The following is a 144,179-nucleotide window of genomic DNA, read 5'->3' as shown; positions in this document are numbered from 1 at the left end:
TTAGGTGATGTGGGAACAATGGACACAGGATGACTCCCTGCCGTGACCCTGTGGTAGGAGCTGCTATCTAATTAGCAAGCTTGGAAGTATCCAGACAGAACGACTCCAGTAAAAAATGGTTCATATCTCGCAAGCCATATTTCCGATAAATATGGCAACCATAAAAATGGTGTCTCCGCATGCGGACGATGCTGGCACACCCTTTTTATGGGAGCGGGAGCTTGGGAAATACCCCAGGTGTGATATCAGCCAATGGGGAACTAGTAGACAAGTCATGAGTCCTCTCGTTCTGTAGCTAAATTCATAACTGTCACAATGAGAGCATTGGCGTCCGCCTACGACGCTCCCAGGCCAAGTTATGGCCATATTCCATGTTGTGGATTTTGTCCATAACTCCAGCCAGGGGTGGAGCAGTGCTCCCTCTGAGGTCACTAAGGTAGGAGGGGACCTGGATTTGCCCAGGTTGATAACCCTACTTCGGCCATTTTCCAGGGTTCTTTCGCTGGGGGTCACGTGTGAGAAACATCTGTGGGAGTTCCTGGAAACCTGGTCTACAGCGCCCCCCTGTGGCCAGACGCACAAGGTAACTGCTGGAACTGTGTATGCCTGTTTGTAAACCATGCTTTATCTGTAACTGTACTCTGACATATGTATATTCTGTAGATTCCCTATTGTATATATTGTAGTTTCTAGTGTGCTTTAGGCTGATTAAATTATATAATTAATCTTGGGCTGTTCTGTTATCTCGATCTTGAATCCCACGTCTGTGTGTTCGGCTAATAGTTACCGTGAAGCGGTTGGTGGCAGCGAGTTGTGCCAAGGATTATTGTGGAGAGGCCAGTGAGATCCGGGGAGGTTTTATATATTCCGCCCGCGGAGGTCGGGGGAATATATACCCTACTCTCACTGGGGACCCTTCAATAATCGGCATAAGTAGTATAGCGGCCTCCTTGCTTATTGTCGGGCAATTCCATAATTGGCCTGACTATAAGAGGGGCGCTAGAGAGCGCGTCACGTGCTCTGTGTGTCGGTCGGGAGGTATAAAGGAGGGGTGACCCCCACTTGTTACCCCCCGATTGTGACGTACTGGTAGCCAGCGCGGGGGATTTCTGAGTGACCCCCCCCCGGTGGTTTGTGACATATTGGTGGCATAGCGGTGGGATCAAGATAATAGTGTGTGTGAGTGTGAGACCCATACTCCCAGACACTAAAGACTGCCTGCAGCAGCTGTGGCTGCTGGGGTCTTCAGACTAGCTCAACACTAGAGTGTCAGAGTGCAGATACTGTAAGGTGTGTGGAGGCATCAGGTGTCAGTTCTGTGTCAGTGACCAAAAGTCTGCAAGAATGGCTGATGGCACCAGGAGCAGAGCTAGGCAACTGGCCAATGCTAAAGCAGGAGCCGAAGAGAGGGAGGACGGTGCTGTGGACAGTAATGAGGAGGTTGCCCACGAGTCCTCCAGGAGCTCGACGCCAGAAAACAGCTCTGCAGAGGACATTGCACAACCTGGCACTGCTGGACAAGATGAGGAGCAGCTCACCCAAGGGTCCTCAACGAGCCAGATGCCAGCCCTCCGCTCTGCAATGGACAGTGAATCACCAGGCTCCGCAGCGGGCCGCAGATCACCACGTGCCATTCCACCGAGCCTGGGAGGCTCGGATAGCCTTCTTCAAATGGCTATGGCCCTTCTCCAGGCTGGAGACCGGGATACCTACGAGATACTCATGGCCGAGCGTGAGCGACAAGCAGCGCGTGACGCTGAGGCTGCGGAGCGGCAAGCAGTGCGTGAGGCTGCGGAGCGGCAAGCAGCACGTGAAGAGCGCCAGGCAGAGCGTGACTACCAGCTGCAGCTAGCTCAGCTCCGGCCCTCATCAGCCACACGTGACCTTCAAGACACCAAACTTCCAAAGGTCCGTGTTGAGGACTTCCCAGTGCTGGAGAAGGATGGAGACTTGGACTCTTTCTTGACTGCTTTTGAACGGACTTGCCTGCAGCACCATCTGGACAAGGACAAGTGGGCCAAATACCTGACCCCCCGTTTAAGGGGTAAGGCCCTGGATATCCTTGGGGACTTGCCTGCTGAGGCAGATCAGGGCTACGACACCATCAAGCGGGCCCTGATCCAACAGTACAACCTCACTCCAGAGTCCTACCGCAAGAAGTTCCGGAGCCTACAGAAGGGACCAAAGGACTCCGGGGCTGACCACCGGCGGGCACTTGCCCGAGCTGCCGACCACTGGACCCAAGGCCTGCAGCTTTCCACCGGACCGGAGATCCTGGACTTGTTCATCACAGAGCAACTCTTGTGGAACTGCCCTGAGGATCTCCGCCAGTTCATCCGAGACCAGAAGCCAAAGGGGTCCACGGCTACAGCTGCCCTGGCCGATGACTACACCAACAATCGGGCTCCTGAGGCCAGGAGAGCAGCCACCAGCAGCACCTGGAGAGGGGGTAAGATGAACTCTGCGACTGCCCCACCTGCCCCTAGACTGCAGGGGGTGTCCCCCTCAACTCCCCTCTCCAGGCCCGTGGCAGAACCAAGACGGTGCCACCAGTGCAACCTACCTGGACACTTCAAGGCCATGTGCCCTCAGCGTCCCAAGGCCCCGGCTCCGTCCCCGTCCCAAGGGCCGCCCAAGGTGTATTGTGTGGGTGGGGGTGGTGGTAGGTCCCTGGACAGCTTCCAACCTGTCACCGTCGGCCGGTCTGTGACCATGGGACTGCGAGACAGCGCCTCGGAGGTGACTCTGGTGCGGCCTGAGATGGTGTCCCCCCAAGACTTGATCCCTGGAAAAACCCTCGCTGTCTCCGGGATTGGAGGCATTGACCCGGCGCTGCCTGTTGCTGACATTTATGTGGACTATGGCGCAGGGCGAGGGGTGAGGGAGGTGGGGGTAACTGATCGGATCCCCGCAAACGTGCTACTTGGGACAGATTTGGGGCAGATAACCTCCCAGTTTGGGCCCCAACCAAGGGCTGAACCTTCAGCCAGTACTGACATGCCTCCGGACAATGTTAATGTGTTATCTATGAATGATGTAAGGGAGGAGGGAGTGAACTCTGATATTTCTGCTTGCATAGACACCATAGACACACACACAGCTGCAGCTGTGACAGGGGAGGGGGTCAGAGAAAGGTGTGACAATGCCTCTACAAGTAATCAGCCTGTGAGCTGGGATCTGTTGCCCTCTGCAGGGATAAGCAGAGAGCAGGGTGCTGCAGGGGGAGGACCAGTGTGTGGGGTGGGGGCTACCACAGCAAATGTGGGGTCCCCAGAGATTTCACAGCGGGGTTCTGTTGCTGCAGGAGGGGAACAGGCAGGTGAGATTGGGGCCGGTCCAGGAGCGGAAGTGCTCCCAGGTAAGATCTCGGTGCATGGTTCCCCCACAACCGGGGTGTCAGGAAGCCAGGTAGGTCTGCCTGAACCGGCGACTTGGTCAGGAACGGAGGAGGAGCAGGCACGACCCACGGTCGCAGCGGCTGTGGCCGCTGTCACCCGCAGTGGGAGTGCTGGAAGCCAAGGGGCCTCCCGGAGGTCCGATAGCTCTTCCCCTTCTGACCAAGTGGCAGCCGAGTCAGGTGGAGGCCAGGACACAGGTCCCGGGGTACTGACTGAAGATGTGACAGTCTCGTCGATTCTGGCCACATCTAGTCAGGGGTTTCAGGCAGCGTTAGAAGCTGACGACAGCCTGAAAGCTCTTAAGGAGCAGGCGGCACAGCCTCCCTCGGACTCGGACCCGGAGCGAGTGGTCTGGGACCAAGGACGGCTGTACCGGGCCACGGTCCAGCAGGGTTCACCGGAGGCGTGGCCCAGGGACCGACAGTTGGTGGTACCCTATCCGTTCCGGACGGAGTTGTTGCGGATCGCACATGAGATTCCGATGGCCGGACACCTAGGGATCGCTAAGACCAAGGCCAGGTTAAACCAGCATTTCTACTGGCCAAAAATGGGGGCCGATGTGGCTGCCTACTGCCGTTCGTGTGAAACCTGTCAGAGAGTGGGGAAGGCGGGGCCACGCCCCAAAGCCCCACTGGTATCTCTGCCCATCATCGATGAGCCTTTCAGGAGGGTGGCTGTGGATCTGGTCGGCCCGCTGGCCATCCCCAGCAGCTCCGGGAAACGCTTCATACTGACGGTAGTGGACTATGCCACCCGGTACCCAGAAGCAGTGGCCTTGTCGTCCATTCGGGCTGACAAGGTGGCCACCGCATTGCTGGAGATTTTCTCCCGAGTGGGTTTTCCCCAGGAAATGCTCACTGACCGGGGGACCCAATTCATGTCCCAGCTGATGGAGGCCCTCTGTAAGCAAGTCCAGGTGCGACATCTGGTGGCCAGCCCGTACCATCCACAGACTAATGGCCTGTGCGAGCGGTTTAATGGCACCTTAAAGCAGATGCTTAAGATGTTGGTCGACTCCCATGGGCGTGACTGGGAGCGGTATCTCCCACACCTGTTATTTGCTTACCGGGAGGTTCCACAGGCCTCAACAGGATTCTCACCGTTTGAGCTCCTGTACGGGCGACGTGTGCGGGGCCCCCTGGCTCTGGTGAAAGAGGCTTGGGAAGGGGATTTGGCCACCCCTGGAGTGTCGGTTATCGAGTATGTCATGCGCTTCCGGGACAAAATGCAGGCCTTGACGCAACTGGTACACGACAATATGGCTCAAGCCCAGGCCGATCAGAAGCGTTGGTACGACCAGAACGCTTGTGAGAGGACCTACCAAGTGGGTCAAAAGGTGTGGGTACTGGTCCCCGTACCACAGGACAAGCTTCAGGCAGCCTGGGAAGGCCCATACCTCGTGTACCAGCAGCTCAACCCTGTGACGTACCTGGTCACCCTGGACCCTGCCCGTGGAAGGCGGAAGCCCTTCCATGTGAACATGATGAAGGCACATCATGAGCGGGAGGCATGTGCGCTCCCCGTGTGCAACCTGCCCGAGGAGGGAGAAGCGGAAACCCTCTTGGATATGCTAGCCCAGGTTAGGGCAGGCGGATCCATTGAGGATGTGGAGGTTGGCCACCAGCTCTTGGAGGACCAACGGTCCCAGCTGTGGGCCACCCTCCTCCCCTTCCGGGGGTTGTTTACCAACCAGCCCGGAAGGACTGACTTGGCTGTCCATCACGTGGACACTGGGGATCATCCCCCGATCCGGCGTTCAGCATATCGGGTCTCCCTGGAGGTGCAGCAACACATGCGCCAGGAGATTGACGAGATGCTGAAGCTGGGGGTGATCCAGGCATCCAACAGCGCTTGGGCCTCGCCTGTAGTCCTCGTCCCTAAGAAGGACCGAACCACTCGGTTCTGCGTGGACTACAGGGGGCTCAATGCTGTCACGGTCGCCGATGCGTACCCAATGCCACGCATCGATGACCTGCTCGATCAGTTGGCCGGGGCTCAGTACCTGACCATCATGGACCTGAGCCGGGGATATTGGCAGATCCCCCTGACTCGCAAGGCCAGGGAACGCTCTGCCTTTATTACCCCATTTGGACTATACGAGTCCACGGTGATGCCATTCGGGATGAGGAATGCCCCTGCCACTTTCCAGCGGATGGTCAACACCCTGCTCAAGGGACTTGAAGGGTACGCGGCCGCGTACCTGGATGACATTGCCGTCTTCAGTCCCACCTGGGAGGACCACCTAGAGCATCTAGCACAGGTGCTCAGGCGGATCCACCGGGCAGGTTTGACCATCAAGCCGGGAAAGTGTCAGCTGGCCATGAGCGAGGTCCAGTACCTCGGTCACCGGGTAGGCGGGAGAACACTGAAGCCCGAGCCTGAGAAAGTGGAGGCCATCGCACCCTGGCCCACCCCCAGGACCAAGAAGCAGGTGATGTCCTTCTTGGGGACCGCTGGGTACTATAGGAGGTTTGTTCCACGCTATAGTAGCCTGGCAAAGCCCTTGACGGACCTCACCAAGAAGAAGCTGCCCTCTGCAGTCGATTGGACAATGGACTGCGAGACAGCCTTCCAGGCCCTAAAGGACGCCCTGTCCAGCCCGCCCGTGCTACAGGCAGCCGACTTCACGCGGCCGTTTGTAGTACAGACCGACGCCAGTGACTTCGGCCTCGGTGCGGTGCTCAGCCAGGTGGACTCTGCGAGCCAAGAGCACCCAGTCTTGTACCTGAGCAGGAAGCTGTTACCAAGGGAAGTGGCCTATTCCACGATGGAGAAGGAGTGCCTGGCCATAGTGTGGGCCCTGCAGCGTCTGCAACCCTATCTATACGGGCGCCACTTCATCGTGGAGACGGACCACAATCCCCTCAGCTGGTTGCACACCGTCTCTGGGACGAATGGGCGATTGTTGCGATGGAGCCTTGCGCTCCAGCAATACAACTTCACCATCCGCCACAAAAGGGGCCGTGACCACGGTAACGCAGACGGGCTGTCCCGACAAGGAGAGGTCGCGGACGGGCGCACGGGGGAACACCGGAGTGTGCTGCCCCCTAGCGCCCTCAAAAGGGGGGAGGTGTGAGGCAAATCCCGGGATATGAAGATGAATTATGACTTCCAGTCATAATCGCTCATCACTCCCTGGCAGTGCCCCCCTCCCTTCTTGTCCTCAATGTCCAGCATCTGTGAAGGTGTCACATCCCATGGCCATCTCCTATGATATGGAAATTAGGTGATGTGGGAACAATGGACACAGGATGACTCCCTGCCGTGACCCTGTGGTAGGAGCTGCTATCTAATTAGCAAGCTTGGAAGTATCCAGACAGAACGACTCCAGTAAAAAATGGTTCATATCTCGCAAGCCATATTTCCGATAAATATGGCAACCATAAAAATGGTGTCTCCGCATGCGGACGATGCTGGCACACCCTTTTTATGGGAGCGGGAGCTTGGGAAATACCCCAGGCGTGATATCAGCCAATGGGGAACTAGTAGACAAGTCATGAGTCCTCTCGTTCTGTAGCTAAATTCATAACTGTCACAATGAGAGCATTGGCGTCCGCCTACGACGCTCCCAGGCCAAGTTATGGCCATATTCCATGTTGTGGATTTTGTCCATAACTCCAGCCAGGGGTGGAGCAGTGCTCCCTCTGAGGTCACTAAGGTAGGAGGGGACCTGCATTTGCCCAGGTTGATAACCCTACTTCGGCCATTTTCCAGGGTTCTTTCGCTGGGGGTCACGTGTGAGAAACATCTGTGGGAGTTCCTGGAAACCTGGTCTACAGCGCCCCCCTGTGGCCAGACGCACAAGGTAACTGCTGGAACTGTGTATGCCTGTTTGTAAACCATGCTTTATCTGTAACTGTACTCTGACATATGTATATTCTGTAGATTCCCTATTGTATATATTGTAGTTTCTAGTGTGCTTTAGGCTGATTAAATTATATAATTAATCTTGGGCTGTTCTGTTATCTCGATCTTGAATCCCACGTCTGTGTGTTCGGCTAATAGTTACCGTGAAGCGGTTGGTGGCAGCGAGTTGTGCCAAGGATTATTGTGGAGAGGCCAGTGAGATCCGGGGAGGTTTTATATATTCCGCCCGCGGAGGTCGGGGGAATATATACCCTACTCTCACTGGGGACCCTTCAATAATCGGCATAAGTAGTATAGCGGCCTCCTTGCTTATTGTCGGGCAATTCCATAATTGGCCTGACTATAAGAGGGGCGCTAGAGAGCGCGTCACGTGCTCTGTCTGTCGGTCGGGAGGTATAAAGGAGGGGTGACCCCCACTTGTTACCCCCCGATTGTGACGTACTGGTAGCCAGCGCGGGGGATTTCTGAGTGACCCCCCCCCCGGTGGTTTGTGACAGGGACAAAAACACCTCAGCCCGGACAGACAAGAAGTTATCAGGAAAGCAAGCATTCCTAGAAATCTCAAACAACTCAGAGGATTTTTAGGGCTAATATCTTTCTGCAGACAGTGGATTCCCAATGCATCGCTACTCATGCAACCGCTGTATGATTGCACAAAGAATATTCCTTTCTCCCTCACAGAAGAAGCTCAACAAAATTTTCAAAAGCTCAAGGAACTAGTGATTGATGCACCTGCTCTGGCACTACCAAACTATGATCTCACCTTCAATCTGTTCGTAGCAGAGCTTCAAGGATTTGCCGTAGGAGTACTCACCCAGAAGACAGACAAACATCACATAATCGGGTACTACTCCTCTCAACTCGACAACGTTACCAGAGCAGCACCAACCTGTGTCCGTGCTGTTACAGCAGTTTCAAACATACTGCAGAAAGCATCTGAAATCTCACTAGATTTCCCGACTACCATCCTTACCAGCCATGACATCTATGCTGTTCTCAATCAAGTGCAGTTGAAACATCTTTCCATGGCAAGACAAGTCAGACTCCAGTGCACGCTGTTGCTACCCCCAAACATCTCATTTGCTCGAGTTACAAGTCTAAACCTTGCTGATCTGCTGATCTTCACAAGTTTAGAAGGGGGGACAGAAGAGAGGACAGAAGAGAGTGACAAACGTACCAGCGCACCATTTGATCATGATTGTCAGGAACTCATTGAACATGAGGCAAAGCCCCTGCACAATATTCAGGCAACACCGCTTACAAATCCAGACTTTGAACTTTTTGTGGACGGTAGCAGATACGCTGATGAAGCAGGCAAGTTCCACACCGGATTTGCAGTAGTGACTCTATATGCAGTCCTAGCCAAACAACCGCTACCTCCACGCATATCTGCTCAAGAAGCAGAACTTCTTGCCCTCATTTGGGCAATTGAGTTTCTGGAAGAACGAACAGCGAACATCTACACGGACTCAGCCTATGCACACGGCATTGTGCACGATTTTGGCACTATCTGGCAGACTAGAGGATTCCTCACAGCAACAGGAAATCCCATCAGGCATGGAGCCTCAGTGAAGAAACTAATGGAAGTAGCCTTGATACCAAAACAGCTAGCAATCATAAAGGTTGCTGCCCACACCAAGGCTCAAACACCCGAGGCAAGGGGAAATCGCTTGGCCGACCAAACAGCAAAACAAGCAGCCTTACTCCCTTTGAAGGAGACGGAAACAGTGTCAACGACGGAGGAAGAAATGCAGAACCTCTTTGAGACACAAGAAAACGCCTCTGAGGAAGAAAAGGCCGGATGGCGGGCCAAGGGGGCAGAAAAGGTGGAGGGGATTTGGCGCCTAAACGGACTTCCCGTCCTGCCACGCAGTTGGTTCCCTGCCATTTTCCAAGTACTCCACTACCCCACACATGGAAGCACAAACTCAATCATGAACCAGATGCAACCATATTGGGTAGCCCCCGGCTTCAGACAATACGCCTCCCAGAGAATAAAGGATTGTCACATCTGTCAACAACACAATCCAGGCCAGCTAACTAAAACCCCGCAAAGACACATGCCAAAGACGTTTGCCCCATTCCAAAGAGTACAAATAGACTATATACAGTTGCCAAGACATGGCATCTACGAGTTTGTACTTGTCTGTGTAGACCTCTTCTCAGGATGGCCAGAGGCCTACCCTGTCAGCTCAGCCACGGCCCGTATTACAGCAAAGAAATTGGCCTGTGAGCTGGTACCCCGGTTTGGACTCCCTGAAGTCATAGAGTCAGACCGAGGTACTCATTTCACTGGACAAGTTTTCCAGAACACCTGTGCCCTGTTAGGCATTCAGTCAGCCTTACACACACCTTACCACCCACAGTCATCAGGGAAAGTGGAAAGGTTAAATGGGACTCTAAAGCTCAAACTAGCCAAGGCAGTGGAGGAGACTAGTAGACCATGGACAGAATGTCTCCCCATAGCTCTTTACTCTATAAGGACTACCCCGCAGGGAAAGCACAGGCTCTCACCATTTGAAATACTCTTTGGTAGTGCACCCAGATTAGGATGCTACTTCCCGCAGGAGTTACACCTGCAATGTGATAGCCTAACGTCTTATGTTGTTTCCCTGCAGAAGAGACTAACTGAAACCCACCAAAGGGTCTACTCTTCTCTACCTGATCCTGATGCTGTTCCAGGAACCCACTCCCTAAAGCCTGGTGACCGGGTCTACCTAAAGAAGCACGTGAGAAAGACCCTTGAGCCACGATTCGAAGGGCCTTTGACTGTCCAGCTGACCACTCCAACCTCCGTCAAACTCGAGGGGAGATCGACATGGGTCCATGCCAGCCACTGCAAGAAGGCCTAATACTGCTGTCTTTCCTCTAGAAATCACCTTGGCGTATCATGATGAGACTCCTATCGAGAGGCATGCAGGCAGTCCTGGGTGACGGATGTGAGACGACACTCCCTGAGCAACCCGCGGCTCAGAAAGTATCTGGAGACTAGCCTGCTCGCTTTATAGTCCACAGCTTCTCGATGGCCCCCTGTCCATCAATCACGCCAATAGGGGGGATTGTGAGGAAAGAGTTAACCTTTTCCACTGACTTAGAAAAATAATAGAAATTCATTCTCCCTGGCAAGACCAAACCAGACTTATTTGCGTAATAAACTGTGAGACCAACTTCAAGGACACAGAATGTTTTGACTTAGAAATGACTGACAAACATCTTGTTATGGGAATAAGAACGCAACAGTTTATTATGGGAGCATAAGTCATTATGTTAATTTCTCTTGCTGGGAATATGTAATTCACGCCTTTAATGAATATGTATGCTGCATAGTTACGCCCTAATCAAATCTGTATAACCTTGTAATGTAAACAAAATAATACAGTTTCTTTTTGGGAGCCGCACGTCTCCTAGCCTTTACGTGTATAACGGTGTCTGCCTGTTTTCATTGAAGGCTAAAGGGAGGGCAGAGGGGGGTCACCGGTACCCTCTCTCATTTGGGCATCGCTGGCAATAGCTGTGACCGTTAGGTCAACCTAACATCCCCTTTCATGTCGCGGCCCCTGGCAGCTCTGCCGGTTCCAGTTCAGTGGCCATGCGTAGACCCAGCGTCACTGCCGATTCTTTGGTCTCTGCAGATATAAGCTTGAATGCTCTACCTGCGGGGGCCCCCATGCAGCAGAAAAATGCTCCCGCCCTTCGGCAAAATTGCCAGCAAAGTCGTCAAATTCACCTGAAAATCGAGACACCAGTGAGCGTATCAGAGACGGGGCCGTGGCTCGATCGGTACCTCAATAAAGAGGCGGCAGCTCAGCTGCACTTCGGCTTCACTTTTGGATTCTTTATCCCTTTTTCACCTTAACAGACAACCCGTTTTTGTCCGGAATCTAAAGTTGGCGACGGAACTCCATGAGGTTTTGCTTGATAAACTAAACAGCGAGTTAGATAAAGGCAGGTTTAAGGGACCCTTTAAGGTGATACCTTTTTACAACTTTCGGGTGTCTCCGTTTGGGGTCATTCCTAAGAAGGAAACAGGAAAATTCCGTCTAATTCATCACCTGTCTCACCCGAGAGGTTCATCCGTCAACGATGGTATACTTGAATTGGACACGTCAGTCACGTAGGTCTCTTTTGACAAAGCTATGGATTTAGTTCGGCAAGCGGGACCGGGGGCGCTGATGGCCAAGTCAGATATTGTGTCGGCTTTTCGCCTCTTCCCGGTCCACCCTGATTGCTACCAGTTGTTGGGATGTTTTGCAGACGGTTGTTATGACTACGATACGTGCCTTCCTATGGGATGCTCAATCTCTTGTTCCTATTTTGCGCTATTTAGTTCTTTTTTGGAATGGGTTGTACAAGTTGAATCCGGTTCTCAATCTGTTACTCATTATCTTGATGACTTCTTTTTGTAGGCCCCCAAGATTCCACTCACTGCCACTTTCTATTACATACGTTTTGCAGCTTGATGTCAAGATTCGGTGTCCCGTTGTCAAAGGAATAAACAGTCGGTCCTTTGCTGGTCCTTTCTTTTCTTGGTATTGAGATAGATTCAAATGCGATTGTTTTTTCGTCTCCCAGATGACAAGGTATTGAAGCTGCGCTCACTGATCATGGGGTTTTTGTTCGGTCCGTAGAGTGACCCTCCATCAGATGCAATCTTTCTTGGCCCTTCTAGTATTGTCTGTCTCGTCATGCCAATGGGTCGAGTTTTTCCCGGAGGTTATCACTGGCTACAAAAGGCGTTTGGCTTCCCCATCTCCGTACCAGGATTACATCCCACCCATGGGCTGATTTGTTCATTTGGAACGATTTTGTATCCAGGTACAATAGGCAAACTTGTTTCTAGGATAACTTTGTCTCCAATGAAGAGCTATCACTCTTTTCCGACGCATCTGGATTGTTGAGTTTTGGTGTTATTTCCGGTGTTCAATGGTGTGCTGAGCATTGGCCCCAATCTTGGCACGCCAATCGTCTCGTGTCCAATCTAACTCTCCTCGATTTATTCCCCATTGTGACAGCGGTCGCCATTTCGTGCCCGCCCTTCAGAAATAAACGGATTTGATTCTGGACTGACAACATGAGGGTGGTGTACGCGATAAATCACCTGACTTCATCCTCTTTGCCAGTTACAAAATTACTTAAATTTTTGTGCTTCAAGTTTTGAGCTCAATATTTGGTTCCGGGCTCGCCATGTGCCTGGCAGGTGCAACACTATCGCCGACTCACTTTCCCGTTTTCAATTTCAGAAGTTCCGACAGCTCTGTCCTTGCGCCCAAACAGAGGGAATATCGTGCCCACACAGCATATGGGATCTGTTGGAATGCAGCTGATGCCGTTGGTGACGTCTTCAGGGGCCCCGGCTGGCTTACGGTAAGGCATGGGCGGAATGGTTAGTTTTTTCGCAGCAAATTACACGGTTTCTACATTTGATTCTGCCAGATTGGATGTTACCTGCCAGTACCTGTATCACCTGAACTATCTGTTGGGGCTTGCTTTCCATTTCAAACTACGAGGTTGGTTGGCCATTACTAAATTTTTTTTTTTTTTTTATAGTCCAACAATCAGTTAAGGCGTGGGGCAGGGCGCAGCCTAGAAGGGAGCGCAGAAGGCCGGTTTCTTTTAGCCTTCTTCCTAGTATCATCGGACACATCTCCGCCGTTTGTCTTCCTCCTTTCGAGTCTGCTCTTTTCTCTGCTTCTTTTGCTATAGCCTTTTTTGGCGCATTGCGCATTGGTGAGTTGATTTCTCCTGCCGGAGGCACCCACGGGGGCCTTCGGCATGACGACATCACATCGGGTAATGGGGGTTTAAGGATAAGAATTCGGCAATCTAAGACTGATCAAACCAGGAATGGCTGCTGGTTATTTTTGTTTCTATTCCTGGCCCAGTGTGCCCTGTTAGACTGATCCGTAACTACATCACTTTGCGCCATGGTAACTCTTCATTCTAGTCCATGAAGACGGTTCCCCTCTGACGAGATTCCAATTCTTAGCAGTTTTTCGTAAATGTTTAACGTTTCTGGGTCTGCCCGCCAGCGAGTTTGGTACTCACTCCTTTGGATAGGGGCGGCGACTGAGGCCGCTTGGGCGGGATTGCCCAATTCATTGGCCGGTGGTGTTCTGCATGTTTTGCGAAATGTATTAGTCCGGTATTATTGCTTCTTTAATCAATTACTTAAACAGGTTTGCCTTATTGTATACGTGTCACTAACAGTTTTTTCCTTTTAGGCGCAGCTAAGTCTGTAATTTGGTTACTGGGCCACTCCTATATTTGGCTTTCGTGGCTTCGAGGTGAATTGGAGAGGCATCAGGGGTCTCATATGGGCTCAAGTTATACCTGAAGTTGTGGAGATTGCCAGGTCTGCCTTAACTCCAGTGGTCCTCGTCATTCATGCCGGGTGAAATGACCTCGGTTCCCGCTGCAAGATGGTATTGAGCAGGCTTTGTTCTTTATGGGTGGGGGTCGGAGCACAGTCTAGGGCCTCTGCTCCTCCGTGGCGGTTTTGAGCCAAACAGTTGTTCGGTTATGAAAGCTAAAGTGCGCCGGAAGTCCGGCCTGGCACAAAGTTTCGTTTGAAAGTATTGATTAATAATGGTTAATTGTGCTGTGACCGACCTCCATCCACAATAAAAGATGAAAGTTGTTTAATTTTGATAAAGCTCTCCTAATAAAGTTTGTATTTTGGTTAATTTGGTCTCGGAGTGGTTAATCGGACATGGGAGGGTCTTGTTTGCGGGGTGTGGGTCTCAGCAGTCAGTTGTTAATATGGGCGGTTAGCCCAGAATATGTTTGTTTGAAATTGCCTGGTGGTTGTATGTTTGTGGGGATAGGCTTGTGTGGCTATTGGGTTAGTGATCATAGCCAGGGGTTGCCCACCTGTGTCAGATTGAAGGGAGTTAAAATTGTTTGCTTGAAGAGTGACTGAGAAGAGGCATGTGTGAGGGATAAGGCAAACACACACTGTAGTTTTGGGGCAGGTGTCACACTAGGTACGGGAAGTACCAAGTGAACAGCGAAAAGGAAGGTAAGGGGACTCCTGATGGAGGAGATGGTGACCCCTGACCAAACCTTCTGATGGTCATTGGGGTCCCTCACCATCCTAGATAGGTTCCGCACCTATGCGCCGAGCCGGATACCTGACCCTAGGTATCCCTAGTGCTGGACCCTAAATAGGGAACGGATGGGATGAACTCTTTGTCAACCCCACTAAACACTAGAGAAGACACAAGGGGGACACACAGGGTGAAAATGCATGAACTACTTATTCACAGAAGTTCAGCATAGTTTCAGCAACGATACCACAGATGAGTACAAGTCACCTGCTTGGAAACAGAGCTTGAAAGAACTAAATAATCATAAGCTGGACAGAACGAGAGCTCCGCTGAGTCCTAAAGGGGAAGAGATGAAAACCCAGCAGGAAAGCTACCTAGTACAATGAATACTGACAGTAGGACCAATAGAAAGTCAGTGAGCATTTTGTGCAGCCAGACGCTATGACCTTCTATTGCCAGAAACCTCATGACTGTCTGTCACTCGTGACACACACGTGACAGCAGAGTACTTAATTACTTAAGGGACATCTTCCCATCATTCAGGGTCAGTTGTAGGAGGTTACTTAGAGAACAACTTCCCACTATTCAGGGCCAGTTGAAGTAGTTACTTAGGTGACATCTTCCCACCACTCAGGGTCAGTTGCAGGGGGTTACTTAGGTGACATCTTCCAACCACTCAGGGTGAGTTGTAGAGGGTTACATAAGGGATATTATTCCATCTTTCCGGGTCAGTTGCAGAAGATTACTTAAGGGACATCTTTCCACCACTTAGTATCAGTTTCAGAGGGTTACGTAAAGAACATCTTATGACTCAGGGTATGTCGCAGAGGGTTACTTAAGGAACATCTTACAATTCAGGGTCAGTTTCAGAGGGTTACTTAATGGACATCTTTCCACCACTTAGGTTCAGTGGCAGGGGTTTAGTTAAGGGACATCTTCCTACCATATAGAATCAGTTTCAAGGGGTTACTTAGTAGACATCTTCAAATCTCCCAGGGTTAGTTGCAGAGAGTTACTTAAGGAACATATTCTTATGACTCACATCTTAAAATTCAGGGTCAGTTGCAGAGGGTTACTTGAGGGACATCTTTCCACCACTTAGGGTCAGTAGCAGGGGGTTAATTAGGTAACCATCTACCTACCACTCAGGGTGACTTGCAGAGGGTTACATAAGGGACATCTTCCCATCACACTGGGTCAGTTTAGGAGGGTTAATTAAGAGACATCTTCCTACCACTCAGGGTCAGTTTCAGAGGGTTACTTAAGGAACATTTTACGACTCAGGGTCAGTTGCAGAGGATTATTTAAGTGACATGTTCTCACCACTTAGGGTCAGTTGCAAAGGGTTACATAAGGAACATCTAATACTCAGGGTCAGCTGTAAAGAGTAATTAAGGGACCTATTCCCACCAATGAAGGTCAGTTGCAGATGGCTACTTAAGAGACATCTACCCACTACTCGGGGCCAGTTTCAGAGGGTTACATAAGAGATATCTTCCACCAAACAGGGTCAGTTGCAGGGTATTTCTTTAGGAACATGTTTTGACTCAGGGTTACTTGCAGAGGGCACAAGCAACAGGTATAGATTTATGCCCAGTACCATTCTGCAACTTCTAAGGTCAGGAATGGGCACATTTAGCTATAGAGTGTGCTGCCACAGAACATCCCATACAGGGAAAATTGCCTTTGTGGCAGTCCCGGGAAGAAAAGTTTGGGATCTTTGTGCTGACCTAGCAGAGAGACGCCCCCATAGTAAGACAGGAGCTGGCGCGGGAAGGGTGAGGAAGATCTGACACCTGTGAGTTTGGTATGTATCTGTGACGCCCTGGCACAGCCAGGTTGTCACAGAAAGAGTTAATCCTCCTTGGTAATCTGATCTCACACCGGTGCAGCCAGACAAGCCACAGCCCCAGTGTAAGAGAAAAGCAGAGGAGAGGGGAGGGGCTGGAGCAGAGAGTGTGTGGAGAGCAGACAGGACAGAAGTCTGGAGTGTAGCTCCCAGGCTGGGAGTGAAGCGTTCTCCAAAAGGGCCGGGGCAGGCCGTAGTGAGGAAGGGGCCAGAACAGGTAGCCGGAGCAGGGCGGTGGCCCCTCGGTACCTGGGTACCCGGATCACTACAGGGGAGTAGATTCCCCGTTCCCGGCTGAGGAGAAAGAGGAAGAGAGAGGAGAAAAAGGCACTTGGCTGCAGGGAAGGAACAACAAGGGCTGCTGCACCGTGTGTGGGACACTAACACCCCCGTACCGGAGGCCGCGGACACCGGCAATTCTTAGTTCACCAGTGACTCCGTGTGACTTTCTTGTGAGTACACCCGTGCCCTCGGGCACCGCACTGCAGCACTGCACCCTGCTCCCTGCTTACCCCATCACCGGGCCCCGGGACAACCAACCCCCTACCCACGGAGGGGAGGACTAACATCTAGCTGCTCCATACCATCGCTCCCGGGATCCCCATAAAGAGCAGCGGTGGTGTCCACAATCACCACAACCGTGGGTGGCGTCACGGACAATTCCCCTTACCAAATCCCCTTTTACTGTGGAGCCTGGGATCACAGACCGGGTCACGCCACCGTGATACCCACAGAAGTGACCCTGTGGCCCGGATCTGAGTACCCCCTGGTCCCCGGGCGACACATATCCCCAAGAGTGGGTGAGGGATAGCCGCCTGATGTGTGCGGATAACGTACAGGCCAGGTGGACTTCAGAGACCCACTAGGTGAAGTATCTCCCCAAAGGCATGCGGTGTAAGAAGTGACTGAGTTGTGTCTATTGAACAGGAGAAAAGCCACCTATAGGGATGTCCAGTTTCTTAACTGAAGCCGGTATGATCTGTGATCCAGAGTGGAAATGTAAATACATGTATTTGCAATGCTTCAAGAGACCGTGCAAAGAAACTGTTACGGGGGGCTGTCTGATAATAAAACCCAAAGGAATATCAGACAGTCAGGGTCCACCGTGCAAAGACTCTGCTGCAGACTATGGCAGAGGATAAGGGGTATATAAGTGTGCCACTGTAAATAATAATAGCACAAGTGCAGAGTGCAATACCTCTGTTAAACTCACAGAGGAATATAATTAGGAAATAAAGCAATTCCTCCCTTACTTGGAGGGTGTGTGGAATGGTCTCTGTTAATGGTCACAGAGACAAAAGCAATAAGTGTGAAATGGCACCTACCTAGGTCCGTTCCTCTAGCGGTGCCAGGAGACGGACAGCAGCGTAAGCCGCACAAAGCTCCTACCTGCGTTCGCTCCACTAGTGTGCGAGGACACGAACCACTAGATATGGCACCTGCCTGGGTCCGCTCTTCTAGTGGTGCAAAAGAGACGGACAGCAACATAAGCCGCACAAAGCTCCTACCTGCGTTCGCTCCCCTAGTGTGCGAGGATACAAACAACTGCCAGACGCAGTATAAGGAACGTTACCCTAGCGGCAACGTCCACCTACGAGTAGAATCACAAGGCCCAGCCGGACCATGTACCTCAGGCACCTGCCTATGTCCACTCCACTAAGATGTAAGGATACGGACCGCAGCCGAAGCTGTAAGGTATAAGAACGCTACCCTGCCGGTAGCGCTCACCTAGCATAGACAGAGAGATGCCTAGAGGGACGTGCACAGAGCGTCTACTCTCATGCATGAACCAAGAGGACTGAGCGCCGGGCGGCATGCGTCAGGGTCTTATATAGACTCTGTGCCTCATCCAAGATGAAGGACACCAGAGCCAATCCGCTGCCAGAACGACAGCAATGACGTCACGCTGGCCTATCACCGAGCAAAGCGTCACAAGCACATGATCAGCGACCAATCGGCATAGAAGGTGTCAGCAGAGACATGTGACCACGTGTCACAAGCACATGACCAGCGGCCAATCAGCTTAGAAGGTGTCAGAGACATGTGACCTCGTGTCAGCGATGATGTCACCCGCACATGTGCAATGGCTCCAAGATAGGACTTAGTCTCCAACACTTGCACATGTGCAGTAGCAAGAAATCCGAACATAGTCTCCAGTGCAACAGCAACCGTAACAGAAACATTACCACTGTTCTGAGAGACTGGCTATTGTCCATTCATGTTGGGAATCCACAGTACAAGGGCTGACCCGCAAAAACTCAAATATTTACCAGGAAACCACAATCCACTTGGAAAGTCCATTACATTTTGGAGCAGTCGGCAGAATCAAGCCCAAAGACACTGTTCTTCCAAGCCTTAAGTAAAATTACCTCCAATTCGAAAGACTCTCTGTCATCCATTTTTCTGCACCACTCCAAGGATTAACCTACAATTATCCTCAAGGGGCACCACACTCCATCTGGTGGGCCTTCAACCACCACTAGGAAGAGCATAAGAGTTACCTGAATACAGATGTATTATTGAATCTATTGGGACCTGTAAACAGATACCACATTTGTCTGGTACTGCAAGTTAGCGCCATCAAAGTGATTGTGTGTGAACAAACTGTAACGGTGTGGCGCAGTGTTTTCTATAAAAAGCAGCCATATTTGTAGAATTATGTACAACCCCCTTTAAATGCTTTCTAGAAAGTTCAGTATTTCATTTCAGTAATATTTCTGCAATATGTTTTGTATATAAAACTTAAGGAAGTGCCAGACTTCCCCATTCAAGCTGAAATGGAAGTTTCTGGGGAAGTTGACACAAAGTTATATTGATCAGTAATGAAAGAGACTTTTCACGAGATTTCCAATGAATTACCATCTATGGGGACTTTGGTTTGGCCATGCACAATACAGACAGAACATTGGTTTCAGAGGGTGAGGGGAAATATATCAAAATAGGAGAAGCAAAAGTAGCTACACTTTGGAGTATGGTTGTCCAACACATTGAACAGTGCCTCATATCGCAGTTTCTTGAACTTCTTCTCTTTGGTTGAGAGTGGACTGGAGATCCAAAAAGTTCAGGTTTGCCTAGAACCAAGGCTAACTTAACGCATCTGCTTCTAAAGGGGCGATTTCTGGACAATCCGCAGATATCCGGACCCAACATAGGTGCCTTTTTGAGAAAACACACAACTAGTCTGTGACCAACCAAGCCTTACCTCAAGCAGGTGGCACCAGAGAGACAGCCTTCTTCTTTTTGGAGGAGAGCAAATTTGCATACCTACAGTATTTTTGTAGGAAACATTGCCCGGTCTATAGGTCTTCTTATTCCAGCTTGGTGGTCTATGGATGGGAGTTTTTTTATATTTGTTCGAAGAATTATCCTAAGTCATGATATAAGATTATAAGGTATCTGCCTCCACTAGGGGGCACTAAAGAAAGAGCTGCTTCTTCTTGGATGAGAACTAATTTGCATACCTATTTTCCAGACCTATAGTCTTTTTATTCCTGCTTGGCGGTCTATGGATGGGAGTTTTTTCTATTTGAAGAATTATCCTAAGTCATGACATAAGATTATAGGGTATCTACCTCCACTAGGTGGCACTAAAGAAAAAGTTGCTTCCTTTTGGAAGAGAGCTAATTTGCATACCTTTTTCTAAGGAACCATTATCCGGCCTATAGGTCTCCTTATTCCTGCTTGGCGGTCTATGCATGGGACTTTTTTATATTTTTTTGAAGAGTTACCTTAAGTCATAGGGGATCCACCTCCATTAGATGGCACTAAAGAAAAAGCTGCTTCTTCTTGGAGGAGAGCTAATTTGCATAGGTTTACCCATGGCAGTGTCTTCAATGAGAAGCATTTAGAGTTTTAGACAATCACAGCCTAACACTTAGCCTTCCCCTTATAAAAGTTCACATCTCCGCTTCCTGAGAGTACATTGACGAATAACCCAGTGTAGACAGTTGATGTGGTTTCTTATGTCTCAGAGGCTCTACGTGTGATAAATAATACCTCTAGAGGGATGTCTAGACAAAAGCTAAACCACCGCACAGATGTTTCTGTTTGTGACCCCATTTCACATTTACTGTACACAACAGGTTTCCCCTTTGGTGGATGAATTGAGCATCAAACGTCTTCGTCTACTGGCTTGGAGACCTTAGGATCTGATGATTGACTGTGCGGAATCTTCTCCTTCCAGTGCTAAAGCCTTTCATCAAAGAACAGGAGTTATTTTTTGCACAGATCTTCACACTCTCTAGGAACAGCCTGAAACCTACTAGAAAAAGTGGAGACTTCCTGATTTCCTGGAAGAGTTGATCGTTGAGAAACCCTCCAAAATCTATGGGAAAGACGTGCTCTCTGCTTCTTCATTAGAGATGAGCGAATGCTACGAAATTGAAATTGGCCAGCTTCTCTAAATGCTTTTTACAATTAATTGATTGGTAGTGTATAGAAAGAATTAATTGCCCTAGAAAGACATGTGTAATACTCTGAGATCCCCTAGGACTGTATCCCACCCCTTCAAGACTATTAATCTTCTTCATTGCTGTCACACACTATCTGTACAGTTTCTTTAGTTTTTATTAAGGCTTTCACGCTCTTCCTCTATTGCTAAACTAGAGCTGTGACGTCCTCTCACTATCCAGACTCACTATAAAAGGCTGCTGCATTCCCTGCCTCAGCTTTTATACTGGCTCTGTTGGTTCCTGCAGATTAGCTGCGCTATATCATGTGATGTGATACCTGCAAGGCTTCATGAGTAGAGTTGAGCAGTTCTGTGGAAGTTCAGTTCCATGGCAGCAAATGAGCCGAGCCTTCACTGGTTCGAGCTTGAGCCGAACCCCGGAGCAAGTCAATGATTGGCAGTTTGAGTCTCCGCCCACATACAGCAAGCCATAAGCAGATCACTTCTGGGTGAAGGTGGGTGATCTTTTTCAAATATTTTTTTGGGCTTCACACTACATGTAATCATGCTATTGTTACTCCCAATGCGAGCTGTTCAGACACTGTAACCGGCCGCACAGAGCTGAGCACCGAGCGTACCTGAGCACAGCATTGCTCGCATAAGTGAAGTTCGTATATAAAGCTTTCAAACCCAAACCTTGATTTTTTTTCAAGTTGGTATTCGGTTTGAAAGCCGAATCTCAGGTAAGCTCATCTCTAGCTGTGACGTTCTCTCACTATCCAGACTCACTATAAATCGGCTGCTGCATTCCGTGCCTCAGATTTTATACTGGCTCTGTTGGTTCCTTCAAATTTGCTGTACTATATCATGTGATGTGATACCTGCAAGGCTTTATGAGGAAACCTCAAGGATATTTACATTCATGGCCCTCATCTGCAATCACAACCAATGATTGCATCACCCAAGGAGCTGATGACTGTAGGAAGTGAGAGTTGCCATATTAAACCCTTTTAAATGTTGCGGTCATGCTGGATACTAGCATTTAAACTGTTAAATTGATACTCCCATTGTGTTTGTTGCTTTTGGGTGCCGAAATGTAACAAAACCGTCAGTAGTGCTGCATGGCCCTGGCTCAACTTTTCAGGCCTCTCCATATTGTGGCCATTGTACATGCACCATGACAGCCGCTATGGGGTTAAATAGCGATTCCAGGTACGAGACAAATTTGATTGAATACAAATGGGGCTTACAATATATATATATATCCAGTTAGGTCCAGAAATATTTGGACAGTGACACAATTTTCGCGAGTTGGGCTCTGCATGCCACCACATTGGATTTGAAATGAAATCTCTACAACAGAATTCAAGTGCAGATTGTAACGTTTAATTTGAAGGTTTGAACAAAAATATCTGATAGAAATTGTAGGAATTGTACACATTTCTTTACAAACACTCCACATTTTAGGAGGTCAAAAGTAATTGGACAAATAAACCAAACCCAAAATAAACATTTTTATTTTCAATATTTTGTTGCGAATCCTTTGGAGGCAATCACTGCCTTAAGTCTGGAACCCATGGACATCACCAAACGCTGGGTTTCCTCCTTCTTAATGCTTTGCCAGGCCTTTACAGCCGCAGCCTTCAGGTCTTGCTTGTTTGTGGGTCTTTCCGTCTTAAGTCTGGATTTGAGCAAGTGAAATGCATGCTCAATTGGGTTAAGATCTGGTGATTGACTTGGCCATTGCAGAGTGTTCCACTTTTTTGCACTCATGAACTCCTGGGTAGCTTTGGCTGTATGCTTGGGGTCATTGTCCATCTGTACTATGAAGCGCCGTCCGATCAACTTTGCGGCATTTGGCTGAATCTGGGCTGAAAGTATATCCCGGTACACTTCAGAATTCATCCGGCTACTCTTATCTGCTGTTATGTCATCAATAAACACAAGTGACCCAGTGCCATTGAAAGCCATGCATGCCCATGCCATCACGTTGCCTCCACCATGTTTTACAGAGGATGTGGTGTGCCTTGGATCATGTGCCGTTCCCTTTCTTCTCCAAACTTTTTTCTTCCCATCATTCTGGTACAGGTTGATCTTTGTCTCATCTGTCCATAGAATACTTTTCCAGAACTGAGCTGGCTTCATGAGGTGTTTTTCAGCAAATTTAACTCTGGCCTGTCTATTTTTGGAATTGATGAATGGTTTGCATCTAGATGTGAACCCTTTGTATTTACTTTCATGGAGTCTTCTCTTTACTGTTGACTTAGAGACAGATACACCTACTTCACTGAGAGTATTCTGGACTTCAGTTGATGTTGTGAACGGGTTCTTCTTCACCAAAGAAAGTATGCGGCGATCATCCACCACTGTTGTCATCCGTGGACGCCCAGGCCTTTTTGAGTTCCCAAGCTCACCAGTCAATTCCTGGTGGGATGTGTGTGTCTGTGATCGGCTGTGTGTGTCTGCGTTCGGCTGTGTTTATCTGTGATCGGCTGTGTGTGCCTGCGATCTGTCTGTGTGTGTGTGTGTGTGTGTGTGTGGTGGGGCAAAGCCTATGTCGTTTTTTTTTTTAATTATTTCATGAAATTCATGAAATAATTAAAAAAAGGGCTTCCCTATATTTTTAGTTCCCAGCCGGGTACAAATAGGCAGCTGGGGGTTGGGGGCAGCCGTACCTGCCTGCTGTACCTGGCTAGCATACAAAAATATGGCAAAGCCCACGTCATTTTATTTTTTTAGTTTTTTGTCCAAAAAAAAATAAAAAAAAGGCTTTCCTGGATTTTCCATTACCAGTGAATGTAACACCAAGCGGTGGGGGTTGGCAGCCAGTAGCTGCTCGGATTACCTTTAGCTAGCAATACAAAAAATGCAGCGTGAGCTCACTCAATTTTTTTAACTATTTATTTAAATAACTAAAAAAAAAATGGGCTTCCCTGTATTTTGACATCACAGTGCTGTAAGAATAAATAAATCATTAAAAAAAAAATGATGTAGCGCTCCGCGGTAGTTTTGATTTTCAGTGCAGATAAAGCAGACAGCTATGGGCTGCCACCACCATCTGCTTGGCGTTACCTTGGCTGGCAATCAAAATACAGGGAAGCCCATTAATTTTTTTTATTTAAAAAAATAATTAAAACAAAAAAATGCGTGGGCTCCCGCCGTATTTTGATCGACAGTCAGGTAAAGCCAGGCAGCTGGGGGATGGGAATCTCTGCAGCCCGCAGCCGCTCCTGGAAATGGCGCATTGTTTCATAGCACCATTTCCAGGTGCTTTACCCAGCTCGTCCAGCGGACGTGATGGCGGTGGCTCGCTGGGTAATAAAGGGGTTAATTCCAGCTTTGTATTCTCAGATGGTACTAAGCCTGAAATTCATGGTGTCACGCCAAAATAGACATGGTCACCATGAATTTCTAGTAAACAGTAAAAAAAACACAACTTGGAGAAATTTTTTTTATTAGAAATAAAACAAAAACGCATTTAGAGACTCCATCTTTATTATAAAAAATCCTTAGTCCGACATAATCCACAGGGAAAGCAATGTCAGCTTCATCACTGTGCACAGTCTATACACAGTGAGAAGCACAGAGAACCATGTCATCTCTGCTACACCACTGTGCAGAGTCTACACACAGTGAGAAGCACAGAGAGACATGTCAGCCTGCTGCATCGTTCTGGTAAGAGCGATGAAGCAGAGGCTGACAGTGACGGGATGATTGCACTTCCGTCTCGCAGTGCATCACCCCACTCTCCCGACAGCAGCGCCTCAGCTGTGGAAATACATGTGTGATGTCCTGGCCTATCAGGTCGTCACAGGGTATTGTGCAATCTGCCCTTCTGCACAGTATCCACCTCTTTGGTTACGGGCCCTGGTCCTTTGGTGTTGCTAATGTGCTGCCCCGGACTAGTTGGGTCGTCCCAGGTAGTCACACACAACACCACACCCCCCTCCCAGTTAGGTAACATTAGCCAACCTAAAAACCTTGTCACCACCCTCCAGGTTTGATGTCCACACCAGGGGGGCGGAGCCAGGTGGTTTGCTCCACCCACCAAAGAGTTCACAGGCCTGGAGGCGGGAAAACAGACACACTAGTTCAAGTGCAAGTCGAGAGCAGTCAAGGTCACGGGCAGTTCTGTGTCCGTGCCCTGATAAGAGACTACCAGGTGGCTGGGTCGGAGCCCAGTCGCCATTGGCAAGGAGGCAGACGGTGGTGGCCGCCTGCAGGAGACCAGGAATACGACCGGTGGAACCGTAAGGGACCGGGACAGGGTAGTGGCCCACCGGAACCGAACCGGGGAGCTAACTGGATACCGGAGCACCAGGCAAAGTACTCAGACCCAGCACAAAGCCCTGAACCGACAGGGCCGAGTCAAATCAACTGATTGCGGACTGGACCTTAGGACCTATCCCACACAAGTCCCTTTAGAAGACAACAGCCCAACCATAAAGGGTAAAGCCACCGCCAAGGCATAGAGACCCAAAGGGCCAGCGTCTGTGGGCAAACAGGCTCCTACGGCATATACAAGTCGGGGAGCGGACTACCGGTGTCTAGGCATAGGAGTCAAACATTTTACACACAGAGGTGCAGGAGAAAGGCGGAAACCACCAACCTACTCTGGGAGAAGCTGCAGCCGGCTGCGGGTCCCGTTCATCACTCCGTTTGGTTTACCAGAGACTCCAGTGTCTTGTGTTAGAGTGAGTACACCAGTGCCATCAGGCACCGCACCGCACTGCACCACAACACTTCACCCTGCACCCCGGTCCTCGCCTACCGGGCCCCGGGACCAACACTCCCCTACTCACGGAGGGGTAAACAACTAGCTGCGCCATTACACCGCTCATGGGAGCCCCCATACCTTCACCGCAGCGATGGTGTCTACAATCACCACAACCCGTGGGTGGCGTCACGAACTATCATCTCAAACCAAACACCCAAATCCCCGCGTGTAGCGCCAACTCCCTTGCAGAGCGATGTGACCCCCGGGTCCATGAGAGGCTCGAGCCACCACCCGCAGTACACGAGCACGGATCCGAGCGCCTCGGCGGTTGCAGCCAAGCCCGCGGGGCGGTACACCAACAGCTGAGCCAATCAAAACCCTAGGAACACTTTACACTGTACCCACCAGACACACCATTAGGGGGCCTGAAGGGAATAGGGCCGCCCACATGGGGGGTTGGTAGGGGAGAGTGGGAAAGTGAGAGAAGTGAATTGGTAGTGGAAGGAGAAGGAAGTGACTCTCAGGAGGAGAGGTCACAGGTGGAGCAGGGCTCCTGAGTACTAGGTTGCAGACGTTGGTCTGGGCCTGGAAGGAGCTGGAACCCCGGTCGTAGGGGATAGTGTCAGGGGGCACGGACTGCCGAGGAGGGCGGCCGGCGGCCTTGAGCTATCACCGGGCAGGGGCCAGGGCACGACTGGGTACGTGGACACTAGGCCGGGAAGTAGCTTCATGCGTCCTGGTAATTTACCCGACGGGGGTGAAGACTTCAAGTGTCATCCCCAACCCGCTCCAAAATCCGGGTACTAGCGCACCGATGGGATAGGACTTTCCCAATACAGTCCAAAGAAATTCTATGTGTGAACCCTGAGAGCAAGCTCACTCCGTTAGCCACAGAGGCGAGCGGGACCGACAAGTTTCAGACTTGAGGGTCCAAAGAAGAAAACACAGGTGCCAAGGAAAGAGTCACAGACAAACCGCAACACCAAGAACACGGACCCAAGCGTGCTCCCTCCCAGCTACAGTGGTGCTCAGAACTCTGGTTTACAAGCTGTCGGTGTGATTATTTCTGGACTGAGTGAGTACACTGAAAAACCCTTCTCCTAACCCCAACGGCATCCCTACACCAGCTATCACCGGGCCCCCAGGGCAAAAAAACCTTACCCACGGAGGGGTTAAAACACCTTACTGCCATACCAATGCCACCGTGCGTCCCCAACAGCAGTGGTGGTACCCTATTTTACCATGCACCGTGGGTGGCGTCACGAACTTTCCAAATCCAGTGTATATACTCCCCCACACCTTTTTAATTCGAGTGTCCGCGTGCACCCCCCGGATCCAGAGACCCCTTGAGCCACCGTGGCTCCGGATCTGAGCGGCTTGGCTGCTGCTGCGGGGGCGGTACACATGCAGCTGACCCGCTACCGTTGGGAGATTGTGTGCTGTGATGTGATGACACTCGCATCATAGCGCACCAGTACCTGTGATGATGTCATACTCACGTCACCAGTCTGTAGCCAATGAGGTAATACAACATTCAAACATTCACATGTGACTGGTCACATGGGTATTACGTGATGGTCACGGCAGGTCCTCTTAGCCAGAGGTGCTTACTGGGGGGAACAGCAATGATCGGACACAAAAGGAAGCAGAAGCGCTGGGAGGCAGAGTCTGCAGGACGTCACGGGAACTGTATGATCAGAATGTTTTTTTAATAACGTGCTTTTTTTTTTTAACAGGCCCTGGACCCGAACTGTAACACGAACATCCCAGAAAGCTCGTATTCGGGGTCGTGTGCACGAACACCATGTGTCTGGTACGGACCCCAAACTTTACAGTTCGGGTTCGCCCATCCCTAATTGCTGCCCTACCACCTGTATTATATTGTGTGTAATAGTTCTGGACACACCAGACAACAGTGCTGGGCCTAGTTGTACCCATTCTATACTGCCAGTCACATAAACTAGCACCAATCACATAGGTTCAGACTACCTCAAGAATCTCTTTTAAAATTCAGATAACTTAGAGTAATCTGTCTCTATAGGAAGTAAAGGAAGTAGAGGTGGATGTTGGCTCTCTGCAGGAATTTGGATGCGGGTCTTTGTTTCTCTTACTGAAGTGGTGCGGATCTTTGTTCCTCTTACCAAAGTGGTGCGGGTCTTTGTTCCTCCTACCAAAGTGGTGTGGGTCTTTGTTCCTCTTACCAAAGTGGTGCGGGTCTTTGTTCCTCCTACCAAAGTGGTGTGGGTCTTTGTTCCTCTTACCAAAGTGGTGTGGGTCTTTGTTCCTCTTACTGAAGTGGTGCGGGTCTTTGTTCCTCTTACCAAAGTGGTGCAGGTCTTTGTTCCTCTTACTGAAGTGGTGCGGATCTTTGTTCCTCTTACCGAAGTGGTGCGGGTCTTTGTTTCTATTGCTGAAGTGGTGCAGGTCTTTGTTCCTCTTACCGAAGTGGTGCAGATCTTTGTTCCTCTTACCGAAGTGGTGCGGGTCTTTCTTCCTCTTACGAAGTGGTGCAGGTCTTTGTTCCTCTTACCAAAGTGGTGCAGGTCTTTGTTCCTCTTACTGAAGTGGTGCAGGTCTTTGTTCCTCTTAATGAAGTGGTGCGGATCTTTGTTCCTCTTACCGAAGTGGTGCGGGTCTTTGTTTCTATTGCTGAAGTGGTGCAGGTCTTTGTTCCTCTTACCGAAGTGGTGCAGATCTTTGTTCCTCTTACCGAAGTGGTGCGGGTCTTTCTTCCTCTTACGAAGTGGTGCAGGTCTTTGTTCCTCTTACCAAAGTGGTGCAGGTCTTTGTTCCTCTTACTGAAGTGGTGCAGGTCTTTGTTCCTCTTACTGAAGTGGTGCGGATCTTTGTTCCTCTTACCGAAGTGGTGCGGGTCTTTGTTTCTATTGCTGAAGTGGTGCAGGTCTTTGTTCCTCTTACCGAAGTGGTGAAGGTCTTTGTTCCTCTTACCAAAGTGGTGTGGGTCTTTCTTCCTCTTACTGAAGTGGTGCGGGTCTTTCTTCCTCTTACTGAAGTGGTGCAGGTCTTTCTTCCTCTTACTGAAGTGGTGCAGGTCTTTGTTCCTCTTACCGAAGTGGTGCAGGTCTTTGTCCTCTTACCGAAGTGGTGCGGATCTTTGTTCCTCTTACCGAAGTGGTGCGGGTCTTTGTTCCTCTTACTGAAGTGGTGCGGGTCTTTGTTCCTCTTACTGAAGTGGTGTGGGTCTTTGTTCCTCTTACCGAAGTGGTGCGGGTCTTTGTTCCTCTTACTGACGTGGTGCGGGTCTTTGTTCCTCTTACTGAAGTGGTGCGGGTCTTTGTTCCGCTTACCGAAGTGGTGCAGGTCTTTGTTCCTCTTACCGAAGTGGTGCAGGTCTTTGTTCTTCTTACCGAAGTGGTGCAGGTCTTTGTTCCTCTTACTGACGTGGTGCGGGTCTTTGTTCCTCTTACTGAAGTGGTGCGGGTCTTTGTTCCTCTTACTGAAGTGGTGCAGGTCTTTGTTCCTCTTACCGAAGTGGTGCAGGTCTTTGTTCCTCTTACCAAAGTGGTGCAGGTCTTTGTCCCTTTTCAGGAAGTGGTGACAGGTCTTTCTCTCTAAATGAAGTGGGATTGAGTTCTGTCTCTGTATAGGAAGTGGGGAGATAGTTTTTGTCTGTCTACAGGAAATAGGGGTGTGTTTGTACCTTTTCAGGAAGTGGTGGCAGGTCTTTGTCTCTTTAAATAAAGTGGAGTGAGGTTTTGTCTTTCTAAACTAAGTGGCAGTGAGTCTTTGTCCTTCTACAGCAATTGGGGGTGGGCATTTCCTGTCGGACAAAGGAAGGAAGTAGGTGCAGGTCTTTGGCCCTCCACAAGAGATTGCGGAAGGTTTTTGTCCTTTTACAAGAAAGTTGGAGGAGGGGTTGTGTCTCTGCATTACAAGATAATAGGTTTTACCTTCTAAAAAAAATGGGGAGGATTTTTGTATAGGAAGGAGGGGACTTTTTCTACTTGTATGTCAAAGTGCATACAAGCATAATAGATAGGCAGCATTTCAGTTCAAGGCAGATAAGCCATTGTACTGTACATGTGCAGGTCTAATGCTTGCTGGGAAACAGGGGAACGGATATTCCAGCACCTATAGTGCTGGCAGAATGTTGGTGAACAGAAACCACCCTCTGAAAAAGGTGGATGGCAACTTCACTGAGCATGAGAAATTTAACAATTCCTTAACATAATATATTGGTATGTGTGTGCCGCCCCTGCGACAGCCAACATTCTGCTCGGATCTGGATCCACAGTGGCTCGAAGGGTCTCCAAACCCGAGGCGGGGTCGCGCGGCCGCTCGACATTAAAAAAGGGGTGAAGACCGGTATTTACAAAATAGGGTGGATTGGATAATATTCGTGACGCCACCCACGGGTCGTGGTAAGAGTGGGATACCACCGCTGCTGCGTTTGGGAGAGAGCGCCCGGGAGCGATGGGATGGCAGCTTGTGATGTTAACCCCTCCGTGGGCAGGGAGAGAGTGTCCCGGGGCTTGGTGATGGTAGACTAGGGACCCGTTGTAAGCATAGGGGCACACTGTACTCACACAGTCCAGAGATGCTGACACTGACACCGGGTAAACCAAAGTCCTGAATGCCCTGTAACCTTTAGTTGAACATGCTGGGTCCGTGCCCTTTTGGCGTTGCTGGTTGGTCTGAAGCCTTGTCCCTTGGCACGGTGTTTACACTTGGTGGATCCCTTTCGCCTAAAACTACTCGGGTCCCAATCACCCGCGTGGCTAGCAGGGTGAGCTTGCTCTCAGGGTTCACACTTGGGATTTTTCTGGACAGTTTTGAGAAGTCATATCCCCCTCGTTGGGCTAGTACCCCGATTTTGGAGCGGGTGGAGAGCGGTTCATGAAGATTCCGTCCTTGTCGGGTGAATTACTGGGCTGCATAAAGCTACTTCCCAGTCTAGGGTCCGCGAACCCCGTCGTGCCCTGGCCCCTGCCCGGTTGTAGCACAAGGCCGCCGAACTGCCCTCCATGGCAGTACTGTGCCCCTTGCCACTACCCCCTGCGACTGGGGTTCCAGCTCCTTCCAGGCCAGGCCAACGTCCGGCACCTGGGACGGGTAAAAGAGCCCAGCTCCGCAGCGTGATCTTTCCTGTCACCGCTCACTGACACTCTCTGACTACAACTGACACTTCTGGACCTCCTTCTTCCATCCCCCCAACTGGGTGGCCCTATTCCCCTCAGGTGTCTGGTGGGTGTGGTGCAGAGTGTTCCTCAGGATTTGTGTATACCTGTTCTTACTAACACCAAAGGGACAGGACCCGTAACCAAGGAGGAGCGGGTACCATACAGAAGGGCAAATTGCACGGCACCCTTGTGACGACCTGATAGGCCAGGGCGTCACATGTGCACCAAAAAGAGTTTGGTATTTCAAAAACATAGTTTAGTGTGAAAAGACAGGTACACGTTTTTTGTAGAGACACAACCACGAATTTTACTTCCCATTCTCAACTGCAGGGGTCGACAGTGAACACAAAATAAAGGTCCAATAATGAGGCCAGTTCAGTCAAAGGCAATTATTCAAGGTCATTAATAAATACTGTAATACATTGTTAGAAAAAAAAATAAAAACATAAAAGTCTAGAACAAAACTGAGCTTGTAAAATAATAAAGCAAATACATTTTTTAATACATTATTTTATTAAAAAAATAAAAAAAGAATACAAACATATTTGGAACATCAAGTAAAAATAATATCAGTGGCTTTATATGTATATAAATTGCACAACTTCCTTAGCAGATCAATATGTTTTCATATGATTATTTCTGCACTATATTTTTTTTTAGACAAAAAAGAACATAAATAGCAAAAATTCAATAAAGAACAATAAAATTCTCTCAGTATAAAAAGAAATAAAATCACCCGGTAAACCTAGTCTAGCGCATTCTCATAAAACAGTAAAAATGTCACAAAAAAGGTATAAACAAAGGCATTTTTGAGGCATTTATGGGGCACTCTGAGTGGCACAGCATACAGTGCATATTTTGCTATATTATAGCAGAACACATTGCTTAAATTTCTTCTAGGGGCACTTATGGGGACACAGGACACCCAAAAAAAAGAGTATTAAAAAAAAAAATCAATATCCATGTTGTACCTTTGGAGTAATCCTACCATTGGGAGGGAATTGATATGTAGCCAAAAATTTAACGATTTTTATGAGATTACAAAAATAGGTCTTGCCTTTTTATACGCTACAAATAGCGCCACGCTTGTCCTTATGGATGTGTCCGGTATTGCAAGTTGCAGTTTTGGCCCAATTAACATTTTTAAATTCTAAATATAGATGTTGGGGGAGATAAAAAAAAAACAACAAACCTTACATTAGCTGCCAGAATAAATAATAGTTAAAAACAATAATAAAACAGTATATATATATATATATATATATATATATACAATATATATATATATATATATATATATATATATATATATATATATATATATATAGGTGGGCAGAAAATAATGACATTTATTTTTATTTATATATAAAATTATATTTACCAACACAAGCATAACATTGACAATTACATTTTATTCTGAACAATAATACAAAAGCCCTTAAATTTTATCAATGCAGGAGATCAAACTGTTTCCATTACAATTTGCACAGCTTTGAAGCCTCTTTCGCTTCAACAAACATTTTTGCACAAGTCTCTTTGGGTATTAATTTCTTGAAATACATCTCTTATGTAATTTTTCAAATCACTGACACTTTTTGTTTTTTGACTATAAATGTTGTCCTTGAGTACTGCCCAAAAGAAAAAAAAAATCTATTGAGGTCAAGTCTGGTGAACGTGTCGGCCAATCAAGTGGGCCTCTTCGGCCAATCCATTTATTAGGAAATGTTTCATCAAGATACTCGCGGACTACTCTTGAATAATGTGGAGGGGCCCCATCTTGTTCGTGAAATTTCCAATTCTAAAGAGACTCTTCTGGGGATTTTTTTGGACTCTGAACAAATGTTTCAGCCACAAGTTGTTTATTATTTTCTGTACAGGCTGTTTTGGGTCGACCAGTTTTTGGAGTATTAAGGATTGAGCCAGTGGCATCGAATTTGTCACAAATGCGGAAAATGGTTTGTCTCTTTCAGGCTCAAGTACCAAATGTTTCAACGCAAGTTGCTGTAACGGTTTCAGCATTTTGAGATTTCCAATACTCTTTTAAAATCCATTTTCTTTGTATTAAAATTATTTGCCATTATGGGTTATCTGAATTATCTAAAAAGAAAACAGATTTGGGGGAGATTTAACTGGGAAAACTGGATCTGTGAAACTGACTCAACAACCAATCAGATTTCACCTTTAATTTTCCAAAGAGTCTGTGAAGAGCGAAAAGTGGACTCTGATTGGTTGCAACTGAGCCAGTTTCACTTTACACCATGTTTGATAAATCTCCCCCTTCATAACCCTATTACACATACTGTCCATACACACATATACTGTATATGATAGTCAGATATTAAAATCCCAAAAAGATTTGTCACCGATTCATAGTAGATAAGATAAGTCGGGGTTTCCCCATTATCAGGGGAGTAGCAGTGCGCATGCGCGATCACCTGCGCTGCTCTGTCCTTGGTGAATTACAATTCCACCCACTTAAGACTTTACAGCCTTTCTTTGGATCTGTAGGGATCTCTGTTCTTGAACCTCCTCTGATCATACCTTTATCCTGTAAATAGAGAATAAACGCTGTGCATGAACACCGTTATATTAGTAGGGGCTGAGCTTGAGCACTATCAATTCATTTATACAGGACTTTGCTACCCCCTTCTGTGTATGAAACCAGATCCCAGAAGTTTGACAGTCTCTGATTTTACATTTGTCTTGTGGATTGGTGATAAATGTTGCGCATGCGTGAACACCACTATAGTAATAATGGCCAATGCTTGAGCACTATTAATCCTTTAAAGCAGAACTTTGGTTTTCCTTACTGTAGAGCTATCCTTAGGATTGGTGTTACATGTTGCGCATGAACGAACACTGCTTTGATAGTGATTGTCATGCATGCGCAAAGATGCTTAATTCAGAACTTTGTGGCTCCCTTCTTAAGATCAGAGTGGTTCCTTATTAATGCACCTCCTGAGATCAAACATTCACTCTGTAGACAGGTGTTAATGTTTGCGCATGCGCAAATATCTCAATGATATTGGTAATCACAAGAGAACTAATGCTCAAATTCACATAGGACTTTGCAACCTCCTTCTCGAGATCACTATGAATCACAGAAGTTGGACTTTCTCTGATGAAATATTTACCTATGGATAGGTGATAAATGTTGCTCATTGGATAACTACTTTGAGTGATGACATAAAAATGCTTAATTAATCCGAAAATACAATAATATAAAGCTGCGCTAAAAATGTTTTGTTTTTTTATATCATCTTGAATTGTATTACAGTCCGGAGCTGCATTAACAGTATTTTGCTTCGGAGCTGAAATCTCCCAATATTCCATAATTGTTTGATGGACATGGAGAGATTTACACTCTGTGACATCTCTTCTCTACACTCCTTGTTTATTGTCAAATCTCGAATTCTTCTATAGATGGTCCTTCTCATAGCAGTCTCCTCCTTTGTAGACAGTTTGAGAATTTGCCTATTAAATGCCCAGCTGTTAGGCACCAGCTAATGTGCCATCAGTCATTAGCAAACCCATCATAGACAAGGAAGAGTTCCTTCATGAGCCTGGTAGCTGTCAAGATGAAGAATTGCTGAGTAAACCACTTAAGATGTCAACGATGATCGGCAACTACAGAAATGCTCCACCCTCGTGCTGTCCAGCCGGTGTGGTCCAGGAGGCATCAAATATCTGATTGAGAAAATCACACTTTAATCAGAAGAACATAATTTACGAGTCAATAAGAAGCTTTGATGATCATTTCACATGTTTGAAATCAAATCAATGCCAATGTCCTATGAGCTACTAATACTAATTGTTAATAGGGTACTGTGAGGATATGAAGTTGGGGGTTGTATTAATCACCTAGGAAGCTTAACGATGCCCCGGTTTTACAGTAACTCTGGATAGAGGGCCAAACTGAGATGAACCACAGTTGACGAGATCCCAAACCAGGACCAATAGTTCCACTGCCCCTGTACCAGGCGATATCTACTGTCTCTCAACTTTTGGTTGTCCCACAGCTTTTCTATCTCCAGCTGGCATGGTCTCCAGTCACAGCCTATTCTCCACCAGACGACGGATACCACGACCATAGTACTTGTATCCAGCTCCAGGCGGCAACAACCCCTATCTAATCATCAGTGTCCTAAGTACACCAAGCCCCCCATCCCGGTTTAGAACCAGGCCAATGGGAACCCTCCCCCAATGCTAAGGTGCATTGGTGCAGGTATTTTATTAAGGCTAAACCCCTCCCCTGGGGCTGCATGGGAGACCCCCTGTGATGACGGCTTCACTGGGTCCACTATCATCAGCCACATAATGGAAGTAGTGGCTAGGGCTGGGAGAACAATGGTTTAATTGAAGCCCCTGAGACTAATGAGAGTAATGAAATGATTGCATTAGTCTAATTACCAATCTCATGCCTGGCCTTCTGTGTACCTTAAACTGACAAGCAAGAAAATTTCTTATAAAAAACAAAAATGACAACAACAATGAGATCGACGTAACCAGAGCTCAGTAATGGAAAAAGTCAGCATCCCTTAGAGCCGTGGACTGCACTTTACGTCCATTGTTCCACTAGTCTTTAGTTCCATAACTAGCTCCTCACAGCCACCCTTAAAATTTTGTTATTTTATATTTAGAAATGTTGACTTAAGGCCTCCTTCTATACAGCTAGTTTTGGACAACAGAGGACATCACCGTTCTTGTCCTAAAAATTGGAAAATTCAATTTTTCACTAAGGTTTTGGTCTTACACTCATTCCCCAAAGGTTTAAAAGGTCTCCCTCACTAACTGGGAATATTTACGAACAGAAGATCAACAACCACTTAGGTGTTGGGAAGGATCTCTACACTGATGTTTGAAAGGTAAGTACAACTTTTTGGTAGGAGCCATTTTTAGAATTGGATTGAAAAGATGAATGGTCTAATAAGCTGCTGAGATGCTTTATGGTTCTTTACCAATTCAAATTTTTCTGGATAGCAAAAGAATATCTTTTGCTAGGTGTAATGCTGGCGACTCTGCAGAGACGCCGGCTTGCTCACCACCTCGGCTGGGTTACGTCCTCCACTGCACTCCACTGGCCATCCACAGGCACTACTGCCTCCTTCCCCTCCTGGGCCCTGTACATGCTGCACAGGGTTCCCGGAAGTGCAACTAAGAAACGCATGTGCGCACACCGGCCCTACTCTTAAGGGGCTATATCCAGGAAATGCCTCTAAGCCTATGAATGAGAGCTATAGTGTATTTAAGACATCCTCCCATTAGGGGAGGTGCCTATACAACACCTTCAGTTAGTTAGTTTGTCAGTCAGTCTGTCTGCTATCTAGCTAGTTTTCAGGTCCTAAGCTCCTGTCCTGGTATTCCTGTGTCCATCTCCAGTACCTGCCTTCCCATACCTGTCTATCCCTGTCGTGCCCACCATTCCTGACTACACCCGCTTGTCCAACCTGCCTCAGTCACCCTGCCGGTATCCGTCTATTCCTGAGTCTATCACATGCCCTGGGGGTCAGATTCCACAGTCCTAGTCACTGCCCTGGAAGTGGTACCTTGCATCCACCTCATGGTGGGTGCCCAGTTAAGCTCCCCCCACTAAAGAGTAAACCCGGGACCCCTCTGTGGTCCACTAATCCCTCTCAATGCCATTACATTGGCCATGAGCGTTACATTAGGAAGCTTTTCTTCAGCAACCACTTGGACTTCGAATATTTGATCCTTCAAAGTAAAGAACATCTTTCACTACACTGAGGACTAAAGAAGAACCATGTGGTTGGCATAAGCTAAAGTATGGATTTCTCTAGCCTTTATGACGTCAAGCTTAACATTTTTAGTAGTTGAGCAAGGTTCTTGGGAAACAAGCTACCTATGTCCATACAGTTGACGCAGTGTAGAAGACTGTGTGTTGAGAAGGGTCCTGAAAGTAGAGGTCCAGCACATGTTGCTACTGAGTAGTGTATCACAAGGCACACCATAGGGGCGACCAATGCTGGTGTTATGAGACCCTTGGAGGGTAAAATTCCAACTAGAAGAGTCCCTGCAAGAAGACTAATAGGTCATGTCTAAGGTGTGGGAAAATAAGAAATGGGTCCTTCTATCCAAGGCACCCAAAGGAGGTTGCATTTTGATCATTGTCACAGGAGTGCCCTCATTTCTATGTAGAGCACTTAGCGTGGCGTACATAATACATGCAACCTTGGCCATCAGTAGAATCAGTTATGATACAATAGCATATATTATTTTTGTAGCATTGTGGCTTCGGTCTTTTACTTAGCACTTTAGATATAGTCATGGGGCTTTCCTTAATGTTTATTTTCCCTTTCGAGAAACCCATTAAGAAGACTAATAAGTAACCATGTGAGTTTGTCATGGTAGTTTCCTCAGGCTGCAGTCACCTCATTTATGGAAATAACATGTGAGGGGATTTTGCTACTAAATGTCCACCACGTCAACATTACAGGTTATTAACTAGGTTGGATCAAGAGGTCAACCACTAAGTGCACCAAGTCAAATATGGACTTTAGGATCAAGTTCCTCTAGCATGGATTCAGGAATTCTTTTAATCCCTGGCTGCAGTTTATGGTTTTAAATGGTGCTTTACTTCCCCTTCCCAGGTCCAATGCTAAGTCTCCGGTGTCTGGTATTGTCTGCAGCACTAATTTCACATCCAAAGTGCTGCAGCCCATCAGTAAGCTTGGCGGCTGTGCCCACTTTGACGTCACAAACTGTCCAGAACCGCTGAACTCACCGAATGTCTGAAAACATTGTGAGCAGTGACAGAAACTAAGCACTGGACCCAGGAATGGGGAGTACGGCGCAGTTTGAAAACAAGCTTCAGCCAAAGGACATGGGTTTTCCAAAACTAGAAGCCACCTTTCATACAAGGAGGTACTTTCTGAGGGATTGAGCAACTGGTCTGGCTAAATGTTACCTTCCTTCCTGAAAGTATTCACATCTTCTATGTCTTTAATTGCAGATCTGTGTAAAGGGTTTCAAATTTCTGAGTTGGAGGGATTGGATGGTGAGAAATGTCATCATGCTGCAAAATCTGAAACAAAGAACACAATATTAAGAGATAAGTGTGAGAGTATATAAGTCCTATGGTCACTGGTGTAAAGTTATAGCAGAATACTCTTGGATTCATGAAATAGAGAAAGATACTAATGAAATAACATTTTATGTAAGCAATATTGTGAGAAGCATCAATCAATCAAAAGATGCACGATCCTTCCTGTAAAGATACACTTTTAGGGCGTGTTTTAAATAGTGGATATTTGGAAATAATTTGATTATCTGGGGTAGCACATCCCAGTCAAATGGTGCAGCACAAGAGAAATCTTCAAAGTTCTGATTCTGGAGGATATTAGTTATAGATTATTTGGAAAACCAACTGCATGAGTGGAGACGAGGAGGAGATGTAGAGCGGTGCAGCAGTGTGGAGAGCACAAGTAGGATGATAGTGATGAGGAGGAGATGTAGAGCGGTGCAGCAATGTGGAGAGCATGAGTAGAGTGATAAAGAAGAGGAAGAGATGTAGAGTGGTGCAGCACTGTGCACAGCATGGGTATGGTGATAGTGATGAGGAGGAGATGTAGAGCAGCTCAGCACTCCGGAGAGCATGAGTAGGTTGATAATGATGAGGAGGAGATGTAAAGTGGTGCAGCACTGTGCATAGCATGGGTATGGTGATAGTGATGAGGAGGAGATGTAGTGCGGTGCAGCACTGTGCATAGCATGGGTATGGTGATAGTGTTGAGGAGGAGATGTGGAGCGGTGCAGCACTGTGCATAGCATGGGTATGGTGATAGTGATGAGGAGGAGATGTAGTGCGGTGCAGCACTGTGCATAGCATGGGTATGGTGATAGTGATGAGGAGGAGATGTAGAGCGGTGCAGCACTGTGCATAGCATGGGTATGGTGATAGTGATGAGGAGATGTAGGGCAGTGCAGCAATGTGGAGAGCACAAGTAGGATGATAGTGATGAGGAGGAGATGTAGAGCGGTGCAGCAATGTGGAGAGCATGAGTAGCGTGATAGTGATGAGGAGGAGATGTAGAGCGGTGCAGCACTGTGCAGAGTATTTGTAGAGTGATACTGATGAACAGGAGATGTAGAGCTGTGCAGCAATGTGCAGAGCACAAGTAGGGTGATAGTGATGAGGAGGAGATGTAGAGCGGTGCAGCAATGTGCAGAGGACGGGTAGGGTGGAAGTGCTGAGGAGGAGATGTAGGGCGGTGCAGCACTGTGCAGAGGATGGGTAGGGTGGAAGTGCTGAGGAGGAGATGTAGGGCGGTGCAGCACTGTGCAGAGGATGGGTAGGGTGGAAGTGCTGAGGAGGAGATGTAGGGCGGTGCAGCAGTGTGCAGAGGATGGGTAGGGTGGAAGCGCTGTGGAGGAGATGTAGGGCGGTGCAGCACTGTGCAGAGGATGGGTAGGGTGGAAGTGCTGAGGAGGAGATGTAGGGCGGTGCAGCACTGTGCAGAGGATGGGTAGGGTGGAAGTGCTGAGGAGGAGATGTAGGGCGGTGCAGCACTGTGCAGAGGATGGGTAGGGTGGAAGTGCTGAGGAGGAGATGTAGGGCGGTGCAGCAGTGTGCAGAGGATGGGTAGGGTGGAAGTGCTGTGGAGGAGATGTAGGGCGGTGCAGCACTGTGCAGAGGATGGGTAGGGTGGAAGTGCTGAGGAGGAGATGTAGGGCGGTGCAGCACTGTGCAGAGGATGGGTAGGGTGGAAGTGCTGAGGAGGAGATGTAGGGCGGTGCAGCACTGTGCAGAGGATGGGTAGGGTGGAAGTGCTGAGGAGGAGATGTAGGGCGGTGCAGCACTGTGCAGAGGATGGGTAGGGTGGAAGTGCTGAGGAGGAGATGTAGGGCGGTGCAGCACTGTGCAGAGGATGGGTAGGGTGGAAGTGCTGAGGAGGAGATGTAGGGCGGTGCAGCAGTGTGCAGAGGATGGGTAGGGTGGAAGCGCTGTGGAGGAGATGTAGGGCGGTGCAGCACTGTGCAGAGGATGGGTAGGGTGGAAGTGCTGAGGAGGAGATGTAGGGCGGTGCAGCACTGTGCAGCGGATGGGTAGGGTGGAAGTGCTGAGGAGGAGATGTAGGGCGGTGCAGCACTGTGCAGAGGATGGGTAGGGTGGAAGTGCTGAGGAGGAGATGTAGGGCGGTGCAGCACTGTGCAGAGGATGGGTAGGGTGGAAGTGCTGTGGAGGAGATGTAGGGCGGTGCAGCACTGTGCAGAGGATGGGTAGGGTGGAAGTGCTGAGGAGGAGATGTAGGGCGGTGCAGCACTGTGCAGAGGATGGGTAGGGTGGAAGTGCTGAGGAGGAGATGTAGGGCGGTGCAGCACTGTGCAGAGGATGGGTAGGGTGGAAGTGCTGAGGAGGAGATGTAGGGCGGTGCAGCACTGTGCAGAGGATGGGTAGGGTGGAAGTGCTGAGGAGGAGATGTAGGGCGGTGCAGCACTGTGCAGAGGATGGGTAGGGTGGAAGTGCTGAGGAGGAGATGTAGGGTGGTGCAGCACTGTGCAGCGCACGGATTGAGTTATAGCGATAAAGAGGAGATGTATGGCGGTGCAGCAAAGGGGTGAATACATATGCACATGGCATTTTTTTATACATTTTATCCCATAAATTTAATTTTTTCCTATATTTTTCTCATTTCACGTTCCCAACTTAGACTATTTGGTGCTGATGCATCACATACAAGCCGGATTACTACAACATCTAAACACAAGCTGTACTGTAACAAAATAGATAAAAGACAAGGGGTGAATACTTTCGCAAGGCACGTTATAGATTTCGCGCTTACAGTTTGAGTTAACAGAAAGAAACCACGATGGAGACTTCTCAGGCTAGTATGTATAGTATGTGTAGGTTGAGTCATTTTTAACCTTTACTCTGAATATTCTCATTATTGGCTTTACTTACTATGGTCACGGTTAGGGACACATTATTGATTTCACAGGAGTCTAGCTCTAGTGGTTAAACAGAAGATTTCTCACGCCGGCTGAGGTGCCTACGGGGCTCATATACAAAGACACCATTATAAAGACACGATAGGTGGGGCATGGGGATTGTACATAATTTAACGTGCGTAGAAGTATCTTCAGGTTACTCCTTTGTCTAGGACAAAAGGAAACATAACACACATGTAAGACAAAAGTTATTTTGTGTCACCGGTTTTTCTTTCATTTTGCCATAGTTAGACTATAAATATGTGATTGACCGATGATTAACATCTATAAGTTACATGGAAATAAGTAATGGGCCCCATGTCTTATTCATTCAGTCCCATTTCCACAGGTATATGCCGGGAGCTTCATGGTTGAGTAGTTACATGCACAATGCGTTGGATGGAGTGGTGTAAAGCTACGACATTGAATATGTTCTGTACAGTAGCGGATTACACTTCTCCGATGGGCGAGTCTGGGTTTGCCGAGTACCAGGAGGACGTTTCTCACATTGCCGAGATGGAGGAGAGATTATACTATGGGCTTGTTCCTCAGGGGATGGCCTCAACGTCTTCGATGCAGTGAAGAGAAATCTAAATTACATTGTGGACAATTGTGGCTTCAAGTTTTGTCTGAACAGTTTGGGGAAGACCCTTTTCTGTCCATAAAGACATAGCCAAAGCAGATTGGCAGAAAGAACTCAACCGGTTGTACAGAGCTCGATCCAACAACTAGACCAAAGATTGGAAGCCCTCGGTCCAACATCACTGTCTGATCTCAAAAATTCTCACAGACTCCTCCAAAATCTTTTAAGAAACCTCCCCAGAAGACCGCGAGCCATTATGTCTGTAGAGGGGCCAATTCTTCTCGCACTGTCATGATGGAGGAGGGATAATACTATGGACTTGTTCCTCAGGGGTTGGCCTCAACCTCTTAGATCCATTGAAGGGAAATCTTAGGGTGGCGTTACACGGGACGATATACCGTGCGATCGCATGAGCGATCGCACCAGCCCCCGTCGTTTGTGCATCACGGGCAATTTGTTGCCCGTGGCGCACAATGTCATTAACCCCTGTCACACGTACTTACCTCCCGAACGACCTCGCTGTGGGCGGCGAACATCCTCTTCCTGAAGGGGGAAGGACGTTCGGTGTCACAGCGACGTCACACAGCGGCCGCCCAATAGAAGCGGAGGGGTGGAGATGAGTGGCCGGAACATCCCGCCCACCTCCTTCCTTCCGCATTGCCGGCGGGATGCAGGTAAGCTGTGTTCGTCGTTCCCGGGGTGTCACACGGAGCAATGTGTGCTGCCTTGGGAACGACGAACAACCGGCGCACAGAGGGAGGAGCGGCTTTATGAAAATGAACGACGTGTCAAAGAGCAACGATAAGGTGAGTATTTTTGCTCGTTCACAGTCGTTCGTAGCTGTCACGCGCTACGATATCTCTAACGATGCCGGATGTGCGTCACGGAATCCGTGTCCCCAACGACATATCGCCCGATATATCGTATCGTGTGACACCGCCCTTAGTTACATTGTGGACAATTGTGGCTTCCAGTTTTGTCTGAACAGTTTCGGGCAAACCCTTTTCTGTCCATAGAAACATAGTCGGGGAAGTTCGGCGGGAAGAACACAACTGGTTGTACAGAGCTCCATCCAACAACTAGACCAAAGATTGGAAACCCTCTTATCCAACATCACTGTTCCCACAGACCCCTCCAAAAGCTTGTAAGAAACCTCCCCAGAAGAGCAAAAGCCATTATATCCCTAGAGGGGCCGACTCCATATTAATGTCTATGGCTGTAAAATGGGAGGTGCAAAAAGCTCCTGGAGAAGGAATGTGGAGGGGGCACATACTTTTCTCCATGCAGATTAAATGGATGAGACAGATAAATACGTACACTATATATCTACCTCACTCACAAAGAATTATAAACAGCATTCATATATTTATAGCCCACATTTCCTATTCTTTCAGAGTCCTGTGCAATGAACATTTAGAAATGGCTTCTTGCTGCACCCAAGTAACACATTAAATCTCTTGAGCAGGTGCCAATACTTTTCTGCCTGATAAGAAGTTGGAATTTTTCTTTCAGTTACTGGCCTTTTGATACCTAATCTATATTCCCACCTGTCTGTAATGCAATGAAAACCCGTTGAGGCAGATGTCTAAGGAGCAAACAATGGGCCATTGTGTTATAACGGCTTTGTGTAACATAGTTCATTCGGGGACAGGAGACAGGAGCCAAAGTACAGTAAATAACTTGGAGGCAGAAACTTAGTTTGAATTAATCCAAATCACTGGTGCCTAATAGTGACAGCATGGTCGCTGGTCCCTTTCCTGACAATCAAAAGGGCGCCCCCTGCTGATGTCCATATTACACTTGCCTATGTGACAAGGAGATTTTTACAAACTTCACCGACTATCATGGTGGCATTGGGATCTGTTCAGACTAAAGATTCTGACATTCTGCCCTCTAACTTCTCTGGGGTCTGTGATCAATTCAGGCAGACTAAGGCATCTACCTGCACAAGGGTAGTTCATAGACAGGGTAGCAAGAGTTAATCTCTGAAAGTCAGCTTGTCAGTCTCCTTTGATCACATGTTGTGGAGGAGCCAATCACATCTGCTCCCATCTGCTGGCTAGATCCTTCCTTCTATACCAGCTATAGTATATCTAAGCTGGTCTGGTAAGGTGTTGTGATCCAGACTAACTGGTGGCTGTAGTATTGTAGTATATGTTGCTGTGTGCAATTGTGGAGTTTATCCTTGTTGCTACTTTACTGCTCTTGCTTTTCTCCTGAGTTTCTAATTGCCTGTGTGTGTGTGTGTGTGTGTGTGTGTGTGTGTGTGCGCGCGCGCGTGCAGTGTGTCAGAGTTATGGTTTACCCTTGTATGTCTTCATCTGTTTTTCCTTGTCACTTCTGCCCCTTCCTGGTGGGAGGGGGGAATCAGATTAATTCTGGTCAGGAGCAAAGCCAGACAATGAGGCTCAGTTGTCTCCATCACCAGGAGTATCCCTGAAGTTAGGGATAGTCTAGGGTCCCATAGCATGAGGAACAACATAGGAGCATCTGTCCTTGTTATCATGTCAGGGAATAACTCCCTTGCCTCGTTCTAGATCCCAGGACACTATATCTTGCCTCTCTACCTATGGCTCAGTGCCAGTGATATTTCTGCCTTGCAGCTTGTATACTGACTCTGGTGAGTGTTCCCGATCTGTCCTGCCTCCCTGCTACTGTGTCCTGACTTGTACCCTCCCCCATTCGTCTGCCTGTCCCGATCGCTGACTTCCTGCTCCTGTCTGTTATTTGTGTTTCCCTCTGATCTCCCGGCTTCTGACTCGGTTCTGTTTTCTAACTTGATTTTGATACTCCCCTTGCAGTGACTTGGCTTTTCTGGCTAGACCCTGACTGTTTGACTAATCTACTGCCCCCTGATGGTTCGCCTGTTAACTGCCTGCTGAAGTTACTCTGCTGTACTTCAGCTGCCTTTCTGCTACATTGTGACTTTGTCTCTCCTTCACTACTCTGCTGCCACCTAGTGGGGAATACGCTGTACTACATCTTACTAGACCTCTGTACAGCGTGACAGTGACTCCCTGATTGTAAAAGGAAACCTCTAATAATGAAATCCCGACCATTTCTTGCTGCAGTGCTCAATTCCTGGTCTTTTTTGTCTCAAGGTGAGAAATACAGTTGAGGAAAAATACTTGCAGGAATCAGTGTCAATGTCAGTAGCAGAGGGTTCGACAACGTCAGTAGCAGAGGCCGCTGGACCAGAGCACTGAAGACTCCTACTTGCAACTCCTCTTTTTTTTAGGGTCTGTGATTAGTTTGCATTGTGAGATCATAAGGGCCTTCTAATCAGAGAACGAAGGGTTAATAGGCACTTGGAATACCATTGTGGCTGCTGGTCATAGAAATCTTGCTTACTTTATTATTAGAGATGAGCAATTCGATATGCACTACCCTAGTCTGACATCCAGTCTGGTCCTCCATGGCAGACGATCTTTATTCTATGCTTGGACTTCCTCGGCCTAGGTCAAATGGGGTCTAGTGACTAGGCTTAACTTGACATAATGACTTTCGGGGGTTAGTGAGACCCAGAGACAGCAAGGATGTTGGCGGCAGACGTGAAGACTAGCTACCACTGAGGACCGGACTGGATGATGGACTATGAATTGGTTTTCTCAAAATAGTCACCTTTTCTGGTGACTATATATTTACTCCTTACCTGACTGGTAGTTGATGGCTCAGAGAACTCTGGTATGGAGTAGTCCACTTCTCTTTCTTTGGCTTCTAGAATAAGAATAAAGGAACATGTCATGAACCCAGTAAAACAGTGGCTCCCAAACTCTTTGCCATGGTGGAAACCATGGACATTTTTTGCCATCTCAAGGAGTCCATAGGGTATCACTTGACTTAATAGACCTTCTTGTAAGATTAGCCAATAACCTTCATACTACTTGGTTAGGGCAATGTTCTAGCCCAAATAAGTTATGGACACAATCCTTAGATTTTTCGGCATAATCAAAAAAATGAGAATTCATAGCAAACTGTGGCTCCACTCCAACATGGCCACCATCAATTTACGATGGATGTCGTTGAGCGTAGTGGCATCTGCTATGCCAACCATATACAGTTGTGCTCAGAAGTTTACACACCCCGGCAGATTTTTTGCTTTCTTGGCCTTTTTCAGAGAATATGAATGACAACACAAAATCTTTTTTTCCAATTTTTCATGGTTAATGGTTGCGTGAAGTCATTTATTGTCAAACTACTGCGTTTTCTCTTTTAAGTAAAGAAGAAAATCCAGCTTCCGCAATAATGTAAAATCTTGTGCCAGCTTTATTTTGAAGGACATAAAAAATATATATTTGTCATTACAGAGGACAAAAATAGGGAGCCCATGTGCGGCAACGCGTTTCGAATGCTACCTGCGTTCTTTGTCAAATTAGGCTTGACAAAGAACGCAGGCAGCATTCGAAACGCATTGCCGCACATGGGCTCCCTATTTTTGTCCTCTGTAATGACAAATATATATTTTTTATGTCCTTCAAAATAAAGCTGGCACAAGATTTTACATTATTCCGGAAGCTTGATTTTCTTCTTTACTATTAGATCCTTGCATTACCAGAGAGTTATCCTTGCATGCCGGACCTAGCCACAGCTGAGCTGGATCACCTTTTCCTCTGGTTTTCTCTTTTTAAATCATAATGACAACCAAAAACATCCAAATGACCCCAATACTGATAGAATGGCGATTGTCATTCTCCTCTTTATGACCCCTAATCATATAGGTTTAAGGGACAAAATTATACTCCTGATATATAATTCAAGTCAATGCTTAGTAGTCCAGTGGGTGGTCTTTATAGTGATTGGTCCTAAACAGGTGACAACTACTGGACTTAAGCATTAAAATGAGTTAAATACAAGTTCAACTGATTTTCTCCCACAAACATACAATAAATCACTTTAAATAATTACTAGGGATGATCGAATACCTCAAATATTCAGCAATGTCCATATTCGCCGAATAGGTCGCCGCTATTCAACTATTTGTGAATATTCGATGCGCAATTGAAACGCCCACACCAGGGCCTGCAGGGCTAGCACAGTCACCGGACCGGTGGTATTCGGGGTCAGGCTGTGAGTGGCCCGACCCGGCTTCCGTGACCCCGGCAGGTTTCAATAAGAGAGTCACAAGGTCAGTCCGTTGTGACAAGGGGGATGGAAGGAGGGTAACGGGGTTCCTGGGGAGCTTGCCATCGCTCACGGCGGCCACAGAGGTCTCGGCCTCCTCTGCCACCGCTCTCCCCCAGGAAACGGTATGGGATGGGGACGGGGTGCTAGCAGCGCCACCCGTGGTATGCGGCCAGGTGTTCAGCTGCCGCTGCACAGTCTCTTTCCGGGGCAGGTGTTATAAGCAGCCAGATGGAATCGCTCCCCAAGGGTGGATTGGTGGAGCCCCAGGAGGTTTATGAGAACCAGGGCAACAGTCCTCAGGGACATTGGGTGGGGGGGCACAGGGCGGCGGCATTACTCACACCAGTCATGGAATGCGGTTTCAGTTCTTTATTTAAAGTCCGTTCCACTTCGCACTCGCATGCTGGTCCTCGCCGCCTGTAGCCTCTGGTCGGTCCCAGACAGGTAGGAGGAAGGGTCCGGTGAGGTGATCTGGGGGTCTCTCTCTCTCTCTGTGCATTAATGCTATCCCTGTGGCATGGAGTATCTTGGGGACCCGCCGCCATTCTGTCTCTCTCTCTTGCATGGTAGTGTACACCTTAGGCTGCTTTTACACATCCGGTTTGAGCCGTGCGGCTCAATCCGGCTGTGCAAGCTATGCAACGGATGTGGTGAAAACACCGCATCCTTTGCATAAGTTTTTCCCATGCGGCCCGTCCGGTTTTTGCAGCTTGCGGCATGCTACTGAGCATGCGCAGTGGCAAAAACCACATGCGGTGGCCGGATGCGGTTTTTGCCGCATTGCGCCGCCATAGGCATGCATTGAAAAATGCGCCACATCGGCTGGATGCGGTGCGATGCGTTTTTTTTTGCAGCACGAAAAAACGTGCCAGGCAACGTTCCATCCGGCCGCCGCATCGGCTAAATCTGCAGCATGCGGCAAAAACCGGATGGAACGCAAGGCCATGCGGCACTAATTAAAGTCTATGCAGTAAAAACGCAACCGGCAGCAAAAAAAAAATGGTTGCGATTTTCCTGGAAAGTGCCGGATTGTGCCGCATTGCAGAAACCGGAGGTGTGAAAGTAGCCTTAACCGCCACCAGGTACAACGTTCTCAAAGATCCCCAGTCCTCGGCTCCATTCCCTTCCTTAGATGTTATCAGCCCTGGTCTCGTGGCATCTCCTCAACAGGAGCTGTCTCTGGAAGTCTGCACTCTCTAGCAGCCTCTGACGTTCTGCTCAAACTTCCTGTTTACCCTGCACTGTACTCACTCAGCCCCACTCCCCTCAGGTTGTCATGGGAACTGGCCTGCGTGAAGCACCTGCTCATTAGGAGATGAGATGAGTCATGCAGGCTCAAACTACTTTGCTGAAAAGCTGTTAACTCCTTCCTGTCATGAGGATGTGTGTGTGTGTGGGGACTCCTCCTGCCCGGGAAAAATGGGGTAACATTTAATACCCTGTAACGACCCGGCTACAGGGGTGTTGCACAATGTGAGTCTGTGAGAAACCTGAATAGTTGCCGAATAGCAACTATTTGGGCTTCCCATAGACTTACATTGCACATCGAATATTCGCATAGCGGCAACCTATTCGTCGAATATTCGCGAAGCCAAATATTTGTGATATTCGATCATCCCTAATAATTACAATTTTTAAGAGGCAGTGCCTTAAATAGTGACGTGACACCTGCACTTGGCAATCAATAACCTGAGCACTTAGGTCCTACTCAGTCGTCTTGAAGAGCTGAAGACCAGTGAACCTGAACAAGCCGACGCCCGGCTCTGGCTGAACAATACAGAAGACTCAGATGGCTTGTCAGACTCTGTGGTGTGAACAGAGTCTGATGACGCCGTAGCACCAGGTGTATGCAAAGCCGAACATCCCATGACAGGTTTATATAAAACACTAGTTTTCGGTTTCCTAACCCAAGTATTGCTTTACAATATTTCCCATACACTATAAAGCACTGTTTATATGATATGCTAAAAAAGAAAACGTAAAATATATCTGGACTTGCCTGGCCATATTTTGTGTTGCTATAAAAGATGCATAAAAGTACAGGTGGTAAAATAAAATATAAAATATACAGATGTACCAAAAGCTACCCAGATGGTACAGCAAAGTATATTATAGAACAATAAAACCCTCATAGACATCGATCAAGGGTCAGAAGGGCCAATTTTGACCATTAGATGGATTCATGGAATGAGAGATGGTTAGTTTTGACTAAATGTTGAGTGGTCTTTATTCTTCAAAAGTCTGATCGGTCATGTTGGTTTTTTGGGGCCTACATAAGCAGTTGTTGTAGAATCAATTTCCAAAGAACTAAAGCGACAGATGGAACCAAGTTTACCATCAAACCCATTGATGGTAGACACATGTTGGTCTACCCTTGCTATAAACATGACATTGTCAGGTATGGGGGAGTACCCTGACAAATGGCGAAAAGGTGGGGGGAGATAGCGAAACCCTCTGTGTCTGGTAAAACCTACCACTGGGCCCTGGCTCCACTGATGTCCCTAGACAAGTTCTGCATCTATACGCCGATCAGGATACCCAGGTCCTGGCTGACCCAGAAATAGGCTCTAGGTAGTGAATGGATGGGATGAGCACTAGTCAACCCCACTAAGAACTAAATAACACAGGGAAAACAAACAGGGGAATACAAATGGACAGCTTATCTGCAAGATGACTTTGGGAGAATGATAAAAACGTGTTTCAACAGGAGATTTCAAGCTGACTGCTTGTAATCTGGACAACATAGGAGTAAACTCTATCACCAGCAACAAACCGAGGGGAAATGCAGATATCGACACAGGAAGTGGGGATAAGGATTTGCAGCTGAACTGCCAAGATATCCACAGGGTCCGAAAGGGAAAGTGTTAACCCTAACAGGGAAGACACATAGAACCCCATTCACACCAAGGAAGAAAGAATGGAATATCAAAAAGTAGTTTCTGCAGCGAAACGCAGTGACCTTCTGTAGCCGGACACCGTAGGGTTGTCTGCTAACCGTTACACACCCGTGACAGACACCCAGTGTAGAAGGGTAGACCACTCGGGTCATATGGACAAGGGTTGTCCTATTTGGGGCGTGAGAACCTCATATATACGTTTTCTGTTTTACATTAATGACGTTTTCTGGGCGTGAAGTTTCTGTTTCAATAAAATGATAATGTTCTTCCTGCACAACAACAGTCATGTTAATTTTAGAGGATAGTGGGGGTGTTGAGATAAGCTGGCGCCTTTTTATATCTGAGTAAACAGAGTAATAGGTGTAGTTTCTACTTCCCCTTTCCGTTAATGGTTCACTATGTAAGTTATAAAATATTCAAGTCATCAAGAGCCGACCTCTTAGATAGCCCTCAATGCCTACTGTCTTGTAGGCTCATTAAAAAGGGTGTTAGTCATTGGCACGCATTATGTACGTCATGACCGAGAAAGAGCACATATTACGCACTTGGTCACCAAAGTTACAAATATTTCCTTCCTTACCTTTCTCCTTAGCGTGATATGTCACAAAATGAGCGGCTTTGAAAGAAAAAAAATAATTTTGAGATAGTCTGTTGGGAGATACTTAAGGCTGCTTTACACGCTGCGATATTGGTACCGATATCGCTAGCGTGCGTACCTGCCCCCATCAGTTGTGCGACACGGGAAAATCGCTGCCCGTGGCGCACAACATCGCTCAGACCCGTCACAATACTTACCTGTCTAGCGACGTCGCTGTGACCGGCGAACCGCCTCCTTTCTAAAGGGGCGGTTCATTCGGCATCACAGCGATATCACTAAGCGGGCGCCCAATAGAAGCGGCGGGGCAGAGATAAGCGGCACAAACATCCCGCCCACCTCCTTCCTTCCTCTTTGCCGGCGGCCGCAGGTAAGGTGAGGTTCCTCGTTCCTGCGGTGTCACACATAGCGATGTGTGCTGCTGCAGGAACGAAGAACTACATCGTACCTGCAGCAGCAACGATAATTGGGAATAGGGGGGTATGTAACCGATTAGCGATTTTGCACGTTTTTGCGATGATGCAAAATCGCTCATAGGTGTCACACGCAACGACATCACTAAAGCAGCCGGATGTGCGTCACAAATTCCGTGACCCCAACGAGATCGCTTGAGCGATGTCGTAGCGTGTTAAGCGGCCTTTATACTATAACTTTCTGCATATGTCTACAGACCCGGTGGTTGCGATGTAAATTACGGTAAATGGAGATATTTCCTGGCTTGTTACAATATTTTGTGGAAAGGTAAGGATGGAAACATCTGCAAGTCAAAATTGGATCCTCCACCAAAACTGAGATGCGTGAATTTTTCAAGAGTTGATTTGCATAGATCATGATTCTTGTATCATGGATTCTTTATAGGGATAGTAATGGGGTTAATAAATGTTTCCTACCATTCTTTCTATGTTCTTTTGCACTAGCTAAACCTTTTATCATCACCATGACACATGCCAAGACATTCGTCTCCCTCCACAAGAACACTAGCCAACACTAGAAGAACAAAGAAGAGTAGACCAATCTGAAGCAAATAGAGGACTAGATGGGGAATATTGCTACAAAACATGTGAGAGGTGGACCAAGACTCCCAAGAAAAAGGAAGACCTCCTGGACGTCCGTGAAAAGGGAGGTGCCCAATCAAAAGGGCAGAAGTTTTGGACTCTAATGAAAAGGGAAGGACTCTAAATCAAAAGGTAAGAACTTTTGGACCTCAGGAAAAGGTGAGACCTTTTGGACTAAAAAAAAAAAGGGAAATCTTCCTAGACTCTCAGAAATAGGGAAAACCTTCTGAATTTCCTGGAAAAAAGGGAGATCTCCGTGACTCCTGGGCGTAAGGGGAGGCATGCTGAGATTTTAAAAATTGTTATATAAAAATAGAAATACAAGAAATTGTAGAAGAACTTTCATTATACAATAATTAAGAACCATTTTAAATCGCATACAAGAATATTAGTCAGAATATCCTATAGGCTCCTGGAAAAAAAAAAAAAAGAGGGAGATTCCCAGAAAACCATGAAACTCCAGAACTAAAGGGGAAGATCTGCTAGACTCCAGGGCATAGATGAAGACCTGATGGATGTCAAAAAAAGGAAAACACCTCAAGGATTCTTGTAAGAAGGAAAGACAAAGACTCTCAGAAAAAATTCCCAATAATAAGGTGATGCATTGAAGACCCACAGAAATAAGATGAGACCATCAAAAACAAGAGAAGACCTCCTGGACAATTAGAAAAAGGAAGATCCCCAGGACACTCAGCAAGGAGGAAGACCTCTTGAACTTCCAGGAAAGGGAAGGCATCCTTAACTCCAAAGGAAGGGAAAGCCTCCTGAATTTCCAGGAAATGGAAAGTCTCCTGAAATCCTAGTGTGACGCCCTGGACTAGCCAGGTAGTCACAGGCACAACACCGCCCACACCCCCTCCCCTGGATAGTAACAACAGTCAAACAAAAATCCTTGTTGCCCCCTCCAGGGGCTGATGTCCACACCAGGTGGGGTGGATCCAGGCGGTTGACCCCACTCACCGAGGAGTTCACAGTCCTGGAGGCGGGAAGAGCAGTGAGAGTGAGTAGAGTAGTGAAGTGGAGAGGAGAGGAACTGCTGGTGTCTGGTACGGAGCCCAGGCACTGTGAGCAAGGTTGGTAGACAATGGTGGCCGTCTGCAGGAGTGGGTGCAGGTCGGTGGAACCGTAGGACCGAGGACGGGCGGTGGCCCGCCGGTACCGAACCGGGGAACAGATCTGCATCCAGCACAAAGGCAGGGCCATCGGACCCCGACCAGGCTAGGAGCCGCCGAAAAGGTCAAATCTGACAGTGACCGGAACCCCAGGGGTTCCCTAAGACCCAAGTCCCGACAGAAGGCAATCGCCCACATCGTGAGGATAGGAAGCCACCACCATAGGCTAGAGCTCCAAGGGCCAGCGCCTGCGGGCAAAACGGGCTCCCTCGGTACATACACGCCGGGGAGCGGACTACCGTTGGGAAACCATCGTGGTCAGTACAGTACAACAGTGCCATCCGGCACCGCGCCACGCTGCCTCCGTAACCCTGCACCCCAGCTACCCTGCCTCCCTGTATCACCACTGGGCCCCGGGATCACCAACCCCTATCTACGGAGGGGGAACCGACGTCCTAGCTGCTCCCCGCCATCGCTCCCGGGATCCCAGTCACCAGCAGCAGTGGTGCCCATAATCACCACGAACTGTGGGTGGCGTCACGAACTATCTCCCCAAACAAACCACCCCTTTTCACTCGTGGGCGAGGAGAGCTGCTCGAGTCCCGGGGTCCGGCCCGCCGGTCGACCCACCGAGCAGCAGCAGAAGCCCCGGACCCGAGCGTAGCGAGCGCGGCCCCTCCGCCCGCGACAACAGTAAACAGGAAGATTTCCTGGACTTTTAGTGAAAGGAAACATCTTTTAGACTCCAGTAAAATAAGGAGACCTTCTGTACTTATGGGAAAAGGGAAGACCTTCTCGGTCAAATGAAGAATGGGAGACCTGATGGACTCCCAGGAATAGGGAAGACTTCCTCATCTCCATCAAGAACGGGAGAGCTGATGGACTCCCAGGAAAAGGGAAGCCCTCCTCGGTCCCATGAAGAAGGGAAGACCTCCTGGACTCCCAAGAAAAGGAAAACCTCCAGAACTCTTAAAAAAAAGTGTAGACCTCTAGGACTCCCAAAAATAGGAGTTGACTTCCAAAACTACATGAAATAAAGGTAGAGTTGTAAGAGAGGATGATGACAGCACAATCTTCAGGTGAAGTGATTTGTAGGACAGATGAGCATGTGAAGCAACAGACAGAAATTGCACATGAGAACTAGTCCACTCCAGATCCTTGTTTCCCATCAGTCTTGAACAGTCATACATAGTAATCTTTGCAGATCTGAAGGTCAGGTTGCATGATGGCTCTTGGAGCAGCTGAAGGATGAGTTCCTCACATTACTACATCTGCTTGACTGTAAAAATGAGGCGGCAACAGTAGATACCGGAACAAATATTCAGAGGGTTATGGGGTTTTGCTGGCTGAGAAACGCAAATAGAGGTCTCTGCCTCGAGCCTCATCTCAGCGACTCCTCCAGGGTGTGGAGGCCTTGTTGGTGACTAAGCTGGTGTGGCCGGACACCTGCTGCTTGTCAGTGCCATCATATTGGACATATCTTGGTATTTTCTCATCAGTAATTAGGATATATAAACTGCTCCATAATGAGTAATTGTACTGGAATTTATAGTGCGTTACCCCCTACACAAGCTGCTCCCACTTTCATGGACTTGATGTGGTCATGTATTTTGGGCTCGCCCATTCATAGCCAAGGAGTGGTCACATGGAGCTGCCAGGCGGGCTTAGAAAACTTGGACTCACAGTGATCATCCAAGAAGGGGCTGCCCAGATGGACCCCTGTCTAATGGCTCAATAGCCAGTAATGTACAGACCCCCAAGATAGTACACCAGGATAATGTCCCAGAACAGTGCACCTGGCTGCTGTATCTAATCCCATCCTGTGTGATACTGTGTGCTGAGCTGTGTATCTAATCCTATCCTGTGATACTGTCTGCTGAGCAGTGTATCTAATCCTATCCTGTGTGATACTGTGTGCTGAGCTGTGTATCTAACCCTATCCTGTGTGATACTGTCTGCTGAGTTGTGTATCTAATCCTATCCTGTGTGATACTGTCTGCTGAGCTGTGTATCTAATCCTATCCTGTGATACTGTCTGCTGAGCCATGTATCTAATCCTATACTGTGTGATACTGTGTGCTGAGCTGTGTATCTAACCCTATCCTGTGTGATACTGTCTGCTGAGCAGTGTATCTAATCCTATCCTGTGTGATACTGTGTGCTGAGCTGTGTATCTAACCCTATTCTGTGTGATACTGTCTACTGAGCTGTGTATCTAATCCTATCCTGTGTGATACTGTCTGGTGAGCTGTGTATCTAATCCTATCCTCTGTGATACTGTCTGCTGAGCTGTGTATCTAATCCTATCCTGTGATACTGTCTGCTGAGCCGTGTATCTAACCCTATCCTGTGTGATACTGTGTGCTGAGCTGTGTATCTAACCCTATCCTGTGTGATACTGTCTGCTGAGCTGTGTATCTAATTCTATCCTGTGTGATACTGTCTACTGAGCTGTGTATCTAATCCTATCCTGTGTGATACTGTCTGCTGAGCTGTGTATCTAATCCTATCCTGTGTGATACTGTCTGCTGAGCTGTGTATCTAATCCTCTCCTGTGTGATACTGTCTGCTGAGCTGTGTATCTAATCCTATCCTGTGTGATACTGTCTGCTGAGCTGTGTATCTAATCCTATCCTGTGTGATACTGTCTGCTGAGCCGTGTATCTAATCCTCTCCTGTGTGATACTGTCTGCTGAGCTGTATATCTAATCCTATCCTGTGTGATACTGTCTGCTGAGCTGTGTATCTAATCCTATCCTGTGTGATACTGTCTGCTGAGCTGTGTATCTAATCCTATCCCGTGTGATACTGTCTGCTGAGCTGTGTATCTAATCCTATCCTGTGTGATACTGTCTGCTGAGCCGTGTATCTAATCCTATCCTGTGTGATACTGTCTGCTGAGCCATGTATCTAATCCTATCCTGTGTGATACTGTCTGCTGAGCTGTATATGTAATCCTATCCTATGTGATACTGTCTGCTGAGCTGTGTATCTAATTCTATCCTGTGTGATACTGTGTGCTGAGCCGTGTATCTAATCCTATCCTGTGTGATACTGTCTGCTGAGCCGTGTATCTAATCCTATCCTGTGTGATACTGTCTGCTGAGCTGTGTATCTAATCCTATCCTGTGTGATACTGTATGCTGAGCTGTGTATCTAATCCTATCCTGTGTGATACTGTCTGCTGAGCCGTGTATCTAATCCTATCCTGTGTGATACTGTCTGCTGAGCTGTGTATCTAATCCTATCCTGTGTGATACTGTCTGCTGAGCTGTGTATCTAATCCTATCCTGTGTGATACTGTCTGCTGAGCTGTATATCTAATCCTATCCTGTGTGATACTGTCTGCTGAGCTGTGTATCTAATCCTATCCTGTGTGATACTGTCTGCTGAGCCGTGTAGCTAATCCCATCCTGTGTGATACTGTCTGCAGAGCTGTGTATATAATCCTATCCTGTGTGATACTATCTGCTGAGCCGTGTATCTAATCCTATCCTGCATGATACTGTCTGTTGAGCAGTGTATATAATCCTCTCCTGTGTGATACTGTCTGCTGAGCCGTGTATCTAATCCTCTCCTGTGTGATAGATGTATGTTCTGAATAAGCGGTGTGATACAGCAGCTGTTCACCATAAATACAGCTGATTAGTCAGTGTTTGATGTGTAAACATTTGGTGCAGGGATGTGATGTATACACAGGGCTATGTTATATACACAGGGCTATGTTATATATACACAGGGCTATGCTATATACACATATTTACTTACTCTTTCTTATTTTCCATGTAATTATCAGAATGATCCCAGTACACAGGATGATGGCAGCGGGGACAATGTACAACATCAGCTGGTGCCGAGGCCGCCCTGTAACATAAGAGCACAGATCGAGTCACACAGACCAGGTTCACACCAGCGGATAGAAAAAAACTGTCATTTTCATCCAGGAAACTTTTCTCACTTGTCTATATATATATATATATATATATACTGTATATGTGTCGCCCCGTGTCAGCAGCCGGGCTGCTCGGATCCGGATCCGCGGTGGCTCAAGGGGTGTCTGGATCGGGGGGTCGTGCGGCCAATCAAATGAACGGGGTATTTACGGGGAATTGTGTTAAGGGGGCTTTACACGCAACAACATATCTAACGATATTTCGTCGGGGTCACAGAATTCGTGACGCACATCCCGCCTCGTTAGCGACGTCGTTGTGTGTGACACGTACAAGCGAGTGTTAACGATCAAAAATACTCACCTAATCGTTGATCGTTGACACATCGTTCATTTTCAAAATCTCGGTCGTTGTGGACGCAGGTTGTTCGTCGTTCCTGAGGCAGCACACATTGCTACGTGTGACACCCCAGGAACGACAAACAACACCGTACCTGTGTCCTCCGGCAACGAGGTGTGCGTGTCGTTAATGCATCTGGTGTCTACCCCTTCGCTTCTATTGGTCGGCCGCTTTGTGACGTCGCTGTGGCAGCGCACGAACCTCCCCCTTAACAAAGAGTAGTTCGCCACCCACAGCAACGTCCCTAGGAAGGTAAGTATGTGTGACGGGTGTTAGCGATATTGTGCGCCACGAGCAGCGATTTGCCGGTGACGCACAAACGAAGGGGGCAGGTGCGATCGCTAGCGATGTAGTAGGGTGTAAAGCACCCTTTAGAGTTCGTGACGCCACCTGTGGTATGGTACCACCGCTGCAGTTGGGAGTACCCGGGGGTGATTGAGTGGACAGCCAGATGTTAGAACCCTCCACGGGTAGGGGGGATGCCCTGGGACTCGGTGATGGTGTTCTAGGAGTGCCGTTGGGTGCGAAGGAGGTCACTTGCGTACTCACTCAAGTCCATTAAGCTGACACAGACAACTGGATAAACCAAAGTTCTTGACACCGCTGCCTCTGAGGGGAGCTAGTTCGGGTCCCGTCCCAGATGGTGCTGCCTGGTGATCCGTGACCTGCCTCCTGACACTAAGTTTACTTCTCCGTTGATCCCTGTAGTATGGAACTTGCCGGGTCCCACTCCCCACTATGGCTAAGTGAGGGAGCTTGCTCTCAGGGTTCATGCTTGGTATTTCCTGGACCGTTTTATTGGAAAGTCCTATCCCCCTCGTAGGGCTAGTACCCCTATTCTGGAGCGGGTGGAGAGCGGATCTTGAAGGCTCTGTTCTCGTCGGGTAAATTGTCAGATTGCCTAAAGCTACTCCCTGACCTAGGGTCCACGTACCCCGTTGTGGCCTGGTCCCAGCTCGGTAATGGTGCAAGGCCGCCTGCTGTGCTCCTCGACAGTTCCATGCCCCTTGCCACGATCCCCTGCGATCGGGGGTCCAGCTCCTCTAGGCCCAGACCACCATCTGCTACCTAGATGGCTTCCTAGGACCCCGGCTCCTAACCTCCTCGCTCCTTCACTTCCGACACACAACTCCCCTCTACTCCTGACACTCCTGACCTTCCCTTCAACCAACCCCTCAAGTGGGCGACCCTACTCCACTCAGGCCATCCACTGGTGTGTCTGGTGGCTGCGGTGCAGAGTGTACCTAGGATTTTAATTAGCTGATGTAGGCAACACCATGTAGTTGGGGACCCATAAACCAAGAAGGAGGTGGATACTGCATGGGAGGGCAGATTGTGCAATACCCTGTAATGACCTGATAGTCTAGTGGCGTCACATATATAAAAGCTGAAGTACCTGGCGTTGCCTGGGATAATAACTATGGTAAGTCTCTCTCTACCTATCTCCTACTCTCCCTCTCTCACCCACTCTCCCTCTCACCCACATTACTGTGGTGCCCCTGAGGCTTCCTTCGCCACAGGAACATTGCACCCCAGCCAGAGGTGTGATGTCCCATCTTGGGTAAGGAAAGGAGTGAATGCCGGTCCACAGGCAAATCTGCACTACACTCATTGTTAGGTACACACAGGGACCAGGGACAGTGGCAGCTACCCTCCCATGCTGCATGCTGGGAGGGGCCGTAAGACCCATCCCTGCTTCCATAGGGTAGAGCTTAGCAACTGGGTGGGTGGGAGGAGCCAGCCGAGAGAAGAGTAGTTACAGGAAGGTCAAGTCATAGAGTTTCAGTTTACCTCAGGGAGGAGGGGAGTGAGGAGGTCTGCGTGAGGCAGAGGAGCAGTGAGTTTGGAGTTTTACCTCAGAGAAGGAGGAGAGGAGTAAGAAGAGAAGTGCTCTAGTCAGTCAGGAGCAAGAAGGAGAAAGTAACGCTTCCTGGTGAAGACCCTGGGGCCCGGCTAGGCCCAGGTGACACCAAGCAGAACTGAAGGGATTCCAGGGCCACTGTAAAGTTTCCAAGCCTGTGGCCTGTTCCACAAAGTCATTCGGTGGAGGGATCAAGCTGCAAACAGGGGACGGTCCCTAGAAACTGGAGGAAGAGAAGTCAGTTCCAAAGGTAAAAACCGAGGTCCAGGGTGGCTGCAAGCACCCAGGGCCACAGCCCACAGCAGAACCTCTGGAAAGGGGGTAGAATACCCACTAGGAAAGCCCCTGACCCGGAGGCTGTAATGGAGGCCAAGCCAGATTCATCCAGCAAAGGCAAGGCTTAGAAGTCAGCTGAAGAAAGGAACACAATAGAGGGGTGCACCGGCTTTCATTCCTGGATGTACCCGGGATCAGCGGAGGTCCCTGAAAGGGGATTCCAGCACACCAGTGGGCAACCGGACAGCTGCCGTGTCAAATAACCAACTGTGAGTAAACATATTGAAACTGCACCCCCGGGTGTTGCCTCTGTTATTTCATCTGCATAGACTTCCATCACTGCATAGACACTTACAAGAACCAACTGTGCCCTGGGGTACTGCTCCACCTGTGGGGAGCAGGACCATCCAAGCTGCCATTCCACCAGCCCCGGAGGCCCCATACAGCAGCGGCGGCTTAATAGCCGCAAACCACAGGTGGCGTCACGAATATTATAAACTTTAATCACCCCCACTGAAGCCATATTAATTGACTCCCGCCAGGGTCACGGAGTTGTGCCCCGCCACCACTGACTAACCCCCGGACTAGGCTGGCCCGGCACCGGGTGACCCATAGCCCTGGGGTGGGCGAGTCATTACCTCACACATAAGCTTCTTACACTTAAGCCTGCTTTACACGGTACGATCTATCGTGCAATTTCACCATCGATCATACCTACCCCCATCGTTTGTGCGTCACGGGCAATTAGTTGCCTGTGGGGCACAAAGTCGTTAACCCCCGTCACATGCACTTACCTGCTGTGCGACATCGCTGTGGGCAGCGAACATCCTCTTCTTGAAGGGGTAGGGACGTTCGGTGTCATAGCGACGTCACACAGTGGCCGGCCAATAGAAGCGGAGGGGCGGAGATGAGCGGGACGTAAACATCCCGCCCACCTCCTGCCTTCCGCATTGCCGGTGGGTGCCGCGGGACGGAGGTAAGCTGCTGTTCATCGTTCCCGGGGTGTCACACGGAGCGGCGTGTGCTACCCTGGGAACGATGAGCAACCGGCGCCATTTTAATTAAACGAGATTAGGAAACCGAGCGACGAGTACACGACTCACGATTTGTGAGTGAATCTGCGTCGCTCGGAGGTGTCACACAGCTCGACGTCGCAAGCGATGCCGGATGTGCGTCACAAAAACCGTGACCCCGACGATCTATCGCACGATAGATCGTCTTGTGTAAAGCACCCTAAAGAATGTCCTTCATTGCCCATAACAACCAATCAGAGCTGCTATTAATGACCTGTAGCAAAATAGAAGTAGAGTTGTGATTGGTTGCTATCGGCCACCTGATAAATATCCAGGCTCACTGTCAAAACAGCCAATATATTACCTCACACATCCAAACAGTAAGTAAGTGGTCTTTTTTGGAGAGTAACTGTAAAGTGCGGGGTTAAAAATTTCCCCTCGTATCATAGTCTATAATAATAATAATAATAATTTTATTCATTTATATAGCGCTGTTAATTCCACAGTGCTTTACATACATTGGTAGTCTATGATGTTCTCTGAGTCACATGAGGTGTCTGTGCAATATTTCGTGATTGTAAATGCGACGGTGCGGATTCCTTTAGTGAATATACACACACACACACACACACACACACACACACACATACAGACACACATATACACACACACACACATACATACACACACACACACACACATACAGACACACATATACACACACACACACATATACACACACACATATACACACACACACACACACACACACACATATACACACACACGCACACACACACACACACAGACACACATATACACACACACACACATACAGACACACACACACACACACACACATGCATACACACACACACACATACAGACACACATATACACACACACACATATACACACATATACACACACACACATATACACACACATATACACACACACACACATGCATACACACACACACACATACAGACACACATACACACACACACATATACACACATATACACACACACACACATGCATACACACACACACACATACAGACACACATATACACACACACACATATACACACATATACACACACACACATACATACACACACACACACATATACACACACACACACACACAGAGCTTTATATATTAGAGATTTGTTTTAAACATAGCTGCTGCTGGTACAAAATATTCTTACAAATAAGATACCATACTGTGGCATGTGAATAGACTTGTATGGGCGAGTCACATCTGAGTTACAGAAGAAATGTTTTTTCACACACAGGTTTAATGTCAGGTTAGTTTCACACTTGCGTTGAACGGTATCCGTTGCATTGCGTTGTGTGACGGATGCAACGGATGTGTTGCATATAGTGGCACAACGGATGCAACGGATGCTGCAAAACAACGCAATCCGTTTTGTGTTTTTTACCGGCGGCAGACTATTGTGAACGATCAGCTGATCGCTAACAGTAGCCGGGTGATCAGCCGATCACTCACAGTAGCCGGCCGCCGGGTGATCAGCTGAGCGCTGTCACTTGCCGGCAGCCGGGCATGTCGGCGGCCGGTCGTTCAGCTGAGTGCTGTCACTTGCCGGCGGCCGGGCATGCTAGCGGGCGGGCGCTCAGCTGAACGTTCGGCCACCGCAAGCCAAAATAAAGTTTGTGATTTAAAAAAAAAAAAAGAGCATGCGCAGTGAAATCCAGAGGATTCCGCTGCTCAAAATAACGTTACATGGTGTGTTCCTCCCGCTGGGCGGAAGCAACGGAGCGTCGCCCAGTGGAAGCAACGCAGGTCCTTTTGGTACAATCCGTCATCCATACAAGTCTATGGGAAACAGCGGAATCCGTTAACGGATTCCGCTGTTTTCCAAAAGGGCGGATTGTAACGGAAGGAAAACAACGCAAGTGTGAAAGTACCCTCAACAGAAAAGAATAGAACAGAACTCTGAAAACCTCCCAGTTTCAGTTAGCTGAAACTGTTACTTTTATGTCTTCACAATGGGAAAATGTAATGTATGTACACAATGACTGCACCAGCAGAATAGTGAGTGCAGCTCTGGAGTATAATGCAGGAGGTAACTCAGGATCAGCAATGTAAAGAATGGCCGGAGCACTGACCCCCCCCTCCCCTCGGGCATGTGTGGAGGCCAGCATGACACTGATTGGAGTGGAGGTCATGATGTCACGGGTGGGGGAGGGGGAGTAAGTCAGGGTACAGTTAAAAGGTGAAGCTGGGGGAGGAGCGGCACTTTTCCCGCTCTGGGACACCAGTGAGAGTGAGAGTCCCCATCCCCGTCTGTGGATTAGCTCCTGGAGCATGAGAGCTGCTGCCGGCGACCATCCCCCTAGGTTGCTGCAGAACACAGTAGCGGGGATCACTGGTGGGAGTCCGGAGGGGACAGGGACTGCATCCCTACAACAGCGGTGCCCCTGGAGGTCTGGACCGCCAGAGAGGCTGTCGCCTGACCTGACTCCCAGGGCCCAGCGTCGCCACAGAAGCCCCTCCGGGGACCCTCCAGGCCGGACGCCGCGAGCTGAGAGGTTCAGCAGGCCCCGGCCTTTGAGGAATTCTAACGGGCGGCTGGGCCCAGCGGCGGTTAGCAGGCCTGCGCTGGAGTTGGGGGCGGGGCCTGCTGCCGCCTTGTCTGCAAGTGACGTCGGCGGTGCGGCGGGGCGCTCTGGTGATGTACCTGCCGAGCGCCCTGAGCCCCTCCCTGCAGCGATAGTACCCCGGATGGATCCTTGTGAGGTGGGCGGAGCCAGGCGGTTGCGGTCGGAAATTCATCGGGCCTGGCATTCAGGGCCTGCGGCTACAGAGGCCCTGTCTGGAAGAGGGGCCACATGGAGCGGGGCAGGGGGGCCGTGCTTGGAGAGCCCAGAGGATAATACGCGGCTCCCCCTGTTGGTCGGCGCTACTGATTGAGGTCCAGGATATGCGGCCGGTGGGGTCCTCGGGCCGCGCGGCTACACAAGCAATGGAGCAGAGTCAGATGGGAGGAGCCAAGTCATGCTAGATCGGCAGGAGGGACATCAGGATGCAGGTGGTCCGGCTGGCGGGGTTTCTACCTTTGTGCAGCCTGGTGAGTATGATTCAATGTCTTGTTTGTCTTCACATGCTGGTCAGGTACACAGTAAGGGGGGGTGACAGGTCAGCTGGGGTTAGGATTGGGGGTGCCAGCGGGTGTTGGGGGGAATGCGTTAAGTGGGGAGTTGTCAGAATTTAAGTTGCGTTCGCCAGTTGTGGGCACGGATTGGGGACCAGGGAAAACCCCCGGGGCCAGTGGCGGCTTGGGTTAATTCGTCTGTCATTGCGGCTAGTGAGTCCACAGTTGGGAGTATCTCTTCCCCAGTATTAGTGTCAGTTCAAACAGAAAAGAGTAAGGAGGTGACAAGATGTATTTTGACAAAGGGGAAAAGACGATAGCAGGAAGGAAGATGTGGAGAAGTGGCGATGGCGCTTGATTCCAGACATTTGCTAATTGGTTGCAGGCGTTGCAGTTTGGGCAAGAGTAATTGGCGAAAAGGCGCCGGATAATTGTTTTTCATTTGTTTTGCTATATGGGCTCGATTGGTGAGGCCTATAGGATTTATGGGGGGTAGACCTGGATACGTTATGACGAGCAGTTTCATCAGAGGATGGCTACCGTCCATCCATAAGATGGGATCAGAAGGATATAGGTTTGTGGTTGCGGGTGATGGCGGCAGTCAGATATGGTCAGTCATTTCAGGGCGGGGCCGGGTTCCCCGGCCGGTCAGGAAGCTGGGGTGCCAGTGGTCAGTACGGACAGACAGGGTCCTAGAAGTCAGGTTCGTGTTGGTAAGTTAATGAGAGGGAATGCAAGTTCGGTGCCACTTGCCGTTGTTTGAACACCTCTGCACCCATTGTAACGGAGCATCCCATGGGGCGTCCAAGGGTCAGACACCGGTGAGCTTAGTTGCGATGCTTCCGTACCTAAATAGGGATCCTGATAAGGACAAAGCTGAAGTTTTGAGGTTGGGTTTTGGGGAGGGTTTCAGGATTCCTTTCCCTGTTTTGAAGTTCCAGGGACAACCAGGAATCTCCCTCGGCGTATCAACATGTGGCGGTGGTAGGTGAAAAGTTAGGAAAGGAGGTGGCGTTGGGGAGAATGGGGGGCATGATTAGGCACCCTCCTACCTTTTTCTAATTTTCAAAAACAGGAGGACAAAAAGTGGCTAATATGCAAAAGGTAACAAGTATTTATTAAATAGTAAGCAATTCATTACAAAAAATATCGTGGAGAAGATGAGAAGGCATGACATACAACCTGGCACAGTGGATAATATCACAGTCAGTACAAAAAGCTGCACAAATGGCTGGACTGGTAAAATGCAATACAATAACAGCATAAATACATGGTCAGTCTAAAGAACATACCCAGTGCAGCCAATTTTACCAGGAGTAGAAAAATAAAGTGCCAGTAGTGCAGAGGACAGAGGTCTGGATACCCCCCTAGGAAGGGTAACGCACGTTTCACGTGTAAGGAGTAACACGCTTCATCAGACCGTGAGGGATATGGTTTTCTCCGTTACCGGAAGTGCTAAATAGGCCGGGTGACCAGTCACATGATCTTTACTAGCCAATGAATGGTGAAGAAGTCGGCGCATGCGCGGTCGGCGCAGGCGGCCGGGGATGCGCACACGGTGTCAGGCAGGGCGCGCACGAGAGGAGGCATAGCTCCCAATCCTGCACGCCGTTACCTGGGAGACACCGTCGGGCAAGCCAGGACGCCAAGCGCGGACCGCGCATGCGCACAAACACACCATCCACGTCGGGAAGGTAACAACTGAAGATAATATGCTAAGTATATAGACATAGATGATACCCGCCGGGCAACAACAGTAGGCCACATAAAAACATATAAGAATTGGTCCAATCAAAGAGTGAGAATAAATGCATACAATAGTGGGCATGATGTTAGATATCCGTGGCGAGTACACATACAGAGTCCAAAAAACTCAGAAGTAGATTCTTCAAACCGACAGTGGTGGTTGCATGCCGATCACACAGGACGGAGAAAAAGAACTATGAAAAATAGAAAAATAAGAAAAAATTAAGAACAATTAAAAACATAAAATTCTGGAACATGTGCCAGTCCTGGATAAGAGGAAAGGCAAATGCTCCAGAAAAAGAGGGAAGGGAGGGAGGGAGAAACTACAAGAAAGGGGCAAAGCTAAGGGACTCATTCAAGCCAGCTGGGGTCATGGAACCCAAGATGGTAATCCACTTTGTTTCCTTCTGGGCAAGAATTTTCCTAATATTGCCACCTCTGCTGCCAACATGAATTACATCTATGCCCTTAATCATAAGTGACTTGCTGTTACAGTCATGATGGCTACGAAAATGTCGGGGCAGGGTTTTAAGGGTAGAAATATCCACCACCGTCTTGGCCGCACCAATGTCCCTCACATGTTCACGGACCCTGATTCGGAGTTCCCGTGAAGTCAGACCTATGTAGACCTTCGGACAGCCGCAGGTGGCATAATAAACCACATTCGAGGTCGCACAAGAAATGTAACACCTGATGTCAAAAGTGCGGCTGCCATCTACAGTTATAAAGGTCTTGCTGCGGGAGACATTGGTGCACGCAAGACAGTGGCCACATGGGAAACAACCATGTAAGGGGGCAATTTGGCCAAAAGGATGGGACACAGCTGGGACATAGTGACTGCGCACAAGATAGTCCTTCAAATTCCTGGAACGTCGTGCCGTCATAAGTGGATGGTCAGGTAAATGAGAGTTCAGGCTAGGGTCGCTCTTCAGGATTGGCCAGTATTTGTTAAGAATATCGCGCATAGTTTGCCACTCATGATTAAATGTTGAAATAAAACGAACCTCTCCGAACCCCCTATCCCCTCGACCAGAAGACTGTAGGAGCTCCCGCCTCTGGGTATTCCGAGCCCGATTGTAACCCTTTTTAATGGAGCGGTGACTATAGCCCCTAGCAACCAATCTAGAGCTAAGATCTTCAGCCTGGGCCTTGAAGTTGTCAGAGGTAGAACAGATCCGCTTCATCCTGAGAAACTGACTGCGCAGTCACTATGTCCCAGCTGTGTCCCATCCTTTTGGCCAAATTGCCCCCTTACATGGTTGTTTCCCATGTGGCCACTGTCTTGCGTGCACCAATGTCTCCCGCAGCAAGACCTTTATAACTGTAGATGGCAGCCGCACTTTTGACATCAGGTGTTACATTTCTTGTGCGACCTCGAATGTGGTTTATTATGCCACCTGCGGCTGTCCGAAGGTCTACATAGGTCTGACTTCACGGGAACTCCGAATCAGGGTCCGTGAACATGTGAGGGACATTGGTGCGGCCAAGACGGTGGTGGATATTTCTACCCTTAAAACCCTGCCCCGACATTTTCGTAGCCATCATGACTGTAACAGCAAGTCACTTATGATTAAGGGCATAGATGTAATTCATGTTGGCAGCAGAGGTGGCAATATTAGGAAAATTCTTGCCCAGAAGGAAACAAAGTGGATTACCATCTTGGGTTCCATGACCCCAGCTGGCTTGAATGAGTCCCTTAGCTTTGCCCCTTTCTTGTAGTTCCTCCCTCCCTCCCTTCCCTCTTTTTCTGGAGCATTTGCCTTTCCTCTTATCCAGGACTGGCACATGTTCCAGAATTTTATGTTTTTAATTGTTCTTAATTTTTTCTTATTTTTCTATTTTTCATAGTTCTTTTTCTCCGTCCTGTGTGATCGGCATGCAACCACCACTGTCGGTTTGAAGAATCTACTTCTGAGTTTTTTGGACTCTGTATGTGTACTCGCCACGGATATCTAACATCATGCCCACTATTGTATGCATTTATTCTCACTCTTTGATTGGACCAATTCTTATATGTTTTTATGTGGCCTACTGTTGTTGCCCGGCGGGTATCATCTATGTCTATATACTTAGCATATTATCTTCAGTTGTTACCTTCCCGACGTGGATGGTGTGTTTGTGCGCATGCGCGGTCCGCGCTTGGCGTCCTGGCTTGCCCGACGGCGTCTCCCAGGTAACGGCGTGCAGGATTGGGAGCTATGCCTCCTCTCGTGCGCGCCCTGCCTGACGCCGTGCGCGCATCCCCGGCCGCCTGCGCTGACCGCGCATGCGCCGACTTCTTCACCATTCATTGGCTAGTAAAGATCATGTGACTGGTCACCCGGCCTATTTAGCACTTCCGGTAACGGAGAAAACCATATCCCTCACGGTCTGATGAAGCGTGTTACTCCTTACACGCGAAACGCGCGTTACCCTTCCTAGGGGGGTATCCAGACCTCTGTCCTCTGCACTACTGGCACTTTATTTTTCTACTCCTGGTAAAATTGGCTGCACTGGGTATGTTCTTTAGACTGACCATGTATTTATGCTGTTATTGTATTGCATTTTACCAGTCCAGCCATTTGTGCAGCTTTTTGTACTAACTGTGATATTATCCACTGTGCCAGGTTGTATGTCATGCCTTCTCATCTTCTCCACGATATTTTTTGTAATGAATTGCTTACTATTTAATAAATACTTGTTACCTTTTGCATATTAGCCACTTTTTGTCCTCCTGTTTTTGAATGCTGCCTGTGGTGTGCATCTCCTTCCACGGTTTATTCTAATTGCTTTTTCCGTGGTTTTCTCCAATTGAGATTATGTTTTGTGCCTAATGGATTGCTATGGTATTTTAACTTTTTCTAATTTTGTGGTTTCGCCATTCGGGGTGGGGCCCAAGAAGGAGCCAGGTAAAGTTCGGCTGATCCACCATTGGTCTCATCCCAGGGGTAGGTCAGCGAATGCTGGTATACTGGCTGAGCTTCGTTAGGTGGTGTATACGTCATTTGATGAGGCTACAAAGTAGGTAAAAAGTGGTGGGAGGGGTGTGTTGATGGCAATAGACAGATATTGAGGCAGCTTTCTGGCTCTTACCAGTTCATCCAAAAAGTGTTCGGTTATTGGGTTGTTTTTGGAAGGGAGATTGTTTTGGAGACCCCTGCTTACCAATGAGTTGTGCAGTATCGTGCACATTTGTTGAAACCTTTAGTTCTTTTTTAGAATGGGTGGGGCGTGATGTTTCTGGTTTGGCATCACTGGTACCTTACCGGGATGAATTTTTGGTGTGTGGGATTGGCTGTTTCGGCACAGGCACCAGCATTCTAGCAGCAATGGAATGGATAGTGAGAGGCTTTGGGGTGCCTTTGGCACCTGGAAAAAACTGTTGGGCCAAATACCTGTATTTGTTTTCTGGCCATTGTAATTGACTCAGTGATTTGGGAGGTTCGGCTTCCTGACGACAGGTTGCCACGCTTAAGGTTGAGGTAGCAAGGGCATGCCGGGTGAGGAAATTACAATTAAAGGAGGTTCAATCACTATTGGGGAAAACTTAATTTTGCGTGTCGGGTAATGTCAATGGGCCGAGTTTTCACGACGGCTAGCTTGCGCTACAGCTGGAGTGCTTGGTCTTCACCCCTACATACGTTTGTCGGCGGAACATAGAGTGGACTTGTCGGTTGGGGAGAGTTTTTGGGGAGCAGGACAATGGTCGTTCATTGCTTAAGGATGAGGTAGTGGATAATTTCAAATTGGAATTGTTTACAAATGCTGCGGGTGACTCAGGTTTCGGGGCCTTTTTTCAGGGTCAGTGGTGTGCGGATTGGTGGCCAGAAAGTTGGATGGCGGAGGGGTTGACAAGGAATGTGTCGCTATTGGAAATTTTTTCCAATGATGGTCGCACTTCATTTGGGGAGGGACCAGTTGTCGAATAAGTAGATCCGGTTCAACTGTGACAATATGGGGGTGGTGCTGGCGATTAATAACAGCTCGGCATATTCTCCCACAAGTGGTTCTGGGGTTGCGGCAGCTGGTCTTTATTTGCTTGGAAATTAATACGTGTCACAGCAGCTCAGGTACCAGGTATAGAGAACCTAATAGTGGATTTCCTCTCTTGTTTTCAGTGAGATCGCTTCCGGGATTTTGCGGTAGAGGCGGACGGCAGCAGCTTGTAGTCCCCTGCGCAGCTTTGGAGCGTGGTCTTCAAGCAGCAAGGCGACTGATTCGGGCTGTTTGGCTGGTACCACGTGAGCGGCGTATCAGGCCACATGGGTTATCTGGGAGTAGTGGTTGGGTGGTTGCATGCTGACTGAGGATTCTCAGTTAGGACTGTTCCTGGGAAAATTGGGGGAAGTGGCGATAACAGGTTGGTCTTCCACGAAGTTGAGTCGTTTGATTGCAGGTTTGGCATTCGATTTCTGGTTGCGAGGTGTACAGGATTTGACAAAGAATTTTTGGGAAGTTCAGGCGCTGAAGGGTGTCATAGGGGCCATAGGCCGTGTGATGGTAGACGGCCTGTGTTATTCACCTTATTGGAATGTTTGGGTAGGGAATTGCGAGTAGTTTGTACATCTGCATTGAGGTATCCTTGTTCCGGTTGATTTTTCGTTGGCGGTTTTTCGGGGCTTTGCGTATTGGCAAATTGGTATTTCCCAGTATGACGTGCCCCGGGGGCTTGGGTAATACGCCCAATTTACGTCCTAATTTCAATACGTCCTAATTTTGGAGCATGGGGTTCGAATTTTGGATCCAGAAATCAAAAATGGATCAAGTAGGGGCAGGCAGGTGGGTTCGTTTAGTGAAGGTTACGGCATCGGGGATGTGCCATTGGCAGTGTGTTTTGAGTTTTGCAAAGATCCACCCGAGTCAGGATGGCCCATTGTTATGTCGCGAGGACGGGTCTTTTTGTCCAGATATCAGTTCACTAGTGTTTTTTGGGCATGTTTGAGATCATTGGGGTTGTTTTCAGCGATGTTTGCGTTGCATTCTTTTCGTATTGGAGCGGCGATGGAAGCCTCTATGTGTGGTCTACCTGCTGAGACAGTTAAACAGATTGGTCGATGGAAGTCTCAGAGTTGTAAGTCGTAGGTTCCCAATGGTTTTCATGGGCAACTGATCGGAAGACTGGTTCTGATAGAAGTGGGCGTGTGGGGGGGGTGTCATTCTTTGTGTTTGTATTGGAGCTACTTGGTAATTTTGTTAGTGCTTTGTTTTTCAGACAACCCCCCCCCCCTTTTTTTGCCTGGTCTGGATCCTGGGCCATTCTAATGTGTACTGGGGAGCACAGAGAGCAGATACGAGAAGGAACAGGAGACAGCTAGTTTTTTCAGAAGGATAGGGCTCTTGTCGGATGGCTTGGGATCAGGGGTATGGGGTGGAATATGGTGTTGCAGGAGGTGCATAACTATGCCCATTTGGGCTGGCCCCCTGACATTTTGGTTTTACGTGTCGAGGAAATTATTTGGGTGAGCGGCTTTTTCGCATTTTGATAAAAGATATTAAGCATGACTTGTTGCGGTTATGGGTGTCTTTTCCAGGCATGACAATTGTGTGGTTGGACATGGTTCCGAGAAGGGTTTGGGCGAAAGCATGGTCTGTGGAGAAGCTGAATAAGGCGCGGGTGAAGGTTAATAGGGTTATCTCAAAAATTGGTGGGCTGCAACGGGGGAGTTGCAGCTCGGCATTTTGAGCTGGAGCGGGAGGATGACGAATTTTGGTAGGCGGATGGGGTGCATTTGAATGCAGTAGGGATTGATTTGTGGGCCCTTGGATTGCAGGGAGGTATTGAGCGAGCTTTGCTATTGCGGGGGGTCTCAGGCACTTGAAGGTTACCAAGGTGCCCTCGTTGTGGCAGGTTTATTGGTGGGTCCTTGAAGTTGATTTTAAATTGGTTCGGGGAACCCATCCGGGTATGGATCCCCTCATTGGCAGAATGGTTGGTCACCTGGTGATTTTTGGGGGATCCCGACGGGGTATGTCGGGGCCCCCGTGGGTGTTTTTGGTGGTTAATGAAAGAATAACCCTTCTTTGGTGCTCCTGAGCCAGTGTGGGTAACGGCTGGGAGCAATTTGGTTATATGGCTTGGTTATGTGAATCACCAGGGTATTAGCTTCAAGGACCTTACCACAATGCAAATTTTTACATGTTATGTATTTGTTTAATAAATGGCTGCTATGGCCAAAATTATCCAAAAGTTAAATTGGTGTCTGAGTGGTTATTAGCGGATAAGGGGGAATTGAAAAAAGGGGTGTGTATGCTTAATTTTGGCCGGAATCTACAATTCCAGGGTCATGTATGTACACAGTGACTGCATCAGCAGAATAGTGAGTGCAGCTCTGGAGTATAATACAGGAGGTAACTCAGGATCAGTAATGTAATGTATGTACACAGTGACTGCACCAGCAGAATAGTGAGTGCAGCTCTGGAGTATAATACAGGGGGTAACTCAGGATCAGTGCAGGATCAGTAATGTAATGTATGTATACAGTGACTGCACCAGCAGAATAGCGAGTGCAGCTCTGGAGTATAATACAGGCTGTAACTGAGAATCAGTAATGTAATGTATGTACACAGTGACTGCACCAGCAGAATAGTGAGTGCAGCTATGGAGTATAATACAGGGGGTAACTCAGGATCAGTAATGTAATGTATGTACACAGTGACTGCACCAGCAGAATAGCGAGTGCAGCTCTGGAGTATAATACAGGGGGTAACTCCGGATCAGTAATGTAATGTATGTACACAGTGACTGCACCAGCAGAATAGTGAGTGCAGCTCTGGAGTATAATACAGGGGGTAACTCAGGGTCAGTAATGTAATATAATATAAGATATATAATGGGTGAAGCATTTAGCAGTGTCAGGTATTTTCATACTTATCACACATACAAGGTATAGACATGACACCGGTATCGCTACCTACCTGTAGTATTGCAGTAGTTTACACTGGTAGAGACGTTTTTCTGGTCTGCCGGGTTGTGGACTATACACAGATATTCCATGTCCTGGTGGTCCGGGGGTACTGAAATCTGGATGATGCTTCCATTACTGTACGGCTGATATGGAGAGTACCGGTGTCTGGATTTCCAGGTATAGGAGAGATCTGACATATTTTGTGTGACAGAACAGTGGAGGGTGACATGACATTGCTCTGCGGTGTTCTCCATCATTTTGATAACCTGTGGCTGAGGGACAGGCTCTGTAATCAAATGGAAAAATAAATAGAATAAGCAAACCCAATATGATATAATATATGGATAAGATACATTATTTGAAGAAAAATATGTGCCCCCTCCACATTCCCCCGACAGGAGCTTTTCTGAATTTCTGTTCCACATCCCTAAACATTAATACGTCTATAAGTCAGCACATAACGTGCATCTGCCACCCACCTACACAGGAAGGAAGGCGGCCGAGGGCCTATCTATACAAAGCTTGACCACATACGAGTCTAGGCAGCCGGCGGCTCACACCGGCGGGGGGGAGGGGGATTAGGTTTTGTGCAATGTATCATTTTCTTTTAGTATATACCGTATATATATATATATATATATATATATATATATATATATACATACACAGTCAGATGAAAGGGTTTGGGCCCCCCTATTAATGTTAACCTCTTTTCTTTATAACAATTTGGGTTTTTGCAGCAGCTATTTCAGTTTCATATATCTAATAACTGATGGACTGAGTAATATTTCTGGATTGAAATGAGGTTTATTGTACTAACAGAAAATGTGCAATCCGCATTTAAACAAAATTTTGACCGGTGCAAAAGTATGGGCACCCTCATCAATTTCTTGATTTGAACACTCCTAACTACTTTTTACTGACTTACTAAAGCACTAAATTGGTTTTGTAACCTCATTGAGCTTTGAACTTCATAGGCAGGTGTATCCAATCATGAGAAAAGGTATTTAAGGTGGCCACTTGCAAGTTGTTCTCCTATTTGAATCTCCTATGAAGAGTGGCATCATGGGCTCCTCAAAACAACTCTCAAATGATCTGAAAACAAAGATTATTCAACATAGTTGTTCAGGGGAAGGATACAAAAGTTGTCTCAGAGATTTAAACTGTCAGTTTCCACTGTGAGGAACATAGTAAGGAAATGGAAGAACACAGGTACAGTTCTTGTTAAGCCCAGAAGTGGCAGGCCAAGAAAAATATCAGAAAGGCAGAGAAGAAGAATGGTGAGAACAGTCAAGGACAATCCACAGACCACCTCCAAAGACATGCAGCATCATCTTGCTTCAGATGGTGTCAATGTGCATCAACAATACAGTGCACGTTGCACAAGGAGAAGCTGTATGGGAGAGTGATGTGAAAGAAGCCATTTCTGCAAGCACGCCACAAACAGAGCCGCCTGAGGTATGCAAAAGCACATTTGGACAAGCCAGTTACATTTTGGAAGAAGGTCCTGTGGACTGATGAAACAAAGATTGAGTTGTTTGGTCATACAAAAGGCGTTATGCATGGAGGCAAAAAACCATGGCATTCCAAGTAAATCACTTGCTACCCACAGTAAAATTTGGTGGAGGTTCCATCATGCTTTGGGGCTGTGTGACCAATGCCGGCACCGGGAATCTTGTTAAAGTTGAGGGTCGCATGGATTCAACTCAGTATCAGCAGATTCTTGACAATAATGTGCAAGAATCAGTGACGAAGTTGAAGTTACGCAGGGGATGGATATTTCAGCAAGACAATGATCCAAAGCACCGCTCCAAATCTACTCAGGCATTCATGCAGAGGAACAATTACAATGTTCTAGAATGGCCATCCCAGTCCCCAGACCTGAATATCATTGAAAATCTGTGGGATGATGTGAAGCGTGCTGTCCATGCTCGGCGACCATCAAACTTACCTGAACTGGAATTGTTTTGTAAACAGGAATGGTCAAATATACCTTCATCCAGAATCCAGGAACTCATTAATAGCTACAGGAAGCGACTAGAGGCTGTTATTTCTGCAAAAGGAGGATCTACAAAATATTAATGTCACTTTTATGTTGAAGTGCCCATACTTTTGAGCCAATCAAATTTTGTTTAAATGAGGATTGCACATTTTCTGTTAGTTCAATAAACCTCATTTCAATCCAGAAATATTACTCAGTCCATCAGTTATTAGATATATGAAACTGAAATAGCTGTTGCAAAAACCCAAATTGTTATAAAGAAACAAGGTTAACATTAATAGGGGTGCCCAAACTTTTTCATATGACTGTATGATATAATAATACGTTTCTTTTCATGTCAGTATCAGTGGCATACCATGGGTTGCTAGATGCAGGGACAATGTATGGAGTTCATGCCCCCTTTACCCGCAGACCCATTAGTGCTACTTCCTCCAGTCCAGTGTTGGACCCCTTGTCTCCCAAGCACATGTATGTTTCCTTAGAAAATACTGTTATACGTATAGTTTACTCTTTGACTGCCATGTTTTATGTTTTTACTGAAGTCAGGCATAAAATTTTAAAAATAAAAAGTTATATGTTATAGTTTACCTTTATATTCCTTTTTTATGTAACGCTATTACTTTAGCCTTATTTTTAACTCTATCTGTAGATATAATCTGAGTCCTAAGCCTAGCCATAAACCAATATCTAGCCATAATGTTAAACCTTTCCCTAGCCCTAATCTTAGCCCTATATTTACCGTAGCCCTAACTAAAACTCCATCTCTTACCTTAGTCCTAACTGTACCCCTAATCCAATCTTTAGCCAGAAGCTTAAACTTATTCCTAGCTCAAGCTCTACCCATAACTTTATCCCCATCTCTAGCCCTAGTCCTTCCCTTTGCTCTAAACCAATTTCTAACCATAACCTTTAACTGATCCCTAACCCTGGCCCTAGCCGTAATGTTATCCTTATCTCTAGCACTAGTCGTACCCTTAAGCGGGCTTTACACACAGCGACATAGTCGGTTGTGCTTCACAGGTAGTGATGAGCGCGGTTCGAGGTTCGAGGTTCTCCAGTTCGCGGCTCGAGTGATTTTGGGGGCTGTTCTAGATCAAACTAGAACTCGAGCTTTTTGCTAAAGCTCGATAGCTCGAGTTACGTTCGAGAACGGTTCTAGCAGCAAAAAGTCAAGCTAATTACTAGCTGGCTTTCCGCTGTAATAGTGTAAGTCACTCTGTGTCTCACACTATTATGAAATTTCAGCGTATAGTCTGCGGGGACTGCGCGTTCAGATCACTGCTGCTGGGATAATGGCGATCGCTATTTTTTTTTTTTTTTTCCTTGTCTTCCCTCCCTAAGTGCGCGTGTAGTGGGGCGGGCCAGCATGTCAGCCAATCCCAGACACACACACAGCTAAGTGTACTTTTAGCCAGAGAAGCAACGGCATGTGTGATAGGATGTCCATGTCACATGTCCCTGCATTATAAAAACGGGCATCTGCCCATCCGGATGCCATTATCTGCCTTCTGCGTCTGGGTGTCAGTCACCGCAAGTGCAGCTCCTGTCTCCTATACTGCTGTGTACGCTCTACACACAGCGCTATACAGAATAGGGATAGAAGTTTCTTTCAGCCCTTGTAAGGGCCAATTACAACAGGCTCAGAGCCATAGGTGACAGTCAGGTCCGTGGAAAGAGCTTTTAACAGCTACAGAAGATAAGAGCGTCTGTGTAGCTAAGGTCAGGGACTTCCTCAATGCATTTCCCCATTAGGAGGGATAGAAAGTGAGGCTTCCTTACCTCTACACTGACCCACAACCCGGCCACTGTACCCTCCTGCCCTTTTTAGCAAAGCCATTTTAATTGCAGAGTGCTGCCAGTTAGTGCCATCCTAAAAGTAGCTGTTGGACTTCCATTAGTGTCCCACTAGTGCAAATCTATTTGCAGCACCTCTGCATTGCACACTCAAAGCTTACTGTTACTAAGCCATTATAATACCAAACACTGAGGAAACTTAGTGGCATCCTAAAAGTGGCTGTTGGACTTCCATTAGTGTCCCACTAGTGCAAATCTATTTGCAGCAGCTCTGCATTGCACACTCAAACTCATTTTTACTAAGCTATTATACTAGCAAACTGTGCTGCCTTTTTAAGGGCCATAGTTTCATTGTCCGGGATAGTTATTGTTGTTTATTCTGCTGTCAATAAAGGTAGACCACCGCTGCAATCTACACCACCTCTCAATTTTTACTACCACAAGTGGACATTCTTGTCGCTAGCAAAATGAGTGGCAAAATGACAGATGCTGGTGGAAAGGGATACAGGCGTGTTGGAAAAGGAAAAAAAGTTTGTGTCCGTGGGGAAGGTGGCAAAGCTCCATTAACATCTGCTGAAGATAGGCCATCTTCCAGCAAAAGAATCGGATGTGCTCCCTTTTTTACGAACACGAACAACTGAAACAAAGGAAGATGTTGCCCAAAAAAAGAAAATGCTTGAATGGATCTCAAGTTGTCCAAGTGCCCTCTCCTCCACCCCAACTACCGCATCCAAAAAACACCAGTCCTCTGAGTTGTCTTCCCAATCACACTTGCTTTCTCCCAGCTCTCAAGTCTCCATCCGCCCTGCACAGTATGGTGGAACAGAGATGGCTGAGTCTGCAGAGCTGTTCAGTCACACTATAGCCTGGGAATCAGAGGTCTGCTCCCAAGCTACAGTGAGTACAGACCAGGAAATGGTCTGCAGTGATGCCCAGAACCTTTGTGACTCAGATTCAGGCCATGATGACCAAGTTCATGAGCATAATGTTGACCCTTATTCACAAACTGAAACACCTGTTGTAATAGACAATGAGGAACATACTGATGATGATGAGACGCAGATACCAGATTGGGATGACAACTTAAATATTCGTTCTGGGCAGGAAGAGGCTCGGTCTGAGGGGGAAAGGAGTGCAAACACAATGCTTGATGAGGAACTTCTAGATCCCACCCACTGTCAACCCACAGTCAGGCACTCAAGGAGGTCAACAGAGGCGGTGGAGGAGGATGCTACTGACGACGAAGTTACCTTGCGCCTTCCTGGACAGAGGAGGAGTACTGGTAGCACGTCTACAACTGCATCCTCAGCCACCACTCTGCCTCTGAGCACTAGTCAGGTTGGCTCAGCAGGTCGCATGCCCTCTAAGCCTTGCCTAACCTGTACCTTTTTTGACATAGCAAAAAATCGCCCAAATCATGTGATATGTAAAATTTGTCGTGATTCTGTTAGTAGAGGGCAAAACCTCAGCAGTTTGACAACTTCTTCCATGAATCATCACGTGAATAAATATCATATGTCCCAGTGGGAAGATCACCGTGCTGCAATGCGGCCTAGCGGAGCGGACCATCCACCGCCTGCCCCTTCCAGTGCATCCGTGCGCTCTTCATCTTCTAGGACTGTGGGGACAGCTGTCACACCTGGTTTTCCATGTACAACTTCCACCACTGTAACCGCAACAGGCAGTTTGCTTGGTAGGTCGTCAGTTGGTTTGGAAGGGGAAACAAGTGCTGGTGTACAGCTCTCTCAGACATCGATAGCACCAACGTTGGATGAAGGCAACATCATGTCTATGCCTGCACTTTCCTCACAAACCTGCATTTTTCCAGGGATACCCTACTCATCACCGTCTACACGCAGCAGCCAGATCTCTGTCCCTCAGATGTGGACAAATAAAAGGCCATTTCCTGCGACCCATGACAAAGCTAAGAGGTTGACTTTATCCCTCTGTAAGCTCTTGGCTACCGAATTACTGCCTTTCCGCCTGGTGGACACACAGGATTTTAGAGACCTTATGTCTGTCGCTGTGCCCCAGTACTTCTCTAAGAAAGGTGTGCCTGCGCTACACCAGCATATCGCACACAACATCACCGCTTCCTTAAGAAACTCTGTGTGTGAACGGGTGCATTTCACCACAGATACTTGGATCAGTAAGCATGAACAGGGACGTTACATGTCGCTGACTGGGTACTGGGTAACTATGGTGATAGATGGTGAAGGGTCTGGTGCACAAGTCTTGCCGTCCCCACGACTTGTGTGTCAATCCTCTGTCTGTCCAAGTTCCTCCACTGCTTCTGCCTTCTCAACCTCGTTTGGGTCCTCCACCTCTGCCCCAAGCCTGCCTGGTCAGGCCACCAGCGTTGTAACTGCACAGAAGGAATCACGCACCCCTCATTACTATGCTGGCAGCAGAGCGCAATGGCATCAGGCGGTCTTTATCTTGAAATGTCTTGGAAATAAGAGTCACACAGCGGCTGAGTTGTGGGCAGCTCTGGAGACTGAGTTTGGTAAATGGTTGTCTCCACTCAACCTGCAGCCTGGTAAGGCCGTGTGCGACAATGCTGCAAACCTGGGTGCGGCCCTTCGCCTGGGCAAGGTGACACAAGTGCCTTGTATGGCTCACGTGTTGAACCTTGTTGTCCAGCAATTTTTAACACACTATCCCGGCCTAGATGGCCTTCAGAACAGGGCACAAAAACTGTCTGCTCACTTCCGACGTTCAACCGCCGCAGCTGAGCGACTTGCATCGCTCCAGAAGTCTTTCGGCCTGCCGGTTCATCGCCTGAAATGTGATGTGCCAACACGCTGGAATTCGACTCTCCACATGTTACAGCGACTGTGGCAGCACCGCCGGGCCCTGGTGCAATACGTCATGACGTATAGCCTGGGCCAATGAGATGCAGAGGTGGGGAAGATCACCCTGATGGAGTGGTCTCAGATCAAGGACCTATGCACCCTTCTGCACAGTTTCGACATGGCGACGAATATGTTTAGCGCTGACCATGCCATTATCAGCATGACAATTCCAGTCGTTTACATGCTGGAGCACACGCTAAACACTATTCGGACTCTGGGGGTGGGACAACAGGAAGGGGAGGAACTACAGGAGGATTCATATGTGCAAGAGACAACAACATCACCAAGGTCCAGACGTTCATCATCACCAAGGCGGCAGGCATGGGACCATGGGGGACAGGGATCAACAAGGGCGCATGGTAGCAGGCGAAATGTTGAGGAAGGTGCAGGAGAACATGAAGAAATGGAGGACGAACTGTCCATGGACATGGAAGACTCAGCGGATGAGGGAGACCTTGGTCAAATTAAGAGGTTGGGGGGAGATGTCAGAGGAAGAAAGAACGGTTAGCACCTCTATGCCACAAACACAGCGTGGACTTGGTCCGCATGGCTGCGCAAGACACATGAGCGCCTTCTTGCTGCACTACCTACAACATGACCCTCGGATTGTCAAAATTAGAAGTGATGATGACTACTGGCTTGCCACACTATTAGATCCCCGCTACAAGTCCAAATTTTGTGGCATAATTCCAGCCATAGAAAGGGACGCACGTATGCAGGAGTATCAGGAAAAGCTGTTACTCGATCTTAGCTCGGCTTTTCCACCAAACAACCGTGCAGGTGCAGGGAGTGATTCTCCCAGTTGTAACTCGACAAACATGGGACGGTCTCGTCATCAACAGTCTACCCGTACCAGCAGCACCGTATCTGGTGCTGGTAAGAGCAATTTTATTGAATCTTTTCATAATTTTTTTAGACCGTCCTTTGCAAGGCCACCAGAGACAACAAGTCTGACACATAGTCAACGGCTGGAGAGGATGATACAGGAGTATCTCCAAATGAACATTGATGCCTTGACTTTGCAAATGGAGCCTTGCTCAGTTTGGGCTTCAAATCTTGAAAAAAGGCCAGAGCTCTCCACTTACGCCTTGGAGATTTTGTCGTGTCCAGCTGCCAGCGTTGTCTCTGAACGTGTCTCCAGTGCTGCTGGGTGTGTGCTGACAGATAAGCGCACGCGTCTGTCCAGTGACAATGTGGACAGACTGACATTCATCAAAATGAACAAGTCATGGATCCAGAAGGAATTTACTACCCCTGTGTCATCCTGGGGAGAGTAAATGCTTGTGGATTTGGAATGTTCTTGATGCAAATCTAGCTGTGAAGTGTACAACTGGGGCACAAGTGCTGCCACTGAGAGGGTGGGTGTCTGTGTGGCCCAATTTTTGGAAAAAAGGGAGACTCCGCTTGGAGTAACCCTTGCTTGCTGTGTTTTTAAAAAGGAGCCAAGATGAACAAGTCATGGTTCAGCAAAGACTTTGCTACCTACCCCGGTGTCATCTTGGGGAGAGTAAATGCTTGTGTATTTTGAATGTGCTTGATGCAAATCTAGCTGTGAAGTGTACAACTGGGGCACAAGTGCTGCCACTGAAGTGGTGTCTGTGTGGCCCAATTTTTGGAAAAAAGGGAGACTCTGCTTGGAGTCCCCTTGCAGTGTTATACATGATTTTAGAAGGGAATGCCATGCCTATATCTGTGTCTCGTCCTCTTTTTCCTCGTTACGCTGTTTTGTTTTCGCATGAGAATTTGTTCTTGTCACTTTCCCATGTGTTTGTGTTGTGTTGTGCGTTGTTTGTCACCTTTTGGACACCTTTGAGGGTGTTTTCTAGGTGTTTTTGTGTGTTTGTGATTGCCTCACATTGTTTCCTATGCGGTTCGAGTGGTTCGCCGAACCGGTTTGCCGAATCGAACTCAAACGAGACCTCCATTTGGCGAACCGAACTCGAGCCGAACCACGACCGGTTCGCTCATCTCTAGTCACGGGCAAATCGCTGCCCGTTGCGCACAACATCGCTAACACCCGTCACACATACTTACCTGCCCGGATTCACTAAAGGAATCCGCACAGTCGCATTTACAATATTGCACAGACACCTCATGTGACTCAGGGAACGTCATAGACTATGATATGAGGGGAAAGTTTTAACCCCGCGCTTTACAGTTACTCTCCAAAAAAGACCACTTACTTACTGTTTGGGTGTGTGAGGTAATATACTTGCTGTTTTGACAGTTAGCCTGGATATTTATCAGGTGGCCTATAGCAACCAATCACAACTCTGCCTCTATTTTGCTACAGTTCATTAATAGCAGCTCTGATTGGTTATTATGGGCAACGAAGGACATTCTTAAGGGTACCTTACACGCTGCGATATTGGTACCGATATCGCTAGCGAGCGTACCCGCCCCCGTCGTTTGTGCAACACGGGCAAATCGCTGCCCGTGGCACACAACATCGCCAACACCCGTCACACGGACTTACCTGCCTAGCGACGTTGCTGTGGCCGGCGAACCGCCTGCTTTCTAAAAGGGCGGTTCGTTCGGCGTCAAAGTGACGTCACTAAGTGGCTGCCCAATAGAAGCGGAGGGGCGGAGATGAGCGGGCCGAACATCCCGAACTCCTCCTTCCTCCTTACTTCCTTCCTCATTGTGGGTGGCCGCAGGTACGCTGATGTTCCTCGTTCCTGCGGTGTCACACATAGCGATGTGTGCTGCCGCAGGAGCGACAAACAACCTGCGTCCTGCAACAGCAACGATATTTGGGAAAGGAACGACGTGTCAACGATCAACGATTAGGTAAGTAATTTTGATCGTTAACAGTCGTTCCTGCGTTTCACACGCAACGATGTCGCTAATGAGGCCGGATGTGACCCCAACGACATCTCGTTACCGATGTCGTTGCGTGTAAAGCCCACTTTAGATCTAAACCAATTTCTAGACATAACCTTAGACTGATCCCTAACCCTAGCCGCAGCTTTATCCCCATCTTTAGCCTTAGTCCTACCCTTAGATCTAAACCAATTTCTAGCCATAAGCTTAGACTGATCCCTAACCCTAGCCGTAGCTTTATCCCCATCTCTAGCCATAGTTCTATCCTTCGCTCTAAACCAATTTCTAGCCATAACCTTAAACCGATCCCTAGCCCTAACCCTAACTTTATGCTTATCTCTAGCCATAGTCCTACCCTTAGCACTAAACCAATTTCTAGCCATAACCTTAAACCGATCCCTAGCCCTAACCCTAGCCCTAACGTTATCCTTACCTCTAGCCCTAGTCCTACCCTTAGCTCTTAACCAATTCCTAGCCATAACTTTAAACCGATCCCTAGCCCTAACCCTAGCCCTAACGTTATCCTTATCTCTAGCCCTAGTCCTACCCTTATCTCTTAACCAATTCCTAGCCATAACTTTAAACCGATCCCTAGCCCTAACCCTAACCCTAACTTTATCCCCATCTATAGCCCTAGTCGTACCCTTAGCTCTAAACCAATTTCTAGCCATAACATTAAACCTATCCCTAGCTCTAACCCTCGCCCTACCTCTAACCTTAACTTTATCCCCATCTCTTACCTTAGTCCTAACCATAGAACACAACACATGGGAAAGAGTGGACACAACTACACCAAACATGTACTGGAAAATCCAGAATAATGGAATGAAGCAAGAGGAGCACTTAAAACTGGGGAAGATCAAAGGGGTGATCCACCCATGAACAGTTTAGCACATCACCACTGAAACCTCATGGAATAATACAGATGCAGGCGCACCCACACTTCCTCTCTCATTATTTACTCATCTGGTATTGTATTGGCTCTCTCTGATCTGTACCATATTTATGTTAGTCCTACATTTGGTGACTATGTATTGCTGTATACTGTTCTCTGGTACTGTTATTTTTGAGCCTATGTGATTTATTCCATCTGTATTATTCCATGAGGTTTCAGTGGTGATGTGCTAAACTGTTCATGGGTGGATCACCCCTTTGATCTTCCCCAGTTTTAAGTGTTCTTAATAATATTTCTCTGTGTTATTAATAAACTTTTTCACACTTTTTGCATGCAACAAGAGACTCCTCTTGCTTCATTCCATTATTCTGGATTTTCCAGTACATGTTGGGTGTAGTTGTACCCACTCTTTCCCATGTGTTGTGTTCTATGTTCTATTTATGGGTTGGAGCACACTTCCATAATCTATTTATTCAAGGTGGTGCCGTCCCCATTTGTTTCTTAGTCCTAACCATAACGTTAGCTCTATTTATAATTGTATCCCTAGCCTTAACTCTAGCTTTAAGTCTTTACTTTTTCCACTTTTCCTAATCCAACTTGACTTAGAGCCAGGTAAAGCCAGACTTTAGCTTTTAGTGTTGAATGAGGGCATGCACTGAGCTTTGTAATCTTGGATTCTGCCTATGCCGAGTGCAGCAGCCAATGACATACTCAACTTATCTTCTGCCATATGCATAAGTAGGGCTGGAACAGGCACCCACCTTGATGAAGCAACGCTTGCATGTGCCAATCATTTGACAGTAGGAGCAAAATTATGGGGGTGGGTGAAATGTTGCAGGCCTTTTGACTCTGTTGCTCAGGCAACTGACCCAATGACTCCCCACAAGTTATAATTTTTTTTATTTAGGAAACGCAGCATCGTCCTCACCCTTCGATAACCTGTTGTTCCCTCTTTTATAAGATCATGAAAATGTTTTCAGATTTTTTAAATTTTGTATGAAACATTAAATACTAGAAGGAGAAGCGGGGATAGGAGGGAGACGAAGGTGCAAATCTCTCTCTATGTGTCATGGTACAATGATGGAAGGAAGTGATGGAGAGACGAGAGGGATAGACCCACTGTTCCCAGAACCAAGTTTGTCTTGCGATGGGCATGACTAAAGGGTGCTTTACACGCTGCGACATCGCTAACGATATGTCGTCGGGGTCTCGTCTTTAGTGATGCACATCCGGCACCGTTATTGACATCGCAGCGTGTGACACTAATGAGTGACAATCGAGCGCAAAAATGTGAAAAATCGTTGCTCGTTGACACGTCGTTCATTTCCTTCATATCGTTGCTGCTGCAGGTACGATGTTGTTCTTCATTCCTGCGGCAGCACACATCGCTACATGTGACACCGCAGGAACGAGGAACCTCACCTTACCTGCGTCCACCGGCAATGAGGAAGGAAAAAGGTGGGCGGCATTTTCCAGCCACTCATCTCCGCCCCTCCTCTGCTATTGGACGGCTACCGTGTGACGTCGCTGTGACGCTGCACGAACCGCCCCCTTAGAAAGGAGGCTGATCGCTGGCCAGAGCGATGTCGCAGGGAAGGTAAGTCCGTGTGACGGGTGTTAGCGACGTTGTGCGCCACGGGCAGCAATTTGCCAGTAACGCACAACCGACGGGGGCGGGTACGCTCGCTAGCGATATCGGTACCGATATCGCAGCGTGTAAAATACCCTTAAGTCCCTACCCAGTCTTCACAAAAGTCTCTGATGGTGAGGATGGACTTGTCTGATGATAGGCACCAGGTACCACTCCAGGGCAGATCCTGGTTGTCATGCTCCACCAATGTCAGCACAAAGCGAGATGGTGGAAGGGATGCAGTGCGACTAGGGATATAAAGGGAGGGGCAGCCCCTGACAGTTGCCCTAAGTAGCCCTAAGCAACCTGACGTCCCTAGATGGGTGTCACGGTGGGTACGGGGAAGAACCAATTGAACGGTGAAAGAGAAGGGAAGGGAAACCCTGCATCTAAGGAATGGGAAGATGGTGACCCCGACCAAACCTACCGCTGGCCCCTGGAGTCCCTCACCACCCTAGTTGGGTTCTCCCTCTATACGCAGAGCCGGATGCCTGATCCTAGATATGAAACGGGTGGGATAAGCTCTTTGTCAACCCCACTAAACACTAAAGAGGACACAGGAAGCACACACAAACAACTTATCGCCAGATGCCTCAGGAAGAAGTTTTGAAAGAGCAGGTATGATCCTACAGATGAGTGCAAGCCACCTGCTTGTATCCAGAACTTGTGAAGGAACTGAATATCACCAGCACAAGCCCAGGCAAAATGAATGATTTAAACTCAAGAGGCAATATAGATGATTAGCAGCTGAAGGGAAGAGGAGCTCTGCAGGGCCCTAAAGGAGAAAGGATGAAAACCCAGCAGAAGGAGATATCTAGTACACTGAGTACTAACAGAAGGAATAATAGAAAGTCAGGGAGCATTCTGCACAGCCAAATGCTGTGACTTTCTATTGCAGGACTCTCTGTCTCTCGTGACACACCCGTGACAATGGGTTCTTACACCCCGTGTGCCTCATTCCTATCCCTGTCTTTCCCTGAAAACAGCCTTGTCTATTGCGCTTGGCAGCTGCAACGCTAGTCCTGCTCTAGGTTAAAAAGATACAAAGGGAATTAGACAGATGGAGAAAAAGAAATCGTAATTGTACAAGGCTCACCAAACTACAGGAAGGAGTAAAGGGGAATGGCCCTGTGAGGCAAACTGATATAGGATTAAAGGAAGGGAAAACCCCACACAACGTCCAAGCAGCAATCTCCAGCTACGGCTCCCAAAACTGCAAGGTCCTTAGCTCAAACGTTCCGTCTAGAGGCTAGCTAAGGGCTGTTTCACACATCCGTCTTTTCGCCATTTTGGCTGATCTGGCGAACTCCAGTGCAGTGTGATACAATACAATGGCAGTGCGGCAACTTACAGGTTACATGCTCCGGTCACATGACAGCATGTGACTGTAGCCTGTTGCGCTGCCATTGTACTGTATCACAATGTACTGGAGTGTGCCGGATCCGCCAATCCGGTGAAAAGCCGGATGTGTGAAACGGCCCTAAGCAGAGCGATCACTGGCAACTCCCTGAGCTGAGAAGGGAGTATTTAGAGCAGAGGTAAATGGTGGACTCAGAACAGCTGAGACCTGGCTTTTCATCCTGAATTAGGAGAACTACTTAACCCTTGCAACACCGGACTCAGGGGAATCTGAACAGCCAGCAGTATTAATCTGTTCACGTTTTCGTGTAGCCCTGTGTTGCCCTCTCCTGACACTACAAATAGAGGGGACCACTCTCCAACAGAGTACCATCGTGACACTATGTGTATTAGACTACATGTCATATGAGTAGAAAATATATTAATATTCCTACAGCTGTCTAAGGAGAGATTGGAGTCGGAAAAAACGACTTGCTCCAAGAGGGCCCCAAATAAAAGCGATAGCAGGAAATACTGTAGATTCCATTAAAGCAAACCTTCAGCTGTGAGAAGTATCAGATCTATGCAGTTTAGTCCCTTGTTACAAACAAGAATATTTCAATCCACTGACAGCAAAGAGAGAACTATAAGAAGTAAGTAAATAAAAAAAAATACTATGTGTAGAACTCCTAATTATGCAATGGGTAAACTTTTACTTATATGAAAATGGGAAATCCCTTTAATACCGTAGATAAGAGGTGTTATAAGTCTCATAAGAAGGTTTCCTGGTATTCAGGAACTATATCAAATGCTAATACAAGTGTTAACCACAAAACCAGCAAGAAACTTCCGTGAGTTGCTCATAACTGATAAACCTCCTTAAGTAACTTTTCTGAGAAAGTAATGCAGAATCTCTGGCCACATAACGTGGCCATAGGCTTCCTACAGTCCGATTAGAATGGTAAACTAAGAACCTCACGTTACGTTTTGTACATTTTTGCTTGGCCACAAGAGATCAACGAATACGTTTGGATGTGCAGCCCATATCTTTATATATAGCTTTATATATATATATATATATATATATATATATATATATATATATATATATATATATATATACAGTGCTGGCCAAAAGTATTGGCACCCCTGCAATTCTGTCAGAGAATACTCAATTTCTTCTTGAAAATGATTGCAATCACAAATTCTTTGGTTTTATTATCTTCATTTATTTTGCTTGCAATGAAAAAACACAAAAGAGAATGAAACAAAAATCAAATCATTGATCATTTCACACAAATCTCCAAAAATGGGCCAGACAAAAGTATTGGCACCCTTAGCCTAATACTTGGTTGCACAACCTTTAGCCAAAATAACTGTGAACAACCGCTTCCGGTAACCATCAATGAGTTTCTTACAATGCTCTGCTGGAATTTTAGACCATTCTTCTTTGGCAAACTACTCCAGGTCCCTGAGATTTGAAGGGTGCCTTCTCCAAACTGCCATTGTGAGATCTCTCCACAGGTGTTCTATGGGGTTCAGGTCTGGACTCATTGCTGGCCACTTTAGTAATTTCCAGTGCTTTCTATCAAACCATTTTCTACTGCTTTTTGAAGTGTGTTTTGGGTCATTGTCCTGCTGGAAGACCCATGACCTCTGAGGAAGACCCAGCTTTCTCACACTGGGCCCTACATTATGCTGCAAAATTTGTTGGTAGTCTTCAGACTTCATAATGCCATGCACACGGTCAAGCAGTCCAGTGCCAGCGGCAGCAAAGCAACCCCAAAACATCAGGGAACCTCCGCCATGTTTGACTGTAGGGACCGTGTTCTTTTCTTTGAATGCCTCTTTTTTTTCCTCTGTAAACTCTGTTGATGGCTTTTCCTAAAAAGCTCTACTTTTGTCTCATCTGACCAGAGAACATTCTTCCAAAACGTTTTAGGCTTTCTCAGGTAAGTTTTGGCAAACTCCAGCCTGGCTTTTTTATGTCTCGGGGTAAGAAGTGGGGTCTTCCTGGGTATCCTACCATACAGTCCCTTTTCATTCAGACGCCAACGGATAGTACGGGTTGACACTGTTGTACCCTCGGACTGCAGGGCAGCTTCAACTTGTTTGGATGTTAGTCGAGGTTCTTTATCCACCATCCGCACAATCTTGCGTTGAAATCTCTCGTCAATTTTTCTTTTCCTTCCACATCTAGGGAGGTTAGCCACAGTGCCATGGGCTTTACACTTCTTGATGACACTGCGCACCGTAGACACAGGAACTTTCAGGTCTTTGGAGATGGACTTGTAGCCTTGAGATTGCTCATGCTTCCCCACAATTTGGATTCTCAAGTCCTCAGACAGTTCTTTGGTCTTCTTTCTTTTCTCCATGCTCAATGTGGTACACACAAGGATACAGGACAGAGGTTGAGTCAACTTTAATCCATGTCACCTGGCTGCAAGTGTGATTTAGTTATTGCCAACACCTGTTAGGTGCCACAGGTAAGTTACAGGTGCTGTTAATTACACAAATTAGAGAAGCATCACATGATTTTTCAAACAGTGCCAATACTTTTGTCCACCCCCTTTTTTATGTTTGGTGTGGAATTATATCCAATTTGGCTTTATGACAATTTTTTTTTTTTCATTGAAGACAAATTAAATGAAGATAATACCAAAGAATTTGTGATTGTAATCATTTTCAAGAAGAAACTGAGTATTATCTGACAGAATTGCAGGGGTGCCAATACTTTTGGCCAGCACTGTATATATATATATATATATATATATATATATATATATATATATATATATATATATCTTTCTGATACAAAGCTCCAAATCCACAGCATAGACAGAGCTACATGATAAGTTTCTGTCTTTGGTCACCACTAGGGGGAGCTCTAGTAATAAATCAGTATTCAGAATGCTCACAAGCTCCCTCTAGTGAAGGCTGAAGATAACTAGATGTCATGCCCTCGGTCGTGGGGTTGGTCTCCCCTGGGCAGGGAGATCGATGTTTTCCCTGCATCCCCATTCCCGTCTCTATTGCTGGCTCCGTCTCTGCTGTGCAGAGTGTCACTCACCCTGTCCACTGTGCTGAGCATTCCTCCACCTCCTTCTCCTCCCGGAACCTGCGTCCTCTGAACATGTCCTCTGGGAGCATGCTTAGGTGGCATGCGCTGCACTCTGCTATGACTTAAAGGAGCAGTACACCTGTTCCTTGTTCTGTTGATTCTGACTGCAGTATTGCTTCCTGCTTATAAGGCACCTTTTCCCTATGGGAGGTGCCTGGGCAATGTGCTCATTCCTTTAGAACGTTGCTAGGGTTTAGGCCCTCACTGCAATGCTCTGTGCTCTATGACTGTGCTTTGTTCTGCTGTGCAAGATACTTATTTATTTGTCTCCACAGAATCTCCAGCAGCTGGTCCATCATTCCTGGCTTCACTTTATGCCCCGGATTCCATTACTGCCATCTTAACCCTTGAGACCATCTTGGAACATTCCAGATTCCTTTTATGGTTGGATCCACTTCACCAGGAATGTGCGACCATCACACATTCCTTCTACAGCTGGATCCATTTCTCCAGGATGGTGCAAAGCATTCCGGATTATCTCCTCTGACTGAGCCGGTATTCCATTGTCCAGTATGAACTGTTACGGACTAATTAAGTTGTCCCTTTGGCAAGTGGCTGTGGTGGGATAGTACTTGTATACTTGTATAGCGGTTTCCTTCTGGTTGATCCCCCGGCAGTGCTCAGCATCATGACCCTCTGGGGCCTTTCACTCTCTGCTTTGTTCTCCATCCTTTAAATAAACCATCTTCTGGTTCCTTTAAAGTTCTCTCCTGTCTCTTGCGGTATCGGGTAATCTACTGCCACCGGTCACTTGGTGGTCCAGCGAGTCCACAGAAACATCTCCACGCCGCTGCAGTGTGACACCGGAATTTTATCAAAGCACTTTTTGTCTATTCTGGGGATTTGGAGCTTAGTATTAAAATATATTTATAAATGATTAATGCTAACAAATAGTCAAGATCCACCCGAGTATAACACTATATTTGATTTCATCAATAGACAAAGGGTGTATAATCCACGTACCGTACACAGTGAGGACAAAGGTTATTTGACTCATTTCATGGTTTGTGAAGGTCACTTCTTCCGTGTAAACCCCGGTGTCCTCCATCCTCAGGTCATTGATACGTAACTTTGCCCCATTATTGGATAATTCCAGACGATCAGTAAACTGAGCATCATAAAGGGTGACTTTATCTGTATGATACATGGCCATCTTTCTGGTTTTCTCTTGGGTTTCGAATTTCCAGGTAACCTCTAGTACAGGACGTGATAGATTCAGAGGACAAAGCTCTACCGACTGATGGAGAAGACCGGCCACCGGCTGACCACCAGCTTCTCCTTCTGCAAAAGAAAAATAGTAATAATTGACTAATTAGTATAGGAAGAAGTTATCAGATTTTCTAATGTACAGGACTTTAGGATACGATTTGCCACTTAATCTGAGAGCAGCATAATGTAGGGATAGAGACACTGATTCTAGTGATGTGTCACTTACTATAGTTTTGATAAAATCATGGTTTTATCATCAGGACATTATCACTAGAGGACTTGTAAACCTACTTCCAGATAGTCCTCTATATTTATAAGCTCTGTATAACTCCCCCATCACTGATTGACTTCTTTCTATATACAATGTACATTGGCAGAAAGCTGCCAATCAGTGCTTGTGGGTGGAGTTATACTGAGCTCAGCATCCAGAGAACTGAGAAAAAACTGTGATTTTATCAAAAAGACAGCAAGAAGCTAGTAAGTTACACATTGCTGTAATCAGGGTCTCTGCCTCTACATCATGCTTCTCTCAGATGAGGTAGCAAAAACTTTGTGACATTTCTTTTAAGTGGAATGTGTCATTAGAAAACAACTGTTATGATTGTGGAGTAAACTCATCCAGGATAAATAAGTAAAACCCTAAAAATATTGCAACTAACTAAGGCGTTTCCTGTACAGATTAGAGTTTAAGGCCCCTTTGTCTCTAGTTCTTCCTGTGTGACTGGGATGGCCCTAACCTCAGACTGTATGGTGACAACTTGGACCTATGCTACCTGAAAGGCCATCGAGTGCTTCACGTTCCTCTTAAGGAACCGGAGGGCAGAGCAGAGTGCAATCTACCTACAGAAAGGAAGGCATGCTGAGATAGAAAAGGTTCCCAAAGTGAGTAACAACAACAAATCATGAAATCCAAAACAAAGGATAAGGTAAATACTGGTTAAGATAGGTGCAGGGTGAAAAGCATAAACAGCTGAGAGAGAACCCTTCTGGTCTTTCACTAACTGGCATAAAACAACAGCAGTATGGCCGCACGTCCAAATGTAAATGTAACCAGCAGGAAATACAATCAGGGGGAAGCAACACCCGAAAGTGACTGGACAGACAAACAAGTAAATGACCCTGTTTGGTTTTCACAACACCATGCCTCTTTGTGATTAAACAAGCAGGGAAATGTGTTTCCTCGCACAAATAAACAGCTGTGAGCCCCAGATACGTGTCTGTATACTGCCTTATCATAAGTGACACTTGCATCTTCCCTGGCCCAGGAGTATGATCAGACCATGATACTGTATAGTCAGACACGGCCATTACACAGTACACAGCAGGGACACATATATAAGATTATCTCAGCACAGGAATGTTTTTTTAAACACATACAATTGTGGAAATTATTATTACTATTGATTAAAATTGTAACGCTCACCGCCAGGGATGAGGTGGAGAGCCGATGGGTATAGTGGGCTCACTAGACCACACGGGGAACCTAGGCTTACCCTTTAGTGGAAGGGGCTTCACTAAGAGCCCGTCATGAGGCAGAACGCCAGGTGCCACTCTCAGGTCAGTTACCGGGACTGTAGTAGCTGAGTGGTACAGGGAGACAGCAGGACTGTGAGAACAGCAACTAAGAGCAGCACAATGGGCATATTCTGGATGAGGAACGGGCAGGACAGGTACCCTAGACAATGGACATCAGGGACCGGACATCAGGGACTGGACATCAGGCACAGGACATCAGGCAAAGGACAAATACTCAGGTACCCAAGGCTAGCAACCTAATGAGATGATCTGGCTCCTCCCATCAGGCAGGGGGAGGAGCCTTAAATAGCTGGTGCCACCAAGCAATAGGCTGGGGACACCTTAGCAAGGTGAACATGCTTCCTATAAAAAAGATACGAACTGTGCATCCACTCCCCCTAGGCTGTAGACCAGGAAACCCTGCACAACACGCGCAAGGCCTGGGGCACAGGCAGGAGCAGAAGCCGACACCCACGTGGGCATCAATAGAGGGGGCGAGCCGGGGACCACACTACACATGGATGGCAGGAAGAGGGGAGTGGAGGGACACTGCACAAGGACGCAGAGGAGCGCCGGCGTACTAGGGGAGCCAGCGCTACAAAAATATTCTTTATTTATGGCACAACTGTACCGCCCCCATGTCAGCACCCAGAGCTGCTCGGATCCGGACCTGGGGGTCGTGCAGCCACTCGAAATAAAAAAGGTGAGTATTTACAGGGGACTGTATGTTTAAAGTTCGTGACGCCACCCACGGTGTGTGGTAAGGTGGAGTACCACTGTTGCCATTGGGAGCACCCGGTGGCGATGGAATGGCAGCCAGGTGTTTAACCCCTCCATGGGTAGGGGGGATGCCCCGGGGCTCGGTGATATTGGTGGGGATATACCGTTGGGGAGGTAGGGGTCACTGCTTACTCAGTCCAATAACGCTGACACCGACAACTTGTAAACCAAAGTTCTGAGCAAAAAAGAATTCTCTTGATTTAAAAAAAATAAAAACAAAATAATATAAGTTCATCAATTAAATTTCATAACGTGGAAGAGGAACCTTTCATCCCAATTAGACGCGTGACCCTAGAGGCAACAGTGCCTGTTGATCCTCTAGAGTCACATATTTGGCTGGGTGAGGGGAAAGCAAAACCTTAGGAGAAATAATATTTGTGGACTTGTTACAGTCACATTGAGTGATTCATCTACATCATCTCATGATCATGAGACTCACATGTGATGGGCCTGATCACCATAACCAAGATCGGAATATAAAAAAAAGGGGGAAAACAAACTAAGATCAAGTTTAATATTAGAGAAAAAAATATATAATCTAATATATAAAGCTGAGTGTAAAGGGTACTTTACACGCTGCGACATCGCTAGCGATCTCGTTAGCGATGTGAAAGTCTAGATGGCAAGTGCAGTCTTTCAAGATCGCTCACGCGTAAAATGACCTATGTGCGACCTCGAAAGATCGTACTTGCGATCTAGAATTTCACATCGCTAACGAGATCGCTAGCGATGTCGCAGCGTGTAAAGTACCCTTAAGTGTGCGTGTGTGTGTGTGTACAGTATGTTCGCTAAAGGAATCCGCACCGTCGCATTTACAATCACAAAATTTTGCACAGACGCCTCAAGAGACTCAGGGAAAGTCATAGACTATGTTTTGACAGGACAGTTTAACCTCGCGCTTTACAGTCACTCTCCAAAAAACCTGCCTTCAGTAAAGTCAATGGAGCTGCGAGCTACAGATTTTTAATAGCAGCTGTGAGTGGTATCGGAACGAAAGACATTCACAGTATAAGAAGCTTATGTGTGAGGTAATAAGATGTCAGTGGGGAGATGGATAGAGAGAGATAGAAAGATACAGAGAGAGAGAGAGAGAGAGACAGACAGAGGTAGACAGACAGGGAAAGAGACAGGGAGGGAAAGAGACAGACAGAGAAAGAGACAGGGAAAGAGAGAGACAGGGAAAAAACAGAGACAAGGAAAAAGAAAGGGAAAGAGACAGAGAGAAAAAAAGAGACAGGGAAAGAGAAAGACGGAGAAAGAGACAGACACACAGAGACAGACACAGAAACAGACAGAGAGAGACAGACAGAAAGACAGACAGAAACAGAGAGAGACAGACAGACAGACAAAGACAGACAGACAGAGAGACAGTTACTATCCTGAGCAACGCCCGGGTACTACAGCTAATTATATATATATATATATATATATATATATATATATATATATATATATATATATATATATATATATATATATATACAGTGCCTACAAGTAGTATTCAACCCCCTGCAGATTTAGCAGGTTTACACATTCGGAATTAACTTGGCATTGTGACATTTGGACTGTAGATCAGCCTGGAAGTGTGAAATGCACTGCAGCAAAAAAGAATGTTATTTCTTTTTTTTTTTTTTTTTAAATTGTGAAAAGTTTATTCAGAGGGTCATTTATTATTCAACCCCTCAAACCACAAGAATTCTGTTTGGTTCCCCTAAAGTATTAAGAAGTATTTCAGGCACAAAGAACAATGAGCTTCACATGTTTGGATTAATTATCTCTTTTTCCAGCCTTTTCTGACTAATTAAGACCCTCTCCAAACTTGTGAACAGCACTCATACTTGGTCAACATGGGAAAGACAAAGGAGCATTCCAAGGCCATCAGAGACAAGATCGTGGAGGGTCACAAGGCTGGCAAGGGGTACAAAACCCTTTCCAAGGAGTTGGGCCTACCTGTCTCCACTGTTGGGAGAATCATCCGGAAGTGGAAGGCTTATGGAACTACTGTTAGCCTTCCACGGCCTGGACAGCCTTTGAAAGTTTCCACCCGTGCCGAGGCCAGACTTGTCCCAAGAGTCAAGGCTAACCCAAGGACAACAAGGAAGGAGCTCCGGGAAGATCTCATGGCAGTGGGGACATTGGTTTCAGTCAATACCATAAGTAACGTACTCCACCGCAAAGGTCTCCGTTCCAGACGAGCCCGTAAGGTACCTTTACTTTCAAAGCGTCATGTCAAGGCTCGTCTACAGTTTGCTCATGATCACTTGGAGGACTCTGAGACAGACTGGTTCAAGGTTCTCTGGTCTGATGAGACCAAGATCGAGATCTTTGGTGCCAACCACACATGTGACGTTTGGAGACTGGATGGCACTGCATACGACCCCAAGAATACCATCCCTACAGTCAAGCATGGTGGTGGCAGCATCATGCTGTGGGGCTGTTTCTCAGCCAAGGGGCCTGGCCATCTGGTCCGCATCCATGGGAAGATGGATAGCACGGCCTACCTGGAGATTTTGGCCAAGAACCTCCGCTCCTCCATCAAGGATCTTAAGATGGGTCGTCATTTCATCTTCCAACAAGACAAAGACCCAAAGCACACAGCCAAGAAAACCAAGGCCTGGTTCAAGAGGGAAAAAATCAAGGTGTTGCAGTGGCCTAGCCAGTCTCCTGACCTTAACCCAATTGAAAACTTGTGGAAGGAGCTCAAGATTAAAGTCCACATGAGACACCCAAAGAACCTAGATAACTTGGAGAAGATCTGCATGGAGGAGTGGGCCAAGATAACTCCAGAGACCTGTGCCGGCCTGATCAGGTCTTATAAAAGACGATTATTAGCTGTAATTGCAAACAAGGGTTATTCCACAAAATATTAAACCTAGGGGTTGAATAATAATTGACCCACACTTTTATGTTGAAAATGTATTAAAATTTAACTGAGCAACATAACTTGTTGGTTTGTAAGATTTATGCATCTGTTAATAAATCCTGCTCTTGTTTGAAGTTTGCAGGCTCTAACTTATTTGCATCTTATCAAACCTGCTAAATCTGCAGGGGGTTGAATACTACTTGTAGGCACTGTATATATATATATATATATATATATATATACCGTACATACAGTCATATGAGAACGTTTGGGCACCCCTATTAATGTTAACCTTTTTTCTTTATAACAATTTGGGTTTTTGCAGCAGCTATTTCAGTTTGATATATCTAATAACTGATGGACTGAGTAATATTTCTGGATTGAAATGAGGTTTATTGTACTATCAAAAAATGTGCAATCCGCATTTTATCAAAATTTGACCGGTGCAAAAGTATGGGCACCCTTATCAATTTCTTGATTTGAACACTCCTAACTACTTTTTACTGACTTATTAAAGCACTAAATTGGTTTTGTAACCTCATTGAGGTTTGAACCTCATAGGCAGGTGTATCCAATCATGAGAAAAGGTATTTAAGGTGGCCACTTGCAAGTTGTTCTCCTATTTGAATCTCCTATGAAGAGTGGCATCATGGGCTCCTCAAAACAACTCTCAAATTATCTGAAAACAAAGATTATTCAACATAGTTGTTCAGGGGAAGGTACAAAAAGTTGTCTCAGAGATTTAAACTGTCAGTTTCCACTGTGAGGAACATAGTAAGGAAATGGAAGAACACAGGTACAGTTCTTGTTAAGCCCAGAAGTGGCAGGCCAAGAAAAATATCAGAAAGGCAGAGAAGAAGAATGGTGAGAACAGTCAAGGACAATCCACAGACCACCTCCAAAGACCTGCAGCATCATCTTGCTGCAGATGGTGTCAATGTGCATCAGTCAACAATACAGCACACTTTGCACAAGGAGAAGCTGTATGGGAGAGTTATGTGAAAGAAGTCGTTTCTGCAAGCACGCCACTTACAGAGTCACCTGAGGTATGCAAAAGCATATTTGGACAAGCCAGTTACATTTTGGAAGAAGGTCCTGTGGACTGATGAAACAAAGATTGAGTTGTTTGGTCATACAAAAAGGCGTTATGCATCGAGCCAAAAAACACGGCATTCCAAGAAAAGCACTTGCTACCCACAGTAAAATTTGGTGGAGGTTCCATCATGCTTTGGGCTGTGTGGCCAATGCCGGCACCGGGAATCTTGTTAAAGTTGAGGGTCACATGGATTCAACTCAGTATCAGCAGATTCTTGAGAATAATGTGCAAGAATCAGTGACGAAGTTGAAGTTAGGCAGGGGATGGATATTTCAGCAAGACAATGATCCAAAACACCGCTCCAAATCTACTCAGGCATTCATGCAGAGGAACAATTACAATGTTCTGGAATGGCCATCCCAGTCCCCAGACCTGAATATCATTGAACATCTGTGGGATGATTTGAAGCAGCTGTCCATGCTCGGCGACCATCAAACTTAACTGAACTGGAATTGTTTTGTAAACAGGAATGGTCAAATCTACCTTCATCCAGGAACTCATTAAAAGCTACAAGAAGCGACTAGAGGCTGTTATTTTTGCAAAAGGAGGATCTACAAAATATTAAATGTCACTTTTATGTTGAGGTGCCCATACTTTTGCACCGGTCAAATTTTGTTTAAATGCGGATTGCACATTTTCTGTTAGTACAATAAACCTCATTTCAATCCAGAAATATTACTGAGTCCATCATTTATTAGATATATGAAACTGAAATAGCTGTTGCAAAAACCCAAATTGTTGTAAAGAAAAAAGGTTAACATTAATAGGGGTGCCCAAACTTTTTCATATGACTGTATATACACATTTCTAAAATGAACTAGTTATAGCTTTGAAAGAGAGAGATTGACAATTGACCATAGAAGAAAGATGCCCGTTGGTCATGGTAGGCTGTATAACAATCAATCACCCTCATCGGGCTGCATTTAGGAGAATTATGGGGACAGTTTAATGATTCTGGACATTGTAAACAATGCGTTATCATTGTTGTTATGTCCTTATCACTGCACACCAAGTGGGAAATATTGATTCTTAACCGTCATAAATAGATGTATAATTACCAGCTGCTTAATGGGCTTTTAAAGGTTTCCAAATAACATATCTTTTCTATGATAGCAGTGGAAAAAGTGAATACACAATGTCTTGCGTCAATAGACAGGCTGTAGCTAAGCAGCTAACAATATTCATCATTATACTTCTAAAAATATCCCCCGCGCTATCTCTCTCCAGCTCTCTCTCTCTGTGTCTCTTTATGTGTCTCTGTCGCTCTGTGTGTGTTTCTTTCCCTGTCTCTCTTTCTATGGCTCTCTCTGTGTCTCTGTGTATGTGTGTGTGCATCTCTCTCTCTTTCTGTGTCTCTCTCTGCATCTGTCTCTGTGTATCTCTCTCTGTGTTTCTCTCTGTGTGTCTCTCTCTCTGTGTCTCTCGCTCTCCTCTCTTTTCTCTGAGTGTGTCTCTCTCTCTGGGTTTCTCTTTGTGTGTCTGTGTGTTTGTGTATGTCTCTCTGTCACTGTGTGTCTCTCTCTCTGTGTTTCTGTGTGTGTGTGTGTGTCTCTCTCTGTGTCTCTCGCTCTCCTCTCTTTTCTCTGAGTGTGTCTCTCTTTCTGGGTTTCTCTTTGTGTGTCTGTGTGTGTCTCTCTCTGTGTCTCTCTGTCTCTGTGTGTGTCTCTCTCTGGGTTTCTCTGTGTGTGTGTGTGTGTGTGTGTCTCTCTCTGTGTCTCTTGCTCTCCTCTCTTTTCTCTGAGTGTGTTTGTTCTCTGGGTTTCTCTTTGTGTGTCTGTATCTCTCTCTCTCTGTGTCTCTCGCTCTCCTCTCTTTTCTCTGAGTGTGTCGCACTGGATTTCTCTTTGTGTGACTCTGTGTGTGTGTGTGTGTGTCTCGCTCTCCTCTCTTTTCTGAGTGTGTCTCTCTCTCTCTCTGTGTTTCTCCTTCTGTGTGTCTCTGTGTGTGTGTGTCTTTCTGTGTCTCTCGCTCTCCTCTCTTTTCTCTGAGTGTGTCTCTTTCTCTCTCTGTGTTTCTCTTCCTGTGTGTCTCTGTGTGTGTGTCTCTCTCTGTGTCTCTTGCTCTCCTCTCTTTTCTCTGAGTGTGTCTCTCTCTGTGTCTCTCTGTCTCTGTGTGTCTCTCTCCCTCTCTGTGTCTCTCTGTCTCTGTGTGTCTCTCTCCCTCCCTGTGTGTCTCTCTTTCTGTGTGTCTCTCTCTCTGTGTAGAACAGGAACAAAGTTGATGTGGAACTGTTACTGCAATGCTGAAGATATGACATAAATCCAGGAAAACTGAATTAAGGTGGTTTTAATCAATGCGTTTCAAAGTGTCTCCCTACTTTGTCATCAGGAAATCTTAACTGAAACATAAGTTGTCTTATATGAAGAATGCCCTTTGTTGCCTATAGCAGCCAATCAGAGCGCTCCTATTAATGACCTGTAGCAAAACAGAAGCAGAATTGTGATTGGTTGCTATAGGCCACCTGATATATATCTTGGGTAACTGTCAAATCAGCCAATATATTACCATACACATCCAAACAATAACTAAGCATTTTGATTTTTTTTTTGGCGAATAGCTGTAAAGCGCGGGGTTAAATTTTGCCTTGAAAATATAGTCTATGACATTCCCTGAGACAAATGAGGTGTGTCTGCAAAAGTTAATGATTGTAAATGCCACGGTGCGGATTGCTTTAGCGGACATACACACACACACACATACACACTAAGTTTTATATATTAGATAAATCGTGTCATACTCGTCCTGTAAAAAAAAGTTGATGGAAAAATGACAAAAAAAATAGTTAATGAAAAAAGGGAGTAAAAAAATAAATAAAATAAAATCACATTTTCTGTGTTTACATGATGCAATTGTGATGCCCTGGACTAGTCAGGTCATCCCAGGTAGTCACACACAACACCACACCCCCCTCCCGATTAGGTGACATCAGTCAAACTAAAAGCCTTGTCACCACCCTCCAGGTTTGATGTCCACACCAGAAGGGGGCGGAGCCAGGTGGTTGGCTCCACCCACCAATGAGTTCACAGGCCTGGAAAACACTGCCACAAGTTGAAGTTCTAGAGAAGAGTAGTCTGGAGGAGGTAGAGAGCAGTCAAGCTCACGGGCAGTCCTGTGTCCAGGCCTGCCAAGAGACTAGTGGGTGGCTGGGTCGGAGCCCAGTGACCATTGGCAAGGAGGCAGACGGTGGTGGTCGCCTGCAGGAGCTGGGATTACAGCCGGTGGAACCGTAGGGACCGGGGTCGGGCGGTGGCCCGCTGGTACCGAACCGGGGAACAGTTTGGAAACTGAAGCACCAGGAGGGGTACTCGGACCCAGTACAAAGCCCCGAACCGACAGGGCCGAGTCGAATCAACTGATTGCGGTTTGGACTTTAGGACCTATCCCACACAAGCCCCGTTCGAAGACAACAGCCCAACCATACAGGGTAAAGCCACCGACAATGCATAGAGGACCCAAAGGGCCAGCGTCTGCGGGCAAACGGGCTCCTACGGCATATACAAGTCGGGGAGCGGACTACCGGTGTCTAGGCATAGTAGTCAAACATTTACACACAGAGGTGCAGGAGAAAGGCGGAAACCACCAACCTATTCTGGGAGAAGCTGCAGATGGCTGCAGGCCCCGTTCATCACTCCGTTTGGTTTAGCAGAGACTCCGGTGTCTTGTGTCATAGTGAGTACACCAGTGCCTTCAGGCCGCGCACCGCGCCGCACCGCAACACTTCGACCTGCACCCCGGCCCTCGCCAATCGGGCCCCGGGACCAACATCCCCTACCCATGGAGGGGTCAACACCTAGCTGTGCCATTACACCGCTCCCGGGAGCCCCCATACCTTCACCGCAGCGGTGGTGTCTACAATCACCACAACCCGTGGGTGGCGTCACGAACTTACATCCCAAATCAAATCACCGTGGCCCCGGCCGTGAAACTCCTCACTCAAGTCCCCGCGTGTAGCGCCAACTCCCTTGCAGAGCGACGTGACCCCCGGCTCCATGAGAGGCTCGAGCAACCACCCGCAGTACGAGCACGGATCCGAGCGGCTCGGCAGTCGCAGCCGAGCCCGCGGGCCGGTACACATCCATAAAAGAATACATTTTTGGAATTTCCCCGACTGCATACAAGACTTGAATTGCATGTGAAATTAGGAAAATAAGTGTGATACCACATAATCATAGTTCCCTTCTCACACACACAAAACCTCATTTGTTCTTTAACACCTTTAGGGCTCGTCGCCCACTTCTCAGGGTGTAAAAAGCTACGGTATTTACTGGCACTTACACAATGTAATCAGTGTAATTCTACTCTAAAAGCGTGACTACAACGCCAACAACGCCAGACTGTGAAACTGGCTTCTATGAGAATTCACCTTTGTAATAATGATATCATGTAATAGAATATTAAGGTATATAGTAATATGGCGCCAAAGTATCCAGACTGAGACCTACAAATCCTGAAAAAAATCTACCAGGTAGACTAAAGTTTGCACATTGCTTGTGACACACGAGGGGCTGCTGCACAATCTGCAGCCGTCGCCTCTCCTGGGCCTTTACTCTATCACTCCAGAATCCTGTGCACTGTATAGAATGTGGAGTATAATCTATATTCTACTATATTATATCTGGCTATACCTGTAGGAAATACACAGAGGTTTGGAAATCCCTGTACTTAGCTTATTCCTGTTGCTAAGTTTACTGACTGTCCCTAATTATGAAAGCTATCCTCTAGGGTTTCGGGTCGTTTTTTTCTAAAATTTCCTTAATGACTGCTCAAAAAAAAATTACTGCCAGCTGTAGACACAAAATAATGGAGACAGAAGGTGTATGCCTTCTACCATCTTGATCATTTCACTAAAAAATATAAAAGGAGCTTTGTGTAAAAAAAAAAAAAAAAAAGAAAAAGAAAAAAAATTAAAAAAATATTAAAGAATATTAATTCCTCTTAATTCCCCTTGTAAGGATAATTAAGATTTCCTTAATATTTTTGTTATATATTTTTTCCCTTTTTTTTTTTTGTTACACAAAGCTCCTTTTATATTTTTTAGTGAAATGATCAAGATGGTAGAAAAGATACGCTTTCTGCCTCCATTATTTTGGGTGTACAGCTGCCAGTATTTTTTTTTTTTGAGCAGTCTTTAAAAGAAATTTCAGAAAAAAACCCCGAAAACCCTAGAGGATAGCTTTTATAATTAGGGACAGTCCAGGGATTTCCAAACCTCTGTGGACTCCAAATTCCCAGGTGATAACGATAACAATATGCAAAGACAATGAAAAGCAGAACAAGAAAATAACTACAACAGAATACAGACATGTCTGACAGTAAAACGTCCACCAAAAAGGTATATATACATTCAATATTCCTGTCACAAACCACCGGGGGGGTCACTCAGAAATCCCCCGCGCTGGCTACCAGTACGTCACAATCGGGGGGTAACAAGTGGGGGTCACCCCTCCTTTATACCTCCCGACCGACAGACAGAGCACGTGACGCGCTCTCTAGCGCCCCTCTTATAGTCAGGCCAATTATGGAATTGCCCGACCATAAGCAAGGAGGCCGCTATACTACTTATGCCGATTATTGAAGGGTCCCCGGTGAGAGTAAGGTATATATTCCCCCGACCTCCGCGGGCGGAATATATAAAATCTCCCCGAATCTCACTGGCCTCCCCACAATAATCCTTGGCACAATTCGCTGCCACCAACCGATTTACGGTAACTATTAGCCGAACACACAGACGTGGGATTCAAGATCGAGATAACAGAACAGCCCAAGATTAATTATATAATTTAATCAGCCTAAAGCACACTAGAAACTACAATATATACAATAGGGAATCTACAGAATATACATATGTCAGAGTACAGTTACAATCAAAGCATGGGTTACAAACAGGCATACACAGTTCCAGCAGTTACCTTGTTGCGTCTGGCCACAGGGGGGCGCTGTACCCAGGTTTCTAGGATCCTTCCCACAGATGTTTCCTACACGTGCCCCCAGCGAAAAGAACACTGGAAAATGGCCGAAGTAGGGTTATCAACCTGGGCAAGTCCAGGTCCCCTCCTACCTTAGTGACCTCAGAGGGAGCACTGCTCCACCCCTGGCTTGAGTTATGGACAATCCACAACATGGAATATGGGCCATAACTTTGCCTGGGAGCGTCGTAGGCGGACGCCAATGCTCTCATTGTGACAGTTATGAATTTAGCTACAGAACGAGGGGACTCATGACCTGTCTGCCAGTTCCCCATTGGCTGATATCACGCCTGGGGCATTTCCCAATGTCCTGCTCCCATAAAAAGGGTGTGCCGGCATCGTCCGCATGCGGAGACACCATTTTTATGGTTGCCATATTTATCGGAAATATGGCTTGCGAGATATGAACCATTTTTTACTGGAGTCGTTCTGTCTGGCTATTTCCATAGCCTTGCTAACTAGCTAGCAGCCCCCACTACAGGGTCACGGCAGGGAGTCATCCTGTGTCCATTGTCCCCAAGCCACCTAATTTCCATATCACAGGACATGGCCATGGAGGTGTAACTGGAACACTGAGAACAAGAAGGGAGGGGGCACTGCCAGGGAGTGATGAGGGATTATGACTGGAGTCATAATTCATCTTCATATCCCGGGATTTGCCTCACACCTCCCCCCTTTTGAGGGCGCTAGGGGGCAGCACACTCCGGTGTTCCCCCGTGCGCCCGTCCGCGACCTCTCCTTGTCGGGACAGCCCGTCTGCGTTACCGTGGTCACGGCCCCTTTTGTGGCGAATGGTGAAGTTGTATTGCTGGAGCGCAAGGCTCCATCGCAACAATCGCCCATTCGTCCCAGAGACGGTGTGCAACCAGCTGAGGGGATTGTGGTCCGTCTCCACGATGAAGTGGCGCCCGTATAGATAGGGTTGCAGACGCTGCAGGGCCCACACTATGGCCAGGCACTCCTTCTCCATCGTGGAATAGGCAACTTCCCTTGGTAACAGCTTCCTGCTCAGGTACAAGACTGGGTGCTCTTGGCTCGCAGAGTCCACCTGGCTGAGCACCGCACCGAGGCCGAAGTCACTGGCGTCGGTCTGTACTACAAACGGCCGCGTGAAGTCGGCTGCCTGTAGCACGGGCGGGCTGGACAGGGCGTCCTTTAGGGCCCGGAAGGCTGTCTCGCAGTCCATTGTCCAATCGACTGCAGAGGGCAGCTTCTTCTTGGTGAGGTCCGTCAAGGGCTTTGCCAGGCTACTATAGCATGGAACAAACCTCCTATAGTACCCAGCGGTCCCCAAGAAGGACATCACCTGCTTCTTGGTCCTGGGGGTGGGCCAGGATGCGATGGCTTCCACTTTCTCAGGCTCGGGCTTCAGTGTTCTCCCACCTACCCGGTGACCGAGGTACTGGACCTCGCTCATGGCCAGCTGACACTTTCCCGGCTTGATGGTCAAACCTGCCTGGTGGATCCGCCTGAGCACCTGTGCTAGATGCTCTAGGTGGTCCTCCCAGGTGGGACTGAAGACGGCAATGTCATCCAGGTACGCGGCCGCGTACCCTTCAAGTCCCTTGAGCAGGGTGTTGACCATCCGCTGGAAAGTGGCAGGGGCATTCCTCATCCCGAATGGCATCACCGTGGACTCGTACAGTCCAAATGGGGTAATAAAGGCAGAGCGTTCCCTGGCCTTGCGAGTCAGGGGGATCTGCCAATATCCCCGGCTCAGATCCATGATGGTCAGGTACTGAGCCCCGGCCAACTGATCGAGCAGGTCATCGATGCGTGGCATTGGGTACGCATCGGCGACCGTGACCGCATTGAGCCCCCTGTAGTCCACGCAGAACCGAGTGGTTCGGTCCTTCTTAGGGACGAGGACTACAGGCGAGGCCCAAGCGCTGTTGGATGCCTGGATCATCCCCAGCTTCAGCATCTCGTCAATCTCCTGGCGCATGTGTTGCTGCACCTCCAGGGAGACCCGATATGCTGAACGCCGGATCGGGGGATGATCCCCAGTGTCCACGTGATGGACAGCCAAGTCAGTCCTTCCGGGCTGGTTGGTAAACAACCCCCGGAAGGGGAGGAGGGTGGCCCACAGCTGGGACCGTTGGTCTTCCAAGAGCTGGTGGCCAACCTCCACATCCTCAATGGATCCGCCTGCCCTAACCTGGGCTAGCATATCCAAGAGGGTTTCCGCTTCTCCCTCCTCGGGCAGGTTGCACACGGGGAGCGCACATGCCTCCCGCTCATGATGTGCCTTCATCATGTTCACATGGAAGGGCTTCCGCCTTCCACGGGCAGGGTCCAGGGTGACCAGGTACGTTACAGGGTTGAGCTGCTGGTACACGAGGTATGGGCCTTCCCAGGCTGCCTGAAGCTTGTCCTGTGGTACGGGGACCAGTACCCACACCTTTTGACCCACTTGGTAGGTCCTCTCACAAGCGTTCTGGTCGTACCAACGCTTCTGATCGGCCTGGGCTTGAGCCATATTGTCGTGTACCAGTTGCGTCAAGGCCTGCATTTTGTCCCGGAAGCGCATGACATACTCGATAACCGACACTCCAGGGGTGGCCAAATCCCCTTCCCAAGCCTCTTTCACCAGAGCCAGGGGGCCCCGCACACGTCGCCCGTACAGGAGCTCAAACGGTGAGAATCCTGTTGAGGCCTGTGGAACCTCCCGGTAAGCAAATAACAGGTGTGGGAGATACCGCTCCCAGTCACGCCCGTGGGAGTCGACCAACATCTTAAGCATCTGCTTTAAGGTGCCATTGAACCGCTCGCACAGGCCATTAGTCTGTGGATGGTACGGGCTGGCCACCAGATGTCGCACCTGGACTTGCTTACAGAGGGCCTCCATCAGCTGGGACATGAATTGGGTCCCCCGGTCAGTGAGCATTTCCTGGGGGAAACCCACTCGGGAGAAAATCTCCAGCAATGCGGTGGCCACCTTGTCAGCCCGAATGGACGACAAGGCCACTGCTTCTGGGTACCGGGTGGCATAGTCCACTACCGTCAGTATGAAGCGTTTCCCGGAGCTGCTGGGGATGGCCAGCGGGCCGACCAGATCCACAGCCACCCTCCTGAAAGGCTCATCGATGATTGGCAGAGATACTAGTGGGGCTTTGGGGCGTGGCCCCGCCTTCCCCACTCTCTGACAGGTTTCACACGAACGGCAGTAGGCAGCCACATCGGCCCCCATTTTTGGCCAGTAGAAATGCTGGTTTAACCTGGCCTTGGTCTTAGCGATCCCTAGGTGTCCGGCCATCGGAATCTCATGTGCGATCCGCAACAACTCCGTCCGGAACGGATAGGGTACCACCAACTGTCGGTCCCTGGGCCACGCCTCCGGTGAACCCTGCTGGACCGTGGCCCGGTACAGCCGTCCTTGGTCCCAGACTACTCGCTCCGGGTCCGAGTCCGAGGGAGGCTGTGCCGCCTGCTCCTTAAGAGCTTTCAGGCTGTCGTCAGCTTCTAACGCTGCCTGCAACCCCTGACTAGATGTGGCCAGAATCGACGAGACTGTCACATCTTCAGTCAGTACCCCGGGACCTGTGTCCTGGCCTCCACCTGACTCGGCTGCCACTTGGTCAGGAGGGGAAGAGCTATCGGACCTCCGGGAGGCCCCTTGGCTTCCAGCACTCCCACTGCGGGTGACAGCGGCCACAGCCGCTGCGACCGTGGGTCGTGCCTGCTCCTCCTCCGTTCCTGACCAAGTCGCCGGTTCAGGCAGACCTACCTGGCTTCCTGACACCCCGGTTGTGGGGGAACCATGCACCGAGATCTTACCTGGGAGCACTTCCGCTCCTGGACCGGCCCCAATCTCACCTGCCTGTTCCCCTCCTGCAGCAACAGAACCCCGCTGTGAAATCTCTGGGGACCCCACATTTGCTGTGGTAGCCCCCACCCCACACACTGGTCCTCCCCCTGCAGCACCCTGCTCTCTGCTTATCCCTGCAGAGGGCAACAGATCCCAGCTCACAGGCTGATTACTTGTAGAGGCATTGTCACACCTTTCTCTGACCCCCTCCCCTGTCACAGCTGCAGCTGAGTGTGTGTCTATGGTGTCTATGCAAGCAGAAATATCAGAGTTCACTCCCTCCTCCCTTACATCATTCATAGATAACACATTAACATTGTCCGGAGGCATGTCAGTACGGGCTGAAGGTTCAGCCCTTGGTTGGGGCCCAAACTGGGAGGTTATCTGCCCCAAATCTGTCCCAAGTAGCACGTTTGCAGGGATCCGATCAGTTACCCCCACCTCCCTCACCCCTCGCCCTGCGCCCCAGTCCACATAAATGTCAGCAACAGGCAGCGCCGGGTCAATGCCTCCAATCCCGGAGACAGCGAGGGTTTTTCCAGGGATCAAGTCTTGGGGGGACACCATCTCAGGCCGCACCAGAGTCACCTCCGAGGCGCTGTCTCGCAGTCCTATGGTCACAGACCGGCCGACGGTGACAGGTTGGAAGCTGTCCAGGGACCTACCACCACCCCCACCCACACAATACACCTTGGGCGGCCCTTGGGACGGGGACGGAGCCGGGGCCTTGGGACGCTGAGGGCACATGGCCTTGAAGTGTCCAGGTAGGTTGCACTGGTGGCACCGTCTTGGTTCCGCCACGGGCCTGGAGAGGGGAGTTGATGGGGACACCCCCTGCAGTCTAGGGGCAGGTGGGGCAGTCGCCGAATTCATCTTACCCCCTCTCCAGGTGCTGCTGGTGGCCGCTCTCCTGGCCTCAGGGGCCCGGTTGTTGGTGTAGTCATCGGCAAGGGCAGCTGTAGCCGTGGACCCCTTTGGCTTCTGGTCTCGGATGAACTGGCGGAGATCCTCAGGGCAGTTCCACAAGAGTTGCTCCGTGATGAACAAGTCCAGGATCTCCGGTCCGGTGGAAAGCTGCAGGCCTTGGGTCCAGTGGTCGGCAGCTCGGGCAAGTGCCCGCCGGTGGTCAGCCCAGGAGTCCTTTGGTCCCTTCTGTAGGCTCCGGAACTTCTTGCGGTAGGACTCTGGAGTGAGGTTGTACTGTTGGATCAGGGCCCGCTTGATGGTGTCGTAGCCCTGATCTGCCTCAGCAGGCAAGTCCCCAAGGATATCCAGGGCCTTACCCCTTAAACGGGGGGTCAGGTATTTGGCCCACTGGTCCTTGTCCAGATGGTGCTGCAAGCAAGTCCGTTCAAAAGCAGTCAAGAAAGAGTCCAAGTCTCCATCCTTCTCCAGCACTGGGAAGTCCTCAACACGGACCTTTGGAAGTTTGGTGTCTGGAAGGTCACATGTGGCTGATGAGGGCCGGAGCTGAGCTAGCTGCAGCTGGTAGTCACGGTCTGCCTGTCGCTCTCGCTCTTCACGCGCTGCCTGCCGCTCTCGCTCCGCAGCCTCACGCTCTGCGTGCCGCTCCGCAGCCTCAGCGTCACGCGCTGCCTGCCGCTCTGCCCTGCGCTCTGCCAGGAGTTCCTTGTAGCCCTTCTGGTCTCCAGCCTGGAGAAGGGCCATAGCCATTTGAAGAAGGCTATCCCAGCCTCCCAGGCTCGGTGGAATGGCACGTGGTGATCTGCGGCACGCTGCAGAGCTAGGCGATTCACTGTCCCTTTCAGAGCGGAGGGCTGGCATCGGGCTCGTTGAGGAACCTTGGGTGAGCTCCTCCTCATCTTGTCCAGCAGTGCCAGGTTGCGCAATGTCCTCGGCAGAACGGTTTTCTGGCGTCGAGCTCCTGGAGGACTCGTGGGCAACCTCCTCATTGCTGTCCACAGCACCGTCCTCCCTCTCTTCGGCTCCTGCCTTAGCATTGGCCAGTTGCATAGCTCTGCTCCTGGTGCCATCAGCCATTCTTGCAGACTTTTGGTCACTGACACAGAACTGACACCTGATGCCTCCACACACCTTACAGTATCTGCACTCTGACACTCTAGTGTTGAGCTAGTCTGAAGACCCCAGCAGCCACAGCTGCTGCAGGCAGTCTTTAGTGTCTGGGAGTATAGGTCTCACACTCACACACACTATTATCTCGATCCCACCGCTATGCCACCAATATGTCACAAACCACCGGGGGGGTCACTCAGAAATCCCCCGCGCTGGCTACCAGTACGTCACAATCGGGGGGTAACAAGTGGGGGTCACCCCTCCTTTATACCTCCCGACCGACAGACAGAGCACGTGACGCGCTCTCTAGCGCCCCTCTTATAGTCAGGCCAATTATGGAATTGCCCGACCATAAGCAAGGAGGCCGCTATACTACTTATGCCGATTATTGAAGGGTCCCCGGTGAGAGTAAGGTATATATTCCCCCGACCTCCGCGGGCGGAATATATAAAATCTCCCCGAATCTCACTGGCCTCCCCACAATAATCCTTGGCACAATTCGCTGCCACCAACCGATTTACGGTAACTATTAGCCGAACACACAGACGTGGGATTCAAGATCGAGATAACAGAACAGCCCAAGATTAATTATATAATTTAATCAGCCTAAAGCACACTAGAAACTACAATATATACAATAGGGAATCTACAGAATATACATATGTCAGAGTACAGTTACAATCAAAGCATGGGTTACAAACAGGCATACACAGTTCCAGCAGTTACCTTGTTGCGTCTGGCCACAGGGGGGCGCTGTACCCAGGTTTCTAGGATCCTTCCCACAGATGTTTCCTACACGTGCCCCCAGCGAAAAGAACACTGGAAAATGGCCGAAGTAGGGTTATCAACCTGGGCAAGTCCAGGTCCCCTCCTACCTTAGTGACCTCAGAGGGAGCACTGCTCCACCCCTGGCTTGAGTTATGGACAATCCACAACATGGAATATGGGCCATAACTTTGCCTGGGAGCGTCGTAGGCGGACGCCAATGCTCTCATTGTGACAGTTATGAATTTAGCTACAGAACGAGGGGACTCATGACCTGTCTGCCAGTTCCCCATTGGCTGATATCACGCCTGGGGCATTTCCCAATGTCCTGCTCCCATAAAAAGGGTGTGCCAGCATCGTCCGCATGCGGAGACACCATTTTTATGGTTGCCATATTTATCGGAAATATGGCTTGCGAGATATGAACCATTTTTTACTGGAGTCGTTCTGTCTGGCTATTTCCATAGCCTTGCTAACTAGCTAGCAGCCCCCACTACAGGGTCACGGCAGGGAGTCATCCTGTGTCCATTGTCCCCAAGCCACCTAATTTCCATATCACAGGACATGGCCATGGAGGTGTAAGTGGAACACTGAGAACAAGAAGGGAGGGGGCACTGCCAGGGAGTGATGAGGGATTATGACTGGAGTCATAATTCATCTTCATATCCCGGGATTTGCCTCACAATTCCCAATTACGCAATTACTGGAGTGTTGGCAGGAAGAATCCTGCCTAACATACAAATGAGTTAAACAAAGGAGAAAACAAAGGTATTCAGCTCACCAGACTAAGCAAACATAGCATGGGTTTTGTCCACGGAGGCTCTGAACCGGCTTCCGGGTGAGAGAGACCAGGAACCAGGAAAAGGGATCCAGCAGCCGAAGGAATTTCAGGGTTAAAACTCCTTCTTTATTAATGTTCCATCATCAAAAAAAGGTCCAAAAACTAAAAACCATAATAGAAAAAAAAAGTAGACAAGGTCCACGCATTTCGGGCACAAAAAAAAAATGTTCTTAATAATGACACTGTCTAGTTTGGATTTTATACAGAATGAAGAGACCCTACTTAAAGAGAGTGGAGTGAATGTGAATTAGACCATTAACACTTCATATAACGGACCAAGAACAAGAGAAAATGGAAGTTTTTAAGTAAAAATATATAAAACAGCTTATGAGTAAACTGAAAAAAAAATTATGAATGTACAAATTTTGAAGAGAATAATATTTGAGAAATTCAACATTATACACAAAACAAGGCTCAAACCTAATACATAAAAAGTATACTATATTGCTCACGAATTTGCAATAAATATATATATATATGGATAAGTGTAAAACCATGCAAAAAATGCAGCAAAAATAAAGTCTCAGAGGGTGCTGGTTTCTTCATTCTGTATAAAATCACCCTGTGTGTGACTAGACAGCATAATGATTAAGGGCATTTTTTGTGCCCGAAACGCGTAGACCTTGTCTGCAGTTTTTCATCATGGTTTTTAGTTTTCAGACCTTTTTAATGATGGAACTGGATTCCTTCTCATTCCTTTTGCATATATTTGCATTTATGTTGTCACTTGACAAGGCTCAGTTTAGAGCCGAAACATAACATATCTCGGGCATGGAATAAATATTTTACTGAAGGACGTGCTGCCTCCATTTACGTGTATTTTGAAGGTTGATTACCAGTTCCTGACCCACATTGGTTGCATGGAACTGCTTTTTTGTTTTCTTTTAACCATCTGTCTGTCTATACATCTATCCCTCTATCTATCCCTCTATCTATCCATCTATCTATCTATCTATCCCTCTATCTATCCCTCTATCTATCTATCTATCTATCCCTCTATCTATCTATCTATCTATCTATCCATTATCTATCTATCCCTCTATCTATCTATCCATTATCTATCTATCTATCTATCCATTATCTATCTATCCCTCTATCTATCTATCTATCTATCTATCCCTCTATCTATCTATCTATCCATTATCTATCTATCTATCCATTATCTATCTATCCCTCTATCTATCTATCTATCTATCTATCTATCCCTCTATCTATCTATCTATCCCTCTATCTATCCATCTATCTATCTATCTATCCATCTATCTATCTATCTATCCCTCTATCTATCTATCTATCCCTCTATCTATCTATCTATCTATCTATCTATCTATCTATCCCTCTATCTATCTATCTATCCCTCTATCTATCTATCTATCCCTCTATCTATCTATCTATCCCTCTATCTATCTATCTATCTATCTATCTATCTATCTATCTATCTATCTATCTATCCCTCTATCTATCTATCTATCTATCTATCCCTCTATCTATCTATCTATCTATCCCTCTATCTATCTATCTATCCCTCTATCTATCTATCTATCCCTCTATCCCTCTATCTATCCATCTATCTATCTATCTATCCCTCTATCTATCTATCTATCTATCTATCTATCTATCTATCTATCTATCTATCCCTCTATCTATCTATCTATCTATCTATCTATCCCTCTATCTATCCCTCTATCTATCTATCTATCTATCCATCTATGTATCAATCTATCCCTCTATCTATCTATCCATTATCTATCTATCCCTCTATCTATCTATCTAGCTATCCATCTATGTATCTATCTATCCCTCTATCTATCTATTTATCTATCTATACCTCTATCTATCTATCCCTCTATCTATCCATTATCTATCTATCCCTCCATCTATCCCTCTATCTATCCCTCTATCCATCCCTCTATCTATCCATTATCTATCTATCCCTCTATCTATCTATCTATCCCTCTATCTATCTATCCATCTATCTATCTATCTCTCTATCTATCTATCCCTCTATCCATCTATCCCTCTATCTATCTATCCCTCTATCTATCTATCCCTCTATCTATCTATCCCTCTATCTATCTATCTATCTATCTATCTATCCCTCTATCTATCTATCTATCCATCCATCTATCTATCTATCCCTCTATCTATCCCTCCCTCTATCTATCTATCTATCCCTCTATCTATCCCTCTATCTATCTATCCCTCTATCTATCCCTCTATCTATCTATCCCTCTATCTATCTATCCCTCTATCTATCTATCTATCTATCTATTCTATCTATCCATCTATTATATCTATCTATTCTATCTATTCTATCTATCTATTCTATCTATCTATTCTATCTATCTATCTATCTATCCCTCTATCTATCCCTCTATCTATCTATCCCTCTATCTATCTATCTATCTATCTATTCTATCTATCCATCTATTATATCTATCTATTCTATCTATCTATTCTATCTATCTATTCTATCTATCTATTCTATCTATTCTATCTATCTATCCCTCTATCTATCTATCTATCTATCTATCTATCTATCTATCTATCTATCTATCCCTCTATCTATCTATCTATCTATCTATCCATCTATTATATCTATCTATTCTATCTATTCTATCTATCTATTCTATCTATCTATTCTATCTATCTATCTATCTATCTATCCCTCTATCCCTCTATCTATCTATCTATTCTATCTATCCATCTATTATATCTATCTATTCTATCTATCTCTTTCTAGCCCCTGTATCTTTCTAGCCCATGTATCTTTCTAGCCCCTGTATCTTTCTAGCCCATGTATCTTTCTAGCCCCTGTATCTTTCTAGCCCATGTATCTTTCTAGCCCCTGTATCTTTCTAGCCCATGTATCTTTCTAGCCCCTGTATCTTTCTAGCCCATGTATCTTTCTAGCCCCTGTATCTTTCTAGCCCATGTATCTTTCTAGCCCATGTATCTTTCTAGCCCATGTATCTTTCTAGCCCCTGTATCTTTCTAGCCCCTGTATCTTTCTAGCCCATGTATCTTTCTAGCCCATGTATCTTTCTAGCCCCTGTATCTTTCTAGCCCATGTATCTTTCTAGCCCATGTATCTTTCTAGCCCCTGTATCTTTCTAGCCCATGTATCTTTCTAGCCCCTGTATCTTTCTAGCCCCTGTATCTTTCTAGCCCATGTATCTTTCTAGCCCATGTATCTTTCTAGCCCCTGTATCTTTCTAGCCCCTGTATCTTTCTAGCCCATGTATCTTTCTAGCCCCTGTATCTTTCTAGCCCATGTATCTTTCTAGCCCCTGTATCTTTCTAGCCCATGTATCTTTCTAGCCCCTGTATCTTTCTAGCCCATGTATCTTTCTAGCCCCTGTATCTTTCTAGCCCATGTATCTTTCTAGCCCATGTATCTTTCTAGCCCATGTATCTTTCTAGCCCCTGTATCTTTCTAGCCCCTGTATCTTTCTAGCCCATGTATCTTTCTAGCCCATGTATCTTTCTAGCCCCTGTATCTTTCTAGCCCATGTATCTTTCTAGCCCATGTATCTTTCTAGCCCCTGTATCTTTCTAGCCCATGTATCTTTCTAGCCCCTGTATCTTTCTAGCCCCTGTATCTTTCTAGCCCATGTATCTTTCTAGCCCCTGTATCGGAGGATACAGATGTATAAAGTGAATATTTCTTACCTGGGATCAGCCGGGAGAGGAGCAGTGAGAGAAGGGCTGCAGCCGCCGTCATTATAACACATGGTGAAAAGCTGAAGTGAGGGATCATAGCTACAGCTGCAGATCTGCTCCTCCTCCTCCTCTGTCTGACGTCTCTTAAAGGGCCAACACCTATTTTCCATCAAGGTCCCCCACCAACCTTTGCCTTATCACTAGAAGTCCCAGAAATTTCCAGCTCCCCCCTGAAGTCCCGAAAGATGGTCAAATGACTCTTAGTCCAAACTGAATAGAACTAACTAGAAACTAAATGGCTAAACTCAATGGAAAACAACAACCTCCTGTGGTGCGACAGTAATGGCCTTAATTACAGAACAAAAGACGGTGATTATAGGATGTTAGCTAAAATCCTTCAGGTCATTCGACCCGTCTCTGGGTTCCAAAGGTAGAAATGTTAAATGACCCCTCTCTGGGACTTCTAGTGTTAAAGGGGTTATTATCCCGCAAAAAAATCATCTAAGTATATAAATACAGGTGGTTTCTCATGCAAGTATTCCCTATCCTGCGACACAACTGAAATCCAGAGACTATGAAAAATCCATAATGGGGGACACCGTAGAGGGGCAGCAGAACTAAAATAACATAGATATAGATTTATAGGATGAATGGGGTCTCAGCAGTCAGACTTCACCAAAAATGTTCCTTCTGAAAATAACCCCTAGCAGGATTTTTCAGACTTTTTGGTGTATGCTTAAAATATGGCGAAAAGCTAAATGGAGGGATCAGGTAACCTACAGCTTCAGATCTGCTCCCCCCTCCTGTGTCTGACAGCCTGTGACTGTCAGCAGGGTTCCATGTTGTGGGTGCCCTTGGAGATATCTGTCATTGTATGATTGCACATAACATATTGGAGAACACCCTCTGGTGTATAAACAATCTCAGTTGTATCCAGTAGTATATAGACAACCATATTTAACATTGGCTGCACAGGGGTCATGCAATTGGGATGTCGCGCCCTGTTGCTGCCGGGTTTCTCGGATCTAGCCGGCCCATGACTCGAGGGGTACCGGATCCAGGGGCACAGTCGACCAGTTTTAAATGAAAAATAAAAATAAAAAGTCCGACTACGCCACTCGCGGTTTGCGGCCAGGGATGATAGGGCTGCCGCTGCAGGTTCCCACTGGGGATGATCGATGGGGCAGCATGGATGGTGGAGCTGTTCGTGAGCAGGGCTTTCCTCAGGTGTAGGTAAGGGGTTAACGTGGAGGCGCATGGCAATAAGTCAGTCCAGACAGAGAGGGCAGTTTGATACTGTTTACTCACGGGTTCAATGCCCTGAGACGTACTGGATTCTAGGTGCGCCCTTGTCCTGATGGCTGTGCTGCCAACCTGGTGCCACTCTCCACCTGTGCACTCCGTGTATGTGGGTCCTCCCTGGCGTGGAGCACTTGGAGGTCCTCCTGGTGTCTGGGTCCTGCCGCAGGCAGTTTGGACTATTTAAGGGAATATGTCCCGGTCCCCACTTTGCTGCTGATGCCTCGGATGTTAAAGGGTGGCAGATGAGTCCTTGAAACCCACCCGCCTGGCAGAGTTAACACAGGGCTTGAAGTCCGTGTCTTTTCTGGGGATCTGCACCCCGTGCGTGCAAGGTGCTGTGAGCCCTGGATGTCCACCCCACAGGATCCCTCTGCCCTTGGAGCTTGCTCTCTCGCTCTGCAGCTACTTTCCTCCTCTGAGTGGCAGATCTTACTACTCAGGTCTTTGCAGTCTCTTTCTCTCCTTCTATATGTCTCAAGAGTCTTTGATCTATCTTGACACCCTTCCTCTTTCACTGTCTACTGCAGACTACTTAACACTTCCTTTCTCTGACTGCTCACTAACACTTCCCCGGTCTCTTTCTCCTTCCTCAGGTCTGGTCTCTTCTTCCCAGTTGGCTGCCTGTTATCTCACAGTGCCCAGCCCTGTCATCTGGCTAGGTGAGGCTCCCAGCTGTGTACAGCGAGTATAAATGTCCTGGTGTGCTAGTGTGTGCGTAGTGGCTGGCACAGTCATATAGGACCCGAGCTGTTACCTTGTTACCTTATTTTGTGACACCTAATTACCTCAGGGGCGTCACAGGGACATCTAAGTTCCAGTTTTTTTTTACAACACCAGGGCCATAGATAAACTTAAAGAAAAATTCTGGAAGCCCCTTTAACACTGTTCTCCCCATGGTGCTGTTGTAGCACCCACGGGGCAAGGGGTTAAATGTTGTAGCACCCACGGGCCAGCAGATTCTGGTGGTCCAACGTGGAGTATGTCCCACTCTAGGGCTCTGCACTCTGCACAGCGCCGGTTCTGAGGGAGCAATGAAGCTCTCCCCTCAGCAACCGATTTTTTTTCTTCTCTGTCCTACAGGAGCTACTGGTCAACCGCTCCTGTCCTGTTTGCTCCCAGAACCCGATTCCTCAAATGTGTGTGGCTCCTAACTCTGCCTGGTGGCTGCTCCTCCTTTGGGTCCCTGTCACTAGTGGGTTGATGCCCCAGTGTTTGGTTAGCAACCTCAAGACCCGACCCTGGCCTGGTCCCCGGTGGGGAGGGCAACCTACTGTATGTATTGAATGTAATATGTATGAAACCTACGCCAACCTCCTTCAGACCCAGGATAAGTACCACACCTTAAGTGAGGTGCCGTACCCTGTGGCGACTGAAGCCTCAGGGGCGCCACACTGTCACAACTCAGTTTTAAATAAAACTCAAGACCCTCAAAGTTCTTGACCTGTATTGGATCGCACTGTACAGTATATTGGGGTCAATGATTACACTTGTCTTGGAATTATATACTAATCTATCACTGTATACAGGGTGCACTGTGGGTCCTCAGTAGAGTTGAGCGCGGTTCGTGGTTCGTGGTTCTCCAGTTCTAGGCTCGAGTGATTTTGGGGCATGTTCTAGATCGAACTAGAACTCGAGCTTTTTGCAAAAGCTCGATAGTTCTAGAAACGGTCGAGAACGGTTCTAGCAGCCAAAAAACAGCTAAATCCTAGCTTGGTAAACACAAAACCTTGTAAATAGGGTACATAGCCTGTCAAACTAGATAAATATGGCAACACATGAGAACACCAAAGTATTAGGCTAAAAAATAGTTTTATTAAATACACTTTAAAAGACAAAAAGCAAAAAAGTAATTAATTATAAATAACACTGCATAAAATCCAGACCTAGTGCAAAACAGATATATATATCAAAATTGATCACAAATAACTTAATAGAGGATGGATCCAGATGGCAACAAAATACGCCCTAAAAACAGGCAAAAAAGGTCAAACATGCAAAAAAAGCTAAAAAAGACCTTAGTAAAGTGCCCAATGCTGAAAATATTGCACTATTTTAAGCCAAAAAGATTTGGTATCTTGTATATAGATCAAAAAACGAGAGTCCCACTCAGTACATAGTGTGAACAGGTGGGTCCCGATAGGGAAAAAAGGCCAGTGCCAATAAATGCAAGCAGTATATACAGAGAAAGGGCAGGATTAATCAAAAAGGATCCATTACCTCAGAGAGTGGAGCACCAGGACTGGCAACCTCAACATATGTTTCCAAATGGGTCTTCGTCAGGAGGTGTGGCTTATTAGTGTAACACAGGTTTATTTATACAATTGAGTAACCAATCCAAAATTCAAAGGGCCATCATGTGACCCAAATCATTAGAAACCATCTGGGGCAAACAAAGGGTGTTAGAAAAAAACCCAATCGCAGCAACTAATAAAGCCTGCGTTTCATTAACGGCGGGGGTGAGCCGCACACGTCATGTAGAAAAGAGAATCCCATTTGATCCGAAAACGTCACTGGCGCATGCGCACTGGACCGCAAACCATAAAACAGGAAGTGCCGTGCTTCGGGTAGTGCAGCCTCTGCGTCCCATGTCGCTAGGCGACCGGTGGGCGTGCACCTGTATAGAGCCGAAGCACAGACGATTCCCTGGAAGGCAGGCCAGCTAGACGCGCTCTGTGATCGGACAAAAGGCATAGCCCAGTGGTAAAGACCAGGGAAACCCACATGGCTGTCCAAAGCACACAGTATTATATTGTGTGCACACCGGATCGCAGACAACTACATGTTAGAAAAATGCACCCAGAATATTCATGGATCATAAACATAGATGAAAAAAGGACAAGCATGTTATCCAAACAAAACGGCCCTGAGAGATATATTTAGTAAAATACAGCCACATATAAAGTATATAGAGAAAGAAGAAAGCAGAAGGACGAATAATTATGAACCGCTGGCAGAAAAGATTTTTTCTCTTTTTCTTCTTCTTTTTCTCTTTCTTTCTCACAACGAAAAGAGGCAAAGTACAATACAGAATATTCCTGCACGAGCCATAAGATGACATCATATGATCCAAAGGTCACAGATCAAGCACATTCAGTGATGGAAATGGTACTAGGAAAATAAACATAAAAAAATTAAAAATAATACAAAACAACATTAAAACCTGCAAAAAGAAAAGCAACCTAGCAGATCCCATGGAACCCAAAAATATGAACTACAAAAAGGACGCGAACCCAAAGTTTTCGTTAAGACCTTTCGGAGAAACTGTATCCAGCCTATAAATCCAACGACTTTCTACCTGGGATAGAGACCTAAACAAATCCCCACCCCTACTGCCCAGCGTAACCTGGTCAATCCCCCTTATCTGTAGTAAACTCGAATCACTATTGTGATATGTCCTGAAATGTTTCGCCAAAGTTTTGAGTTGTTCAAAAGATTCCGCTGTCTTAGCCTTATCTATATCACGAACATGCTCCCGTACTCTTTTCTTCAATTCACGAGTGGTCATGCCTACGTAGATTTTTTTACAGGGGCAGGTGGCGTAATAAATTACGCCTTTCGAAGAGCATGTAAGATGATGAAGAATTTGGTAAGTGCGGCTCGAGGTAGAGTTTGTAAAATCCTTACATTTGACTAAATTCAAGCAGGCTTTGCACAACCTGCAAGGAAAGAAGCCTTGATTATTAGCAGGTGTTCTTTTAGTAGGAACTGCCTGATAATGGCTTCTTACAAGGATATCACCTAGATTTTTTGATCGTCTTGCAGTGATCGAGGGTCTTTGGGGGAGAATCCTTCTGAGAACTGGATCAGTGAAAAGAGTTTTCCAATGTCTGTATATAATTTCTTGAAAACCTTTCCATTGGCTATGGAAAGTAGTTATAAGTCTAACAGTGTCCTTGTTTGTTGAAGTGTTAGACTGTTCCCGATACAATAGATCGTTCCTGGACGAATTTTTGGCGATATTAAAACCATGACGTATCGTCCTATGGCTATAGCCCCTAGCCCTAAAACGATCATAAAGATCTCTTGATTGTTGCCGGAAATGCTCGTCTGATGAGCAAATTCTCCTTAATCTTAAAAATTGGCTGGAAGGGATTCCTCTGGTTGTGCCAGGTGGATGAGCAGAATCAGCACGTAATAAAGCATTACTAGAGGTAGGCTTACGGTAAACACATGTATCCAAATAACCCCGTTCCGTCCTCTGAATATCAATATCCAAGAAACTGAGCCTAGTACCAAACTGGTAGGTCAGTTTTAAATTAATCGTATTGGAATTGAGACAGTCCATAAAGGCTTGCAATTCCTGTATAGTGCCCTCCCAGAGAAACCATACATCATCGATGTATCGAAGCCAATTGTGCACCCGTTCCGTCTGTTGTAAGGGGTTACATACAAAGATTTCCCTCTCCCAAGCTCCAAGGAAAAGATTAGCATAAGAGGGGGCACAAGCCGCCCCCATTGCTGTTCCTTGGAGCTGGAGGTACGTCTGGTCTTTAAAAGTAAAGCAGTTATGCGTTAAAATATATTCCAGTAACATCAATAGAAGTTCTGAAAGAGAAGGTTCCAGGTTGCTATTTTTCAGGAACCAAGAAACTGCTTTTAGGCCATCAGAATGACGAATTGAGGTATACAGGCTTTCTATGTCTGCAGTAACCATAAGCATATTGTCCTGTAGATAGATGTTATCAAAATTAGCTAGAGCAGCGGTAGTATCTTTGAGATACGACGGAAGGGTGGACACAATTGGCTTCAAATAAAAATCGATGAATTGACAGACACTTTCGCACAAACCCCCATTGCCCGAGACTATGGGTCTACCAGGGGGATCCAAGGGGTGTTTGTGCACCTTTGGTAAAAGGTAAAAGGTTGGCAACCTTGGTTTGACTGAAATGATGGCATCACAAATTTTCTTGGATATGATACCCTTATCAAATGCTTCAAGAATAATATCATTCAGCTCCTGTTGGAACTTCGGTAGGGGGTTTGAAGAGATACCAGATACCAGATACCAAATCTTTTTGGCTTAAAATAGTGCAATATTTTCAGCATTGGGCACTTTACTAAGGTCTTTTTTAGCTTTTTTTGCATGTTTGACCTTTTTTGCCTGTTTTTAGGGCGTATTTTGTTGCCATCTGGATCCATCCTCTATTAAGTTATTTGTGATCAATTTTGATATATATATCTGTTTTGCACTAGGTCTGGATTTTATGCAGTGTTATTTATAATTAATTACTTTTTTGCTTTTTGTCTTTTAAAGTGCATTTAATAAAACTATTTTTTAGCCTAATACTTTGGTGTTCTCATGTGTTGCTAAATCCTAGCTTGGTTTCTGCTGTAATAGTGTAAGTCACTCTGTGAATCAAACTATTATCACATTTCAGTGTATAGTGTGCGTGAACAGCGCCTTCAGATCACTGCTGTTTCTATAATGGCGATCGCCATTTTTTTTTTTGTGTGATAGGATCTGCATGTCACATGTCCCTGCATTATAAAACCGGACATTTTCTTCACGGACGCCATTATCTGCCTTCTGCGTCTTTGGTGTCAGACATCAGTGTCGCAGCTCCGTCCTCCTGAGTCCTATAGCCGATACAGCTGTATGCGCTGCATACACAGCGTTAGACAGCTTAGGGAGAGCACTTTCTAGCAGTCCTTTTAAGGGCTCAAACCGGCAGGGTCAGAGTTAAGGTGACAGGTCCTGAAAACAGCGCCAGCATCTGTGTAGCCCAGGTCAGGGATTTCCTCCCTGCATTTCACCATTAGGAGGGAATAGAAAGGCAGGCTTCCATTCCTCTACCCAGAGCACCACAATCCTGCCACTGTACCCTCTTGTCCTCTGCACACTCCAACTCATTCTAACTAAGCCATTATACTAGCAAACACTCAGTGTACCTAGTGGCATCCTATACGTGGCTATTGGACTTTGCTATAGTCCCACTAGTGCAAAGACATTTGCAGAGCGCATCTGCCTGCGTTGCACACTCCAACTAATTATAACTAAGCCATTACACTAGCAAACACTCAGTGTACCTAGTGGCATCCTATACGTGGCTATTGGACTTTGCTATAGTCCCACTAGTGCAAAGACATTTGCAGAGCGCATCTGCCTGCGTTGCACACTCCAACTAATTATAACTAAGCCATTACACTAGCAAACACTCAGTGTACCTAGTGGCATCCTATACGTGGCTATTGGACTTTGCTATAGTCCCACTAGTGCAAAGACATTTGCAGAGCGCATCTGCCTGCGTTGCACACTCCAACTAATTATAACTAAGCCATTATACTAGCAAACACTTAGGGTACCTAGTGGCATCCTATACGTGGCTATTGGACTTTGCTTTAGTCCCACTAGTGCAAAGACATTTGCAGAGCGCATCTGCCTGCGTTGCACACTCCAACTAATTATAACTAAGCCATTATACTAGCAAACACTTAGGGTACCTAGTGGCATCCTATACGTGGCTATTGGACTTTGCTTTAGTCCCACTAGTGCCAAGACATTTGCAGAACGCATCTGCCTGCGTTGCACACTCCAACTAATTATAACTAAGCCATTATACTAGCACACACTCAGTGTACCTAGTGGCATCCTATACGTGGCTATTGGACTTTGCTTTAGTCCCACTAGTGCCAAGACATTTGCAGAACGCATCTGCCTGCGTTGCACACTCCAACTAATTATAACTAAGCCATTATACTAGCACACACTCAGTGTACCTAGTGGCATCCTATACGTGGCTATTGGACTTTGCTATAGTCCCACTAGTGCCAAGACATTTGCAGAGCGCATCTGCCTGCGTTGCACACTCCAACTTATTATAACTAAGCCATTATACTAGCAAACACTTAGTGTACCTAGTGGCATCCTATACGTGGTTATTGGACTTTGCTTTAGTCCCACTAGTGCCAAGACATTTGCAGAACGCATCTGCCTGCGTTGCACACTCCAACTAATTATAAATAAGCCATTATACTAGCACACACTCAGTGTACCTAGTGGCATCCTATACGTGGCTATTGGACTTTGCTATAGTCACACTAGTGCCAAGACATTTGCAGAGCGCATCTGCCTGCGTTGCACACTCCAACTAATTATAACTAAGCCATTATACTAGCAAACACTCAGTGTACCTAGTGGCATCCTATACGTGGCTATTGGACTTTGCTATAGTCCCACTAGTGCCAAGACATTTGCAGAGCGCATCTGCCTGCGTTGCACACTCCAACTAATTATAACTAAGCCATTATACTAGCAAACACTTAGTGTACCTAGTGGCATCCTATACGTGGCTATTGGACTTTGCTTTAGTCCCACTAGTGCCAAGACATTTGCAGAACGCATCTGCCTGCGTTGCACACTCCAACTAATTATAACTAAGCCATTATACTAGCACACACTCAGTGTACCTAGTGGCATCCTATACGTGGCTATTGGACTTTGCTATAGTCCCACTAGTGCCAAGACATTTGCAGAGCGCATCTGCCTGCGTTGCACACTCCAACTAATTATAACTAAGCCATTATACTAGCACACACTCAGTGTACCTAGTGGCATCCTATACGTGGCTATTGGACTTTGCTATAGTCCCACTAGTGCAAAGACATTTGCAGAGCGCATCTGCCTGCGTTGCACACTCCAACTAATTATAACTAAGCCATTACACTAGCAAACACTCAGTGTACCTAGTGGCATCCTATACGTGGCTATTGGACTTTGCTATAGTCCCACTAGTGCAAAGACATTTGCAGAGCGCATCTGCCTGCGTTGCACACTCCAACTAATTATAACTAAGCCATTATACTAGCAAACACTTAGGGTACCTAGTGGCATCCTATACGTGGCTATTGGACTTTGCTTTAGTCCCACTAGTGCCAAGACATTTGCAGAACGCATCTGCCTGCGTTGCACACTCCAACTAATTATAACTAAGCCATTATACTAGCACACACTCAGTGTACCTAGTGGCATCCTATACGTGGCTATTGGACTTTGCTATAGTCCCACTAGTGCCAAGACATTTGCAGAGCGCATCTGCCTGCGTTGCACACTCCAACTAATTATAACTAAGCCATTATACTAGCAAACACTTAGTGTACCTAGTGGCATCCTATACGTGGTTATTGGACTTTGCTTTAGTCCCACTAGTGCCAAGACATTTGCAGAACGCATCTGCCTGCGTTGCACACTCCAACTAATTATAACTAAGCCATTATACTAGCACACACTCAGTGTACCTAGTGGCATCCTATACGTGGCTATTGGACTTTGCTATAGTCACACTAGTGCCAAGACATTTGCAGAGCGCATCTGCCTGCGTTGCACACTCCAACTAATTATAACTAAGCCATTATACTAGCAAACACTCAGTGTACCTAGTGGCATCCTATACGTGGCTATTGGACTTTGCTATAGTCCCACTAGTGCCAAGACATTTGCAGAGCGCATCTGCCTGCGTTGCACACTCCAACTAATTATAACTAAGCCATTATACTAGCAAACACTTAGTGTACCTAGTGGCATCCTATACGTGGCTATTGGACTTTGCTTTAGTCCCACTAGTGCCAAGACATTTGCAGAACGCATCTGCCTGCGTTGCACACTCCAACTAATTATAACTAAGCCATTATACTAGCACACACTCAGTGTACCTAGTGGCATCCTATACGTGGCTATTGGACTTTGCTATAGTCCCACTAGTGCCAAGACATTTGCAGAGCGCATCTGCCTGCGTTGCACACTCCAACTAATTATAACTAAGCCATTATACTAGCACACACTCAGTGTACCTAGTGGCATCCTATACGTGGCTATTGGACTTTGCTATAGTCCCACTAGTGCCAAGACATTTGCAGAGCGCATCTGCCTGCGTTGCACACTCCAACTAATTATAACTAAGCCATTATACTAGCAAACACTCAGTGTACCTAGTGGCATCCTATACGTGGCTATTGGACTTTGCTATAGTCCCACTAGTGCCAAGACATTTGCAGAGCGCATCTGCCTGCGTTGCACACTCCAACTAATTATAACTAAGCCATTATACTAGCACACACTCAGTGTACCTAGTGGCATCCTATACGTGGCTATTGGACTTTGCTTTAGTCCCACTAGTGCCAAGACATTTGCAGAACGCATCTGCCTGCGTTGCACACTCCAACTAATTATAACTAAGCCATTATACTAGCAAACACTTAGTGTACCTAGTGGCATCCTATACGTGGCTATTGGACTTTGCTTTAGTCCCACTAGTGCCAAGACATTTGCAGAACGCATCTGCCTGCGTTGCACACTCCAACTAATTATAACTAAGCCATTATACTAGCACACACTCAGTGTACCTAGTGGCATCCTATACGTGGCTATTGGACTTTGCTATAGTCCCACTAGTGCCAAGACATTTGCAGAGCGCATCTGCCTGCGTTGCACACTCCAACTAATTATAACTAAGCCATTATACTAGCAAACACTCAGTGTACCTAGTGGCATCCTATACGTGGCTATTGGACTTTGCTATAGTCCCACTAGTGCCAAGACATTTGCAGAGCGCATCTGCCTGCGTTGCGCACTCCAACTAATTATAACTAAGCCATTATACTAGCACACACTCAGTGTACCTAGTGGCATCCTATACGTGGCTATTGGACTTTGCTATAGTCCCACTAGTGCCAAGACATTTGCAGAGCGCATCTGCCTGCGTTGCACACTCCAACTAATTATAACTAAGCCATTATACTAGCAAACACTTAGTGTACCTAGTGGCATCCTATACGTGGCTATTGGACTTTGCTTTAGTCCCACTAGTGCCAAGACATTTGCAGAAAGCATCTGCCTGCGTTGCACACTCCAACTAATTATAACTAAGCCATTATACTAGCACACACTCAGTGTACCTAGTGGCATCCTATACGTGGCTATTGGACTTTGCTATAGTCCCACTAGTGCCAAGACATTTGCAGAGCGCATCTGCCTGCGTTGCACACTCCAACTAATTATAACTAAGCCATTATACTAGCAAACACTCAGTGTACCTAGTGGCATCCTATACGTGGCTATTGGACTTTGCTATAGTCCCACTAGTGCCAAGACATTTGCAGAGCGCATCTGCCTGCGTTGCACACTCCAACTAATTATAACTAAGCCATTATACTAGCACACACTCAGTGTACCTAGTGGCATCCTATACGTGGCTATTGGACTTTGCTATAGTCCCACTAGTGCCAAGACATTTGCAGAGCGCATCTGCCTGCGTTGCACACTCCAACTAATTATAACTAAGCCATTATACTAGCACACACTCAGTGTACCTAGTGGCATCCTATACGTGGCTATTGGACTTTGCTTTAGTCCCACTAGTGCCAAGACATTTGCAGCACGTCTGCCTGCGTTGCACACTCCAACTAATTATAACTAAGTTACATTGTCAGGGATATTTATTCTTTATTATTCTGCTGTTAATAAAGCTAGACCAACACTGCAATCTTCACCACCTCTCAATTTTTACTACCACATTTTCAGTCCACAATCTTGTCGCAATCAACATGAGTGGCAAAATGACAGATGCTGGTGGAAAGGGGAAGAGGCGTGGGGGAAAAGGCAAAAAAGGTTTTGTCAGTGGGGAAGGTGGCAAAGCTCCATTATCATCTGCTGCAGATAGACCATCTACTAGCAAAAGTAAGATGTCTACTACTTATTGTGGACAATCCGATGTGCTCCCTTTTTTACGGACACGAACAAGAGGAACAAAGGTAGATGATGGGCAAAAAAGGAAAATGCTTGAATGGATCTCAAGTGGTCCAACAAGTGCCCTTTCAGCCACTTCAAGTACCGCATCCAAAAAACACCAGTCCTCTGAGTTGTCATCCCAATCACACTTGATTTCTCCCAGCTCTGAAGTCTCCATCAGCCCTGCACAGTATGGTGGAACTGAGATGGCTGAGTCTGCAGAGCTGTTCAGTCACACTATAGCCTGGGAATCAGAGGTCTGCTCCCAAGCTACAGTGAGTACAGAACAGGAAATGGTCTGCAGTGATGCCCAGAACCTTTGTGACTCTGATTCAGGCCGTGAGGACCAAGTTTCTGAGCATAATGTTGACCCTTTGTCACAAACTGTAACACCTGTGGTTATAGACAATGAGGAACATACTGATGAAGATGAGACGCAGATACCCGATTGGGATGACAACTTAAATATTCGGTCAGGGCAAGAAGAGGCTCGGTCTGAGGGGGAGGGGAGTGCAAACACAACAATTGATGATGACGTTCTAGATCCCACCTACTGTCAACCCCCAGTCAGGCACTCGAGGAGGTCAACAGAGGCGGTGGAGGAGGATGCAACCGACGACGAAGTTACCTTGCGCCTTCCTGGACAGAGTCGGAGCACTGGTAGCACGTCTACAACTGCATCCTCAGCCACCACTCTGCCTATGAGCATTATTCGGGGTGGATCAACAGGTCGCATGGCCTCTAAGCCTTGCCTAGCCTGGTCCTTTTTTCACATCGAAAAAGATCGCCCAACTCATGTGATATGTAACATTTGTCATGATTCTGTTAGTAGAGGTCAAAACCTCAGCAGTTTGACAACTTCTTCCATGAATCGTCACATGACTAAATATCATAAGTCACGGTGGGAAGCTCACCGTGCTGCAATGCGGCCTAGCGGAGCGAACCATCCACCGCCCGCCCCTTCCAGTGCATCCGCGCGCTCTTCATCTTCTAGGACTGTGGGGACAGCTGTCACACCTGTTTTTCCACGCAAAACTTCCACCACTGTAACCGCAACAGGCAGTTTGCTTGTAAGGTCGTCAGTTGGTTTGGAAGGGGAAACAAGTGAGTGTGTACAGCTCTCTCAGACATCGATAGCACCAACGTTGGATGAAGGCAACATCATGTCTCCGCCTGCACTTTCCTCACAAACCTGCATTTTTCCAGGGACACCCTACTCAACACCGTCTACACACAGCAGCCAGATCTCTGTCCCTCAGATGTGGTCAAATAAAAGGCCACTTCCTCCGACCCATGACAAAGCTAAGAGGTTGACTCTATCCCTCTGTAAGCTGTTGGCTACCGAAATGCTGCCTTTCCGCCTAGTGGACACACAGGATTTTAGAGACCTTATGTCTGTCGCTGTGCCCCAGTACCAGATGCCTAGTCGCCACTACTTCTCTAAGAAAGGTGTGCCCGCGCTACACCAGCATGTCGCACACAACATCACCGCTTCCTTGAGAAACTCTGTGTGTGAACGGGTGCATTTCACCACCGATACTTGGACCAGTAAGCATGGACAGGGACGTTACATGTCGCTGACTGGGCACTGGGTAACTATGGTGATAGATGGTGAAGGGTCTGCTGCACAAGTCTTGCCGTCCCCACGACTTGTGTGTCAATCCTCTGTCTGTCCAAGTTCCGCCACTGCTTCTGCATCCTCCACCTCATCTGGGTCCTCCACCTCCGCCCCAAGCCTGCCTGGTCAGGCCACCAGCGTTCTCACTGCGCAGAAGGAATCACGCACCCCTCATTACTATGCTGGCAGCAGAGCGCAACGGCATCAGGCGGTCTTTAGCTTGACATGTCTTGGGAATAAGAGTCACACAGCTGAGGAGTTGTGGTCAGCTCTGCGGTCCGAGTTTAATAAATGGTTGTCTCCACTCAACCTGCAGCCTGGTAAGGCCGTGTGCGACAATGCTGCAAACCTGGGTGCGGCCCTTCGCCTGGGCAAGGTGACACACGTACCTTGTATGGCTCACGTGTTGAACCTTGTCGTGCAGCAATTTTTAACACAGTATCCCGGCCTAGATGGCCTTCTGAACAGGGCACGAAAACTGTCTGCTCACTTCCGCCGTTCAAGCGCCGCAGCTGAGCGACTTGCATCGCTCCAGAAGTCTTTCGGCCTGCCGGTTCATCGCCTGAAATGCGATGTGGCGACACGCTGGAATTCAACTCTCCACATGTTACAGCGACTGTGGCAGCACCGCCGTGCCCTGGTGCAATACGTCATGACGTATAGCCTGGGCCAACGAGATGCAGGGGTGGGGCAGATCACCCTGATGGAGTGGTCTCAGATCAAGGACCTATGCACCCTTCTGCACAGTTTCGACATGGCGACGAATATGTTTAGCGCTGACAATGCCATTATCAGCATGACGATTCCAGTCATTTACATGCTGGAACACACGCTAAACACTATTCGGAGTCAGGGGGTGGGACAACAGGAAGGGGATGAGCTACAGGAGGATTCATATGCGCAAGACACAACAACATCACCAAGGTCCAGACGTTCATCATCACCAAGGCGCCAGGCATGGGAGCATGGGGTACAGGGATCAACAAGGGCGCATGGTAGCAGGCGAGATGTTGAGGAAGGTGCAGGAGGACATGAAGAAATGGAGGACGAACTGTCCATGGACATGGAAGACTCAGCAGATGAGGGAGACCTTGGTAAAATTTCAGTTGAAAGAGGTTGGGGGGAGATGTCAGAGGAAGAAAGAACGGTTAGCACCTCTATGCCACAAACACAGCGTGGACTTGGTCCACATGGCTGCGCAAGACACATGAGTGCCTTCTTGTTGCACTACCTCCAACATGACCCTCGTATTGTCAAAATTAGAAGTGATGATGACTACTGGCTTGCCACACTATTAGATCCCCGGTACAAGTCCAAATTTTGTGACATAATTCCAGCCATAGAAAGGGACGCACGTATGCAGGAGTATCAGCAGAAGCTGTTACTCGATCTTAGATCTGCTTTTCCACCAAACAACCGTGCAGGTGCAGGGAGTGAATCTCCCAGTTGTAACTTGACAAACATGGGACGGTCTCGTCATCTTCAACAGTCTACACGTACCAGTAGGACCGTATCTGGTGCTGGTAACAGCAATTTTATGGAATCTTTTCATAATTTTTTTAGACCCTCCTTTGCAAGGCCACCAGAGACAACAAGTCTGACACATAGTCAACGGCTGGAGAGGATGATACAGGAGTATCTCCAAATGAACATCGATGCCATGACTGTGCAACTGGAGCCTTGCTCCTTTTGGGCTTCAAACCTAGAAAAATGGCCAGAGCTCCCAACTTACGCCTTGGAGATTTTGTCGTGTCCAGCTGCCAGCGTTGTCTCTGAACGTGTCTTCAGTGCTGCTGGGTGTGTGCTGACAGATAAGCGCACGCGTCTGTCCAGTGACAATGTGGACAGACTGACGTTCATCAAAATGAACAAGTCATGGATCCAGAAGGAATTTACAACCCCTGTGTCATCCTGGGGAGAGTAAATGCTTGTGGATTTTGAATGTGCTTGATGCAAATCTAGCTGTGAAGTGTACAACTAGGGCACAAGTGCTGCCACTGAATGGGTGGGTGTGTGGGGCCCAATTTTTGGAAAAAAAGGGAGACTCCGCTTGGAGTAACCCTTGCTTACATTGTTTTTAAAAGAAGCCAAGATGAACAAGTCATGGGTCAGCAAAGACTTTGCTACCTACCCCGGTGTCATCCTGGGGATGGATAAGAATGGCGTATTTTTGAATGTGCTTGATGCAAATGTAGCTGTGAAGTGTACAACTAGGGCACAACTGCTGCCACTGAAGGGGTGGGTGTGTGTGGGGCCCAATTTTTGGAAAAAAGGGAGACTCCGCTTGGAGTAACCCTTGCTTGATGTGTTTTTAAAAGAAGCCAAGATGAACAGAGCTGGGATCAGGAAAGACTTTGCTACCTACCCCGGTGTCATCCTGGGGACGGATAAGAATGACGTATTTTTGAATGTGCTTGATGCAAATGTAGCTGTGAAGTGTACAACTAGGGCACAACTGCTGCCACTGAAGGGGTGGGTGTGTGGGGCCCAATTTTTGGAAAAAAGGGAGACTCCGCTTGGAGTAACCCTTGCTTGATGTGTTTTTAAAAGAAGCCAAGATGAACAGAGCTGGGATCAGGAAAGACTTTGCTACCTACCCCGGTGTCATCCTGGGGACGGATAAGAATGGCGTATTTTTGAATGTGCTTGATGCAAATGTAGCTGTGAAATGTACAACTGGGGCACAACTGCTGCCACTGAATGGGTGGGTGTGTGGGGCCCAATTTTTGGAAAAAAAGGGAGACTCCGCTTGGAGTAACCCTTGCTTGATGTGTTTTTAAAAGAAGCCAAGATGAACAGAGCTGGGATCAGGAAAGACTTTGCTCCCTACCCCGGTGTCATCCTGGGGACGGTTAATTAGGCCGTATTTTTGAATGTGCTTGATGCAAATCTAGCTGTGAAGTGTACAACTGGGGCACAACTGCTGCCACTGAATGGGTGGGTGTGTGGGGCCCAATTTTTGGAAAAAAGGGAGACTCCGCTTGGAGTAACCCTTGCTTACATTGATTTTAAAAGAAGCCAAGATGAACAAGTCATGGGTCAGCAAAGACTTTGCTACCTACCCCGGTGTCATCCTGGGGATGGATAAGAATGGCGTATTTTTGAATGTGCTTGATGCAAATCTAGCTGTGAAGTGTACAACTAGGGCACAACTGCTGCCACTGAATGGGTGGGTGTGTGGGGCCCAATTTTTGGAAAAAAAGGGAGACTCCGCTTGGAGTAACCCTTGCTTGATGTGTTTTTAAAAGAAGCCAAGATGAACAGAGCTGGGATCAGGAAAGACTTTGCTACCTACCCCGGTGTCATCCTGGGGACGGATAAGAATGGCGTATTTTTGAATGTGCTTGATGCAAATGTAGCTGTGAAGTGTACAACTGGGGCACAACTGCTGCCACTGAATGGGTGGGTGTGTGGGGCCCAATTTTTGGAAAAAAAGGGAGACTCCGCTTGGAGTAACCCTTGCTTACATTGTTTTTAAAAGAAGCCAAGATGAACAAGTCATGGGTCAGCAAAGACTTTGCTACCTACCCCGGTGTCATCCTGGGGATGGATAAGAATGGCGTATTTTTGAATGTGCTTGATGCAAATGTAGCTGTGAAGTGTACAACTAGGGCACAACTGCTGCCACTGAATGGGTGGGTGTGTGGGGCCCAATTTTTGGAAAAAAGGGAGACTCCGCTTGGAGTAACCCTTGCTTACATTGTTTTTAAAAGAAGCCAAGATGAACAAGTCATGGGTCAGCAAAGACTTTGCTACCTACCCCGGTGTCATCCTGGGGATGGATAAGAATGGCGTATTTTTGAATGTGCTTGATGCAAATCTAGCTGTGAAGTGTACAACTAGGGCACAAGTGCTGCCACTGAATGGGTGGGTGTGTGGGGCCCAATTTTTGGAAAAAAGGGAGACTCCGCTTGGAGTAACCCTTGATTGCTGTGTTTTTTATAAATGATCCAAGCTGCACAGAGCTGGGATCAGGAAAGACTTAGCTACCTACCCTGGTGTCATCCTGGGGACGGTTAATTATGGCGTATTTTTCAATGTGCTTGATGCAAATCTAGCTGTGAAGTGTGCAACTGGGGCACAAGTGCTACCACTGAAGGGGTGGGTGTGTGTGTGGCCCAATTTTTGGAAAAAAGGGAGACTCCGCTTGGAGTCACCTTGCGGTGTTTTACATGATTTTAGAAGGGCGTGCCATGCCTATATCTGTGTGTCCTCCTCTTTTTCCTTGTCCAGCTGTTTTGTTTTCGCATGAGTATATGTCCTTGTCACTTTCCAATGTGTTTGAGTTGTTTGTCACCTTTAGGACACCTTTGAGGGTGTTTTCTAGGTGTTTTTCTGTGTTTGTGATTGCCTGCCATTGTTTCCTATGCAGTTCGAGTTCGGTTCGTCGAACGTTCGACGAACCGAACTCGAACGGGAGGTCCGTTCGGCGAACCAACCTCGAGCCGAACCGCGACCGGTTCGCTCATCTCTAGTCCTCAGTTCCTTAAAAGCACTAACAAACTGCAAGGAGCCATCAAGTTGTGTAAAAGTGTCACCCTCATATTTCCGGTTGCAGTACCAAGTCTGTCCACAAGAAGCGCTAAGCAGAGTTTTAAAATTTAAAGACTTACTGTCATTTTAATAATTTTTGCCCCATAAAACAATAGTACAAGTGAAAATAAATGACTTTGTAATATATCTTATCAGATAAATCTTCTCCTTTCTCCTCTTGAGTTGATCATCAATGTGTCACGATTCATTTGTGCAGAACATTCTGTATTGTTCTGCTATGCTCACCTGCAGAGCCGGTATATGTTGCCTGTGGTGCAGAGTATTTTGCAGGATAAATGCTCGGCAGGCTGTTCCACAGCACTTGGTTTCACGCTGGTCCTGGGAGGTGCTCTTCGCAGATGCTTTTTGTTCCCGGTGATTGCTCTGCTTCATTAGGGGGCGTGTCAGCTCAGGATGCTGCCAGTCGTACTTCCTGGTTACAGTTGTGGTATTGGCTCCCATGATGCTCAGTGTTCAGATCTTGGTCTCTTGACTCCAGACTACTGTTTACCCGTCTCTGTCTGTCCTCCCCTGTTTCTATCGTGACTACCCGGCTTCTGACCTCGGACTTCCTCCTGACTGCTTCCTCGCCTGCTCCCTGTATTTTGTATGTAGTCTGTTGGAACCCTGACCTTTGGCTTGTTATCTCAACTTTGTCTCTGTCTATTGTCCATGTACTGTTGTGACCTCCTGGTTTATGATCTCAGCCTGTCTGACTCCTTCTCCATTTACTGCACACTAGTGGTGTCTAGCGCCACCTTGTGACAGTCGTCACACAATGAGCATTCATTTTCAGAATTGTCACATCACAGTTAACCTCTGTCTTGAGTGAATAAAGGTTTTCTCATTACTGTTAGTGCTCTGGAACTTTTATGGAACTTCTATGGAACTTGCCCTAGCTCCTTCTTCTCCATAGAATGTTCAAGCACCAACTGTCATCTTAGCATAAAACTGTTGCAAACGCCCACAATTTTTGCCATTTTTTAAGCCATTTCTCTCAACTTTTTGGAAAGTGGGGTGGAGTTTATCTGAAAGGGTATAACCTAATGACAAAAAAATTCATAAGTGTCAGGCTTCCACCAGGGGGGGGATGGAAGCTGAATGGAGATGGAACTCCAAAGAGCAACTAGACAAAAGTCCACAAGAGGGCGCAAGCACCAGAAAGAGTAGTCAGGAAGCCTAAGGCGGGCTTTGCACACTACGACATCGCAGGTGCGATGTCGGTGGGGTCAAATTGAAAATGACGCACTTCCGGCATCGCATGCGACATCGTAGTGTGTAAAGGCTCGATGATACGATTAACGAGCGCAAAAGCGTCGTAATCGTATCATCGGTGCAGCGTCGGCGTAATCCATAATTACGCTGACGCGACAGTCCGATGTCGTTCCTCGCTCCTGCGGCAGCACACATCGCTGTATGTGAAGCCGCAGGAGCGAGGAACATCTCCTACCGGCGTCACTGGGGCTTCCGTAGGATATGCGGAAGGAAGGAGATGGGCGGGATGTTTACATCCCACTCATCTCCGCCCCTCCGCTCCGATTGGCCGCCTGACGTGTGAAGTCGCTATGACGCCGCACGACCCGCCCCCTTAACAAGGAGGCGGGTCGCCGGCCAGAGCGACGGTCGCAGGACAGGTGAGTCCATGTGAAGCTGCCGTAGCGATAATGTTCGCTACGGCAGCTATCACAAGGAAATCGCTGCTGCGACGGGGGCGGGTACTATCGCGCTCGGCATCGCAGCATCGGCCTGCAATGTCGCAGCGTGCAAAGTACCCCTAAGTCTAAACTGGGATGTCATGTCAATACAGGGGGAGTGAGCAAGCTGTAAACAGGTGGAAGAAAAAAGGGTCAGGAGCCAAGGAGTCTGTTACGTCCCCACCGGAGTCCGCTTCAGCGACTTCTGTTTCGATCACCAGGTGACACCGTGTTCCTGCTGTGGATAATGCTGGTGATGAGAGAGGAGTCAATGCCAGCGTCGATGGTAGGATCAGGCTCCGCTCATCCACTGGGCTGGGTTTCCTTGGGATCTGCAGTACCACTGGCTGACTGTAGGTGGCGTATGTGTTCCAGCTGAAATTACCATCATTCAGCTACAACCAATGGGAAGACACCACACCCTTCTTATTCCCCTCCTGTCTGCTGACCACTGCCAGAGATAGTTCTGTATTCATGGTTCCTGTCTCGCCCTGTTCTGTTTATTGATTCGGGTGTTCTGACTTCTGCCTGTTTTCTGACTACCCTCCTGCCTGCTGTTCATGTACCTCGCTGTCCGATCAGGATTTGACCTCTGCTTTTTTTTTTTATTACGCCCTTGCCTGCATGATTCTGTCCATTTTGCATTTCCCGGTTTGACCTTGCCTGACCACTACTCTGATCGGACTGCAGCCTACCACTGGTAGTGATCTCCAAGACCCTGTGTAATTCCAAATCCCTGTATAGGGGGATAAATGGTTTCAGGTTCTGGGGGCCTTGTTTGGTGAGTGGCGTCCCTCTAGCCTGTCCGTGACAGCCAGTCTGAATCTGTGGATCCAGGCCGGCGTTACAGAGTCACATCAAAAGCCAAATAGGAGAAGCCGAGCCAAAGTCAAAAAACGTTACCGAGGTCAGAGGCCGGGTGAGCAAGTAAGTACAAGGAGGGGGAGGAGACCGAGACACAGAACGGGACCAGGGTCATGTAGGCAGGGCGGACAAACAGTACAAGGGAAACGGAGGTCAGGGAGAGGAAAGCTAGGTAGCGGGACAGATCACAGCTAGCTCACAAGAAACAGTTGCGCACACTGCAGAGCAGGAACTATTACTGGCAGCGTTCCGGAGGAATCCACACCATGATAAAGCGATGTGAGCCCTGGAATGAGGCACAACTGAGCAGACCCCTCCCACAAAACTTAACCCCGTCAGCATCCAGATATAGTCATGACAATAAGGTTGCATACGTTCTAACAGAAATATCCTCCAGCTGAAAAATCGTCTAAATTCACACGCCTCATAATAAATATGGCACATTTTGCTCCAGCAGAATGGTGTCTGGACATTTTCTCACTCTGGGAGTAGAGCAGATCACCTCCTTTTTCGGAAGCTTCCAGGACATTTTTGGAAAGATGATAATTGCAGATATGTTAACCTTTTCCCTACTCTTTGTTCATATTCATAAAAAAAAATGCTTTCTCCAACACCATCTAATGGTAGAAAATATAAAGAAGGGCGATCAGTATGACCACTATCATCATTTTATGCGTTTATCGCTCTTGCAGTCGACTCCTGCTTTGTCTACCATGATACTTCATTTAAGACCACAGCTGTCGGATGTCATTACAGATCTAGGTGAATTTTGCCCTCTAGTGGATTTTTTTTTTACGTGCACACAGATTTTGTTAAAGACGTTCAAAAACAATTAATTTTTTAAATAAAAACTGCTTCAGGAACATGCTTTTTTTGGGTGAGTTTCTGGAGGAGTTCCCATCCTGGCCCCTTTCCATAATATATGTCCCCATTCCTTGCCCTTTACAGTAATATATGTCCCCCTTCCTGGCCCCTTCCAGTAATATATGTCCCCCATCCTGGCCCCTTCCAGTAATATATGTCCCCCATTTTTGTCCCTCATCTTGGACCCTTCCAGTAATATATGTCGCCCACCCTTTGCCTTTTACTGGTATAATCTCCAAACTCCTGGGATCACCCTGTAATAATGCTCCACTTTTTTCTAACATGTTAAAAGAAAACCAAAACATTGTCCACGTTTCCCTACTTCCATACATGCAGTGTCCTCTTCTGAAGCTGGCAGGGATGAAAGTTATATTTCATAGGGCAAATTTTGTTTTGTTGATTGATGGGCAGTTGGGAAATTGTTTTGTTTTGCTTTTGGATCTGGATTTGGGTCTACATTAATTTTGGGGTCTAGTTTAAGGTATATGTTTTGCAATAGACCATGAGGTTGGCTGCAAAGCTGAGTTGTCGAAGATATTTTGGCAGGGAACACTATAATTGTCAGGAGCAGTTGTCATAGTGGTCTGGATTGGCTGGAGAAGAAAAGTCCTAAGTTGTGTGATTAGAAAAGATGTTGCCTGTGATCTCTGAGACTCTCCACTCTTGATCTGTTTGGTAAAATGAATCATTGTATGATTTTAAAAAGGCAGTATGTGATGAATGGTTTTTTAAGCATTATATGGCGCAATCAATAAGGAATCTCCGCGGTGTGAGACTGAAGACTTACCCATCACATGACAGTTCACCGTACCAAGAAACGTTTTCCTTTTGTCTTTGTCAGTGTAATACATGAAGTATCTCCCGGCATCATCGTCCCTTACGTCACTGATGTTGACACATCCACGGGTTTTATCCATGGTGGTCCGGTCTTTGTATCCCCCATACACATGAAGAGACCGGTCTTGGCAATAATAGGTAAAAACCATGGATTTGTAATGATCCACGTTGTAATCCCCCTCTGTACCACATGGTAAATCACAGAACGCTAGGACTCCTGAGGTGGGGACGTAAGTATCATGGTGGACAGGAGCGGACAAAGAGAACTCTCCTGAAAAGATGAAAAAAAAAAACCAAATAAATAAATAGAAATAAAAAAAAAAATAAAATTATATACATATATTAGGTATATACAAAATCGTTGTATTAAGCAATCATCACCACCTGTGTTTTCCTGTCTCTGCCATGAGCAAAAAATAAGGGAAAAAAGGGAAAAAGAAACTTAAAATATGAGAACAAGTCATAAAAAAAACCCTTAAATCACCCCTAACTTTCCTGGGTTAATATTTAAGACATAATGAATGAAATATTTGATTTTATGTTTTTTTTTTTTTTTTTTTTTTATAAACTGTTTATTTATTTGCAAGAGTTTTCATTTTAAAACATAAAAGTGTAAAGTTATAATTCAGAAATTATTTTGTTTTTAAAAGTCTAATCATGCAAGATATAAAATTTACTAACTCCGTAAGGAGAAAAAAAAATCAAAATACCAGAATTGACGTCATTCATACATTTTGCACGTGTGCTTGGCATTTTTTTCACATATACCACTATAATCTATAGAATTATTCACATGCCCATTTTTTTCTTATTATGGATTAAATAGACCATTACACGTCTGTGTTCTGTCTGTATGTAACATTGAATACAACATGAGAAACTTTACTATCTACGAGGGGCTGCTGATAAGTCTTTGGCTTTGTGATCTTTATTTGTTTCTATGGTAATGTTACATCACATGAAAGCCTTATGTGTCTAATATATGTTCGCACGCAAGAAAACAAAATGACAGCGTCTAATGCGATATTCAAAGCAACTAAGAGCAGATGAGTGATAAAATTCTTGTTTCTGCAAGGAATGTCCGCGAAGGATATTCATGGTGATATGCCGCAGACATTGGGGGATCAATGTTCTCTATATTACACAATTAAGAAATGGGTTGCCAAATGTAAAACAGGCCACCTCAGTAACAATGATGAGGAATGTCCTGGACGACCGAGAGTGGTTGTTGTTCTGGAGATCGTCGATGCTGTGCACAACCTCAGACTGGAGAATCCGTGAATTTTCAGCTAAACCAATAGCAGACATCATGCGAATTTCCTGTGAACATGTTTGTGTCATTATCTATGAACATTTGGATATGAGGAAGCGATCTGCAAAGTGGGTCCCCAAATGTTTAACAGATCAGAGAAGCATGTGAGTGAAAATGTCCCGGCCCATTTGTCAGCGTTTCTGGACTGATAAGAACTTTCTGGATCGACCGGTCACTATGGATGAGCTAGATTTATTTGTATAACCCTTAAAACAAGGAGCAATCAAAAGAGTGGAGTCACAGTGGTTCTCCTCGTCCAAAAAAGTTCAGGGTGCAAAAATCAGCCACTAAAGTGATGGCGTCTGTGTTCTGGGATATGGAGGGCGTGCTGCTAGTGGACTACCTTCAAAAGCGTTCCACCATCAATACAAGGTATTATATTAAACTTTTGGACCACTTGAAGGCAGCTCTGAAAGCCAAAAGGTGCGGTAAGCTGTCCAAAGGAATCTTGTTCCTGCAAGACAACACCTCCGCTCACACTGCACAAGCGACCATGGCAAAACTGACCGAGCTGGGCTTCCATCTGGTTGACCACCCAACTTGTTCACCAGATCTAGCTCCCTCTAACTATCATCTGTTTCCAAACCTGAATAAACACCTCAAGGGTACCAAATATGACACCATTTCTGATGCCAGGGTTGCTACGGATGTCTGGTTTGAGGCTCAACCGAAACCCTTCTTTTTGCTACTTGCTAGGCTTATGTAGCAACCAAGGATATGGGGTACTCAGTTACGGGCAGTGACTTTATTGGGAATGTCAAGAGGGTGGCCGTTACCCGGTTCCGTGCCCTGGGCCCTTTTTGTAATGGGGATATTTACAGGGGATTTGTGAATAAAGTAATAAATAAATAAAGCCGCCGCTGCTGAATGTCTCTACTAGGGCTGATGGTATTGCAGCCAGTATGGTAGTCCCTCCACAAGTAGGGTTTTGCCCCAGGGGGTGTATGGTGCAGTGGGCGTCGGAAGAAGGAGTCCAGATAGGTATTTAGTGCAACTGGTTTTACTCACTTTTCTTAAGGTGGTAACTGGATGCCCGAGGCTGGCTGGTTTCGCCTCCAGGTCCCCTTCGTCCCAGTGCCAGTCTGGTGCTCTGGTACCTTCTTCCCCTGCACCTGTCTCTGGTAAGTGGGTTCCCGTGGTATGGAACACTTGGGGTCCCCGGTTTGTGGTTTGTCCACCTCTGTCCGCCTGACGGTAGTATGAACCCTGTGGGGTTGGAGTCTCTGGTCCTGTCCCCGGCTCTCTCTTTGCTACTGAGTCTTAAGATTCTTCGGATTCTTTAGGGTCATTAATGGTCCCTTTTGCTGTGCAGGTGTTAACAGGTCGGCTTGAAGCTCTTTCCTGTCCTAGTGTCCTGTGCTTTGTCAGTGCGTAGTTCTGAGAGTACTCCACCGTACTCCACCGGCAACCACCTCTCCTGGGTACCAGGTAACCGTTAACCCGAGTCAGGATGTTGCTCAGTCACACCGTCCACTTTCACTGTCAAGTCTCGACTGACTCTTCTCCACAGTTTGCCCCTCCCACCTGGTCAACTAGTGGATAGGAGTGGCTCCACCTCTAGGCGGCCATCCATGGCCCCACGCTAGATAAGTACCATTGTATGGGGGAATGTTGGGGAAAACTGGGATTACCTGGGCTTTTGTTGGTACCGGCACTGGGGTTCTGGGTACGTAAGGGGGTAGGCCCTGCATCCTGGTGGGGATGCAGAACCTTGTAGCAACCTGAATGTCTCAGGGGCACTACATGTCCCCTTGTTTAATTCCATCACATCCTCGGGTTGCAAGGTAAACTGGTTACACATTTTTTTTTGCTTTTTATTTTCAAGTATAACATAAGGCATAACAGGTCCATCCCACGCAGGGGAGGTGCATTCTTGAACGTTTCTGGGTATCCCTCTCTGCACCCACCACCCAAAGATCCTGGTTCCAGAACCCTTGCTATGGAGGCAGGTCACCGGTTTCACTGGTGACCAGGTCCCGGCCGCCTCTGCCGCGGACCTCTACTGCACCTGGCCTCTCCTGGTGGCGGTGCACACAGCACTGGATGGGTGTACCCTGGTGGGGCACAACTGGTGCAACTATGTACAATGACATAAGTTTGTATTGGCTGCTGCCAGTCCTGCACCCTGGGGTCTATTTTTATAACAAAACATCTCAAAACTGGTAATTTTTTCAATTTTTCAAAGCATTTTTAAAACTTTTTCAGGAACAGTTCAACAGTAAACAGGTTAACTGGTAGCATAACAGATTTTAGCTACCATGGTGCTTGGTAGGGGCCATCTGGGTCACTTGGCCTCCTGGGATCAGCACTTAGAGTCTGTGTGCACTGGTCCCATGCACTTGCACTGCCTCCTGCTGGCAGCTGAGCAGCAACCTCACGCCAGGCATGATAGCAAATTGGTGCACCATGTTCTCCAGCTTTGGTGCCCGGGGTCCGGACACCCAGTAGCTCCTCCTCAGCACAAAGCTAACAGCTTTGCCATCTGCAGGCAGAATCCACTCCAATGTGGGGAGTCGGCCAGCCGCGTCTCCCGCAGCTACCGTACACGGTACCTGGGGATGGTTGTAACCGTCTCTAGTTTCTGTTGGTACGGCACTGGGGTTCTCGGTACCTAAGGGGGTAGGCCCTGCATCCTGGTGGGGATGCAGAACCTTGTAGCACCCTGATGGTCTCAGGGGCACTACACTTACACAACTTGGAATACCGATGTAAGAAATGTGTTGACATCAGTGGAGAGTATGTGGAATAAATGTACAGTTTCATCATCCTATCTTGTTTCTTTCTGGGTAAAGCCAAAGAGTTATCAGCAGCCCCTCGTATTTATGCAACCGTTAAATTCACGGATGATACACTAATGGTAAATATGGTCACAAGGACCAAACACTGATGAAACATTAAAATACTGATGAAACTGGTACATTTTTAAACACCAACATGTGAATGACGCCTAAGGGATAGCTTGACTGATTTATCCTAGATCTGCTACACCCACTGGTCTATACTACAGTCACCAAGTCTTCTGATGAATCCAGTTCTGCTACAGTCGTGAACTCTAATATGATCACTGAGTCTTCTATCAAATCCAGTTCTTCTTCACTCACTGGATTACAGTACCCGGCCAATGTCCCTGGTGAGAGTGGTGATGACCTCTGTAACATAACACGATCACAACACTCTTGCCGAGTCTATTGCCAGACCTGTATTTTCCCACGAGAGGTGAGGTCATGTAAGGTTACTGAAGTTACCGCTGGTGAGAATGACCTTGAGTGACCTATGGAGCCCCATTCAATTGATCCTGGCTTAATAGCTCTTATTAGAGAATCGTAAGACATCTTTGGAACACTATTTGCATTGAGTTACACCGGAGCTGCAGGATTTTATTATTGGGGGAAGATAATGGTGTTGAATGAGGGACTGTGTCTTGTTTTTATTTATTTAACTTCTCTCTTTTTATGTCTTTCAGGTTTCCATTATTAGATTACATCTGATGCCATAGGCTAGGTTGGATCTTCATGTTTCTTTTTTTATTAAATTGTTGAATGAGGAAGTCTGGGAGTGGTTTTAAAATTAAATATTTTTTCCTGTGTTTGTATCTTTTTTTAACTATTTACTTGCTAAGATAGTAATGGGGGTGTCAGTCAATTTACAGCTGAAATCAACCCCAAAAGTATTGCCCTGATTGCCACCACACCAGGACAAAGAGGAGGAGCCGTCAAAAGCACCAGAAGTGGCACATCTAATGGAAGTGCCACTAGTGCCACTATTCGGGCGGTTATAGACTGGTATATTTAGGCAGAGAAGGGCCAAATATTCATGGCCTATCCCAGCCTGATATTATGAGCCCCCAGCTGTCTGTCACCTTATTTAAGAAGTTGTGTCTTCCCTATTTTTGCTAACCAACCAAGGTAAAGCAGACAACTGGGGGCTATTATCAGATAGGGAAAGGCCATTGATACTGGCTCCTTCTCAGCCTGATATTAGCCCCCAGCTGTTTGTAACATCCTAACAGTTTGTAAGGCGAAAGGAAGACATTATGTCCATCTAGTTCAGCCTATTTTTAGTGCAGCTGTTCTCCAGTGCTGAACCAGGGGAAGGTAAAACCCACAGAGTAGGAGCCAATTTTCTTCATAGGGAAAAATATTCTTTTCCGACTCCTAATCTGGGTCAACTATCTACCTGTAATATTGTTATTTATAACCTTCTATACTGTTGCTTTCAAGAAAAGCATCCATTCCTCTCTTAAATTCATTCAGTGAGTTGGCCATCACCACTTCCTCAGGAAGAGAGTTCCAGAGCCTCACTGCTCTTACCGTGAAGAACCCTCTTCTATGCTGATGTAGAAATTTTCTTTCCTCCAATCGAAGAGAATGCCCCCTTGTTCTTGTCACAGTCCTTGGTACAAACCGATCATGGGAGAGCTCTCTATATTGCCCTCTGATATACTTGTACATATTTATTAGGTCTCCCCTAAGGAGTACTTTGCACGTTGCGACATTGCTACTGTGATATCGTCGGGGTCAAATCGAAAGTGACGCACATCTGGCGCCGGTAAGCAACGTGTAAAGCCTAGAAGCACCGATAAATGATCGCAAAAGCGTCGAAAATCGGTGATCTGTGTAGTGTCAGTCATTTCCATAATATCGCTCCAGCGATGGTACGATGTTGTTCCTCGTCCCTGCGGCAGCACACATCGCTGTGTATGAAGCCGAAGGAGCGTGGAACATCTCCTTACCTGCGTCCCGCTTGCAATGAGGAAGGAAGGAGGTGGGCGGGATGATTTTGTCCCGCTCATCTCCGCCCCTCCATTTCTATTGGCCGCCTGCGTGTGACATCGCTGTGACGCCGCACGACCCGCCCCCTTAGGAAGGAGGCGGGTCGCCGGCCAGAGCGTCGTCGCAGGGCAGGTAAGTGCGTGTGAAGCTGCCGTAGCGATAATGTTCGCTACGGCAGCTATCACAAGAGATCGCATCTGCGACGGGGGCGGGGACTATCGCGCTCGGCATCGCTACAATCGGCTAGCGATGTCGCATCGTGCAAAGTACCCCTTAGTCTTCTCTTTTCTAGAGTAAATAGACCTAATTTTGATAACCTTTCCGCGTATTGTAATGCACCCACTCCACTTATTATTTTAGTTGCCCGCCTCTGAACCCTTTCAAGTTTAGTAATGTCTTTCTTGAGCATCGGCGCCCAAAATGCACACAATACTCCAAGTGTGGTCTGACGAGTGATTTGTACAGAGGGAGAATGATGTTTTCATCTCGTGCCCCCAGACCTCTTCTAATGCATCCCATCACCCTATTTGCTTTGGTGGCTTTGGTGGCCTTGGTTTGCTTTACCTTGGTTAGCAAAAATAGGGAAGACGCAACTTCTTAAATAATGTGACAGACAGCTGGGGGCTGATATCAGGCTGGGATGGGCCATGGATATTTGGCTGTTTCCAGCCTAAATATACCAGTCCATAACCACCTCAGAAGGGCCATGGATAATACATGAGATCAGGCCACTTCTCTGAGAAATACAGTTGGGGGATTTTTATTTTTTATACTTTTTTCCATTATTCTATTCACAAATCTCATTTGGATTCCTTTGCATGTGATGACGAAGAAAACAGAAAGGATGACATTTCCCCCCCTCTTTTGTGTACGGCTGGCAGTCATTTTTCTTGGCTTGCAGTCAAGCATTAAAACAAGTTTCAGAAAAAGTGGTAGAAGACTTAGTTTTTCTTTGAACAGAAATATTACTGAAAACCGTACAGAACCACAGGCAGACACAGAATTTCAGCTGGTTGTTATTGTCATCAGTCAGTAAACTTATCAACAGATCAGCAATAAAGTCACATCCAAAGTTCTCTTCACCCACAAAGAATTCCAGGTTATATCAATAAGCAGATTCATAAGAAAGAGCACAATTCTATATAAATAGCAAATAACAATAAAGCAAACAGAGCTATATAAAGCTTAATACAGACAAGTGACCATTCCTTAGTGTGAGACTTACTTAACCGCAATATAAACCAACCGACCTTTTCTATCTCTTTCCAGCCCCTGTATCTTTCTAGCCCCTGTATCTTTCTAGCTCCTGTATCTTTCTAGCCCCTGTATCTTTCTAGCCCCTGTATCGGAGGATACAGATATATAAAGTGAATATTTCTTACCTGGGATCAGCCGGGAGAGGAGCAGTGAGAGAAGGGCTGCTGCCGCTGTCATTGCAACCCATGGTGAAAAGCTGAAGTGAGGGATCATAGCTACAGCTGCAGATCTGCTCCTCCTCCTTTCTCCTCCTCCTCCTCTGTCTGAAATCTCTTAAAGGGCTAACACCTATTTTCCATCATGATCCCCCACCAACTTCTGACTTAAAAGGGGTTATTATCTCACAGAAATCATGTATGGAAAGACGACAAGTTTATAAATGTAGATGGTTTCCCATACAAATATTCCCTATCCTGCGACACAGATCAAATCAAGTGATTAAGAAAGATCTCTAAAGGGAAAAACCTTAGAGGGGCAGCAGAACTAAAATAACATCGAAGTCCCTTCGTTTATAGGATGAATGGGGTCTCAGCAGACAGACGTCAACAATATACATAGATATGTAGATAAATAGATGATAGATAAATGTATAGATGAAAAGATAATAGATGATAGATACCTAGATAGATAAATAACTGATGGATGGATAGATAGATAGATTGAAAGATAGATAAATAGATCCGCTTCTTTTTTTATTCAACTTTTTATTTTTGAAAAAAAAGGTTTTGTTTTTTTTAACATGTTGTACATCAAAAGAGAAAAGAATAACACACAGACATGCAGTTACATGAATAGCTGTACCATTTCACAAGTATGCTTACAAATGGACTATATCATTAACACTCTTATTGTCAAATAGAAGGTGGGAAGTGTCCCCGAAACCGGTCTAAATCTCGAATATCAGTCACTCCAATCTTATATCCGACCCTACACCTGACAGGTGTCCACAAGGGCATCCCAGAGGGACCATGTCACTATGAACTTATCCATTGTATTATGGAGCTGGGCTGTGAGCTTTTCCATACTCCTGACATCTTTTATTCTGGCATATAGATCTGAGACTGAGGGCGGGGCCACCCTTCTCCAGAACAGTGAAATTGGACACTTGGCCGCAGTAAGGACATGGAGTAAAAGCTTAAGTTCAGGTTTGCTTAGATACGGTGGGAGGGCATTCAGCAAATACACTACCGGATCTCTGGTCACACTACCCCCCACCAATCTGCCAATCAGGGACTCCACCTCCTCCCAGAAGCCATCGATGATCGGGCATGTCCAGAATATATGGTATTGGGATGCTCCCCCAAGGCCACATCTCCAACACACGTCTGGATATGTACAGTTAAATTTGTGAAGGAGTTCTGGTGTGTGGTACCATGTCATGAGAATCTTTACTTGATTTTCCTTATAAAGAGTGCTAATTGAGGACCTAAATGTCCTAGCCCATATTACTGACCAAAGTGCATCTGAAAGGGGGCGTCCAACCCATCCCTCCCATCTCTTCATGTATGAATGCCTCAGCGCCTCCGGTGAGTCCCCAATTATCAGAATTTTATAAATGGCCGATATTAGTCCCCTAGTCGAGGTCCTGCCAGAACAAAGGGTTTCGAATGCTGTGGGACGCCGTACCCCCGCCTGTCCCATTATGTCTGTGAAAAAATGTGATACCTGTTGATATGAGGAATATAGATGGAGGGGTAGGTTGTATTGATATCGTAAATCCGAAAATGGCTTCAATTTCAGCGTAACTGGGTTAACCACGTCCCGAAAACAGTAGAGGCCCGCCTTCGCCCACTGCCCCGTCACCCCCGGATTCATGCCCTTTGTCAAGTGTGGCGTGAACAAGAAAGGGGTCAACAAGGAAGACTGTGAGGCCAGCTGGAACTTCATTCTACACTGTCGCCACACCTCTCTTGTAAACGCCATCGGGCCTAGGAGGTCTCTGGAGGGGGTTTCACCAGGGCGCCCCCAAATCAGAGAGCTAGGGTGGAAAGGTGCCATCCAAAGCTTCTCTATCTCCGTCCACTTGTTAAAAGCCGGCAAAGTGGTCCATGACGCCAGGCTGCGCAGGTGTGCGGCATAGTAATAAAGCTTGAGATTCGGACACGACAAGCCCCCCTTCGTACGTGGTGCATATAATACTGAGTCCGGGATGCGGTGCCTTCCTAAGTGCCATATAAATTGCAAGAGTTTTGATTGGACTTTTTTCAATACCCCCAGGGGAACCTGCACCGGGAGTGTTTCAAACAGATACAGAAATTTAGGGATAACTGACATTTTAATTGTAGCGATTTTACCCAAAAAAGAGATCTGTAATGATGACCATTTTTTCAAACTATTTTCCACTTTGCGTATCAGGGGCGTGAAATTGGCTTGGTATAATGTTTTATAACTGGGGGTTATTTTGACTCCTAAATAATGTAGGGAGTCTGAACGCCAGGAGTACTTAAAATTTTGTTTGAGGGTCTGTAATTTAGTTTCTGGGATGTTAAGCGG

The 144,179-nt window shown here is 47.1% G+C and overlaps 1 protein-coding gene across 2 annotated transcripts; it reads right to left on the bottom strand.

Moving 5' to 3' along the window:
- Positions 1–30,925: 30,925 nt before the first annotated feature.
- On the bottom strand, positions 30,926–141,870 carry LOC142258636 (CD48 antigen-like). Of its 2 annotated transcripts, XM_075331270.1 has the most exons (8): positions 141,812–141,870; positions 134,296–134,616; positions 88,334–88,651; positions 70,923–71,198; positions 55,488–55,583; positions 44,589–44,653; positions 37,334–37,450; positions 30,926–34,095 (listed from the first exon to the last, which is right to left on the bottom strand). In XM_075331270.1, the coding sequence occupies exons 1-7, from the start codon at positions 141,861–141,863 to the stop codon at positions 37,361–37,363; spliced, it is 1,218 nt and encodes a 405-aa protein (XP_075187385.1). In that variant the 5' UTR covers positions 141,864–141,870; the 3' UTR covers positions 30,926–34,095; positions 37,334–37,360. The 2 variants fall into 2 exon arrangements, with proteins under 2 accessions (XP_075187385.1, XP_075187386.1); XM_075331271.1 differs by lacking the exons at positions 134,296–134,616; positions 141,812–141,870 and adding an exon at positions 111,920–111,996.
- Between the last annotated feature and the right edge of the window lie 2,309 nt (positions 141,871–144,179).

This window comes from Anomaloglossus baeobatrachus, chromosome 12, assembly GCF_048569485.1.
Source record: "Anomaloglossus baeobatrachus isolate aAnoBae1 chromosome 12, aAnoBae1.hap1, whole genome shotgun sequence".
Taxonomy (NCBI): domain Eukaryota; kingdom Metazoa; phylum Chordata; class Amphibia; order Anura; family Aromobatidae; genus Anomaloglossus; species Anomaloglossus baeobatrachus.
This window is presented reverse-complemented; position numbering and strand designations above follow the sequence as displayed.

What these genes read in the sequence shown, in the direction of transcription:
- LOC142258636 (XM_075331270.1), bottom strand. Translation starts at nt 141,863, where the DNA reads ATGACAGCGGCAGCAGCCCTTCTCTCACTGCTCCTCTCCCGGCTGATC. An exon ending in GGTGAACTGTCATGTGATGG is followed by an intron (nt 88,652 to 134,295) that starts GTAAGTCTTCAG and finishes TTTCTTTTGCAG; the next exon opens with AAGGAGAAGCTGGTGGTCAG. An exon ending in TACATGGAAAATAAGAAAGA is followed by an intron (nt 44,654 to 55,487) that starts GTAAGTAAATAT and finishes TTCTTATTCTAG; the next exon opens with AAGCCAAAGAAAGAGAAGTG.